The 144,179-nt window shown below is 45.8% G+C and overlaps 3 protein-coding genes across 3 annotated transcripts; all 3 read left to right on the forward strand.

The window, feature by feature from the left end:
- Window positions 1–27,632: 27,632 nt before the first annotated feature.
- Window positions 27,633–85,398, forward strand: LOC138371636 (uncharacterized). The gene is made up of 3 exons (XM_069336635.1): window positions 27,633–27,751; window positions 37,435–38,288; window positions 85,136–85,398. Exons 1-3 carry the CDS (start codon window positions 27,633–27,635, stop codon window positions 85,396–85,398), a joined length of 1,236 nt encoding a protein of 411 aa, XP_069192736.1.
- A 9,083-nt stretch (window positions 85,399–94,481) lies between these two features.
- On the forward strand, window positions 94,482–95,060 carry LOC138371644 (proline-rich protein HaeIII subfamily 1-like). Its single transcript, XM_069336645.1, has one exon. It carries the CDS (start codon window positions 94,482–94,484, stop codon window positions 95,058–95,060), a length of 579 nt encoding a protein of 192 aa, XP_069192746.1.
- A 1,329-nt stretch (window positions 95,061–96,389) lies between these two features.
- LOC138371651 (proline-rich protein HaeIII subfamily 1-like) lies at window positions 96,390–96,968 on the forward strand. The gene has a single exon (XM_069336653.1). It carries the CDS (start codon window positions 96,390–96,392, stop codon window positions 96,966–96,968), a length of 579 nt encoding a protein of 192 aa, XP_069192754.1.
- Window positions 96,969–144,179: the final 47,211 nt, after the last annotated feature.

The raw sequence follows: 144,179 nt of genomic DNA on the forward strand, positions 1-144,179 counted from the left end.
GGTGATCCCAGGATACCCCATGGGGGCTATGGTGCTCCCAGGCTCCCCTGTGGGAGCTACGGTGATCATAGGCTACCAGTTGGGAGCTACGGTGATCCCAGGCTACCCCATGGGAGCTACGGTGATCTCAGGCTACCCTATGGGAGCTACGGTGATCTAAGGCTACCGAATGGGAGCTACGGTGGTCTCAGCCTACCCAATGGGGCTACGGTGATCCCAGGCTACCCCATGGGAGCTACGGTGATCTCAGGCTACCATATGGGAGCTACGGTGATCTAAGGCTACCCAATGGGAGCTACGGTGGTCTCAGTCTACCCAATGGGGCTACGGTGATCTCAGGCTACCCCATGGGAGCTACGGTGGTCTCAAACTACCCCATAGGAGCTACAGTGGTCTCAGGCTACCCATGGGAGTTACGGTGATCTCAGGCTACCCCATGTGACCTACGGTGATCTCAGGCTACACCATGGGAGCTACGGTGATCTCAGGCTACCCCATGGGAGCTACGGTGATCCTAACCTACCTCATGGGTGCTACGGTGATCTTAGGCTTCCCCATGGGAGCTACCGTGATCTTAAGTTTCCCTATGGGAGCTACGGTGATCTCAGGCTAACCTATGGGAGCTACGGTTATCTCAGGCTACCCCATGGGAGCTACGGTGGTCTCAGCCTACCCAATGGGGCTACGGTGATCCCAGGCTACCCCATAGGAGCTACGATGATCTCAGGCTACCCTATGGGAGCTACGGTGATCTAAGGCTACCCAATGGGAGCTACGGTGGTCTCAGTCTACCCAATGGGGCTACGGTGATCTCAGGCTACCCCATGGGAGCTACGGTGGTCTCAAACTACCCCATGGGAGCTACAGTGGTCTCAGGCTACCCCATGGGAGTTACGGTGATCTCAGGCTACCCCATGTGACCTACGGTGATATCAGGCTACCCCATGAGCGCTACGATGATCTCAGGCTACCCCATGGGAGCTACGGTGATCTCAGGCTACCCCATTGGAGCTACGGTGATCCTAACCTACCTCATGGGTGATACGGTGATCTTAAGCTTCCCCATGGGAGCTACCGTGATCTTAAGTTTCCCTATGGGAGCTACGGTGATCTCAAGCTAACCTATGGGAGCTACGGTTGTCTCAGGCTACCCCATAGGAGCTACGGTGATCTCAGGCTACACCATGAGGACTACGGTGATCTCAGGCTACCCCATGGGGCTACGGTGATCTCAGGCTACCCCATGGGAGCTACGGTGAACTCAGGCTACCCCCATGAGGGCTACGGTGATCTCAGGCTACCCCATGGGAGCTACGGTGATCTCAGGCTTCCCAATGGGAGCTACGGTGATCCCAGGCTTCCCCATTGGAGCTATGGTGATCTCAGGCAACCCCAATGGGGGCTACGGTTATCTCAGGCTATCCCATGCGAGCTACGGTGATCTCAGTCTACCCCATTAGGGCTACGGTGATCTCAGCCTTCCCAATGGGAGCTACGGTGATCTCAGGCTACCCGATTGGGGCAACGGTGGTCTCAGGGTAACCCATGGGAGCTACGAAGATATCAGGCTACCCCATGGGGGCTACGGTGATCTCAGGCTACTCCATGGAGGCTACGGTTATCTCAGGCTTCCCAATTGGAGCTACGGTGATCCCAGGCTACCCCATTGGAGCTACGATGTTCCCAGGCTACCCCACGGGTGCTATTTTGATCTAGGGCTTTCCCATGGGAGCTACGGTGATCCCAGGCAACCCCACGGGGATTTGGTGATCTCAGGCTACTCCATGGGGGCTACGGTGATCTCAGGCTACCCCATGGAGGCTACGGTGAACCCATGCTACCTCTTTGGGGGCTACCGTGATCCCAAGCTACCCCATAGGAGCTACAGTGATGTCAGGCTACCGCATGAGAGCTTCGGTGATCCCAGGCTACCCCATCGGGGACTACTGTGATCCCAGGCTACCCGATGGGGGCTACAGTAGTCTCAGGCTACCCTATGGGAGCTACGGTGATCCCAGGCTACCTCATGGGGGCTACAGTGATCTCAGGCTACCCTAATGGGTGCTACTGTGATCCCAGGCTACCCAATGAGGGCTACGGTGATCCAAGGCTACCGCATGAGAGCAATGGTGATCTCTGGCTCCCAAATGGGAGCTACAGTGAACCCCGGCTACCCCATGGAAGCTACGGTGATCCCAGGCTACCCCACGGGAGCTACGGTGATCTCAGGCTTCCCCATGGGATCTCTGGTGATCCCAGGCTACTCCATGGGAGCTACGGTGATCTCAGGCTACCCCATGGGGGTTACGGTTATCTCAGGCTACCCCATGGGGGGCTACGGTGATCCCAAGCTACCCCATAGGAGCTACGGGGATCTGAGGCTACCTAATGAGGGCTACGGTGGTCTGAGGCTACCTCATAGGAGCGGTGAGCTCAGACTACATAATAGGGGCTACGGTGATCTCAGGCTACCCCATGAGAGCTACGGTGATCCCAGGCTACCCCATATGGGGCTACGGTGATCCCAGGCTACCCCATGGGAGATACGGTGATCTCAGGCTAGTCGAGAGGGGCTACGTTGGTCTCAGCCTACCCCATGGAAGCTCCAGTGATCTCAGGCTAGCACATGAGGGCTACGGTGATCTCAGGCTACCCTATGGGAGCTACAGTGATCCCAGGCTACCTCATGGGGGCTACGGTGATCTCAGGCTACGCAATGGGAGCTACGGTAGTCTCAGGCTACCCCATGAGGGCTACGGTGATCCCAGGATACCCCATGGGAGCTACGGTTATCTCAAGCTACCCCGTGAGAGCTACGGTGTTCCTAGGCTACCCCTTGGGGGCGACGGTGATCCCAGGCTACCCTATGGGAGCTACGGTGATCTAAGGCTACCTAATGGGAGCTACGGTGGTCTCAGCCTACCCAATGGGGGCTACAGTGGTATCAGGCTACCCCATGGGAGCTACGGTGATCTCAGGCTACCCCATGTGAGCTACGGTGATTTCAGGCTACCCCATGAGGGCTACGGTTATCTCAGGCTACCCCATGGGAGCTACGGAGATCTCAGGCTTCCCAGTGGGGCAACGGTGATCTCAGGCTACCCCATGGGAGCTACGGTGTTCTCAGGCTTCCCCATGGGGGCTACGGGGATCTTAGGCTACCCCATGGGAGCTACTGTGATCGCAGGCTATGCAATGGGAGCTACGGTGGTGTCAGGCTACCCCATGGGGCTACGGTGATCCCAGGATACCCCGTAAGAGCTACGGTGATCCCAGACTACCCGTTGGGGGCTACGGTGATCCCAGGCTACCCCATGGGAGCTACGGTGATCTCAGGCTACCCTATGGAGCTACGGTGATCTAAGGCTACCCAATGAGCACGGTGGTCTCAGCTACCCAATGGGTACGGTGATCTCAGGTAACCCCATGGGAGCGACGGTGATCTCAGGCTACCCTATGGGAGCTACGGTTATCTATGGCTACCCAATGGGAGCTACGGTGGTCTCAGTCTACCCAATGGGTACGGTGATCTCAGGCTACCCCATGGGAGCTACGGTGTTCAGGCTACCCCATGGGAGCTACGTGGTCTCAGGCACCCATGGGAGTACGGTGATCTCAGGCTACCCCATGGACTACGGTGATCTCAGGCTACCCCATGAGCGCTACGTGATCTCAAACTACCCCATGGGAGCTACGGTGATCTCAGGCTACCCCATGGAGCTACGGTGATCCAACCTACCCATGGGTGCTACGGTGATCCAACTTCCCCATGGGAGCTACGGTGATCTTAAGCTACCCTATGGGAGCTACGGTGATCTCAGGCTAACCTATGGGCTACGGTGATCCAACTACCCCATGGGAGCTACGGTGAACTCAGGCTACCCCATGAGGACTACGGTGATCTCAGGCTACCCCATAGGGGCTACGGTGATCTCAGGCTACCCCATGGGAGCTACGGTGATCGCAGGCTACCCCTTGAGGGCTACGGTGATCTCAGGCTACCCCATGGGAGCTACGGTGATCTCAGGCTACCCCATGGGAGCTACGGTGATCTCAGGCTACCCCATGGGAGCTACGGTGATCTCAGGCTACCCCATGGGAGCTACGGTGATCTCAGGCTATCCCATGGGAGCTACGGTGATCTCAGGCTATCCCATGGGAGCTACGGTGATCTCAGGCTATCCCATGGGAGCTACGGTGATCTCAGGCTACCCGATGGGGGCTACGGTGGTCTCAGGGTAACCCATGGGAGCTACGGAGATATCAGGCTACCCCATGGGGGCTACGGTGATCTCAGGCTACCCCATGGGGGCTACAGTGGTCGCAGGCTACCCTATGAGAGCTACGGTGATCCCAGGCTACCCCATAGGGAGCTACGGTGAGCCCAGGCTTCCCCATGGGAGCTACGGTGATCTCAGGCTGCTCGATGGGGGCTACGGTGGTCTCAGGCTACCCCTAGGGGGCTACGGAAATCTCAGGCTACCCCATGGCGAGCTACGGTGATCTTAGGCTATCCCAAGGGAACTACGGTGATCCTAAGCTACCTCATGGGAGCTACGGTGATCCTAAGATTCCCCATGGGAGCTACGGTGATCCTTAGTTTCCATATGGGAGCTACGGTGATCCTAAGCTACTTCATGGGAGCTACGGTGATCCTATGCTTCCATATGGGAGCTACGGTGGTCTCAGTCTACCCAATGGGGCTACGGTGATCTCAGGCTACCCCATGAGAGCTACGGTGATCCCAGGCTACCCCATATGGGGCTACGGTGATCCCAGGCTACCGCATGAGAGCTACGGTGATCCCAGGCTACCCCATATGGGGCTACGGTGATCCCAGGCTACCCCGTGGGAGATACGGTGATCTCAAGCTACCCGAGGGGCGCTACGTTGGTCTCAACCTACCCCATGGAAGCTCCAGTGATCTCAGGCTACCCCATGAGGGCTACGGTGATCTCAGGCTACCCTATGGGAGCTACAGTGATCCCAGGCTACCTCATGGGGGCTACGGTGATCTCAGGCTACCCCATGGGAGCTACGGTGATCGCAGGCTTTCCCATGGGGGCTACGGTGATCTCAGGCTACGCATTGGGAGCTACGGTAGTCTCAGCCTACCCCATGAGGGCTACGGTTATCCCAGGATACCCCATGGGGGCTACGGTGATCTCAAGCTACCCCGTGGAAGCTACGGTGATCCTAGGCTACCCCTTGGGGGCGACGGTGATCCCAGGCTACCCTATGGGAGTTACGGTGATCTAAGGTTACCTAATGGGAGCTACGGTGGTCTCAGCCTACCCAATGGGGGCTACGGTGGTATCAGGCTACCCCATGGGAGCTACGGTGATCTCAGGCTACCCCATGTGAGCTACGGTGATCTCAGGCTACCCCATGAGGGCTACGGTTAACTCAGGCTACCCAATGGAGCTACGGTGATCTCAGGCTACCCAATGGGGGCAACGGTGATCTCAGGCTACCCCATGGGAGCTACGGTGTTCTCAGGCTTCCCCCATGGGGGCTACGGTGATCTCAGGCTATCCCATGCGAGCTTCGGTAATCTCAGGCTACCCCATGGGGGCTACGGGGATCTCAGGCTACCCCTTGGGAGCTACTGTGGTCTCAGGCTATGCAATGGGAGATACGGTGGTGTCAGGCTACCCCATGGGGGCTACGGTGATCCCAGGATACCCCATGGGGGCTATGATGCTCCCAGGTTACCCCGTGGGAGCTACGGTGATCTCAGGCTACCCGTTGGGGGCTACGGTGATCCCAGGCTACCCCATGGGAGCTACGGTGATCTCAGGCTACCCTATGGGAGCTACGGTGATTTAAGGCTACCCAATGGGAGCTACGGTGGTCTCAGCCTACCCAATGGGTTTACGGTGATCCCAGGCTACCCCATGGGAGCTACGGTGATCTCAGGCTACCCTATGGGAGCTACGGTTATCTAAGGCTACCCAATGGGAGCTACGGTTGTCTCAGTCTACCCAATGGGGCTACGGTGATCTCAGGCTACCCCATGGGAGCTACGGTGGTCTCAGGCTACCCCATGGGAGCTACAGTGGTGTCAGGCTACCCCATGGGAGTTACGGTGATCTCAGGCTACCCCATGTGACCTACAATGATCTCAGGATACCCCATGAGCGCTACGGTGATCTCAGGCTACCCCATGGGAGCTACGGTGATCTCAGGCTACCCCATGGGAGCTACGGTGATCCTAACCCACCTCATGGGTGCTACGGTGATCTTAACCTTCCCCATGGGAGCTACGGTGATCTTAAGCTTCCCTATGGGAGCTACGGTGATCTCAGGCTAACCTATGGGAGCTACGGTGGTCTCAGGCTACCCCATGGGAGCTACGGTGAACTCAGGCTACCCCATGAGGACTACGGTGATCTGAGGCTACCCCATGGGGGCTACGGTGTTCTCAGGCTTCCCCATTGGAGCTATGGTGATCTCAGGCTACCCCCATGGGAGCTACGGTTATCTCAGGCTATCCCATGCGAGCTACGGTGATCTCAGTCTACCTCATTAGGGCTACGGTGATCTCAGGCTACCCGATGGGGGCTACGGTGGTCTCAGGGTAACCCATGGGAGCTACGGAGATATCAGGCTACCCTATGGGGGCTACGGTGATCTCAGGCTACCCCATTTGGGCTACGGTGATCCCAGGCTACCCCATAGGGAGCTACGGTGAGCCCAGGCTTCCATTGGGAGCTACGGTGATCTCAGGCTGCTCGATGGGGGCTACGGTGGTCTCAGGCTACCCCTAGGGGGCTACGGTAATCTCAGGCTACCCCATGGCGAGCTACGGTGATCTTAGGCTATCCCATGGGAACTACGGTGATCCTAACCTACCTCATGGGAGCTACGGTGATCCTAAGATTCCCCATGGGAGCTGCGGTGATCCTTATTTTCCATATGGGAGCTACGGTGATCCTAAGCTACTTCATGGGAGCTACGGTGATCCTAAGCTTCCATATGGGAGCTACGGTGATCGTAAGCTACCTCATGGGAGCTATGGTGATCCTAAGCTACCTAATGGGAGCTACGGTGATCCTAAGCTACCCGATGGGAACTACGGTGATCCTAAGCTTCCCCATGGGTGCAACGGTGATCCTAAGTTTCCATATGCGAGCTACGGTGATCCTAAGCTACTTCATGGGAGCTTTGGTGATCCTAAGGTACCCCATGGGAGCTACAGTGTTTCTATGCTTCCCCATGGGAGCTACGGTGATCCTAAGGTACCCCATGGGAGCTACGGTGATCCTAAGCTACCCCATGGGAGCTACAATGATCCTAAACTACCCCATGGGAGCTATGGTTATCCTAAGCTTCCCCATGGGAGCTACGGTGATCCTAAGGTACCCCATGGGAGCTACGGTGATCCTAAGGTACCCCATGGGAGCTACGGTGATCCTAAGCTACCCTATGGGAGCTACAGTGATCCTAAACTACCCCATGGGAGCTATGGTTATCCTAAGCTTCCCCATGGGAGCTACGGTGGTCTTAAGTTTCCATATGGGAGCTACGGTGATCCTAAGCTTCCCTATGGGAGCTACGGTGATCCTAAGCTACCTCATCGGAGCTACGATGATCCTATTCTTCCCTATGGGTGGGGGAGGGTTATTGTTATAGATTTAGCTACTCGGAACAATTTCCAAGTAGCACGGGCTAGGGTGAGCCCGTAACTTACATGGCACAGGAGCAGGGCAAGTAACACGGGCTATGGTGAGCCCTTATAAAAACTAAAGTCAAGTTATAAATTTAAAACAGTTATAAGTTTATAAAACTAAGAATAAATTATAGTAATTCAGTTTGGTGTTACTCTGTATTATTGATGTTTTATGTATAATCTCTCTCTTATTATTATTACTATTTTTATGCATATCTTCTAATTTGTATTATTATTATTAGGCACTACTTTATTGAGTGATGAAGAATTTTTGGAACCTTTCCGTGCCAAATAAAAATATTTAGAGTCAAGATATTAGATTTCTCTGATATTCGTGCATTAATTTTAAATCTTACAATTAAATGATAAAGTTGGCCACTTAACACAATTATGAAGATAGTTGGATCCTCTGCGGAGTAATATTTTGTCTGGTTATGACTCGTGGAACGTCGACTTGTGACGCAGACGGTATGTCAGTGAAGATGGGCGGGGAACGTCGACTTGTGACGCAGACGGTATGTCAGTGAAAATGGGCGGGGAACGTCGACTTGTGACGCAGACGGTATGTCAGTGAAGACGGGCGCGGAACGTCGACTTGTGACGCTGACGGTATGTCAGTGAAGATGGGCGGGGAACGTCGACTTGTGACGCAGACGGTATGTCAGTGAAGATGGGCGGGGAACGTCGACTTGTGACGCAGACGGTATTCCAGTGAAGACGGGCGGGAAACGTCGACTTGTGACGCAGACGGTATGTCAGTGAAGACGGGCGGGGAACGTCGACTTGTGACGCAGACGGTATGTCAGTGAAGATGGGCGGGGAACGTCGACTTGTGACGCAGACGGTATTCCAGTGAAGACGGGCGGGGAACGTCGACTTGTGACGTAGACGGTATGCCAGTGAAGACAGGCGGGGAACGTCGACTTGTGACGTAGACGTTATGCCAGTGAAGACGGTCGGGGAACGTCGACTTGTAACACACATTATACAGTCTATATGGACGACGAGTTGGTATATTCCCTTTACACACCATGCCGACCAAAACAATGTGACCATTTGAACTCTGTGCAGATATAAATATGTAGTGTTGAATAATATAGCCTCAATTATAAGTTGTCTTTTAAGTAAATAGCATCCATTGAGAGGAGAATGATCATAGTGAAACAGCTTGCCTATTGGAGTAACATGTCGGGCCAAATGATTAAGTAATTCATAGGAAATTATATATTATAGAATACAATGCTCATTAATCTGAATATTGATTTGTGTGAGACTATTGAATTCTATCTGACCTTGCGTCTGATAATGTTTCATTGTGTCATGTAACTCGTATTCAGGAGTAAGGTAAAAGTTGTGTAGTAAGATGGTAAGGTAATTATGTAGGAAAGAACGGGAGTAGTCAGGGACATTAATGAGTACTAATTGTACTCGCCTAACTGTACTGGCGGGGATGAGCTTCGGGTCTTTGGTTCAACCTCTCAACTGTCAATCAACTGGTGTTCAGGTTTGTGAGCCTATTAGGCTCTATCATAATTACAGTTTAAACTGTGTATGGAGTCCTGGAGATTTATCTGTTGGTGTTTGAGCTTATCTAATGCTCATCTTATCATCTAATGGTAATATGACTCATGTAATGATATTAGGGTTTATCTAACGATATTAGGTTTATCTAATTATATTATGGTTTATCTAATGATATTAGAGTTCATCTAATGATATTAGGTTCATCTAATGATATTAGGGTTCATCTAATGATATTAGGGTTCATCTAATGATATTAGGGTTCATCTTTGGTTTCAGGGCTCATCTAGTGATATTAGGTCTCATCTAATAATAGATTTGGGCTCATCTAATAACATTTGGGCTCATCTAATAATATAAACAGGAAAATACCCAGTCCATAATTAAGATCCTCCCAGGTAGCCAAGACCCTCAACGCCTGACACTATTTGTCCTTACTCTGACATATATATTTTTGTATTATTCCATGGGAGCTACAGTGATCTCAGGCTATCCCCATGGGAGCATCGGTGATTCCAGGCTACCCCATGGGAGCTACGGTGATCTCAGGCTACCCCACGGGAGCTACGGTGATCTCAGACACTCTCATGGACGTATCCTATATTTTTTCTTTATTTCACGTATTGTTTATCTCCCTATGTTATGTTTATTTACTTCATTTACTATTTTACGTTTATTTCATTATTTCAAGTGCCAGATTTATCGAACATGTATACTGGTGTTCCAAGAGGAATGTCTTTGAATTCTACAATATTTACTTTTTTGGTGATATTTTCTTAATTCACACTGACCTACAGCGGGTTTTCCTCTTGCCACTTGCTTCACTGCGTCACCTCCTCCCTTCCTGCCACTTGCATCACTGCGTCACCTCCTCCCTTCCTGCCACTTGCTTCACTGCGTCACCTCTTCCCCTCCTGCCACTTGCTTCACTGCGTCACCTCCTCCCCTCCTGCTACTTGCTTCACTGCGTCACCTCCTCCCCTCCTGCCACTTGCTTCACTGCGTCACCTCTTTCACGCCAACATTTGTCTACTGCTCTTTTCCATTATGCGTTCCCCCTCACTCTCTTCCCGTCCCCCTCACACTCTTCCCGTTCCCCTTACTCTCTTCCCGTCCCCCTCACTCTCTTCCCGTCCCCCTCACTCTCTTCCCCTCCCCCTCACTCTCTTCCCGTCCCCCTCACACTCTTTCCGTCCCCCTCACTCTTCCCGTCCCCCTCACTCTCTTCCCGTCCCCCTCACTCTTCCCGTCCCCCTCACACTCTTTCCGTCCCCCACACTCTTCCCGTCCCCCTCACACTCTTCCCGTCCCCCCCACTCTTTCCGTCCCCCCACACTCTTCCCGTCCCCCCCACACTCTTCCCGCCCCCCCCTCACCCCGCCCAGCTGGGCCGGCGTACCACTCAGGAGATTGACGGAGCGCAGCCCCATATTGGGCCAAGTCTTGGGCGTAGAAAAATGAGTATTCGCATTTTCCGGGTCATTTAGACGATGCCCTGACTTGCTTGACGTTCCTTCCTGACTGGCTAGCACTCTCTCTCTCTCTCTTATATAAATATATATATATATATATATATATATATATATATATATATATATATATATATATATATATATATATATATATATTATATATATATATATATATATATATATATATATGTCGTACCTAGTAGCCAGAACGCATTTCTCAGCCTACTATGCAAGTAGTAGGTTGCCTAATATTGCCGAGTAGGTTGCCGATTTGCCTAATAAGCCAAGTTTTCATGAATTAATTGTTTTTCGACTACCTAACCTACCTAACCTAACCTAACCTAACTTTTTCGGCTACCTAACCTAACCTAACTTATAAAAATAGGTTAGGTTAGGTTAGGTAGGGTTGGTTAGGTTCGGTCATATATCTACGTTAATTTTAACTCCAATAACAAAAAATTTACCTCATACATAATGAAATGGGTAGCTTTATCATTTCATAAGAAAAAAATTGGAGAAAATATATTAATTCATGAGAACTTGGCTTATTAGGCAAATCGGACCTTGCATAGTAGGCCGAGAAGTGCGTTCTGGCTACTAGGTACGACATATATATATATATATATATATATATATATATATATATATATATATATATATGCGAACAAGCCTGAATGGTCCCCAGGACTATATGCAACTGAAAACTCACGACCCCAGAAGTGACTCGAACCCATACTGCCATTAGCACTCTGCTGGCGTACAGGATCCCTTAACCGCTCAACCAACACGACCGGACAAATGAGGATGGTAGCCTAGGCTATTTCCATCCCCCCGCCGGGCACTCGGTTGGCAATCTTGGGCATGGTATATTATCAAATCACCTCATTCTTGGGGGCACACGTGAGGAACAGAAATCAGACCATTATGCGACCATAGTCCTGGGGAAACATTCACGCTTGTTCGCATTTGTGTTCCTCACGTGTGCCCCAAAGAATGAGGTGATTTGATAAAATACTATGCCCAAGATTACCAACCGAGTGCCGGCGGGGGATGGAAATAGCCTCGGCTACCATTAGCATTCAGTGTTGTAATATTCGATCCCAAAGTTGTTCATACTGATCTAAAGTAATAGGACTTTTCTTACCCACTATCATCTTTCTAATTTAATATTCTCTTTCGCATGAAATATTTACTTCCAACCTGATATTTGCTTACCTAACGAATTTCCGTCGCAATGGTGATATTTCCCACACACGGCTGGAGATTCTAAGCTTGACAGTCCCATCCAGAACGTGTTGTAGCTCTAGAAGAACCGTCGCCTTCATCTCGACCAGTGATCGTTCATCACACTCGTAGTTGGGTCCTCCAGCGCCGGAAACAGTCACTCAGGGCCTCAGTCGGGCGAGCAGGTCCTCTCCCAACACCCTCACTCCGGGATAGGGAACTGCTCTGGCCAATAATCGCCCTGTCGCCCGCGGCCTCGCTAATTCACACACGTCTCAGCTTAGATCATCCTTGACGCCTCCGCTATGAGATTACCTCCGGCTGGGACGATTCTGGAGTGCAGATCTGCATAATCTCTTTCCGGAGAGTCTCCCCTTGAATACTGTCGAATGCACTGTCGGCTTTGGGTGAGAGAGCATTTTTAGTGCAAGGTTGTGTGGATGTACAGATTGGAAGCAAACAGCTGTGTAGGTCTAGAGGAACCATATTTATCTTAACATCAATGATTAATTTGATTAGCTTGGGAGTCGTGTCAGTGTCGCCGGTGAGTGATCAATCATTGAGAGTGGATTCAGTGCGCCAATTAAATTTAGTGTCCCTGCGGTGCGCGTGTGTGTGTGTGCGCGCGTGTGTGTGTTTGTAATGAGGTGGTGCTCTGGGCATACCTCGACCCCGCTGATTACTGCTGCTGTCAGCGCTCTTTCGAGGTGGTCACAACTTCCTAATTACACTTCCAACCTTGAGGATAAGTCGTGTCACTAATACCTTACAACTATTGTCACACATAAGCCAAGATATTTCACAAATGTTCTACAAACTGTTATAGTTGTTCCAAACGGTATGGAAAGTCTATTGACAATGCAGTGAGAGAGGCGCTGCCTACTCCTCAGACTCCTCACCTAACTGTACAAGGCGGGGCTTTGTATTCCCTCTGCCAGACTGAGTGACGCTAGCCTTAAGCATCTGGTCTCCAACTTTGGGACAGACAGACATTCGCTCTTATAGGAATTGATATATGTTACAAAATGGTGGACTGTGGTTGGAGGTCAGGTTGAGAGGCAACACTGAAGGTAATGGCAGCACTGGGGGTTGATGGCAGTGAAGGCAGCACTGGGGGTTGATGGCAGTGAAGGCAGCACTGGGGTTGATGGCAGTGAAGGCAGCACTGGGGGTTGATGGCAGTGAAGGCAGCACTGGGGGTTGATGGCAGTGTAGGCAGCACTGGGGGTTGATGGCAGTGAAGGCAGCACTGGGGGTTGATGGCAGTGTAGGCAGCACTGGGGGTTAGTAGGCAGTGAAGGCAGCACTGGGGGTTGATGGCAGTGAAGGCAGCACTGGGGTTGATGGCAATGAAGGCAGCACTGGGGGTTGATGGCAGTGAAGGCAGCACTGGGGGTTGATGGCAGTGAAGGCATCACTGGGGGTTGATGGCAGTGAAGGCAGCACTGGGGGTTGATGGCAGTGAAGGCAGCACTGGGGGTTGATGGCAATGAAGGCAGCACTGGGGGTTGATGGCAGTGAAGGCAGCACTGGGGGGTTGATGGCAGTGAAGGCATCACTGGGGGTTGATGGCAGTGTAGGCAGCACTGGGGGTTGATAGCAGTGAAGGCAGCACTGGGGGTTGATGGCAGTGAAGGCAGCACTGGGGGTTGATGGCAGTGAAGGCAGCACTGGGGGTTGATGGCAGTGAAGGCAGCACTGGGGTTGATGGCAGTGAAGGCAGCACTGGGGGTTGATGGCAGTGAAGGCAGCACTGGGGTTGATGGCAGTGAAGGCAGCACTGGGGGTTGATGGCAGTGAAGGCAGCACTGGGGGTTGATGGCAGTGAAGGCAGCACTGGGGGTTGATGGCAGTGAAGGCAGCACTGGGGGTTGATGGCAGTGAAGGCAGCACTGGGGGTTGATGGCAGTGAAGGCAGCACTGGGGGTTGATGGCAGTGTAGGCAGCACTGGGGGTTGATGGCAGTGAAGGGCAGCACTGGGGGTTGATGGCAGTGAAGGCAGCACTGGGGGTTGATGGCAGTGTAGGCAGCACTGGGGGTTGATAGCAGTGAAGGCAGCACTGGGGGTTGATGGCAGTGAAGGCAGCACTGGGGGTTGATGGCAGTGAAGGCAGCACTGGGAGTTGATGGCAGTGAAGGCAGCACTGGGGGTTGATGGCAGTGAAGGCAGCACTGGGGGGTTGATGGTAGTGTAGGCAGCACTGGGGGGTTGATGGCAGTGAAGGCAGCACTGGGGGTTAATGGCAGTGAAGGCAGCACTGGGAGTTGATAGCAGTGAAGGCAGCACTGGGGGTTGATGGCAGTGTAGGCAGCACTGGGGGTTGATGGCAGTGAAGGCAGCACTGGGGGTTGATGGAAGTGAAGGCAGCACTGGGGGATGATAGCAGTGAAGGACAGCACTGGGGGTTGATAGCAGTGAAGGCAGCACTGGGGGTTGATAGCAGTGAAGGCAGCACTGGGGGTTGATGGCAGTGAAGGCAGCACTGGGGTTGATAGCAGTGAAGGCAGCACTGGGAGTTGATGGCAGTGAAGGCAGCACTGGGGGTTGATGGCAGTGAAGGCAGCACTGGGGGTTGATAGCAGTGAAGGCAGCACTGGGGGTTGATAGCAGTGAAGGCAGCACTGGGGGTTGATAGCAGTGAAGGCAGCACTGGGGGTTGATGGCAGTGCAGGCAGCACTGGGGGTTGATGGCAGTGAAGGCAGCACTGGGGGTTGATGGCAGTGTAGGCAGCACTGGGGGTTGATAGCAGTGAAGGCAGCACTGGGGGTTGATGGCAGTGAAGGCAGCACTGGGGGTTGATGGCAGTGGAAGGCAGCACTGGGGGTTGATGGAAGTGAAGGCAGCACTGGGGGATGATAGCAGTGGAAGACAGCACTGGGGGTTGATAGCAGTGAAGGCAGCACTGGGGGTTGATAGCAGTGAAGGCAGCACTGGGGGTTGATGGCAGTGAAGGCAGCACTGGGGGTTGATAGCAGTGAAGGCAGCACTGGGAGTTGATGGCAGTGAAGGCAGCACTGGGGGTTGATGGCAGTGAAGGCAGCACTGGGGGTTGATAGCAGTGAAGGCAGCACTGGGGGTTGATAGCAGTGAAGGCAGCACTGGGGGTTGATGGCAGTGAAGGCAGCACTGGGGGCTGATAGCAGTAAAGGCAGGCACTGGGGGTTGATGGCAGTGAAGGCAGCACTGGGGGTTGATGGCAGTGAAGGCAGCACTGGGGGTTGATGGCAGTGTAGGCAGCACTGGGGTTGATAGCAGTGAAGGCAGCACTGGGGGTTGATGGCAGTGAAGGCAGCACTGGGGGTTGATGGCAGTCAAGGCAGCACTGGGGATTGATAGCAGTGAAGGCAGCACTAGGGGTTGATGGCAGTGAAGGCAGCACTGGGGGTTGATGGCAGTGAAGGCAGCACTGGGGGTTGATGGCAGTGTAGGCAGCACTGGGGGTTGATAGCAGTGAAGGCAGCACTGGGGGTTGATGGCAGTGAAGGCAGCACTGGGGGTTGATGGCAGTGAAGGCAGCACTGGGGGTTGAAGGCAGTGAAGGCAGCACTGGGGGTTGATGGCAGTGTAGGCAGCACTGGGGGTTGATAGCAGTGAAGGCAGCAAAGGGGGTTGATGGCAGTGAAGGCAGCACTGGGGGTTGATGGCAGTGAAGGCAGCACTGGGAGTTGATGGCAGTGAAAGTAGCACTGGGGGTTGATGGCAGTGAAGGCAGCACTGGAGTTGATGGCAGTGAAGGCAGCACTGGGGGTTGATGGCAGTGAAGGCAGCACTGGGAGTTGATAGCAGTGAAGGCAGCACTGGGGGTTGATGGCATTGTAGGCAGCACTGGGGGTTGATGGCAGTGAAGGCAGCACTGGGGGTTGATGGCAGTGTAGGCAGCACTGGGGGTTGATAGCAGTGAAGGCAGCACTGGGGTTGATGGCAGTGAAGGCAGCACTGGGGGTTGATGGCAGTGAAGCCAGCACTGGGGGTTGATGGCAGTGAAGGCAGCACTGGGGGTTGATGGCAGTGAAGGCAGCACTGGGGGGATGATAGCAGTGAAGGCAGCACTGGGGGTTGATGGCAGTGAAGGCAGCACTGGGGGTTGATAGCAGTGAAGGCAGCACTGGAGTTTGATGGCAGTGAAGGCAGCACTGGGGGTTGATGGCAGTGAAGGCAGCACTGGGGGTTGATGGCAGTGAAGGCAGCACTGGGGTTGATAGCAGTGAAGGCAGCACTGGGGGTTGATGGCAGTGAAGGCAGCACTGGGGGTTGATGGCAGTGAAGGCAGCACTGGGGGTTGATGGCAGTGAAGGCAGCACTGGGGGGTTGATGCAGTGAAGGCAGCACTGGGGGTTGATGGCAGTGAAGGCAGCACTGGGAGTTGATAGCAGTGAAGGCAGCACTGGGGGTTGATGGCAGTGTAGGCAGCACTGGGGGTTGATGGCAGTGAAGGCAGCACTGGGGGTTGATGGCAGTGAAGGCAGCACTGGGAGTTGATAGCAGTGAAGGCAGCACTGAGGGTTGATGGCAGTGAAGGCAGCACTGGGGGTGGATAGCAGTGAAGGCAGCACTGGGGGAGGATAGCAGTGAAGGCAGCACTGGGGGTGGATAGCAGTGAAGGCAGCACTATGGGTGGATAGCAGTGAAGGAAGCACTGGGGGTGGATAGCAGTGAAGGCAGCACTGGGGAATGATAGCAGTGAAGGCAGCACTGGGGGTGGATAGCAGTGAAGGCAGCACTATGGGTGGATAGCAGTGAAGGAAGCACTGGGGGTGGATAGCAGTGAAGGCAGCACTGGGGGTGGATAGCAGTGAAGGCAGCACTGGGGGTGGATAGCAGTGAAGGAAGCACTGGGGGTGGATAGCAGTGAAGGCAGCACTGGGGGCTGATGGCAGTGAAGGCAGCACTGGGGGTTGATAGCAATGAAGGCAGCCGCCAAAAGAACCAGATTCAATTGCGAATGACAGATCTGAGGTCAAGAAACACATCCCATCATTATCCCCCTCTCATTTACGGGCTCACCATAGCCAGTGCTACATGGACACTTCGTTCCGAGTTGCAAAATCTGAAACAACAACAACCCTCTCGCAGTGTCTTGCATTTTGGCTCCATGTCTTTCTTGCAATATCTCTCTCTCTCTCTCTCTCTCTCTCTCTCTCTCTCTCTCCTCTCTCTCTCTCTCTCTCTCTCTCTCTCTCTCTCTCTCTCGTCTCTCTCTCTCTCTCTCTCTCTCTCTCTCTCTCTCTCTCTCTCTCTCTCTCTTTCTCTCTCTCGCAATATATCTTGCAATATCTCTCTCCCATTATATTTATCAATATATCTCGTTATATATACCTTGCAATATCTCTCGGTATACATCTTGTAATATCTCTCGGAGTCTCACTCGCAATGTATCTTGCAATTTCTCCAACAATCTCTCATCACCAGTTCGATTTCGATTTCGATTTCTATTCAGTGACACTCTCGTCGAATGCAAACGATCGAATCACTTGTTATGGACGACTAATTGACTCGCTGTTGGCCTGTGATTGGTCCGCTCACCATGCTGTAATAACCATCAGTACAGTTACCCACCACTGGGGATCAGTTTAGCCAATCAGAAGCCCGAGAGAAGTGGTTCCATTTGTGCAGATAATCCACTCATTATAATCATGCAGGAAGGCAATTGTGCTACAACTCAGGACAGAGAGAGAGAGAGAGAGAGAGAGAGAGAGAGAGAGAGAGAGAGAGAGAGAGAGAGAGAGAGAGAGAGAGAGAGAGAGAGAGAGAGAGAGCGAGAGAGAGAGAGAGAGAGAGAGAGAGAGAGAGAGAGAGAGAGAGAGAGAGAGAGAGAGAGAGAGAGAGAGAGAGAGAGAGAGAGAGAGAGAGAGAGAGAGAGAGAGAGAGAGAGAGAGAGAGAGAGAGAGAGAGACAGAGACAGAGAGAGAGAGAGACAGACAGACAGACAGACAGACAGACAGACAGACAGACAGACAGACAGACAGACAGACAGACAGACAGACAGACAGGCAGACAGACAGACAGACAGACAGACAGACAGACAGACAGACAGACAACAAAGTCATGTTGTCTGTCTGTGTTCTTCATATTGTTCACGCAGGTAAAGGGGGTGGCTGTCATGTTGGGTCTGCACACTCAAGTATTCATACTCAAGCGAATGCAGCTCCTGAAAGACGCTGCATTCTCTTGACCTTTATAGTGCCTCTAGACCTCTTGAGAGCCTCTAGAGTACCTCGAGACCTCCCCTGTAGTCTCCCGCAGTCATCTTCGTTTCTGATTCCTCTCATCAATCTTGCATCACCTGTCAACACAGATATAGATGATTGTTTACTCGTGTTGTTGACATATCAGAAAAATAATGGATCTCCCGTTTCGATCCCTGAGGTCCTCCACTTGTAATTTCTAGCTTCATCAACTTTTCTTCTCTCCGTTTCCCTCTGTTTCCCACCAGCGAGGTAGCCTCTCGATCATACCTGAAATTTTCCTGTCATGCTAAACTGGTTTTCAAGTTTGTAATACAAGCTTTCATGCAGAACTTTGTATATAGGCTTTGACAATCAAAACATACACAATCAACCCATTCTTCTCTCTCCTGTTTTGTTATTGTCTTTTCTTCATGAAACTCTTAAGTGATTGCTTGATCTATGTTTATTGAATCCATGCTGAAGGGGTTTTGAAACAACACCTTCACTTCTAAGTGAACTACCAGGTGTTTCTTTACGATCCTCTATATTGCACCGTGCATGAAATGCTCGTTAATTACACTGGTCTGCAGTTCAGCGACTGGTGTCTCCTTTTATTGTATATAGGGAATCCTGTGACTGTCTTCCATGACCCAGATTCACGAAGCAGTTAGGCAAATTCTTACAAACGTGTACATCATTCCTCAATCGTGGACGGCTTTGATTACATTTATTAAACAATTTACAAGCATAAAAACTTGTCAATCAACTGTTGTTATTGTTGTAAACAGCATCCTGGTGCTTCGGAGCTCATTAACTGTTTAATAATTGTAAACAAAGCCGCCAAAGATTGAGGAAAAATGGACAGGTTCGTAAGTACTTGCGTAACTGCTTCATGAATCTGGCCCCATGCCTCTGGGAGTTCGTTCATTCGTAGCGTTGCGAAGGAGAGGCTCGGTATCCTACCTGATTCTTTCAGTATATAGATTCCAGCTGTATCAGATTAGCCTGCGTGCTATCCATCTCCTCGGGTGGTCTGTTCATCTCATTTGTCATTAACTCTTACTTCACTCACAATCTTTCCTCGGGAAAGATCCGTTCCTATTGTTCTGGAGGGAGATTGGGCTCTCTTACAAATACTTTCTTGAACCTTACATTTCACATTTCACACCCACACATTGAAATTTGACTCCTGAGCGTCATTTTTGAGCCGAAATCTGTTTCTCTGCACTTAGTTTTAGTTTCAAATTTCGAATTTTATACAGAAAATATGCCAATTACTTAAAACGGCGTTGGGTTATATTTTGCCCAAACCATCCTGCAGTTTTTAAAATATCTGAAATTTCGAAAATTGGACTCCTGAGCGTTATTTTTGAGCCGAATTCTGACTCTCTGCACCTATTTTCAGTTTCAAATTACGACTCTTTATACATTAAAAATGCCAATTATTGAAAACAGCGATGGGACTTATTTTGCTCAACCCCCCCCCCTCCTGCAGTTTTTAAAATATTTGAAATGTCGGAAATTTGTCTCCTAAGCGTAATTTTTTAGCCGAATTCTGACTCTCTGCACCTATTTTTAGTTTAAAATGTTGATTTTTTATACCGAAAATATGCCAATTATTAAAAACGGCAATGGGTCATATTTTGCCCAAACCACCCCATTCCCCCCTGCAGTTTTCAAAATATCTGAAATGTTAGAAATTTGACTCTTGTTCGTCATTTTTGAGCCAAATTCTGATACTCTGCACCTATTTTCAGTTTCAAATTTCGACTTTTTATTCCAAAAATATGCCAATTACTGAAAACGGCGATGGGACTTATTTTGCCCAACCCCTCTCCCCCCTGCAGTTTTTAAAATATCTGAAATGTCGGAAATTTTACTCCTGAGCGTCATTTTTGAGCCGAATTCTGACTCTCTGCACCTATTTTCAGATTCAAATTACGACTTTTTTTTACCGAAAATATGTTAATTACTGAACACGGAGATGGGTCATATTATGCACAAACCCCCTTGCAGTTTTCAAAAATATCTAAAATGTCAGAAATTTGAATCCGGAGCGTCATATTTGAGCCGAATTCTGACTCTCTGCACCTATTTACAGTTTCGAATGACGGCTCTTTATACTTTAAATATGCCAATTATTGAAAACAGCGATGGGTCATATTTTGCCCCCCCCCCCCCTGCAGTTTTTAAAATATATGAAATGTCGGAAATTTGTCTCCTATGCGTCATTTTTTAGCCGAATTCTGACTCTCTGCACCTATTTTTAGTTTCAAATTACGACTTTTCATACCGAAAATATGTCAATTATTGAAAACGGCGATGGGTCATATTTACCCAAACCCCCCCCCTGCCCCCCTGCAGCTTTCCAAAATATTTGAAATGTCGGAAATTTGACTCTTAAGCGTCATTTTTGAGCCGAATTCTGACTCTCTGTACATCGCCGTTTTCAGTAATTGGCATAGTTTCGTATAAAAAGTCGTAATTTCAAACTCCAAATATGTCCAATGAAACAGAATTCGGTTCGAAAATAACACTCATGAGTCAGATTTGCGATATTTCCGATATTCTGAAAACTGTTGGGGGTTTTGGGCAAATTGCGACTCATCGTCGTTTTCAGTAATTGGCATATTTTCGGGATAAAAGTCGTCATTTCAAACTCCAATTATGTTCATTGATTCAGAATTCGGCTTAAAAATAACGCTCTTAAATTAACTAATGCGTTAATTGCACAATGAAATAGATGCATCACGCATCAAGGTATGCCATTACGATATCAAGAAAATCAGTAATAATAATATAACAAAAAATAGATGGTTAGTAAATGTGATCTTATATTGAAGATCAAGAATTAACTAAATGTTAGTAAATGCTGCTAAGGAATTGACAACGGCTTAGCTATGTGGTAGAAATAGGTGGACGCGTAAGGACAGTCACGTCCACATGCTTGTCGTAACATGCTGTCCTGGAACATGCGGGGAGGGGAAGGTTATCTCCTCGAGTATAGGTCTAACTTTTTGTTATTGGTGTCCTCACGTCCTAACGACGAGGTACCTAACGCATTTGTCGCCTGTAATCACTATTGAACAAATATCTCTAAGACTTAGCTAAATTACGCTCGCCAGGACGAGTGTTTGATGGTTGACGGAGTCACTCCGGAACCCTGGCCTCCGCTGCTGCAAGGATGACGCAAATACGGGCCGTTGAAAACGTAAACTCCTAGACACTGCTTTTTGTCAGCAATATGGCTGCTGTCGATCTCCTTCCTCCCCAGTCTCGCCCGCGCATGCACAATAGCACGGAGAGTTGATACGGAAAATTCTTCTCCTAATTATTTATTCAATCACGCGAGATATTAAGACTAGGGTTCATTATGAAGGAACTAACGTTAATTGCATTCTCGTTGTATAGTAATTAATATGAGACGAAGTTCATATAGACGCAAAGCGAAAGAAGAATTTCATTCCTCCATGAAGTTCTGTCATAACCGTGAGTACTGTTATATAGTGATCTTCAGCTAATAACACTATATTATTTGATCACTGGTTGGCACAGTATCAGTTAATAAATCTTAGGAAAGAATACTGATATAAAGGAGAATAGAATAGAATTCTCTGAAATGTAGAGTTATCGTTCCCTCTGCTGAGTTGTCTGACGCAACACCGCCATGAAGTAGGAGAGATTTGGCGTACTGATTACGCAGTAGAGAAAGCATTAATATTGTTAGTCAACAAATTAGTAATATTGGTAAATTACTGTTGTTAGTACAAGGATGATTTATTGAAGTACTAAAAATGATGAATAAGTGTTGGATATTTCCAACACATGTGTACTATATTAGGCCGCATATATCGTGTACTAAGCGTAGGGAGGTTGGGTTAGAGTTGTTTAGTTTGTCAAGGCAACACAGGTAAAAAATAGTTGTCAGGTTTGTCCAACTCAATAGTTCAGAGTTCTACTTTTCAATTTCGTTGTACAGCGTACGGGGTTCGTAGTCGAAGAGGCTCGGGTTATATTCCCGGCCGAGGCGGAAACAAATTAAGTTATCCACATTAGAGAAGCTTGATAACTGTGAACTGTGAGATAGTGATGTGGAGTCGCACAAGAATGACATTAAAATGAGGCACAGTAAATAACAGGATTATTGTGAATTTGTTGACAACAGTAAATGAATAGTGAATGATGTATTGGTAAACCTAGCGAGCGACTTGAGTGGTGTGAGTGGTCACAGAGGATTCTGACGTGCAGTCATTACAGCAATTAATGTTGTTGTATTTATTCGATATCAGGAAATAGTGATACAGGTCACAGTAACCTACAGAGTGTAGTCAACTCACTAGCACGGGGAATCGAGGAGATTAGCATCGTATACGAATCGTGAACATTGACGAATTTGTTACAGTGCCAAACAAGTGACATAAGTGGAATAAGGTCATAGAGGATAGTGTTATGACAATGACTGACAACGGTATATAAAAATCCGCGTCCAATAATTATTTTCGAGCCAAATTACCAGGGGAAATACTAATTCACTGTATGGACACAGTATTTACGGGATTAACATGTCCGAGCGCATGATTTTTTTTATCATCATATATAGGTAGACATGAATTTATGCAGCTAACCTAGACTATAGGAAGGATTGCATAGTGTGTCACTACCTACGTGATGCCTTAAAAATTCCCAGGGCTCCTCACAATAAGAATTAACTCTACGGACGAGCCAAACCAGATTTATATTACTGCTCCGGAGACGTTGTGTGTTGGAGGGATCCTTAAGCACGCTATAAGGAAGAGTTTCCAACAAAAGAAGAGGTCTTGGGGGGATTTCCTGGCTCGGTAAGTGGTTTTTGTGGTTGTGTTTAAAGAAAATGGGTTGTCTCGTGACGTTGCAAAATTGAATTTTGTTGACATTTACCACTCAGATTCAGACTGAGAATCTTCATTACTAACAACTTCTTCAAGCAGGTTTACAAGAGTCTAAATTAAGCTTACATTTTTGGCACAACGTGAGCAGCATTTAGCTTATTACATTGAAAGATGAAATATATTGGAAAAACAAGGTGTAGTTACGCAATTTACCATAAGTTTTGTTATGTTAGTTTATTTTTGTTATGTTAGTTTACCATTAAAGCGGTAAGACAATTAAAGCGGTAATTAGGATGATGGGATGATAATTTAAAGATCTAATATTCACTAATCTTACGATGATATTACATAAATCTTCTCCCATTCTAAGTTTTCTATTCGTGACGAACCTCTGATACATTCAATATCTTTCTCCTGCTGAGGGCCACAGCTAGATTTCCGAGGCCCTCGGTGGATGAAAATAGTTTAATTACCGTTGACAAATTAGTTCACTGTGGTAATTACAGTCGTCGAGTGGTGTCTAGATCAATGATTTTCGTGGACACATGTATACGTTACAAAGTTTTAATGTGTATGGGCTATGTATTATTTTATGGGTTTAATGTGTATGGGCTATGTATTATTGTTTGGGTTTAATGTGTATGGGCTATGCTGTCTTTGTGACTTTCTATTATTTAATACATTCATTCTGTATAAACTCAACTGTAAATGTACGACTTCTGTTGAATAAAGTTTTCTTACTTCATTTGATTTGATTTGAGTGAAACAGAGCTCTGCCAGAGGATGAATCAGAAGTCTTTTTGTGAAAAATAATATTTTATAATGTTCTAGTAAACACAGATTGGGAAGTTCTCATAAACTTTAATTTTAAATTAAATTAAAACTCCGTAGATATACATGTATATATGTAAGGCACCTTTAATATCAGCCTTTATCTTTCTGAAGGTTTAGAGATAAGATTTTTAAACTTTATTTAAGAAATTGTCTATATTTCGTTTGCTTTAATAAAATATATACTGTATCCATATTGCATCATCAGTTTATAACTAATACTAGAAAGAAATCTAAGGTGTATAATTCACCCTAATGATGTCCTGTTGTCTAAGTGAAAGTTTGAAATAAGTGTCTGATGAGGAACAAAGTCAATCGAGAAATTTTACTCCCAAATTATGGGTTAAGGTAAGTAAAAGAGAGGCAATGGAATAAAAGCCACCATTAAATGTTTTTTAAAAGAAATAGTCAGAAGCAGTGAGGACGAAGAGGAACGATAGCGACAACGTCATCAGAGATAGCAGAGCCATACCGGTGAGTAGCGTATGTGAAAGTCAATGTATGCCAGGTGTATGGCATACTGAAGAAGGTCTCAGAGCGGTAAGGCTCAGCAATTGAGCAGAATAGAGCTGTAAGTGACCTTTTCCTGGGGAGGAGTTATTTTGGTGAGTGTGTCCGCGGGAACGTCCCTGTAAATGTTGTTATGAGCAGTGAAGCTGCCTTTTGTGTAAGTCTGAAGTGAGAGGGCCGGGAAGCTTTCATGGAGGACTGAACGAGAACGCAAAGAAGGGTCATTGTGTGGATAGCACAAACAACCCAGGTACAACCCTCACACAGTATGATCCCTGTTACAACCCACCCACATTACCCTATCATGCCCACCCATATACAAAACCCCATCATGCCAACCCATCCACAACAGCCTCACCATGTCTACTCCACCCTGAGTACAGTTCCCCTATCACTATCAAAGACTATTCCACGATTCGTGCTCAAAATGACTCAACCATCCAAAATTTTAAACCTCTCAATCCCTCGACACAAACAGCATGATAACACGTAAGGAACCATTTAAATAGAAGCTCAGACCTGTAACGAGACACCTCACCCTACATACCAGCTTCGTTACAATTCTTCTGTATATAAACACAAATTGGCTTTATCCAGACGATCGCAAAAAATAATTTCCTCTCCGGCGGTTGAAAGGTACCATGGCGTGCAGACTAAGGAGGATTCACAATGGCAGAACCTCAGTGACTGTCACCGTGAAACCCCTTGGAGATTTCACGGTGACAGCGCCCTCGGGGGTTGACGCTGGTTTCCCAGATCCCACCGGCCCCAACACTATTGACAATATCCTCTCAGTCTTCACAAATAAACAGTACGCCGGTTGGTCGCCTGGGGTGTTCTCCATCGTTGCTCTGATATTTGGATTCATTAGGTGAATTAACTTCATATTCGTCAATACTACATTAGAATCTTCTTAAGTCAATACTTTCGTCAGACTCTTGGATTGTTTTCTTAATCTCACGAAACTACCAGACTCTAAAGGGAAGAGCATTACTGTCTTAAGTTAAAAACAATGGCATATCAAGGAATCCTGTCATTAATTATAATTAATCTGCAAAATATATATAGATGTTCTTCCTATTTTTAATTTTTGACTTGTTTTGATTCATTTATAATAGCTTCTCTATAGAGACGGATTGTGTTTACAGTAATATTGAATGTTTAAATGTACAGAGATAACACTGGCGGAATTAGTGTCTGTCTGGGTCATCTATGTCTCTGGGGCCAAGGTTCATCAAGGGTTTACGCGTCTATTTACGAAACCTGTTCATCTTTCGTTTATCATAGCAGAAGTTTTCATTACTTTTTGTTTGGAAAGGTGTTTGCATTTCCATTGGAGACTTTCGGCGCCGTGGAGAGGAGGAGACCTGCTGCATGGGTAACAGCTTCTCCCCCGTGTCAACCTACCCAGGTTTTGCGCCCTGGAGAGCTAGGCCACTCCAGACCGACAACCAGAGCGCAGCTCCATAGTCTGAGACGGATGGATGCCTACTACTAGTTTTTATTTATTAAACAGTTTACTAGCATGGAACGTTACAGTCAAAAGTTATTATTTTTTATATAAGACCTGGAAGATCTTTGTAAACCACTCAAATACTCACTTGTAATACTAAAGAGCCGCGCGCAACAAACATTAGTCTCTCTCTAACGTGTGACAGCCTTAAAGGGCCCTCTGTCTTCGAGAGTGCCTAATGTAGAGTATATTATGACCTCTACTGTAATAGTGAGTGGATGTGTGAGTGAGTCAAGCCAGAGAGTGAGTGTGTTAGTAAGTGACTGAGTTAGTATATCAATCAGTGTATCAGTTAACTTAACTAGCAAGCCCGCCAGTCAGTCAGCCAGCAAGCCAGCCAGCCAGCCAGCCAGCCAGGCAGCCAGCCAGCCAGCCAGCCAGCCAGCCAGCCAGCCAGCCAGCTACCCAACCACCCAGCCACCCAGCCACCCAGCCACCCAACCAGACAGCCAGTCAGTCAGTCAATCAAATAAGAGTGAACTTGAATGTAGGATGCGTCTCTCTCTCTCTTACTCCCTATGACCCTCCTCTCCCTGTCCTCCCGTGACCTCAGACACTACACACTGCCAGCCTTGACATGTTTGATCAGAGTTCCGTGTTTTGCATCACCATCACCCGGAGGAGAGGAGGGAGTTATCAGGAAAGAGCACCAAGCCATGACGACTACATAGCACTTGGAAGAGGTCAGGATAAGAGGGGAAGGAATGATGCCCAACCACTTGGACCATCGGATATCGAACGCCAACCTACAAGTAACAAGGCCGTCGCTGTACAAATCAGTCCAAGTGACTGGACGAGGATAAAAATAAATAAAAATATGTTGTGATATAAACAAAAAAGGATTTTTCACAATACTCTGATAAAAGATTAAATGTTCGTTTGTCGAACTTACTGAAACTCACCGATATTGACCGAGACCGGTCATAAGGTCAGATGACTGGGGTCAAGGCTTGGTCATAACGTTGGGATCAAGGTGGTAAAGAAGGTTTACCCCCCCCCCCCCCGCTGGCTCGCCACAGGCTCCACCACCACCTGGGAACACAGCTAATGATTTCAAGTTTATTTTCTTCCGTGTCGTTTCCTTGGGACACAGTCCAATTGTTATTTTTTCTGTGTACTTTGGTAAGGTCAGAGTGACTAAGAAGGGAGCTATGTTGTTGTAAATATTGGGTTGGTTCCAGGTGGCCCTTGTGAGGCGTGAGGGGTTGTCGGTGGTGCTGGCGAGATGTTGAGAGGTGTGAGGAGATGATGGTGACGCCGGTGTGATGTTGTGAGGTGAGAGGGGGTTGTGAGGGATGCCAGTGTAGTGCTGTAGGACGTCACTGTACTGCCAGCTCGGGAATGTGGTGCCAGGAAGTGTCTGGGAGTCCTGCCCAGCGCTACACACCGGAATGATCCTTCTCCTTTAAGCTGGATGCATTAAACAAGTTCGAAGTGCTTGTGCATTTGGTGTGTTGCGGCCACACGGCGCTGCTCATCACCTCCACGTGTGCTTTAGCAGGTGTGTGGTGAGCTACATACACATGTGGCTGCCAGATACCTGAGCTGTTGAAATGAGACTGAAAAGATAAGCGTCGCGTAGACACGTGAGCTGGATTGTGTGATGACTTCGAGTCCCCATAGACCGTGACGTACGTGGTGTTGAGAGTTGACTTCGAGTCCCTATAGACCGTGACGTACGTGGTGTTGAGAGGTGACTTCGAGTCCCTATAGACCGTGACGTACGTGGTGCTGAGAGGTGACTTCGAGTCCCCATAGACCGTGACGTACGTGGTGTTGAGAGGTGACTTCGAGTCCCCATAGACCATGACGTACGTGGTGTTGAGAAGTGACTTCGAGTCCCCATAGACCATGACGTACGTGGTGCTGAGAGGTGACTTCGAGTCCCCACTGGGCGGGGCGTGCTTGGTGCTGCGGGCAGCTGAAGACATTGGGGGCAGGAGGTCGAGGGCGCGGGCGCGGGACCACAGGTAACAAATGAAGCACTAGCTTCGGCTAGCAGCCATAAAGGCGCGCGGGATGTTTTTTGCGCAGGCTGGAAATTGGAGTAATGTCTTCGTTGTCCTGATACGTGTTGTGTCACGCCAGGTTATGGCCGTCAACCCGACTAGTGTCAAGGTCTTTGTGTGCCTGTGGCTCTACTAACCTATATATGCTTGCAGGGATTGCTGCCGCAGCTCCGGGGCCCCGCCTCTCAATCTCTGCTTCCAATCCTTTTTGCTTCGTCTTATAGCTGCTTTTCATGCATGGAGTTAGATTAAACTATCTTACCTTCCTGCTTATTCCTCATATGAACTACACCTGCACTGAATAAGTGCTTTAGACATACGTTTAAATCATCTGAGTTTCTTGTGGCCGCTCATGCCTACACATTCTGCTCAGGTCTTCACGTTCGGTACATATTCATGTCAAATATTTAGGTTCACCAATACAATACCTCCAAGAATCTTAGGTATCGCAATTATGTCCCCTCTTTCCCTTCTCTCTTTCCCGTAGACCAGTTCAAGCATCAACCTTGCAGATGACCTTATGATGTTATGTAGTTTGATTATGTGGATATTAAGTACGACACAAAAAAGATGTGTTAAATTGCTCACCGAGGACCCACGATATACAAAAGAAATCAGGTCAAAATTGCGAGTCGCTTTGATTTTGTTGTGTCAAAAACTCACCTTACGTGACCCAACCACTTTGACTGGACGGTAGAGCGCCGGTCTCACTTCATGCAGGTCGTCGTTCAATCCCCGATCATCCATAAGTGGTTGGGCACCATTCCCTCCACCCCCCCCCCCCCGTCAAATCCTAAATCCTTATCCTGACCCCTTTCAAGTGCTATAAAGTCTAATGGCTTGACGCTTTCCCCTGATAATAAAAAAATTACCTTAGGGGATTCTTCCGTCAAAATGTGACGTAGTGTTCAAGAGGCCGGGCTGGTTCAGAAGCACACCACCACACGGGGATACACATCCCAGTACTGGTCTAACGTACGTGTTACATTTCCTGAACCACGATTTATCCAGCATTTACGCAACCACTAACGAAAACTTTACATCCTCCCTCGATTATGTCGCGTTAGTTTGTATTTATTAAACAGTTTACGAGCTTGGGAAAGCTGCGAGGTCGTTATCGATCCGAGGTTACTGTTGTTACAGTCACCCCTCGTACTGTTTTCGAGCCAATAAGATAATAGGTCACCAGCATTGCATACGGCGCTGATGTTAGCCTGGTAACATCTGCCTCTTAAACTTGAGGTTATATCTTCTCCCAGATCGTTCTCTTTGGATCAAGCAGGTGCCTTCTCGTCACGTTATGCTCCCTCTCTCTCTAGTCTCCTCATTACGCTGCCAAATCTTGTCACCTTGCATTTAATTTGATTAGCGTCGACCAGCAATTTCTCTGAATATATAACTAGTTTGTTTAGGTTCAGCTGAGTATTACGTAATTCTCAACTGTCTCCTCAGCCAACTTCACCGTAAGTAAACTGTTGAGGTAACAGTAACTAAAATACTTCAGGTCACAGTAACTAAACACTTCAGGTCACAGTAACTAAACACTTCAGGTCACAGTAACTAAACACCTCAGGTCACAGTAACTAAACACTTCAGGTCACAGTAACTAAACACTTCAGGTCACAGTAACTAAACACTTCAGGTCACAGTAACTAAACACTTCAGGTCACAGTAACTAAACACTTCAGGTCACAGTAACTAAACACTTCAGGTCACAGTAACTAAACACTTCAGGTCGCAGTAACTAAACACTTCAGGTCGCAGTAACTAAACACTTCAGGTCACAGTTGTCGGAAAATCCGACACCATATAATAATATCATACAGATAATAGCTGTATTACCAACAAGTTACCCATAGAAAACGTAACTTGTAGTGGAATTACCGTCTAAGAAAACGGGATATCATCACCACATACTATTATAATTGACCAGCTATTCTGCTGGGAATTATTCTTAAATACATTAGTCTTTGGACTTTACCATCATAAAAACATCTTATATAAATTAACTTAATTATCAATATTAAAGTAGAGTAAATGTGACCCTTCTATCACTTTCTGACATCTGGACAAGTAGGCCAGGCGTCAGTGAGTGAGGAAGGAGGGCAGCCATTGTTGTTTATTGAGACCAGAGGCTCACACGGGAGCAAATTCGGCTCCTGTTAAATTTACTTGGACGTAGTGTTATGGAACCCAAAGGTGTACCATTGTCAACACGCTGTCTACAAATTCAAGTTAAGTGTCTATCCGAAACCCGTTTATCATTCATTTATGGCCATTAATGTCAGGATATAGGGTTAGCCGGTTAGAACGCGAAATCGCCTCATACTAAAGGTAATTAAGCCAGGTCTTCAATGTTCCATGTACAGTTTCTCTGATATAGCTTGTCATATATAGGATTCTGGCTTCACAGCTAGCACACTTTTGACAGGTCAAGACGAGGAAGGAAGATTTGTGCACCAGTTACTGGGTGATATGGAAGCTGCCTCAAAGAGGATAATTTGGTGTCTACACCCTAGTTATACCTGGTGGACTAACCTGCTGTACTATAAGATAAGGAACCTCATCAATGTATGTAGCTATTACTGTAGTTTGATTGGCTGCATATATATTAATTTAATAAACCCCCCTAATGTGTAGAGGATCGATTTGTGAGATTATGAGATTATTGCAGAAATACAGTCCACTTATCATTATACAAATTGCTATCGAAGTATATAAATTAACGTAAATATAAATTCATATAAATTAAATAAATATAAATCTCACAGGTCGGTTCCCACAACAGTAACTAAACCCTTCAGGTCACAGTAACTAAACACTTCAGGTCACAGTAACTAAACACTTCAGGTCACAGTAACTAAACACTTCAGGTCACAGTAACTAAACACTTCAGGTAACATTAACCAAACAGCATCTGCAAGAGATGAAATAAAATGCACCATAAACCTGCTAAATGTTCCAGGCACAAACAAAAGTCAGTGTACTTATGATGCACTTATTAGTATGCTTAACTCGATTCATACAGCTCTTGATAAAAATGATTTCCCTGTTGGGTTATTTATGGACCTGCGTAAAGCTTTTGAAACTGTCAACCACCAAAACCTTCTTCTTAAACTACATCATTATGGAGTCAGAGGACACTCCCTGCAATACCTCAAATCCTACCTTACTGACAGGCTGCAGTATGTTTCTGTGAATAATTCAATTTCTCCCATCCTACCCATCAACATTGGTGTTCCTCAGGGCAGCATACTTGGCCCTCTCCTCTTTCTCATCTACATTAATGACCTTCCAAATGCCTCCCAACACCTCAAACCAATTCTATTTGCTGACGACACAACCTTCATTTACTCCAGTCCTGACCCCCTTGCTCTAAATGCCACAGTAAATACTGAGCTAGATAAAGTCCATCTTTGGCTAACTGCCAACAAACTCACCCTTAACATTGACAAAACTTTCTATATTCTGTTTGGAAATAAATCCTCTAATCAAATAAATCTCAAAATAAACAATACCCAAATTTGCAACAAATTAGATGGCAAATTCCTTGGCATTCTCATTGACCACAAACTGAATTTCCAGGGCCACATTCTAAATATATCAAAAAAAGTTTCAAAAACTGTTGACATTCTTTCTAAGATCAGATATTATGTACCCCGCCCTGCCCTGGTGACTCTCTATTACTGCCTTGTCTATCCATATCTCAACTATGGTATTTGTGCTTGGGGTTCTACTACCCAAAATCATTTACGTCCTCTAATTACTCAACACAAAGCTGCTATTAGGACAATATCCAACTCTGGCCCCAGACATCACTCGGTACCCCTACTCAAATCTCTGAATATGTTAGACATTAAGTCACTGCACATTCTCTCATGTGTATTATACATATATAAAACGCTAAACTGTAATGCCAATCCTGACCTCAAAAGCTTCATAGAAGGTTGTAACAGAACCCATGAGCACCACACCAGAAATAAATACAGTTTTGATATTCCTAGAGTACGACTTAATCAAACTAGAAATGCTCTACAAATCAGGGGACCCAGATTGTGGAATGACCTTCCTAACCATGTTAAAGACTGTACCTTTCTCAACCAGTTTAAGATAAAAACGAAGCTATACCTAATAAATTCCCTGTAACCTACCTTACCCCTCTAATGTCATCCAATGTCTGTTTTTTTTTTTTTTTTAAAGAGCGCTGTTTGTCGACAGAATAGTATTTGTGCTGCTTTTTCAGCTATGTTTTCATTCCATGTTTTCATTTTACTCTTTATGCTCAATTAGTATTAAGCTTTAGTCATTTAAGTTTTTTATGCCCGAAACGCTTTGCGTAATAGTGGCTTTAGGCATTGTATGTACTAGCCCTAACTATAAATCCATCACTCTTTGTAAAATCTCTTGTATGTATGTACCTTACCTAAATATACATTTTGATTTTTTTTTTGAGTGTTTGTTTGTATTTTGGCTGTAAAGCTTCCACCATGAAAGGCGAGGACAGGAGAGTTAGGACCTGTACGGTAAGACTTATCCCGCGGTGGAGAACCTGGCCGGTAAGACTTATCCCGCGGTGGAGATCCTCGCCGGATATTGGCTCAGGAAAGTCGGTAGGATGTACTCACCTAGTTGTACTCACCTAGTTGTGTTTGCGGAGGTTGAGCTCTGGCTCTTTGGTCCCGCCTCTCAACCGTCAATCAACAGGTGTACAGATTCCTGAGCCTATTGGGCTCTATCATATCTACACTTGAAACTGTGTATGGAGTCAGCCTCCACCACATCACTTTCTAATGCATTCCATTTGTCAACAACTCTGACACTAAAAAAGTTCTTTCTAATATCTCTGTGGCTCATTTGGGCACTCAGTTTCCACCTGTGTCCCCTTGTGCGTGTGCCCCTCGTGTTAAATAGCCTGTCTTTATCTACCCTATCAATTCCCTTCAGAATCTTGAATGTGGTGATCATGTCCCCCCTAACTCTTCTGTCTTCCAACGAAGTGAGGTTCAATTCCCGTAGTATGTATACTCGTGCGTGCGACCCAGCAACAAACTGAGCTTGAAAAAATGGTGACAGATAGCTAACCAAAGTTGTACTGAGGATAAACCAAACAAAGTGACTCTCACTTCCAAAAGTCGGGGTTCCCATACTACCCGAGAGAAAGCACGGAGCAGGAGAGGGAGTAGGAAGATAGCACATCATCGGGACTCAACACCCAGAGCACAGTATAGGTATTAACACAAGGACCCACACACACTCTTCCACTTCACTAATTGAACTGACGAGGTAGGATTCCCCTGTAAACTGTTCACAAGCTTGTGTGAACCTATCAACATTTTGTAAAGACAATCAGAACTGAGAAGGACTGTAGAATACTTCCTTAGGGCCTGTACTGACCAGGGTAATAGTCTGAAAAATGTCTGCCTGACTCTAGTCCAGGCCTGGTGATGAGGTTAGGAAAGGGAATGACGTAGACACAGTTGCAATAGAATATGAAGACAAATAATCGAATCAGAAAATGAAAATGATGATGACCAGACCACACACTAGAAATTGAAGGGACGACGACGCTTCGGTCCGTCCTGGACCATTCTCAAGTCGATTCTCAAGTCACAATCGACTTGAGAATGGTCCAGGACGGACCGAAACGTCGTCGTCCCTTCAATTTCTAGTGTGTGGTCTGGTCAACATACTTCAGCCACGTTATTGTGACTCATCGCCTGGAAAATGATGATGTGCGTAGACATGCTTTATGCCCGTCACCGGTAGTACACAATGAAAAATTAAAATCAGCAGCGTATGCAAAGCCAGAAAAAAAACCTTGCAATCTTGAGCAACCTTGCTAACGAGGCCATCAGGGAGTTGCACATCTGCATTAGACCATCACCGAATTTATGTAGACCCGGCGTGGCGACTCCATCTTCAAAAACACAAAGAAAATCCCAAGAATGTCAAAAGAATGATACTAAGATGTATCCTTAAACATTTAAATAACCTATATATACCCCACTATGCTGGGAAACAAGGAGGACAAAGACAACATTATCACTGCTTCTTAGATAAGGTTCTTAGATAAGATTCTTAGATAAGTTAACCATGTGGATGCAAATTAGATGTCGAGCTTGAGCAGCAGGAAGAGAAGGAGACGTCACAGGGGGAACTGGACACTCAGATGACTTACAGAGACGCACGATAACACCTCTTCATTGTATGTGGTGGGTTATGGGGAAAAGCGGGATGAATTAGAAGGGGAGGAAGTTGAGATGGTAACTCCGTTTATAGATTTACGAGTTGATATAAGAAGTAAGGGATATGTGAGCCATTGCAGTAGGTGACTGGAGAGACTCAGAAGCGGGGCCAAGGAGATGAAGGTCGCACTGCTAGCACATATAAATGAGTTCAAATAACACACCCACAACTAGGTGAGTACACACACACACACACATACACACACACACACACACATCCACCCCCCCCCCCCACACACACACACCCCTCCACCCACCCATCCACACACACACAAACATACATCCACACACACACACACACACATCCACCAACCCACACACACACACACATCTACCAACCCACACACACACACACACACACACACACACACACACACACACACACACACACACACACACACACAAAGCCATTACCCCAACACATAACTTGCATCAAATCCCCAACTTCAAGAGTGGAACACGAGGCAAAGGGCTGAGCTGTGGCTGGAACCGAGTGAAGAAGGCTGGCAGAGTGGCTTTCACCATCTTCCACCATCCCGTGGTCAAAGCTTACTCCAACACCCCACTCATCCGAGGTCAAAGCCTTTAATCACAAACCCACTTACGCGAAGACTGTTGTCGAGATACTCAAATTCATGGGTTCAGACATTTACCAACTCACATTTTCTAGTGGCCAAAGCCATCAGTAACACTACAATCCTGACCTTGACCTAGATTCATACGAGGTCAAGGCTTTGAATGAGACACACCAACCTATAGCCATGGCATACGATAGCACCTCCTCTGAAGAGAGAGACTCAAAAATATCTCAAGAGACTCAAAAATATCTCAAGAAACTAAAAAATATATCTCCTCACGAGATATATTTTCATGCACAATAGGGATTTGAGACACTTTTTTAAGTCAAGTGATGCACTTTTTTACGAGTGCCTCCAGGTTGAGGCAACAAATTCTTCCTTGTGAAGCAACCCTCTGTTTAATTCCAATCAAAGTCAGAACAATGAGTAATAGATTCATATCAAGAAACATTTAGAGTAAGTCAAACGAGAAAGGTAAACACAGGCCTTGAAACAGGGCATCAGAGTTGTGAAACAAGTTCCCATATACACAGTAACCATCCCACTGGACATTATCACCACTTGAAGACGTCTGTAAGTGGCTGGTTATAGAGAGCAAGGATGGACATCCAAGGCACATCATAGACATCATCTCCAATCACAATTATGCTCCCCAAGGGTCACTAATTGGTAGGTTCCATTGTTCACATACCTACAAGCTCAGGCATTGACATAAGACTTAGATATTGGTAAGTTTAAAAGCCTGCTTAACGGAACACTTGATAATATCCAAATTCCACCTGAAGCGACTGAGTGCACTAATCTTCAGTATAATTTACATCAGAATACTCCCATGATTTTTGTTTACATCTGTCATGTCAGTGATTGTTAGGGTGGCTAGTTAGGGCGGCTAGTTAGGGCGGCTAGTTAGGGCGGCTAGTTAGGGCAGGGAAAGAGAGACAAATAGACACAGAGGCAGGCCTAACTCCAGGGCTTAATATCAACAAGCCATAAAGATAATAAAGAAATATAATATTGCGAAATCATTGGCCATTGGTAACATTTCATTGGAAAAAAGTGTTATCATTTTGGGGTGGAATTAGAAAAAAATAAAAGTTCCTGTAAAAGGATAACGAACGCCACCGATGATATCTTTGGGCCCCGTAATATGTGTCATGTTTTTAAAGGGAAATATTCAACATTGCACAACAGTGCGAGATATTGCGCAGATGATATCTGATACTGATCTAACAACAGCTGTATATGACACCTGCGTACACCCTGGTACCCTAATGTTAAAACACCTATGCACTCTTAACACCTATAATGGTTGAGAAAGCCTTAAGAAAGCTATAAAAAATGGCATAATAAAAGGTCCTTAAATATGGAAAGCTGAAACTGTATGTCTTAAAGGACTCTCTCTCTCTCAGGGTACCAGACACCTCTGTACCTGTACCCATACCCAAGGCCAGTACCAGCTTCTATGCCCTACTCTGATAACTCTAGAGCTATGAGACCATAAACACACTATTAAAGAAAGTATTGGATTAAATACTGATTTACTTTCTAACTGGCCAACTACACACTTCTGAATTTCAATTTGCAAATAATAACTCGTTTTTCAACAACGCTCTGAAGCTTCGTGGTGGCGGAAATTATGTATGTATGTGTGTATATATATATATATATATATATATATATATATATATATATATATATATATATATATATATATATATATATATATATATATATGTATATATATATATATATATATATATATATATATATATATATATATATATATATATATATATATATATATATATATATATATATATGTCGTACCTAGTAGCCAGAACGCACTTCTCAGCCTACTATGCAAGGCCTGATTTGCCTAATAAGCCAAGTTTTCATGAATTAATTGTTTTTCGACTACCTAACCTACCTAACCTAACCTAACCCAACTTTTTCGGCTACCTAACCTAACCTAACCTATAAAGATAGGTTAGGTTAGGTTAGGTAGGGTTGGTTAGGTTCGGTCATATATCTACGTTAATTTTAACTCCAATAAAAAAAAATGACCTCATACATAATGAAATGGGTAGCTTTATCATTTCATAAGAAAAAAATTAGAGAAAATATATTAATTCAGGAAAACTTGGCTTATTAGGCAAATCGGGCCTTGCATAGTAGGCTGAGAAGTGCGTTCTGGCTACTAGGTACGACATATATATATGCAATTGACGATCACAAAACACTGATCATTTTATGCGGAAAATCCACAGAGAAATATGAAATGAGGTGAACGTTTCAGCTTGTTAAAGACTTTGTCAACACCAGACTGACTCAAAGTCAGTCTGGTGTTGACAAAGGCTTTAACAAGCCGAAACGTTCACCTCATTTCATATTTCTCTGTGGATTTTCCGCATATATATATATATATATATATATATATATATATATATATATATATATATATATATATATATATATATATATATATATATATATATATATATATATATATATATATATATATAAAAATATATATATATATATATATATATATATATATATATATATATATATATATATATATATATATATATATATATAAATAAATAACGCGAGAGCATGTATTTGCATATGTATTTTCGATCTTAATTGGCCAATCAGATTACCATGAAGGCGTTCATAAATATATTTAAAGGGGAAGCTATCATTTTCCGTAGTCAGGAAGGGAGTAAGTTAATTACTGAGCGTCACCCAATTCTCATTAACATGCAAATACACAACCACTTCCTCTGCAGCAGGCGGACATCTTATAATTGGTGGTAAGTGAAGTGCCTAGCGATCAAGAGGAAGTAGGCTCCAATCAAGAGGGTTGGAAGGGTAGAGTCATCAAGTGGAAACGAGAGGAGGTTCCAATCATCAAGAGGGAACGAGACGAGGTTCCAATCATCAAGAGGGAACGAGAGGAGGTTCCAATCATCAAGAGGGAACGAGAGGAGGTTCCAATCATCAAGAGGGAACGAGAGGAGGTTCCAATCATCAAGAGGGAACGAGAGGAGGTTCCAATCATCAAGAGGGAACGAGAGGAGGTTCCAATCATCAAGAGGGAACGAGAGGAGGTTCCAATCATCAAGAGGGAACGAGAGGAGGTTCCAATCATCAAGAGGGAACGAGAGGAGGTTCCAATCATCAAGAGGGAACGAGAGGAGGTTCTAGTCATCAAGAGGGAACGAGAGGAGGTTCCAATCATCAAGAGGGAACGAGAGGAGGTTCCAATCATCAAGAGGGAACGAGAGGAGGTTCCAATCATCAAGAGGGAACGAGAGGAGGTTCCAATCATCAAGAGGGAACGAGAGGAGGTTCCAGTCATGAAGAGGGAACGAGAAAAGGTTCCAATCATCAAGAGGGAACGAGAGGAGGTTCCAATCATCAAGAGGGAACGAGAGGAGGTTCCAATCATCAAGAGGGAACGAGAGGAGGTTCCAATCATCAAGAGGGAACGAGAGGAGGTTCCAGTCATGAAGAGGGAACGAGAGGAGGTTCCAATCATCAAGAGGGAACGAGAGGAGGTTCCAATCATCAAGAGGGAACGAGAGGAGGTTCCAATCATCAAGAGGGAACGAGAGGAGGTTCCAGTCATGAAGAGGGAACGAGAGGAGGTTGCAGTCATCAAGAGGGAGGGTCGGGGGGGGGGGGCAGCCTGAAGGGGGAAGGCTTGATATTAGAGCCACTAAATAAAATATATAAACGTGAACAAAAGGAAGTAAAGAAAACAACTCTCCGGGGAGGAGATTGTTGGGGTGAAGGGTGGCCTGGGGGGTGGACCTGGGGAGCCTGGGGTGAAGGGTGGCCTGGGGGTGGACCTGGGGAGCCTGGGGTGAAGGGTGGCCTGGGGGGTGGACCTGGGGAGCCTGGGGTGAAGGGTGGCCTGGGGGGTGGGCCTGGGGAGCCTGGGTTGAAGGGTGGCCTGGGGTGGGCCTGGGGAGCCTGGGGTGAAGGGTGGCCTGGGGGTGGACCTGGGGAGCCTGGGGTGAAGGGTGGCCTGGGGGGTGGGCCTGGGGAGCCTGGGGTGAAGGGTGGCCTGGGGGTGGGCCTGGGGAGCCTGGGGTGAAGGGTGGCCTGGGGGTGGGCCTGGGGAGCCTGGGGTGAAGGGTGGCCTGGGGGGTGGACCTGGGGAGCCTGGGGTGAAGGGTGGCCTGGGGGTGGACCTGGGGAGCCTGGGGTGAAGGGTGGCCTGGGGGTGGGCCTGGGGAGCCTGGGGTGAAGGGTGGCCTGGGGGGTGGACCTGGGGAGCCTGGGGTGAAGGGTGGCCTGGGGGGTGGGCCTGGGGAGCCTGGGGTGAAGGGTGGCCTGGGGGTAGGCCTGGGGAGCCTGGGGTGAAGGGTGGCCTGGGGGGTGGACCTGGGGAGCCTGGGGTGAAGGGTGGCCTGGGGGTGGACCTGGGGAGCCTGGGGTGAAGGGTGGCCTGGGGGTGGGCCTGGGGAGCCTGGGGTGAAGGGTAGCCTGGGGGGTGGACCTGGGGATCCTGGGGTGAAGGGTGGCCTGGGGGTGGACCTGGGGAGCCTGGGGTGAAGGGTGGCCTGGGGGTGGGCCTGGGGAGCCTGGGGTGAAGGGTGGCCTGGGGGGTGGACCTGGGGAGCCTGGGGTGAAGGGTGGCCTGGGGGTGGACCTGGGGAGCCTGGGGTGAAGGGTGGCCTGGGGGTGGACCTGGGGAGCCTGGGGTGAAGGGTGGCCTGGGGGTGGGCCTGGGGAGCCTGGGGTGAAGGGTGGCCTGGGGGTGGGCCTGGGGAGCCTGGGGTGAAGGGTGGCCTGGGGGGTGGACCTGGGGAGCCTGGGGTGAAGGGTGGCCTGGGGGTGGGCCTGGGGAGCCTGGGGTGAAGGGTGGCCTGGGGGGTGGACCTGGGGAGCCTGGGGTGAAGGGTGGCCTGGGGGTGGACCTGGGGAGCCTGGGGTGAAGGGTGGCCTGGGGGTGGGCCTGGGGAGCCTGGGGTGAAGGGTGGCCTGGGGGGGTGGACCTGGGGAGCCTGGGGTGACCCTAAAGACCGGGGATCAATCCCCGGCGGAAACAAATGGGCAGAGCTACTTTCACCCTGCTGCCCCTGTTACCTAGCAATAAATAGGTACCTGGGAGTTAGACAGCTGCTACGGGCTGTTTCCTGGTGGTAAGAGTGGAGAAAAAAAATAATTAGTTGTTTGTAACAGTTGATAGATTGATAGTTGAGCGGCGAGCCGAAAGAGCAGAGTTCAACCCCCGGAAGCACAACTAGGTGAATACATACATACATACATACACACACACGCACACACACACACACACACACACACACACACACACACACACACACACACACACACACACACACACACACACACACACACACACACACACACACACACACTCACACACACACACACACACACACACACACACACACACACACACAAACACACACACACACACACACACACACACACACACACACACACACACACACACACACACACACACACACACACACACACACACACACATTCTACCTCTCAAGGGGAAGGAACTCTGTATCCTACATCATAGAGAACTACATCACAGGGCTCTAAGTCATAGAGAACTACGTCTCAGTGCTCTACGTCACAGGGCTCTACATCATAGGGTACTACGTCATAGGGCTCTAAGTCATTGAGAACTAAGTCACAGGGCTCTACATCATAGAGTACTACGTCATATGGCTCTACACCATAGGGTATTACGTCACAGGACTCTACATCATAGAGAACTACGTCACAGAGCTCTTCGTTGTTAAATATGTTTAATACCTGTTCAAACACCAGGTAGTCACACCTGCCGAGATCACCAATCAACGTCCAAAACGCTCCCTACACTTTAACCATAAATTAACCCCCTCAAAATGTCATTACAAACGTTCCATAATCACCCTTAAATCAGATATAGGACTAACTACCGTCAGCCGGGCAGGTAACGAAGTGGTTAACTCGCCTGGAATAGTTTTAGGGGAAAATATATTTGATGTTTGGGATGTGTTGTTGTGGGAGTTTGGGATCATATTGTGAAAAAAAACAGGAAAATATAAACAAAAACACGTAAAAAGTCTAAAAGAAAGTCCAACACTCATATAAAAGTCGTAAAGAAAGTCCCACACTCATGTAGATGTCTAAAAGAAAGTCCCACACTCATATGAAAGTCTAAAAGAAAGACGCACACTCATATAGATGTCTAAAAGAAAGTCTCACACTTAAATAAAATTACAAAAGAAAGTTCCACACTCATATATAAGTCTGAACACTCACACGGTCATTTCGTGATACCGAGTATGGCGTTAATAATACTAAATTATTATTATATTTCTTCTATGTAGGGTATATCGCAACAAAATACTGAAGGAGTATGCATGATGGGATCGAACCTGTGTATTCGGATTCCTCAGGCATACTTACAACCGACTGGACTATTATATGGTATTCTTTGATTCAGATGCTTTGTTGATTTATGCAGGTGGGTTTAGAAGCAGACTTCCTATAGCTCGTGATAAGCCTTACTCTTCCACTTTTCCCCTAGATCATAACCCGCTAATCGGTTAAGAACCAGGTACTGAGTTACTGCTGGGTGAAAAGAGGCAAACAGTTAAGGATTGGCGGCTAGCCAATTCTTCCCGACCAGGATACGAAACCTAGACCACATCGCTCGTGAAGCGTGGGACGAATGTGTCTCCACTTCGCCATCAGTGATTGGTGGTAGTGCGTGTGCCAGAGAAATTCATGGATGCGGGTTCGAACCCTAGGGAATATTACTCCAAGATCACATCATTAATTAGAAGCAAAGTAGCAATTCTCGCAAGGAAACCACTTCCCCCTTGACTGGCGCGCAGAGCTGGATATAAATAGTAGCGCAACGGACCTCTGGGCACAGTTACAGCCCTGCTCCTGTGCCTGGTAAGTCCACTACGGGCTCACCATAGCCGGTGCTACTTGGAACCTTTTGTTCCGAGTTGCTGAATCTTAAACAACAACAACGGAGCTCTGAGTCAGGGGGAGACAAAGCCTGGAGAATGGTTCCTTGGGGCAGGCAGGCTGTACTTTAGCACGCTGGGCGGTCGTCTCCCGTGTCCCTGAAGACGCTCTCCAGTCTTCCCTTACTGGGTAAACGCACGCCACCCCACCATCTCCTCCCCTCTTGCCCTGCTCCCACTCTTATCACCTGTGTACCTCTTCTTTCATACGTCACTTCTTTCGTCTACACCCGGTGTTTACACTCGGTGTCTACACCTCTTTTTTGGTGATATATATATATATATATATATATATATATATATATATATATATATATATATATATATATATATATATATATATATGCAAACAAGCCTGAATGGTCCCCAGGACTATATACAACTGAAAACTCACACCCCAGAAGTGACTCGAACCCATACTCCCAAAACTGGTATGTACAGGGACGCCTTAATCCGCTTGACCATCACGACCGGACATAAGGAAGTGATAGCCGAGGCTATATGAACCACTTCCCCGCCGGCACTCGGATGGTAATCTTGGGCATAGCATTTTATCAAATCACCTCATTCTTTGGGGCACACGTGAGGAACACAAATGCAAACAAGCCTGAATGGTCCCCAGGACTATATACAACTGAAAACTCACACCCCAGAAGTGACTCGAACCCATACTCCCACAACTGGTATGTACAGGGACGCCTTAATCCGCTTGACCATCACGACCGGACATAAGGAAGTGATAGCCGAGGCTATATGAACCACTTCCCCGCCGGCACTCGGATGGTAATCTTGGGCATAGCATTTTATCAAATCACCTCATTCTTTGGGGCACACGTGAGGAACACAAATGCAAACAAGCCTGAATGGTCCCCAGGACTATATACAACTGAAAATTCACACCCCAGAAGTGACTCGAACCCATACTCCCACAACTGGTATGTACAGGGACGCCTTAATCCGCTTGACCATCACGACCGGACATAAGGAAGTGATAGCCGAGGCTATATGAACCACTTCCCCGCCGGCACTCGGATGGTAATCTTGGGCATAGCATTTTATCAAATCACCTCATTCTTTGGGGCACACGTGAGGAACACAAATGCAAACAAGCCTGAATGGTCCCCAGGACTATATACAACTGAAAACTCACACCCCAGAAGTGACTCGAACCCATACTCCCACAACTGGTATGTACAGGGACGCCTTAATCCGCTTGACCATCACGACCGGACATAAGGAAGTGATAGCCGAGGCTATATGAACCACTTCCCCGCCGGCACTCGGATGGTAATCTTGGGCATAGCATTTTATCAAATCACCTCATTCTTTGGGGCACACGTGAGGAACACAAATGCAAACAAGCCTGAATGGTCCCCAGGACTATATACAACTGAAAACTCACACCCCAGAAGTGACTCGAACCCATACTCCCACAACTGGTATGTACAGGGACGCCTTAATCCGCTTGACCATCACGACCGGACATAAGGAAGTGATAGCCGAGGCTATATGAACCACTTCCCCGCCGGCACTCGGATGGTAATCTTGGGCATAGGTAGGGGTGGTTAGGTTCGGTCATATATCTACGTTAATTTTAACTCCAATAAAAAAAATTTCACCACATACATAATGAAATGGGTAGCTTTATCATTTCATGAGAAAAAAATTAGAGAAAAAATATATTAAATCAGGAAAACTTGGCTAATTAGGCAAATCGGGCCTTGCATAGTAGGCTGTAAAGTGCATTCTGGCTACTAGGTACGACACATATATATATATATGTCGTACCTAGTAGCCAGAACGCACTTTTCAGCTTACTATGCAAGGCCCGATTTGCCTAATAAGCCAAGTTTTCATGAAATAATTGTTTTTCGACTACCTAACCTACCTAACCTAACCTAACCTAACTTTTTCAGCCACCTAACCTAACCTAACCTATTAAGATAGGTTAGGTTAGGTTAGGTAGGGTTGGTTAGGTTCGGTCATATATCTACGTTAATTTTAACTCCAATGAAAAAAATTTACCGCATACATATTGAAATTGGTAGCTTTATCATTTCATTAGAAAAAAAATTGAGAAAATATATTAATTCAGGAAAATTTGGCTTATTAGGCAAATCGGGTCTTGCATAGTAGACCAAGTACGACGTTCTCGCTACTAGGTACGACATATATATATATATATATATATATATATATATATATATATATATATACAAACATATGTATATATATATATATACAAACAGTCCAAATGGGATAGCCCCATAGTGGAGAACATCGCCACATCATTGCTGGAGGCAGCTTCCAGGAAGGACAAAGCGCGTCTTCTAGCTGTGCAAGCTCCCCATGCCGGGGACTTCCTGTTGGCAGTCCCTAATTCCGCCTTGGGCACCCGCCTGGACCATCGGACCCTAAGTATTGGTGTTGCTCTGCGCCTTGCCGCCTCTATCTCCACCGAGCACCGGTGTATTTGCGGCCATGCACGGGCAGACCAATACGGCAGCCATGGTCTCATCTGTCGTAAGACACAGGGAAAGATTGCCAGACATGAAGCAGTCAATGACATCATCAAGAGATGTTTGGCTTCAGCTGGGTGCCCAGCACAAAGGAAACCTCAGTTGTGCAGGCCTGACAACAGCCAAAAACGCCCAGATGGAGTCACTCTGCAGCCGTGGAGGGAAGGTAAACAGGTCGTGTGGGACTACACGTGTGCATCCACATTGGCTGATACCTATCTACCGTACAGCGCAGCTGAGGGAGGCGGGGCGGCCACCTTCAGGGAGACCCAGAAAACTAACAAGTACAGGGACCTAGAACGTTGTTACAGGTTCGTGCCAATAGGCTCTGAGACTCTGGGCGCCTGGGGTAAATGTGCACTTAAGTTCCTGAAAAAGCTGGGCGAGGAACTCATTGGGAAGACTAGAGACCCAAGAGCGGCCAGTTTTATGTTCCAGCGCCTCAGTGTCGCTGTTCAGAGGGGAAATGCGTGCTGTATCTTGGGTACGCACCCGACCCCCGAGGAACTGGACGAGGTCTTCGAACACTGATTGTTATATTGTTATATAAGTGTGTGTTTTCTGTAAACTGTAACATTGCAATAAAATAAAAAAAAAAAAAATAATAGGGGTGGTAGGAGAGGAAAAGATTAAAGTATTCAGTGAGAATCCACAAGGTCTTCTCTGAACACTATTTATTTTCTTCTTCGAGGATGTGGGTCCCTTTAATTAAACCAGTGGTGGTTCCTCTATATATATATATACATATATATATATATATATATATATATATATATATATATATACATATATATATATATATATATATATATATATATATATTATATAATATATATATATTATTAAATATGACCGAAAAAGTAAGATTAATAATTCAAACACGAATTTTCTCAATCTTTCGTACATTTCTTTTCACTGTTGGAGGTAATTCAAAAATCAATTCTCCAAAATTCATTTTTATTTCTAGTCTGACGCGACACTTGAGCGCGTTTCGTAAAACTTATTACATTTTCAAAGACTTTACACATACACAACTGAATAGAACTTACATATCTCCGATTTGTTTATATCTACATTTGAGTGAGGTGGATGGGGTGAGGTAGTATTTTATAGGGTATTAATTTCATCAACACAAGACAGAACACGAAACAATGGGTATTGAAATGGAAGTGATTGTAGAAAACCTTTTGGTCCATATTTCTTGATGCTTCTATATTGGAGCGGAGTCTTGAGGTGGGTAGAATATAGTTGTGCATTAATTGGCTGTTGATTGCTGGTGTTGACTTCTTAATGTGCAGTGCCTCGCAAACGTCAAGCCGTCTGCTATCGCTGTATCTATCGATGATTTCTGTGTTGTTTACTAGGATTTCTTTGGCGATGGTTTGGTTGTGGGAAGAGATTATATGTTCCTTAATGGAGCCCTGTTGCTTATGCATCGTTAAACGCCTAGAAAGAGATGTTGTTGTCTTGCCTATATACTGGGTTTTTTGGAGATTACAGTCCCCAAGTGGGCATTTGAAGGCATAGACTACGTTGGTCTCTTTTAAAGCGTTCTGCTTTGTGTCTGGAGAGTTTCTCATGAGTAGGCTGGCCGTTTTTCTGGTTTTATAGTAAATCGTCAGTTGTATCCTCTGATTTTTGTCTGTAGGGATAACGTTTCTATTGACAATATCTTTCAGGACCCTTTCCTCCGTATTATGAGCTGTGGAAAAGAAGTTCCTGTAAAATAGTCTAATAGGGGGTATAGGTGTTGTGTTAGTTGTCTTTTCAGAGGTTGCATGGCGTTTCACTTTCCTTCTTATGATGTCTTCGACGAAACCATTGGAGAAGCCGTTGTTGACTAGGACCTGCCTGACCCTACAGAGTTCTTCGTCGACTTGCTTCCATTCTGAGCTGTGGCTGAGAGCACGGTCGACATATGCGTTAACAACACTCCTCTTGTACCTGTCTGGGCAGTCGCTGTTGGCATTTAGGTACATTCCTATGTTCGTTTCCTTAGTGTAGACTGCAGTGTGGAAACCTTCGCTCTTTTCCATGACTGTTACATCTAGAAAGGGCAGCTTCCCATCCTTTTCCATCTCGTAAGTGAAACGCAGCACGGAACTCTGCTCAAATGCCTCCTTCAGCTCCTGCAGATGTCTGACATCAGGTACCTGTGTAAAAATGTCGTCAACATACCTGCAGTATATGGCCGGTTTCAAGTTCATGTCGACTAAGACTTTTTGCTCGATGGTACCCATGTAGAAGTTTGCAAACAGGACACCTAGGGGAGAACCCATGGCGACCCCATCTACTTGCTTATACATGTGCCCATCCGGGCTCAAGAAGGGTGCTTCTTTAGTACAAGCTTGAAGTAGTTTCCTCAGAATATTTTCTTGTATGTCAAGAGGAGTACAGGCTGGATCACGATACACTCTGTCGGCTATCATCCTGATTGTCTCGTCCACAGGTACGTTGGTAAACAGCGATTCTACGTCCAACGAGGCTCTTATCCCTGTGGCCCGTGTGCCGCGCAGTAAGTCAACAAATTCCTTTGGAGACTTCAGGCTGAAGGCGCAAGGAACATAAGGAGTCAGCAGGCCGTTGAGTCGCTTCGCCAGTCTGTACGTGGGTGTGTGTGTCTGGCTAATGATTGGCCGAAGTGGGTTTCCAGGCTTGTGTGTCTTGACATTTCCATACGCATATCCAGGTTTATATTCCCCAATGATCTTTGGCAGGTGGATTCCGGATTTCTTGGCGTTCACAGTTTCAATCAGTTTGTTGACCTTTGCTTTCAATTCGGCTGTAGCCGAATTACTACAGTGTGCTACAGCCGAATTGAAAGCAAAGGTCAACAAACTGATCGAAACTGTGAACGCCAAGAAATCCGGACTTCACCTGCCAAAGATCATTGGGGAATATAAACCTGGATATGCGTATGGAAATGTCAAGACACACAAGCCTGGAAACCCACTTCGGCCAATCATTAGCCAGATACCCACACCCACGTACAGACTGGCGAAGCGACTCAACGGCCTGCTGACTCCTTATGTTCCTTGCGCCTTCAGCCTGAAGTCTCCAAAGGAATTTGTTGACTATATATTTGTTTATATATATATATATATATATATATATATATATATATATATATATATATATATATATATATATATATATATATATGTCGTACCTAGTAGCCAGAACTCACTTCTCAGCCTACTATGCAAGGCCAGATTTGCCTAATAAGCCTAGTTTTCATGAATTAAAGTTTTTTCGACTACCTAACCTACCTAACCTAACCTAACCTAACGTTTTCGGCTACCTAACCTAACCTAACCTATAAAGATAGGTTAGGTTAGGTTAAGTAGGGTTGGTTAGGTTCGGTCATATATCTACGTTAATTTTAACTCCAATAAAAAAAAATTGACCTCATACATAATGAAATGGGTAGCTTTATCATTTCATAAGAAAAAAATTAGAGAAAATATATTAATTCAGTAAAACTTGGCTTATTAGGCAAATCTGGCCTTGCATAGTAGGCTGAGAAGTGAGTTCTGGCTACTAGGTACGACATATATATATATATATATATATATATATATATATATATATACATATATATATATATATATATATATATATATATATATATATATATATATATATATATATATATATATATATATATGAGGTGGATGAGGTTTTCACCTCATCCACCTCACCCAAATGTAGATATAAAATCGAAGATGTATAAGCTCTATTCAGTTTCAGTTGTGTGTTTGTAAACTAAAGTCTTTGAAAATGTAATAAGTTTTACGAAACGCGCTCAAGTGTCGCGTCAGATTAGAAATAAAAATTAATTTTGGAGAATTGATTTTTGAATTACCTCCAACAGTGAAAAGAAATGTACGAAATATTGAGAAAATTCGTGTTAGAATTATTAATCTTACTTTTTCGGTCATATTTAATAATATATGTCTACAGGAAAGACAAAAATATACTAATATATATATATATATATATATATATATATATATATATATATATATATATATATATATATATATATATATATATATATATATATATATATATATATACGAGAGTAGTATATATATATATATATATATACTACTCTCGTGTTTAGGAGAGTTGTGCCTTAAGCATAGACACAGTGTTCTCCCATATTAACAGGGACTTGAAGAAAAAACGTAAAAATGACCCCTCACTTGCTCTAGTGCTCTTGGGAGGTGGTGGTCTTTGGAGTATATAAATACTCCGAAATTACCATCTCTTTTAGTTGTCTGAGCAGGTGGTGGAGTGGGTTAAGGCGTACCTGTTATGCCAGTTGCTGGAAGGCTTCTGTGCTGGCTAGGGTTCGAGTCTCCTGGTGGGAAAGTGTTCTAAAGTTGTATACTTCACTCTCGTGTTTAGGAGAGTTGTGCCTTAAGCATAGACACAGTGTTCTCCCATATTAACAGGGACTTGATGAAAAAATGTAAAAATGACCCCTCACTTGCTCTAGTGCTCTTGGGAGGTGGTGGTCTTTGGAGTATATAAATGCTCCGAAATTACCATCTCTTTTAGGGGTCTGAGCAGTTGGTGGAGTGGGTTAAGGTGTACCTGTTATGCCAGTTGCTGGAAGGCTTCTGTGCTGGCTAGGGTTCGAGTCTCCTGGTGGGAAAGTGTTCTAAAGTTGTATACTTCACTCTCGTGTTTAGGAGAGTTGTGCCTTAAGCATAGACACAGTGTTCTCCCATATTAACAGGGACTTGATGACAAAACGTAAAAATGACCCCTCACTTGCTCTAGTGCTCTTGGGAGGTGGTGGTCTTTGGAGTATATAAATACTCCGAAATTACCATCTCTTTTAGTTGTCTGAGCAGGTGGTGGAGTGGGTTAAGGCGTACCTGTTATGCCAGTTGTTGGAAGGCTTCTGTGCTGGCTAGGGTTCGAGTCTCCTGGTGGGAAAGTGTTCTAAAGTTGTATACTTCACTCTCGTGTTTAGGAGAGTTGTGCCTTAAGCATAGACACAGTGTTCTCCCATACTAACAGGGACTTGATGAAAAAACGTAAAAATGACCCCTCACTTGCTCTAGTGCTCTTGGGAGGTGGTGGTCTTTGGAGTATATAAATACTCCGAAATTACCATCTCTTTTAGGGGTCTGAGCAGGTGGTGGAGTGGGTTAAGGCGTACCTGTTATGCCAGTTGCTGGAAGGCTTCTGTGCTGGCTAGGGTTCGAGTCTCCTGGTGGGAAAGTGTTCTGAAGTTGTATACTTCACTCTCGTGTTTAGGAGAGTTGTGCCTTAAGCATAGACACAGTGTTCTCCCATATTAACAGGGACTTGATGAAAAAACGTAAAAATGACCCCTCACTTGCTCTAGTGCTCTTGGGAGGTGGTGGTCTTTGGAGTATATAAATACTTCTAAATTACCATCTCTTTTAGGGGTCTGAGCAGGTGGTGGAGTGGGTTAAGGCGTATCTGTTATGCCAGTTGCTGGAAGGCTTCTGTGCTGGCTAGGGTTCGAGTCTCCTGGTGGGAAAGTGTTCTAAAGTTGTATACTTCATTCTCGTGTTTTGGAGAGTTGTGCCTTAAGCATAGACACAGTGTTCTCCCATATTAACAGGGACTTGATGAAAAAACGTAAAAATGACCCCTCACTTGCTCTAGTGCTCTTGGGACGTGGTGGTCTTTGGAGTATATAAATACTCCGAAATTACCATCTTTCTTAGGGGTCTGAGCAGGTGGTGGAGTGGGTTAAGGCCTACCTGTTATGCCAGTTGCTGGAAGGCTTCTGTGCTGGCTAGGGTTCGAGTCTCCTGGTGGGAAAGTGTTCTAAAGTTGTATACTTCACTCTCGTGTTTAGGAGAGTTGTGCCTTAAGCATAGACACAGTGTTCTCCCATATTAACAGGGACTTGATGAAAAAACGTAAAAATGACCTCTCACTTGCTCTAGTGCTCTTGGGAGGTGCTGGTCTTTGGAGTATATAAATACTCCGAAATTACCATCTCTTTTAGGGGTCTGAGCAGGTGGTGGAGTGGGTTAAGGCCTACCTGTTATGCCAGTTGCTGGAAGGCTTCTGTGCTGGCTAGGGTTCGAGTCTCCTGGTGGGAAAGTGTTCTAAAGTTGTATACTTCACTCTCGTATTTAGGAGAGTTGTGCCTCAAGCATAGACACAGTGTTCTCCCATGTTAACAGGGACTTGATGAAAAAACGTAAAAATGACCCCTCACTTGCTCTAGTGCTCTTGGGAGGTGGTGGTCTTTGGAGTATATAAATACTCCGAAATTACCATATATATATATATATATATATATATATATATATATATATATATATATATATATATATATATATATATATATATATATATATATATATATATATATATATATATATATATGTATATATGCTTTCTACCCTATACGTTTGTTTTGTATTAATTCTTACTCCTATGCCCTCACCTTTGTTTTTGCTTGTTAACCTCAACTTGTTTGTTACTTGCTGGTTGAGCTCACCTGACTTACATGTTCCTGCATGTTGGCCTTACCTTGTATGCTCGTTGCTTGTTGTTCAAAAGTTCACCAGGAAAGATCGCTGTTACACTTTCACTGCCGATCGATCCGTTCTCACCTATAAGTACCACATAAATCTGTCAGTTGATTGTTGCACCTCTATATCACTTTTTTCTCTAGTTCGTTGCAATCACAACATAAAAAATTGTAACAACAACAAAAATTGCACTCACTGAAACAGTTCTGTGTCAAGAATGTCATCTATAATGTTATCTTCCTCATATGTCACCCATAATGTTATCTTCCCCATATGTCAACCATAATGTTATCTTCCCCATATGTCAACCATAATGTTATCTTCCCCATATGTCACCCCATAATGTTATCTTCCCCATATGTCACCCCATAATGTTGTCTTCCCCATATGTCACCCATAATGTTATCTTCCCCATATGTCAACCATAATGTTATCTTCCCCATATGTCAACCATAATGTTATCTTCCCCATATGTCACCCCATAATGTTATCTTCCCCATATGTCACCCCATAATGTTATCTTACCCATATGTCACCCATAATGTTATCTTCACCATATGTCACCCATAATGTTATCTTTCCCATATGTCACCCATAATGTTATCTTCTTCATATGTCACCCATAATGTTATCTTCCCCATGTCACCCATAATGTTATCTTCCCCATATGTCACGCATAATGTTATCTTCTCCATATGTCACCCATAATGTTATCTTCCTCATATGTCACCCCATAATGTTATCTAGCTCATATGTCACCCATAATGTTATCTTCCCCATATGTCACGCATAATGTTATCTTCTCCATAGGTCACCCATAATGTTATCTTCCTCATATGTCACCCATAATGTTATCTTCCTCATATGTCACCCATAATGTTATCTTCCCCATATGTCACCCATAATGTTATCTTCCCCATATGTCACCCCATAATGTTATCTTCCCTATATGTCACCCATAATGTTATCTTCCCCATATGTCACCCATAATGTTATCTTCCCTATATGTCACCCATAATGTTATCTTCCTCATATGTCACCCATAATGTTATCTTCCTCATATGTCACCCATAACGTTATCATCTCCATATGTCACCCATAATGTTATTTTCTTCATATGTCACCCATAATGTTATCTTTCCCAAATGTCACCCATATTGTTATCATCCTCATTTGTCACCCATAATGTTATCTTCCCCATATGTCACCCATAATGTTAATTTCCTTTATAACGGGCTCAAAAACAATGTTATCTTAACCACCATTACATCCTCCAGTATCACGTGAACCACTGATAACAAATTCATGCTAATTTTTAACACTTTGACTCACCTGCTGTGTTCGAGAGTCCCAGTGCCGCGAGGTCACATCCCACTTCAGCTGGAACGTGAACTGTTGACCAGTTCCCAAAGATGTTTTTCTCTTCTGAATACTTTCGTTATTCGTGTGAGAGTAACTAGTCAATAGTCCGAAGGAAACACAGCTGACTGCGGCTGAATCTTTTTTTTTACTAACTTCTAGTTAATTCTAAGAATTACTAAGTCAGTTACAATACTCAACAACGGGGTGTTGTTTATGAATTCATTCGTCAAAGTATTGTGGTATTGTGTCCTAGACGAAAAAAAAACAATTGGGTGTTTTTCTAACATCACACACATATGTTCTTTGATTTGTATATGTACAAGTTATCTCCTTTCACGGTAGCATTATTCTAGAGATTGTGTGATAGCAAGTAAATATGTTAGCTGTTATAATGTAATTTATTGGAGAAAATCTGTTATAATGGTTATCGTACATCTGGCAACACGACCCTTATTCTCGTATAGTGTAAACATCGGCCACGTGGTCTGGGTTACGTATTGTAAACATCGGCCACGTGGTCTGGGTTACGTATTGTAAACATCGGCCACGTGGTCTGGGTTACGTATTTTAAACATCGGCCACGTGGTCTGGGTTACGTATTGTAAACATCGGCCACGTGGTCTGGGTTACGTATTGTAAACATCGGCCACGTGGTCTGGGTTACGTATTGTAAACATCGGCCACGTGGTGTGGGTTACGTGTTGTAAACATCGGCCACGTGGTCTGGGTTACGTATTGTAAACATCGGCCACGTGGTCTGGGTTACGTATTGTAAACATCGGCCACGTGGTCTGGGTTACGTATTGTAAACATCGGCCACGTGGTCTGGGTTACGTATTGTAAACATCGGCCACGTGGTCTGGGTTACGTATTGTAAACATCGGCCACGTGGTGAGGGTTAAGCTCCGGTTTAAACTTGTAATAATAACAGTGAATATTTTCCACACTTGCTGTTCTCACTCACATTTCCTGTGTGTTCTTGCTTGCTGCCTTCACCCTGTGTGTTCTTGCTTGCTGCCTTCACCTTATGTGTTCTTGCTTGCTGCCTTCACCCTGTGTGTTCTTGCTTGCTGCCTTCACCCTGTGTGTTCTTACTTGCTGCCTTCACCTTGTGTGTTCTTGCTTGCTGCCTTCACCTTGTGTGTTCTTGCTTGCTGCCTTCACCTTGTGTGTTCTTGCTTGCTGCCTTCACCCTGTATGTTCTTGCTTGCTGCCTTCACCTTGTGTGTTCTTGCTTGCTGCCTTCACCTTGTGTGTTCTTGCTTGCTATCTTCACCCTGTATGTTCTTGCTTGCTGCCTTCACCTTGTGTGTTCTTGCTTGCGGCCTTCACCTTGTGTGTTCTTGCTTGCTACCTTCACCTTGTGTGTTCTTGGTTGCTGCCTTCACCCTGTGTGTTCCCTCAGGGTGAATGTAATGGAGCAGGGATGGCAGGAAACGAGGTGGATATCAGCCGCCGGGTTGCACCTTACAATTGTACCAAGAATAGACCTGTTCTGGTGCAATTCTCCAATTAGGAGGATGTGGAGTACATAATGAGGAACAAGCATTTACGCAGAGGAAGTGAAACCCATTACAATGTGTTTATAGAGAGATTTATGACGAAAGGTGAGCAAATAACCCACAAGAATAGATGGCAAGCTCGATACCGTACCCCTAGCCTCTCAGGTAGCCTCACCTCCCAGGTCACATCCTCCCCAACTCTGCCCTCCTATACCTCCCCCCTGTCTCAGACCCCCAAAACCCCCTTGCCTCATCCCCCAAAATCCCCCCTGCTCCTTCCACATTTGCACTTCCCCAACAACTCCCCTGCCCCTGCTACATCACACCTGCCAACGACCCCAGTGGGTCAAGCCATGCCCTCCCCAAACCCACCTTCCTATCCCCCCCCTACTACCCCCCTCCTACTCCCCTGCCCCTTCTACCCCATTGCCTTCAATTCCATCTACTCCATCCCAGCTTCCACTGCACCCCTCTTCCACTCACCCCCAAACCCCACCCAACCTTCACCCTTCCTAGGCACCTCCAGCCCACATTTAACCCCCTCACCTTGTGACCCCCTAACACCTTCCCCCATCTCCCCCTTCCCCTCTTCTACCCCAAAACCCCCACCTACCCCCGATTCCCCCTTAACTAATACACTCTCTCTTCCACTCCCAGCACCCATGCTCCATTCTCCTCTCAGCCCTCAGCCCTCAATATCCCTCTCCCCCCCCCCCAACCTCTCAACCTCTATCTGACTCTCAGTCTCACTCTACTTCTCAACCCCCCTATGCCATTCAGACCCCTCCCTAACTTTCAGGCCCATTGTGGCCTTCCTGCCCCCTAGATGCCCAGACCCCATTCTCCTACCAGGCACTTCCAGGCACCTCCCCAGCACCCCCCAGACACCCCCAGTGTCCCCATTCGCCCCCCAGACACCCCCCAGTCCCCCCGGACCCCCGGTAAAAGGGGCGAACTTTGGCACCAGAGTTTCCAAGAAGAGTCTCAAGGTTTGGTACACCAATGCTGATGGGGTATCCAAAAAAGCAGGAGATAAAAGAAAGAGTTAGTGAGGCAGATCCAGACATAGTGGCAATAGTGGAAATTAAATGGCATGATCTCGGATGCAATCTTTCCAGAGATGTACCAGATGATAAGAAAAGAAAGGACACAGAGACAGGGAGGAGGAGTGGCACTCCTAATAAAGCGGAATTGGAAGTTTGATGAGCTGGAAAATCCGGGTACCAAAGAAAGCACGAACTCCATACATGGAACTCTGACAGTGGATGGGAAGAAGATTGTAATTTTGATACTCTACAATCCCCCACCAAACAGTAGAAGACCCAGGCAGGAGTATGAGGACAGCAACAAGGCATGTATAGATGAACTGCAGAGGGCAGCAACTATAGCGCATAGAATGAGAGCGAACCTGCTGGTCATGGGGGACCTAAATCATGGAGAGATAGATTGGGAAACAAAGAATCCCCATGGCGGGGAGGAGACCTGGGGAGCGAAGCTGGTAGACGTTATTGACAGGAATTTCCTAACACAGCATGTGAAGGAAGACACATGCTGAAGGAAGAAGGAAGAAGAGGGAAAGAGGAGGGGATATGCCCAGCCTATTAGACCTCATTTTCACCCAGAATGTAGAAAACATCGAGCATTTAGAACATGAAATACCACTAGGAGCCAGTGACCATTGTGTCCTAGTCTTTGACTACATGATGGAGCTTAAGATTGTGACCAAAGGACAAGAGGTCCGGAAAAGGAGACTTGATTACAGAAGAGGGGACTACAGAAGGATAAGGGACTACCTGGGAGGAGTGCAGTGGGAGGAAGAAATAAGAGGAAAAACAGTGCAAGGTATGATGAACCAAGTCATATGCAAATGCAAGGAGGCTGAAGAGAGATTTATTCCAACAGTAAAGGAAAAAAGCAGGAGGGAATATAATAACCCATGGTTTAATAGACAGTGTCAGGAAGGAAAAGTGAGAACAGGAGGGAGTGGAGGAAGTACAGAAGACAAAGGACAGAGGACAACAGGATTAGATGTAACAGAGCTAGGAATGATTACATTAACATAAGACGAGTGTCGGAAAGAAATTATGAGAGTAATATTGCAATCAAAGCGAAAAAGCAAACTAAATTACTACATAGCCATATAAGAAGAAGATGTTGATAAATGACCAAGTGACAAGACTGAGGAAAATAGAGGAGGCATATACAGAAAGTGACAAGGAAATCTGCGAGGTACTGAATGCAAGTTTCCATGGAGAGTTCACTACCGAGCCTGAGCAGCTCCCATTGTTAGAGGAGATTACCTTAGATGAAAGACTATCAGATATAGAAGTGACAGCAGAGGAGGTAATGAGACAGTTGACAACTGTAGATGCAACTAAAGCAGTTGAACCAGACAAAATATCACCGTGGATATTAAAAGAGGCAGCGCAGGCCCTCAGCGTGCCTCTGGCAATGATCTTTAATGAGTCACTTATTTCAGGAAAATTGCCCAGTTGCTGGAAGGAGGCAAATGTACCGATTTTCAAGAAAGGCGATAGGGAGGAGGCACTTAACTACAGACCCGTATCAGTGACAAGCATCCCCTGCAAAATATTTGAAAGAATAATTAGGCAATGACTTGTTGAGCACCTGGAGAGCATTGGGTTTGTAAACAGGCACCAACATGGGTTCTGGACAGGGAAATCATGCCTAACAAACCTTTTGTTAGGCATGATTTCTATAATAAAGTGACAAGGATAAGCAGGACAGAGAAGGCTGGGCAGACAGCATATTTCTGGACTGCCAAAACGCCTTTGATACAGTACCGCACATGAGACTGCTATACAAACTTGAGAGGCAGGCAGGACTAAGCGGAAAGGCTCTTGCATGGGTAAGGAACTACCTAACAGGAAGGAGCCAGAGGGTAATGGTAAGGGGCGAGAAGTCGGACTGGCGAACAGTAACGAGCGGAGTACCTCAAGAATCGGTACTGGGACCAATCCTCTTTCTAATTTACGTAAATGATATGTTTACAGGAGTGGAATCCTACATGTCAACGTTTGCGGATGACGCAAAATTAATGAGAAGAATTGTGACAGAGGAGGATTGTAGGATACTCCGAGAGGACTTAAGCAGGTTGCAGAGATGGTCAGAAAGATGGATACTGGAGTTTAACACGAGTAAATGTAAAGTTATGGAAATGGGATCAGGTGATAGGCGACCAAAGGGACAGTACACAATGAAGGGGAACTGCCTACCTGTAACGATTCGAGAAAAAGACTTGAGAGTGGACGTAACACCTAATCTAACTCCTGAGGCACATATAAATAGGATAACGCCAGCAGCGTACTCTACACTGGCGAAAATTAGAACTTCATTCAGAAATCAAAGTGAAGAGGCTTTTAGGGCGCTTTACACTGCCTACGTGAGGCCACTCTTAGAGTATGCTGCGCCATCATGGAGCCCCCACCTGAAGAAACACATTAGGAAACTGGAGAAGGTTCAGAAGTTTGCAACGAGGCTTGTCCCAGAGTTACGAGGGATATGAAGAGCGTCTGAAGGAACTGAACCTTACGACACTAAGGAAAAGAAGGGAGAGAGGAGAAGGGAGAGAAAAATGATAGGGACATATAAAATACTCAGGAGAATTGACAAAGTGGAAATAGATGATCCTGCATGCACAAATAGGTGAGTAAACTCACACACACACACACACACACACACACACACACACACACACACACACAAACACACACACACACGATGGGGGGGGCCTCGTAGCCTGGTGGATAGCACGCAGGACTCGTAATTCTGTGGCGCGGGTTCGATTCCCGCACGAGGCAGAAACAAATGGGCAAAGTTTCTTTCACCCTAAGTGCCCCTGTTACCTAGCAGTAAATAGGTACCAGGGAGTTAGTCAGCTGTCACGGGCTGCTTCCTGGGGTGTGTGTGTAGTGTGGGAAAAAAAAAAAAAAAAAAAAAGGAGTTAGTAAACAGTTGATTGACAGTTGAGAGGCGGGCCGAAAGAGCAAAGCTCAACCCCCGCAAAAACACAACTAGTAAACACAACTAGTAAACACACACACAAAGGCTGCGGGAAATGCACCTTACGACACTGGAAGACAGAAGAGTAAGGGGGGACATGATCACAACCTACAAAATCCTCAGGGGAATCGACCGGGTAAACAAGGATGAACTATTCAACACTGGTGGGACGCGAACAAGGGGACACAAGTGTAAGCTAAGTACCCAAATGAGCCACAGAGACGCTAGAAAGAACTTTTTCAGTGTCAGAGTAGTTAGTAAATGGAATGCACTTGGAAGTGATGTGGTGGAGGCTGACTCCATACACAGTTTCAAATGTAGATATGATAGAGCCCAGTAGGCTCAGGAATCTGTACACCAGTTGATTGACGGTTGAGAGGCGGGACCAAAGAGCCAGAGCTCAACCCCCGCAAGCACAATTAGGTTAGTACAATTAGGTGAGTACGCACGCAGATTAACAGAACAAACATATGGCCATTCACTAACTCAAACACCACACTTGAATGCACTCACGACAAACACACAAACACCGTGTGCATACTTGCACGCACTCATAACACACACATAAACGGCACACACACACACACACACACACACACACACACACACACACACACACACACACACACACACACACACACACACACACACACACACACACACACACACACACACACACACACACACACACACAAACACACACACACACACACACACACACACACACACACACACACACACACACACACACACACAACAAAAAGAACTGGGAACCAAAGGGCTGGCGTACCGAAAGGGAAACTATGAGGAAATGAATAAATTCCCATGGGATATACATTGGGGACACAGAACTCGGAACCAAGTCCGAACAAGACATGATGGACTATGTCACCCAAAAAAGTCAGGAGGCTGTAAGCAGGTTTGTCCCAGCCCGACAGGAAAAAACAGAGAAGCAAAGGAAGAATCCGTGGTTTAATAGGGAATATATGAAAGCAAAGGAGCTGAACAAAAGGGCATGGAGGAACTTCCGTAATAACAGAACACCAGAAAGTAGAGAGAGATACCAGAGAAACAGGAACGAGTATGTCAGCGTGAGAAGAGCAGCTGAGAAAAGGTATGAAAATGATATAGCTAATTAAGCCAAGACCGAACCCAAGCTACTACACAGTCACATCAGGAGGAAGACAACAGTGAAGGAACAGGTGATGAAACTTAGGGTGGGCGAGGACAGGTACACAGAGAATGACAAAGAGGTGTGTGAAGAACTCAACAAAAGGTTCCAGGAGGTCTTTACAATAGAACAGGGGGATGTCGCGGCGCTAGAAGAGGTGGCAGCAAACCATGTGACCTTGGATCGGTTCGAAATTACAAGAGATGAGGTCAAGAAGCACCTATTGGAGCTGGATGTGAGAAAAGCTGTTGGGCCGGAGGTAATCTCGCCATGGGTATTGAAAGAGTGTGCAGGAGCACTTTGCCTACCACTCTCCATAGTGTACAGTAGGTCACTGGAAACGGGGGACCTACCAGAAATATGGAAGACTGCTAATGTAGTACCAATATACAAAAAGGGTGACAGACAAGAGGCACTGAACTACAGGCCAGTGTCCTTAACTTGTATACCATGCAAGGTGATGGAAAAGATTGTGAGAAAAAACCTAGTAACACATCTGGAGAGAAGAGACTTCGTGACAACTCATCAACATGGGTTCAGGGAGGGTAAATCTTGCCTTACAGGATTGATAGAATTCTACGATCAGGTGACAAAGAATAAACAAGAAAGAGAAGGGTGGGCGGACTGCATTTTTTTGGACTGTCGGAAAGCCTTTGACACAGTACCCCATAAAAGGTTCATGCATAAGCTGGAGAAACAGGCAAGAGTAACTGGTAGGGCGCTCCAGTGGATAAGGGAGTATCTAAACAATAGGAAGCAGAGAGTTACAGTGAGGGGTGAGACCTCAGACTGGCGTGAAGTCACCAGTGGAGTCCCACAGGGCTCTGTACTTGGACCTATCCTGTTTCTGATACACGTAAATGATCTCCCAGAAGGTATAGACTCATTCCTCTCAATGTTTGCTGACGACGCCAAAATTATGAGAAGGATTAAGACAGAGGAGGACAGCTTGAGGCTTCAAGAAGACCTGGACAAGCTGCAGGAATGGTCGAACAAATGACTGTTGGAGTTTAATCCAAGCAAATATAATGTAATGAAGATAGGGGTAGGAAGCAGGAGGCCAGATACAAGGTATCACTTGGGAGATGAAATACTTCAAGAGTCCGAGAGAGAAAGACCTGGGGGTTGATATCACGCCAGACCTGTCTCCTGATGCTCATATCAAGAGGATAACAGCAGCAGCATATGCCAGGTTGGCTAACATAAGAACGTCCTTTAGAAACTTGTGTAAGGAATCTTTCAGAACATTATATACCACATATGTCAGACCAATCCTGGAGTATGCGGCACCAGCATGGAGTCCATATCTAGTCAAGCATAAGACTAAAATGGAAAAGGTTCAAAGGTTTGCCACCAGACTAGTACCCGAGCTGAGAGGTATGAGCTACGAGGAGAGACTACGGGAATTAAACCTCACTTCGTTGGAAGACAGAAGAGTTAGGGGGGACATGATCACCACATTCAAGATCCTCAAGGGAATTGACAGGGTTGATAAAGACAGGCTGTTTAACACAAAGGGCACACGCACTAGGGGACACAGGTGGAAACTGAGTGCCCAAATAAGACACAGAGATATTAGAAAGAACTTTTTTATTGTCAGAGTGGTTGACAAATGGAATGCATTAGGAAGTGATGTGGTGGAGGCTGACTCCATACACAGTTTCAAGTATAGATATGATAGAGCCCAATAGGCTCAGGAACCTGTACACCTGTTGATTGACAGTTGAGAGGCGGGACCAAAGAGCCAGAGCTCAACCCCCGCAAGCACAACTAGGTGAGTACAACTAGGTGAGTACACACACACACACACACACACACTCACACACACACACACACACACACACACACACACACACACACACACACACACACACACACACACACACACACACACACACACAAGCTGTTAAAAAAGTTGGAGCAACAGGCAGGAGTAAAAGGGAAGGTGCTCCAGTGGATAAGGGAGTACTTAAGCAACAGGAAACAGCGAGTAACGGTGAGGGGGAAGACATCAGAGTGGCGAGATGTCACCAGCGGAGTCCCACAGGGCTCAGTACTTGGACCCATCCTGTTTCTAATATATGTGAACGATCTTCCAGAGGGTATAGACTCATTCCTCTCAATGTTTGCTGATGATGCAAAAATTATGAGAAGAATCAAGACGGATGAAGATAGACAGAGACTACAGGATGACCTGGATAAACTGGAGGAATGGTCTAGAAAATGGCTGCTGAAGTTCAACTCTGGAAAGTGTAAGGTGATGAAATTAGGCGAAGGGAGCAGGAGGCTGAACACAAGGTATCATCTGGGAGGGGAAATCCTGCAAGAATCAAATAGAGAGAAGGATCTGGGGGTTGATATCACACCGAACCTGTCCCCAGAGGCCCACATCAAAAGAATATCATCAGCGGCATATGCTAGACTGGCCAACATAAGAACTGCCTTCAGAAACTTGTGTAAGGAATCTTTCAGAACCCTGTATACCACTTATGTAAGACCAATCCTGGAGTATGCAGCTCCAGCCTGGAGTCCATACCTAGTTAAACACAAGACAAAGTTAGAGAAGATTCAGCGGTATGCCACCAGGCTCGTCCCGGAACTGAGAGGATTGAGCTACGAGGAAAGGCTAAAGGAGCTGAACCTCACATCCCTGGAAAACAGAAGAGTAAGGGGAGACATGATAACCACCTACAAAATTCTCAGGGGAATTGACAGGGTGGACAAAGACAAACTCTTCAGCACGGGTGGGACACGAACAAGGGGACACAGGTGGAAACTTAGTACCCAGATGAGCCACAGAGACGTTAGAAAGAATTTTTTCAGTGTCAGAGTAGTTAATAAATGGAATGCACTAGGAAGTGATGTGGTGGAGGCTGACTCCATACACAGTTTCAAATGTAGGTATGATAGAGCCCAGTAGGCTCAGGAATCTGTACACCAGTTGATTGACAGTTGAGAGGCGGGACCAAAGAGCCAAAGCTCAACCCCCGCAAGCACAATTAGGTGAGTACACACACACACACACACACACACACACAGGCGAAGCTGGAAAAAGTTCTGAAATATGCCACTATTACTAGTCCCAGAACTAAGAGGCATGAGTCACGAAGAAAGGCTGCGAGAAATGCACCTCACGACACTAGAAGACAAAAGAGTATGGGGAGACATGATCACTACCTATAAAATTCTCAGAGGAATTGACAGGGTTATCTTCTTGAGATCTTGAGATGATTTCGGGGCTTTAGTGTCCCCGCGGCCCGGTCCTCGACCAGGCCTCCACCCCCCAGGAAGCAGCCCGTGACAGCTGACTAACTCCCAGGTACCTATTTACTGCTAGGTAACAGGGGCATTCAGGGTGAAAGAAACTTTGCCTATTTGTTTCTGCCTCGTGCGGGAACCGAACCCGCGCCACAGAAATACGAGTCCTGCACGCTATCCACCAGGCTACGAGGCCCCTTGTAGATAAAGAACTTTTAACTAAAGAACTAAACTAGAACTAAAGGGTAGATAAAGATAAACTATTTAACACGGGTGGTACACAAACTTTTGGACAAAGGTGGAAACTGAGTATCCAAATGAGCCACAGGGACGTTAGAAAGAACTTTTTTAGTGTCAGAGCAGTTAACAGATTGAATGCATTAGGCAGTGATGTTGTGGAGGCTGACTCCATACACAGTTTCAAATGTAGATATGATAGAGCGCAATAGGCTCAGGAATCTGTACATCAGTTGATTGACAGTTGAGAGGTGGGATCAAAGAGCCAGAGCTCAATCCCTGCAAGTACAATTAGGTGAGTACACACACACACACATTCACACACACACACACACACACACACACACACACACACACACACACACACACACACACACACACACTCACACACACACACACACACATCACACACACACACACACATCACACAAAAAAGTATTCCTGCAGAGGGATATGACAAGGGAAGAGAGAATACAGACAGCAGACGCGAGGAAGGAGCTCAGGGAGAGAGAAAGGAATCAGAGTACCACAACCCGGAACTCTACAATCCCAGAGGGAAGTGGAGAACCCTCCTCAAACAGTGCAACAGCCACAGGGATTGGGACACCACCCCCACATTTTACCCAACAGGCACCCAACCTGCCCCATCCCCTGTCAGCCCCCCACTAAGTACCCACCTAGGGCACGCTCCCCCCCACCCACCCCCCTCCTCCCACTCACCCCCCTCCTCCCAAACACCCCTCTCCCCAGGACCTCCCTTCTCCCTCATCCCCTAAGCCCTCCTTTCTCCCACATGCCTTCCGGTCTCTTCCACCCCAAGCCCTCCCTTCTCCCACGCCCCCTAAGCCCCCACTCTCCCCCACCCCACATAAGTCTTCCCCTCTCCACCACTCCCCTAAACCCTCCCCTCTTCCTCACCCACCTCAGCCCTCCTTTTTCCCTCACGCCCCCCAAGCCCTCCCCCCTTTTCTCCCCACCAAACCCCCCCCCCTCTCTCCCCTATTCCCCAAAGCTTCTCCTCCCCCCATGCTCCCTCATACCCCCTCTCTCACCTCCACTAACCCTCCTCCTATCACTCTGCCTCCAACCCTCCCCCTCTCACTCTCCCCCCCTACCCTCCCCCTCTTACCCGCACCCCTTACCCTCCCCCTCTCCCCACCACCCCCCTCTCCCCCACTTCCCAAGCCCTCCCTCCTCCACCAGTCTCCCTGTGCCAGGTCCCCCCAGCTCCCACTCACCCCAGATCCCAAAGGTCCCCCCCCCCCCAGAGGAGAAGCAGAAGAGAGTCAGTTTCAGGGTGATGTACTCGAACATAGATGGGATCACAAGCAAGAAAAGTGAACTAAGGGATAGAGCACAAGAAGTGAACCCAGATGTAATCGGACTCACTGAAACCAAACTCTCTGGAATCATAACGAATGCCGTGTTTCCCCAGGAGTACACAGTAATAAGGAAAGAGAGGGAAGGTAGGGGAGGAGGTGGAGTGGCCCTACTCATGAGAAAGGAATGGAGTTTTAAGGAGATGGCCATCCCGGGCTGTGAGGGGGTTCAGAGACTACATAGCAGGCACCATGACAATGGGGGGACCAAGAATAGAAGCAGTAATATATAACCCTCCACCAAATGACAGAAGACCCAGTCAAGAGTATGAAAACAACAACATGGCAGTTAACACTATAATTGAGAGGGCAGCCTCTGCTGCCTGTAGCAATAGATCCCACCTGCTCTTCATGGGCGACTTCAATCACAGAAGGATTGACTGGGAGAACAAGGAACCGCATGGAGGCGAGGATACGTGGAGAGCCAAACTATTGGAGGTGGTGACAAGAAACTTTTTATCCCAGCATGTCAAAGAACCCACAAGGATGAGAGGCAATGACGAACCAGCGAGACTTGATCTAGTCTTCACTCTGAACGACTCCGACATAAGAGAAATCGGTTTTGAAGACCCAGTAGGAATGAGCGACCACAGTGTACTGGTGTTTGAGTACCTGATTGAAGAAGGGATATTGAACTCGAAGAGGGATACCGAAACCAAAATGTTAGCATACCGAAAGGGAAACTATGAGGGGATAAGAAAATTCCTAACAGATATAGCATGGGAAACAGAGCTCAGGGGAAAGACGGCCCCAGATATGATGAATTTCATCACGCAGAAGTGCAAGGACACAGCAAACAAGTTTGTCCCAGTCCAAAAGGAAAACAGAGAAATTAAGATGAGAAATCCATGGTTTAATCAGAGATGTAGGCTAGCTAAACAGCAAAGTAAAAGGGCATGGAGAAACTATAGGAATAACAGGACCCTGGAGAGCAGAGAAAGATACCAGAATGCCAGGAATGAATATGTCAGGATGAGAAGAGAGGCCGAAAGACAATATGAAAATGACATCGCAAGCAAGGCAAAGACTCAGCCTAAATTGTTGCATAGCAACATCAGGAGAAAAACAACAGTAAAGGAACAGGTTATGAAATTAAGGATAGGGGCGGAAGGATTCACTACAAATGACAAGGAAGTGTGTGAGGAACTGAATAAGAATTTTCAGGAGGTCTTCCTGAAATTTCAGGGAACCACTGGAAGAGTTTGAGATTACCAGCGGGGAACTAAGGAAGTGTTTACTAGAGTTGGATGTGACAAAGGCTATAGGCCCAGATGGAATCTCCCTTTGGAAAACAAAGGAAGGAGCAAAAGAACTGTGCCTACCACTCTCCATAGTGTATAATTAATCACTGGCAACAGGGGAACTGGCAGATATTTGGAAAGCAGCTAACGTAGTCCCGATATACAAGAAAGGGGATAGACAGGAGACACTGAACTACAGGCCAGTGTCCCTTACCTGCATACCATGCAAGCTGATGGAGAAGATTGTGCGAAAAAAACTAGTGGAGCATCTGGAGCGAAGGAACTTTGTAACACAGCATCAACATTGGTTCAGGGATGGCAGGTCCTGCCTCACAGGGTTACTTGAATTCTACGACCAGGTGATAGTGTGGCACTACGGTGGCACTACGATACAGTGCCACACAAGAGGCTAGTGCGAAGGTTGAAGATGCAGGCTGGAGTGAAAGGGAAGGTACTCCAGTGGATAGAGGAGTACCTAAGCAACAGGAGACAACGAGTCTGTGTGAGGGGTGAGGTCTCAGATTGGCGAGACGTTACAAGTGGAGTCCCGCAGGGGTCAGTCCTTGGACCTATACTGTTTCTGGTATATGTAAATGATCTCCCAGAGGGTATAGATTCGTTCCTCTCAATGTTTGTAGACGATGCAAAAATTATGAGGAGGATTGAAACCGAGGATGATAGTAGGAGGCTACAAGATGACCTAGATAGACTGAGTGAATGGTCCAACAAATGGCTGTTGAAGTTCAGCCCAAGTAAATGCAAAGTAATGAAACTAGGCAGTGGAAACAGGAGGCCAGGCACAGGATACAGAATTGGAGATGAAGTACTTAATGAAACGGAAAGAGAGAAAGATCTAGTTGATATCACACCAAACCTGCCTCCTGAAGCCCACATAAAAAAAATAACGTCTTCGGCATATGCGAGCCTGGCTAACATCAGAACAGTGTTCAGGAACCTGTGTAAGGAATCATTCAGAATCTTGTACACCACATATGTAAGACCAATCCTGGAGTATGCGGCCCCAGCATGGAGCCCGTACCTTGTCAAACATAAGACGAAGCTGGAAAAAGTCCAAAGGTATGCCACTAGACTAGTCTCAAACTAAGAGGCATGAGTTACGAGGAAAGCCTGCGTGAAATGCACCTTTCGTCCCTGGAGGACAGAAGAGTAAGGGGAGACATTATCACAACCTACAAAATCCTCAGGGGAATCGGTCCGGGTAAACAAGGATGAACTATTCAACATTGGTGGTACGCGAACAAGGGGACAAAGGTGGAAACTGAGTACCCACATGAGCCACAGGAACATTAGAAGGAACTTTTTCAATGTCAGAGTAGTTAACGGATGGAATGCACTAGGAAGTGATGTGGTGGAGACTGACTCCATACACAGTTTCAAATGTGGATATGATAGAGCCCAGTAGGCTCAGGAACCTGTACACCAGTTGATTGACAGTTGAGAGGCCGGACCAAAGAGCCAAAGCCTAGCCCTCGCAAGCACAAATAGGTGAGTACAAATAGATGAGTACTCAGGGCTGAGTGGACAGCGCTCGAGACTTGTAATTGTGGAAACCGGGGTTCGATTCCCGGTGATGGTGGAAACAAATGGGCAGTTTCATTCACCCTGATACACCTGTTCATCTAGCAGTAATTAGGTTCCTGGGAGTTAGACAGCTGCTACGGGCTGCTTCCTGTGTGTGTGTGTGTGGGTATGTTTGAAAAAAAGCACAAAAAACACTGTTGATTGATTGACAGTTGAGAGGCGAGCCGAAAGAGCCAAAGCTCAACCCTCGGAAGCACAACTAGGTGAGTGCATCAATATTAATATGTATTTCTGAGACATAATTCCATATAAATGTCTTTCTTAGTCCAAGACTTCATGTTAGGAGGATCGTGTCGACGATCTCATTACCATAAATTTTTTAATATTGTGGAAGGAAAACTCACAAGAGATTCGCCTCATTACCTCATTCTTTTTCTCATGTTTCTTGTCACCACTTCGGGTGACTTTATTTTTCTAATTAAATCCGTTCATCCCCTATTCTTCCTTTTCCTTCTTGCCGGTTTGTTGTGTCAAGTTCACGCCCTTCCACACCAACCCACTCCTCACCCCTCACCTTCTCACACCCACCCACACTCTCCCATATCCACCCACGCTCTCCCATATCCACCCACGCTCTCCCATACCCACCCACGCTCTCCCATACCCACCCACACTCTCCCATACCCACCTACACTCTCCCACACCGTCCTTCACCCATTTCAGCTCCGTTCTCCAACTTTGTTTCAATCTAGTCACCTCTTTTTTCTCTTTGCACCTTTCTCCATTCACTGTCAGCTCTCCTTTTCCTGTTGCCTCTCACCACCCTTCCCTCTACCCCCTCACACGTGCACGGTCCGTTCCCCCTCCCTCCCCCTCGAGTCTATTCCACGTTCACCCGTCCTGCTCTATTCCTCCTACAATCCCCCTCCCTCCCACCACTCCCCTCACTTGATGCAGGTGCCATTGCAACAGCCAGAACACAAGGAGGCTTTTGTTTCAGGCTCATTTTTAAAGTTTCAACTGGAGAGAGGAACTCATCTTGCAGGAGAGAGGTTGGGCAGATTGATGTGCAACTTGGCCCAACTCTCTCTCTCTCTCTCTCTCTCTCTCTCTCTCTCTCTCTCTCTCTCTCTCTCTCTCTCTCTCTCTCTCTCTCTCTCTCTCTCTCTCTCTCTCTCTCTCTCTCTCTCTCTCTCTCTCTCTCTCTCTCTCTCTCTCTCTCTCTCTCTCTCTCTCTCTCTCTCTCTCTCTCTCTCTCTCTCTCTCTCTCTCTCTCTCTCTTTCTCTGTCTCTTTCTCTGTCTCTCTCTCTCTCTCTCTCTCTCTCTCTCTCTCTCTCTCTCTCTCTCTCTCTCTCTCTCTCTCTCTCTCTCTCTCTCTCTCTCTCTCTCTCTCTCTCTCTCTATCTCTATCTCTCTCTCGCATATATATTTATATATTTGTATTATTATTTTGAAAAAGGGGAAATGCAGTGATTATAGAACTATGGATTTCAAGGCCTTATTTTAGTCAGTGCATTTATTTTAGCTTCAGGTTATGACGCCAGGCCCCTGGGAGGGTTTTAGGATTTTTACATTTTTAGGTATATTTAGGTTTATTTTTGATGCGGTGCCAATATTGCCTGAGAACAACACCACATACTATATATATATATATATATATATATATATATATATATATATATATATATATATATATATATATATATATATATATATATATATATATATATATATATATATATATATGTCGTACCTAGTAGCCAAAACGCCCTTCTCAGCCTACTATGCAAGGCCCGATTGGCCTAATAAGCCAAGTTTTCACGAATTAATTTTTTTTCGACTACCTAACCTACCTAACCTAACCTAACCTAACTTTTTCGGTTACCTAACCGAACCTAACCTATAAAGATAGGTTAGGTTAGGTTAGGTAGGGTTGGTTAGGTTCGGTCATATAGCTACGTTAATTTTAACTCCAATAAAAAAATTGATCTCATATATAATGAAATGGGTAGCAATATCATTTCATAAGAAAAAAATTACAGAAAATATATTAATTCAGGAAAACTTGGTTTATTAGGCAAATCGAGCCTTGCGTAGTAAGCTAAGAAGTGCGTTCTGGCTACTAGGTACGACATATATATATATATATATATATATATATATATATATATATATATATATATATCATATGTGAAATGAAAGGTATTTCGAACACAGAGACAATATAGGACAATCATAGATACCCAGAGAGGCGCCACTGCCTTAGAAAGGCACCGTGAGAACGCAAGCAGCCAGAAGCAATAGGCTGAGTGAACACGCGAGCTGAGTCAAGCAGGAAGCTGCAAGAACAAAAAAGGGAACAAAATTTGAACACTTACAGAAGCAGTTACAAGACGGAAACAGAAGATTAAAGAAAAAATCGAACAGTAGTACAGACGATATAACTTACCAAATTGAACTTCATGAACAAATTGTTAAATTGAAATAGAAAGAAACTACATAGGTATCGGTTATAATAGAACACAGATGTAGATATTAAAGACAGAAAACGGATCAGAGTTCTGGGTAGACTAAGGCATCGGTCGTGGGATAAAGCAAGAATATCGTAATAAATTACAGCGTTGTGAGGACATATGCAACACAGCAAGACGACACCCAACAACTAATGTAGGGAAGACAATGAAACTCAGCTAATGCACTCAACGGAATTTCAACATATAAGAAAATATACTTGCATGAAAGAACTCTATCTTGAAAAGTCTTTGGTTAATAGTAAGTCTATTACAGCAATGCCTAATGAAGACGGATTCAATTAAGTTTTTTTCAAAAAACTATTGTTGTAAGTAGTACATCTGGATGAGTCCTAGTTGATAGCTAAGTTAGTAAATTTGACATGTAGGAATAATGCAATCGATTCCTCCCGAATTCTGATATAAAAGTTATGTTGTACAAGTCATTTTGGATCGATGTAAATGAATTCACAATCCTTCCATTGGACTAAATACACGTCCTGTAAAGTAAGTTGGAGAATTCTTAATAAAAAAGTGTTTTTATAATTAAATATTTCATGTAAATCACATAGTTTGAGGGTCTGGACAATTTTTTTAAATTCAGAAAAAATGGTAAACACTATTCATTTTTTTAGGGTGAATTTTCTCATAATTGATGTTACAATATGTATATTGTGTTTTGCTACGACAAGCCTTCAAAAAACGTATTAGATAGCAAAGTTTGAACCCGACAGAATCAATATTTTCATCCAAGAAATCGAAATTAGGAATTCGAAGACCTCTGAGATTCATAGATGAAAAGTAGGTTGTTTTATCACAACATCTGTGTCAGATAAATAATGGACATATAATATATTGTTTGTACGCATTTTGTAAACATTATACATAAGGGTTTATTTATATGTGCCTTTCTATATAAATAATTATATTGTTGTAGGTACTCGTCAACTTAGTCCGTCCTTGTCAACACAGCCTGTGTTGATAAGGACGGCCTGCTGTATCCAATGGTTCCCTTGGGTCGAGAATCACAGCGGAGCCGCTGTCATGGGGGAGCGTGTTCCAAAATTGGGGGTAAGAGAGGTGATTTGGTCATTATGGGAATCAACCTGTCCTCTTAAAAAGAACGTCGCTTTTGGCCGTTTGCCCGTATGGCCGAATTTGGACGTAATTTGAAAATGAAAAAAAAATGAAAATAAATTTGGAATTTCTTGTTTCAACAACAGTAAGTTAAGGGTCCTCTGATAGGTTAGGTGGGCAGGAAATTCTTATAAAGTTTCAAAACGTTATGAAAAACGTTAATTTAAAGTGTCCTCTTATAATCTCTGCGCGTACGCCGGACGACTCGAATAGAAAATGGAACAGAACGTCACTTTTGTGAGTCGATTTCATTTCAAATTACGTCCAAATTTGGCCATATCGCGCATACGAGCCAAAAGTGACGTTATTTTTAAGAGGACGGGTTGCTCTCTCACGGACCGGTCGACGTACACACCGGAGCGTGGCTGACGGTGTCACTTCTTGCCACGCATCACTGGCTAGGTGGGTGCTGGTGTCTACTCACCTAGTTGTGTACTTGCAGGGTCGAGCATTTGCTCTTTAGCCCCGCCTTTCGGCTGTCAGAAGGTCAATGCAGTAACCGGTTTTGTTGTTTTCATCCGGTTTTCTTAAAATATTTACATAAATAAATAAATAAATAAATAAATAAATATATATATATATATATATATATATATATATATATATATATATATATATATATATATATATATATATATATATATATATATATATATATATATATATATATATATATATATATATATATATATATATATATATATATATATATATATATATATATTGGTAGCAGTCTTTCCAGTAGACATATATTATTAAATATGAAAAAGTAAGATTAATAATTCTAACACGAATTTTCTCAATCTTTCGTACATTTCTTTTCACTGTTGGAGGTAATTCAAAAATCAATTCTCCAAAATTCATTTTTATTTCTAGTCTGACGCGACACTTGAGCACGTTTCGTAAAACTTATTACATTTTCAAAGACTTTAGTTAACATATACACAACTGAATAGAACTTACTGAATAGAATAGAACATCTCCGATTTTGTTTATATCTACATTTGAGTGAGGTGGATGGGGTGAGGTGGTATTTAATAAGGTATTAATTTCATCAACACAAGCCAGAACATGAAACAATGGGTATTGAATAGAAGTGATTGTAGAAAGCCTATTGGTCCATATTTCTTGATGCTTCTATATTGGAGCGGAGTCTTGAGGTGGGTAGAATATAGTTGTGCATTAATTGGCTGTTGATTGCTGGTGTTGACTTCTTGATGTGTAATGCCTCGCAAACGTCAAGCCGCCTGCTATCGCTGTATCTATCGATGATTTCTGTGTTGTTTACTAAGATTTCTCTGGCGATGGTTTGGTTGTGGGAAGAGATTATATGTTCCTTAATGGAGCCCTGTTGCTTATGCATCGTTAAACGCCTAGAAAGAGATGTTGTTGTCTTGCCAATATACTGGGTTTTTTGGAGCTTACAGTCCCCAAGAGGGCATTTGAAGGCATAGACGACGTTAGTCTCTTTTAAAGCGTTCTGTTTTGTGTCTGGAGAGTTTCTCATGAGTAGGCTGGCCGTTTTTCTGGTTTTATAGTAAATTGTCAGTTGTATCCTCTGATTTTTGTCTGTAGGGATAATGTTTCTATTAACAATATCTTTCAGGACCCTTTCCTCCGTTTTATGAGCTGTGGAAAAGAAGTTCCTGTAAAATAGTCTAATAGGGTGTATAGGTGTTGTGTTGGTTGTCTCTTCAGAGGTTGCATGGTGTTTCACTTTCCTTCTTATGATGTCTTCGACGAAACCATTTGAGAAGCCGTTGTTGACTAGGACCTGCCTTATCCTACAGAGTTCTTCGTCGACTTGCTTCCATTCTGAGCTGTGGCTGAGAGCACGGTCGACATATGCGTTAACAACACTCCTCTTGTACCTATCTGGGCAGTCGTTGTTGGCATTTAGGCACATTCCTATGTTCGTTTCCTTAGTGTAGACTGCAGTGTGGAAACCTCCGCTCTTTTCCATGACTGTTACATCTAGAAAGGGCAGCTTCCCATCCTTTTCCATCTCGTAAGTGAAACGCAGCACGGAACTCCGCTCAAATGCCTCCTTCAACTCCTGCAGATGTCGGACATCAGGTACCTGTGTAAAAATGTCGTCAACATACCTGCAGTATATGGCCGGTTTCATGTTCATGTCGACTAAGACTGTTTGCTCGATGGTACCCATGTAGAAGTTTGCAAACAGGACACCTAGGGGAGAACCCATGGCGACCCCATCTACTTGCTTATACATGTGCCCATCTGGGCTCAAGAAGGGTGCCTCTTTAGTACAAGCTTGGAGTAGTTTCCTTAGGATATTTTCTGGTATGTCAAGAGGAGTACAGGCTGGATCACGATACACTCTGTCGGCTGTCATCCCGATTGTCTCGTCCACTGGTACGTTAGTGAACAGCGATTCTACGTCCAACGAGGCTCTTATTCCTGTGGCCCGTGTGCCCCGCAGTAAGTCAACAAATTTCTTTGGCGACTTCAGGCTGAAGGCGCAAGGGACATAAAGAGTCAGCAGGCCGTTGAGTCGCTTCGCTAGTCTGTATGTGGGTGTAGGTATCTGGCTAATGATTGACCGAAGTGGGTTTCCAGGCTTGTGTGTCTTGACATTTCCATACGCATATCCAGTTTTATATTCCCCAATAATCTTTGGCAGGTGGAGTCCTGATTTCTTGGCGTTCACAGTTTCGATTAGTCTGTTGACCTTTGCTTTCAATTCGGCTGTAGTGTCCTTCGTTACCCTTTGGAAATTAGTTTGGTCAGAGAGTATGAATTACCTCCAACAGTGAAAAGAAATGTACGAAAGATTGAGAAAATTCGTGTTAGAATTATTAATCTTACTTATATATATATATATATATATATATATATATATATATATATATATATATATATATATATATATATATTTTATTAAATATGACCGAAAAAGTAAGATTAATAATTCTAACACGAATTTTCTCAATCTTTCGTACATTATGCTTCACTGTTGGAGGTAAATCAAAAATCACTTCTCCAAAATTCATTTTTATTTCTAGTCTGACGCGACACGGGCGCGTTTCGTAAAACTTATTACATTTTCAAAGACTTCACAAATACACAACTGATTAGAACTTGCGTTTCCCTGATTTTATATCTACATTTGAGTGAGGTGGGAAGGGTGATGTGGCATTACATTTGAGTAAGGTGGGAAGGATGATGTGGCATCAGAGGATATTAATAGGGTATTAAAAGTATCAACACAAGACAGAACACGAAACAATGGATATTGAATAGAAGTGTTTGTAGAAAGCCTATTGGTCCATATTTCTTGATGCTTCTATATTGGAGCGGAGTCTTGAGGTGGGTAGAATATAGTTGTGCAATAATTGGCTGTTGATTGCTGGTGTTGACTTCTTGATGTGTAGTGCCTCGCAAACGTCTAGCCGCCTGCTATCGCTGTATCTATCGATGATTTCTGTGTTGTTTACTAGGATTTCTCTGGCGATGGTTTGGTTATGGGAAGAGATTATATGTTCCTTAATGGAGCCCTGTTGTTTATGCATCGTTAAACGCCTAGAAAGAGATGTTGTTGTCTTGCCTATATACTGGGTTTTTTGGAGCTTACAGTCCCCAAGTGGGCATTTGAAGGCATAGACGACGTTAGTCTCTTTTAAAGCGTTCTGTTTCGTGTCTGGAGAGTTTCTCATGAGTAGGCTGGCCGTTTTTCTGGTTTTATAGTAAATCGTCAGTTGTATCCTCTGATTTTTGTCTGTAGGGATAACGTTTCTATTAACAATATCTTTCAGGACCCTTTCCTCTGTTTTATGAGCTGTGGAAAAGAAGTTCCTGTAAAATAGTCTAATAGGGGGTATAGGTGTTGTGTTAGTTGTCTCTTCGGAGGTTGCATGGCTTTTCACTTTCCTTCTTATGATGTCTTCGATGAAACCATTGGAGAAGCCGTTATTGACTAGAACCTGCCTTACCCTACAGAGTTCTTCGTCGACTTGCTTCCATTCTGAGCTGTGGCTGAGAGCACGGTCGACGTATGCGTTAACAACACTCCTCTTGTACCTGTCAGGGCAGTCGCTGTTGGCATTTAGGCACATTCCTATGTTTGTTTCCTTTGTGTAGACTGCAGTGTGGAAACCTCCGCCCTTTTCCATGACTGTTACATCTAGAAAAGGCAGCTTCCCATCCTTTTCCGTCTCGTAAGTGAAACGCAGCACGGAACTCTGCTCAAATGCCTCCTTCAGCTCCTGCAGATGTCTGACATCAGGTACCTGTGTAAAAATGTCGTCAACATACCTGCAGTATATGGCCGGTTTCAAGTTCATGTCGACTAAGACTTTTTGCTCGATGGTACCCATGTAGAAGTTTGCAAACAGGACACCTAGGGGAGAACCCATAGCGACCCCATCTACTTGCTTATACATGTGCCCATCCGGGCTCAAGAAGGGTGCCTCTTTAGTACAAGCTTGGAGTAGTTTCCTCAGAATACTTTCTGGCATGTCAAGAGGAGTACAGGCTGGATCACGATACACTCTGTCGGCTATCATTCCGATTGTCTCGTCCACAGGTACGTTGGTAAACAGCGATTCTACGTCCAACGAGGCTCTTATCCCTGTGGCCCGTGCGCCCCGCAGTAAGTCCACAAATTCCTTTGGAGACTTCAGGCTGAAGGCGCAAGGAACATAAGGAGTCAGCAGGCCGTTGAGTCGCTTCGCCAATCTGTACGTGGGTGTGGGTATCTGGCTAATGATTGGCCGAAGTGGGTTTCCAGGCTTGTGCGTCTTGACATTTCCATACGCATATCCAGGTTTATATTCCCCAATGATCTTTGGCAGGTGGAGTCCGGATTTCTTGGCGTTCACAGTTTCGATCAGTTTGTTGACCTTTGCTTTTAATTCGGCTGTAGTGTCCTTCGTTACCCTTTGGAACTTAGTTTGGTCAGAGAGTATGATGTTCATTTTCGCCAGATATTCGTCTTTTTTAAGAATGACATATATTGGCGACTTGTCACCTCTCCTGACAACTATCTCCTTGTTCTCACGAAGGCTTTTAGCTGCCGCTCTAAGCTCGGGGGACAGTATGGTGCTTCTGTAGTTGCCTCGATTCTTTCCTCCTTCTGCAATAAGTTCTGCTTGTAAGGTATCTTTGGTAGTGACCTTCTTTTGTGTCTCGAGGTCGAATATGTCGTCCAACAGAATTTCCAACTCCACTTTCCGGGCCATTTCACTCGGTCTGGACATAACATGACAGTTTATGCCCAGATTTAGGAGAGTGACTTGGTCCTCAGTGAGGTTAAGTCAGGACCAAGTCACTCTCCTAAATCTGGGCATAAACTGTCATGTTATGTCCAGACCGAGTGAAATGGCCCGGAAAGTGGAGTTGGAAATTCTGTTGGACGACATATTCGACCTCGAGACACAAAAGAAGGTCACTACCAAAGATACCTTACAAGCAGAACTTATTGCAGAAGGAGGAAAGAATCGAGGCAACTACAGAAGCACCATACTGTCCCCCGAGCTTAGAGCGGCAGCTAAAAGCCTTCGTGAGAACAAGGAGATAGTTGTCAGGAGAGGTGACAAGTCGCCAATATATGTCATTCTTAAAAAAGACGAATATCTGGCGAAAATGAACATCATACTCTCTGACCAAACTAAGTTCCAAAGGGTAACGAAGGACACTACAGCCGAATTAAAAGCAAAGGTCAACAAACTGATCGAAACTGTGAACGCCAAGAAATCCGGACTCCACCTGCCAAAGATCATTGGGGAATATAAACCTGGATATGCGTATGGAAATGTCAAGACGCACAAGCCTGGAAACCCACTTCGGCCAATCATTAGCCAGATACCCACACCCACGTACAGATTGGCGAAGCGACTCAACGGCCTGCTGACTCCTTATGTTCCTTGCGCCTTCAGCCTGAAGTCTCCAAAGGAATTTGTGGACTTACTGCGGGGCGCACGGGCCACAGGGATAAGAGCCTCGTTGGACGTAGAATCGCTGTTTACCAACGTACCTGTGGACGAGACAATCGGAATGATAGCCGACAGAGTGTATCGTGATCCAGCCTGTACTCCTCTTGACATGCCAGAAAGTATTCTGAGGAAACTACTCCAAGCTTGTACTAAAGAGGCACCCTTCTTGAGCCCGGATGGGCACATGTATAAGCAAGTAGATGGGGTCGCTATGGGTTCTCCCCTAGGTGTCCTGTTTGCAAACTTCTACATGGGTACCATCGAGCAAAAAGTCTTAGTCGACATGAACTTGAAACCGGCCATATACTGCAGGTATGTTGACGACATTTTTACACAGGTACCTGATGTCAGACATCTGCAGGAGCTGAAGGAGGCATTTGAGCAGAGTTCCGTGCTGCGTTTCACTTACGAGACGGAAAAGGATGGGAAGCTGCCTTTTCTAGATGTAACAGTCATGGAAAAGGGCGGAGGTTTCCACACTGCAGTCTACACAAAGGAAACAAACATAGGAATGTGCCTAAATGCCAACAGCGACTGCCCTGACAGGTACAAGAGGAGTGTTGTTAACGCATACGTCGACCGTGCTCTCAGCCACAGCTCAGAATGGAAGCAAGTCGACGAAGAACTCTGTAGGGTAAGGCAGGTTCTAGTCAATAACGGCTTCTCCAATGGTTTCATCGAAGACATCATAAGAAGGAAAGTGAAAAGCCATGCAACCTCCGAAGAGACAACTAACACAACACCTATACCCCCTATTAGACTATTTTACAGGAACTTCTTTTCCACAGCTCATAAAACAGAGGAAAGGGTCCTGAAAGATATTGTTAATAGAAACGTTATCCCTACAGACAAAAATCAGAGGATACAACTGACGATTTACTATAAAACCAGAAAAACGGCCAGCCTACTCATGAGAAACTCTCCAGACACGAAACAGAACGCTTTAAAAGAGACTAACGTCGTCTATGCCTTCAAATGCCCACTTGGGGACTGTAAGCTCCAAAAAACCCAGTATATAGGCAAGACAACAACATCTCTTTCTAGGCGTTTAACGATGCATAAACAACAGGGCTCCATTAAGGAACATATAATCTCTTCCCATAACCAAACCATCGCCAGAGAAATCCTAGTAAACAACACAGAAATCATCGATAGATACAGCGATAGCAGGCGGCTAGACGTTTGCGAGGCACTACACATCAAGAAGTCAACACCAGCAATCAACAGCCAATTATTGCACAACTATATTCTACCCACCTCAAGACTCCGCTCCAATATAGAAGCATCAAGAAATATGGACCAATAGGCTTTCTACAAACACTTCTATTCAATATCCATTGTTTCGTGTTCTGTCTTGTGTTGATACTTTTAATACCCTATTAATATCCTCTGATGCCACATCATCCTTCCCACCTTACTCAAATGTAATGCCACATCACCCTTCCCACCTCACTCAAATGTAGATATAAAATCAGGGAAACGCAAGTTCTAATCAGTTGTGTATTTGTGAAGTCTTTGAAAATGTAATAAGTTTTACGAAACGCGCCCGTGTCGCGTCAGACTAGAAATAAAAATGAATTTTGGAGAAGTGATTTTTGATTTACCTCCAACAGTGAAGCATAATGTACGAAAGATTGAGAAAATTCGTGTTAGAATTATTAATCTTACTTTTTCGGTCATATTTAATAAAATATGTCTACAGGAAAGACTGCTACCAAAATATACTAATATATATATATATATATATATATATATATATATATATATATACATATATATATATATATATATATATATATATATATATATATATATATATATATATATATATATATATATATATATATATTTATTTATTTATTTATTTATTTGTATATATAAATCATATATATATAACTCACGAAACTTACTTTATTGCAGATAAAGCTGATTTGGCAACGATGAAACTCAAAATAGAGCTGGCCAAGATCGAACGCGAACAACAAAGGGAAGCAGCTGCCATACGAAAGGAAGAAAAGGAACGAGAAGTTGCCTTGAGGAAAGAAGAACAAGAACGTGAAATCGCCCTCAAGGAACGTGAGATTGCAATACTCCGTGAGCGGGAACGAATACAGCTTGAAACAAAACAACACGAATTAGAGATGCAACGCGACCATGACAAACAACAAGAAGCTCTGGCTATGGAATGTCGTCAACGAGAATTCGCGCTGGAAACTACACACCTCGCTCAACGCCAGCAAGCTACTGCCAATCTTCCCGTCAGTTTCAATATATCACATGCAAGTAAGTTAATGCCACCATTCGTAGAAACAGAAGTTGACGTGTTTTTCACCACCTTTGAAACCCTTGCTAATCAACTTAGTTGGCCTGCCGACCAATGGGCAACCCTTCTCAGAGTACATCTCACAGGTAGAGCTGCAGTTACACTCAGTACTTTGGCGACTGAGAATGACTACCAGACTCTGAAACAAGCAGTTTTGGACGCCTACCTTCTCTCCACCGAAAGTTATCGAAGGAAATTCCGTGACCACCTGAAGGCAAGTACCACTACCTTTCTCGAATTTGCTAATACTAAAAGGAGATATTTTATGAAATAGCTGGAAGCAGCACATGTCTCTACCTTTGCAGAACTCGTCAACCTCATGCTAGTTGAAGAATTCTTGAGGCGTGTGCCGCCTCCTGTCCGTCTATATTTAGCAGATAAAGAAGAAACCGACTACCTAAAGTGTGCTAAGTCGGCTGACACTTACAGCCTCATCCACCGGCTGACACCAGAACCATCCTCCAGTAAGAAGTCTTGGTACAGTTACGAGAAAGTGAGTACCGATCAAGCTGGCTCGCAATTGTACTGTAAGTATTGTAGACTCTATGGACATACCATAGATATATGTGGTAAGTCTCAATACAAAGGAAATACTGATTCTACTAAACCCAAACAGACTCCTCCTAAGTCCGGTAAGCCTGTTATGAATGTTGGTGTTCATGTTAATGATCTTTCTCTTTTCAGTAAACACCTGTATACTGGAACTGTCTCTACCAACGGTTCAAATCCGGAGGGACGTTTCAAACTGAAGATCTTGAGGGACACAGCGGCTCTTCAATCAATTATTTTGAAATCAGCTGTGCCCAATATCGCCTACACCGGGGAAACCGTCTTCATCACTGACCTCACTGCTACCACTCCTTATCCTCTCGCCAGAATCCACCTGGATTGTCCCTTCGTGACCGGAGAAGTCCAAGTCGCCATCAGGGAGAAGCCTTTTCCCATGCCTGGAGTGCAACTTCTCCTGGGCAACGACTTGGCAGAAGACCTGCAACCGACCAACCTGATCGTCATGGACAAACCCCAGGTGTGTACCTCTGTAATGGATAATCCCTTCTTTGAGTATGTTCCAGCAAAGGTTCAAGAGAGTGATGAAGTTTCTCCTCCGGTTTTAGTGACCACCCGTGCACAAGCTGCACGACCACAGCCAGCTGACTCTACTGCTACCGCTGTCCCTCAAGACCCTCAGAAACTACCCCCGAATCTGACCAAGTTGGAGTTCCGTAAGTTACAGAGGAAAGATCTTACCTTGACACCATTATTTTTCCAGGCTGAGACTCAACCTGACAGTATTTCTGGGTTCTTCCTAGAGAACGAGTTGCTCTACCGCAGATATAGACCCAGTAAACTGAAGGAGGAGGACGATTGGGCCAACGTCGAACAACTAGTGATTCCTGCCAGCCTGCGGCCCACTATTCTACACCTGGCCCACGGAGCACTCTCGCACTACGGATTTAACAAGACCTACCATGGAATCCGTCAAGACTACTACTGGCCAGGTATGGTAAATAGCGTCAAACAGTACGTCAAACAGTGTCATACATGTCAGATGGCAGGTAAACCGAACATCTCTATCCCCAGAGCACCACTGACTCCCATACAGGTGCCTGCGGAACCTTTCCCACAGACTTATTATAGACTGTGTTGGTCCTTTACCTCGGACCAGTTCAGGTAACGCCTATATCTTAACCATCCTGTGTCCTACCACCAGATTCCCCATAGCAGTTCCAGTAAAGAACATTACGGCTGCTGCAGTTGTGAAACACTTATTGAAGATCTTCACCCAGTATGGATTTCCCAGGGAGGTTCAGAGCGACTGTGGCACCAACTTCACCAGTGAACTCTTCAAGAGGACACTGGAAGAGTTCAACATCAAACAGGTATTGTCCAGCCCCTATCATCCTGCTTCACAGGGTTCTCTTGAGCGTAGTCATCAGACTATTAAAGCTCTCCTGAAGAAGTTTTGTAATGAAACCTCTAAGGATTGGGATAAGCAAATTGACCTGATAATGTGTATCTTTAGAAGTCTTCCCAATGAGTCTCTAGGAGTATCTCCTTATGAGATGCTCTACGGACGTAAGTGCCGTACTCCCCTCAAAGCTTTCAAAGACTCTCTACGTGATGCCACCTTCAGTGAGCATCAGAATGTGCCCCAGTTTCTTCAAAACCTACAACACATTCTAGAGAGGGTCCGCAGCTTTGCCCAAGATAATCTATTGAAAGCACAGGAGAGGATGAAGACTCATTACGACCAGACCAGCAAAGTAAGGAAATTTAAACCGGGTGACTTCGTGCTTGCTTATTTCCCTATCCCAGGTTCTCCTTTGCAAAACAGGTTTTCAGGACCCTACCGCATCAAGGAGTGCAGAAACAACCACAACTACGTTCTAGAGACTCCAGATAGGCGGTGGAAGACCCAGTTGTGCCACGTCAACCTCCTGAAGCTATATAACGGTACTCCTCCCACTGTAATGATAACATATTCTTCCTTTAAAGGTCCATACATCCACAGTGAGACCTTCCCTGCTTCTCCTCCCGAAAGCACTGACAAGGAGTCAGCGCTTTCCAATTCGGAATTCCTAACTGATCTTCACAATTATTTTCAGGACAATCATAGTGGACCTCTCATCAAGATCTTCAAAGAACATCAAGAGTTGTTCCGAGATGATCCACAAGAGTGTAATGTTACCCAGCACGGCATCCAACTGCTCCCTGACACCCGGCCGATTCGTCAACCCTTCTACCGAATCAGCCCTAGCAAGAAGGAAGTCATGCGTGCTGAGGTGCAGTACCTCTAGGATCATGGACTGGCTACACCTTGTGAGTCCCCCTGGGCCTCACCCTGTATCTTGGTGCCAAAACCCCAAGGTAAGGTGAGACTTTGTACGGATTACCGTAAATTAAATAATGTGACTGTCAAGGATGCATACCCCTTACCTAGGATAGATGACATTCTTGACGCGATTGGTAATGCCCAGTACTTGTCCCAAGTGGACTTGCTTAAGGGATATTACCAAGTGTGTCTAACAGAGCGATCCAAAGAAATGTCTGCCTTTATCACTCCCTTTGGACTTTTCAGATATGAACGCCTTCCTTTCGGACTATGTAATGCCCCGGCCACCTTTCAGAGAGCTGTCAACCGCGTCATCCAGGGCTTGGATAACACCTACGCCTATTTGGATGATATCTTTGTAGCATCCAACACCTGGAGCGAACATCTGCTCCAGCTGCAACGACTGTTCGCCAAGCTCCTGACAGCCGGTCTCACCATCAACCTGGGCAAGTCCACCTTTGCCAAAGGTAAAGTGCGTTATCTGGGTCATGTAATTGGGAGTGGCAGCCTAGCTCCGTTAGACACACACACTCAAGCCATCCAACATTATCCACAGCCTACCACCAGGAAGCAGCTCCTGCGCTTCCTTGGTCTTGCCTCCTACTACCGTAGGTTTGTGAGAAATTTTAGTACGGTAGCCACACCATTAATTACTTTAACCAGTCCCAAGCAACGGTATAATTGTACCATGCAGCAAACCGTTGCTTTCGAACAACTCAAATTCCTCCTCTGTTCTAATCCTATTCTCGCCTCGCCGGATATCACCAAGCCTTTCATCCTTCATGTCGACGCCAGTGGTACCGGCATCGGTGGTGTCCTGATGCAGCAACGAGGCGAGGAGGTTCTACCTGTCAGCTACTACAGCTACAAGTTGAAACCCCACCAGAGGAACTACAGCACTATCGAGAAGGAGCTACTCTCCATCGTCCTGAATCTCCAGCACTTTGCTCCATACCTACAAGGTGCCAGGTCTACCACTATCTTCTCAGACCACAATCCCCTCCGCTTCTTACGTCAAGCCCAATTCAATAACCAACGTCTTCTACGATGGGCTTTATATCTGCAAGATTTCAACCTGGAGATCCGCTATATCAAGGGTTCTGACAACATCATAGCCGACGCCCTCTCCAGAGTCTATGAAGTAGAAGCAACTCCAACTATCACTCCACAACATGAAGACGTAACATCTTCCAGAACCGCAGGCTTCGGGGGAGAGTTGTGACGATAATCTCTTTCAAGAGAGATTGAGCCTGCTCTTCCCTACATCTTTACGTCGTTCAAGTACAAGATACTATATAGAAGATACGTCCACCAGTATCGCCAAACGTTTTGCCCAGGAAGCAAATCGTACTATGCACACCCCGACACACCGGCTACAGCCCGCCGTAACCAGCAAACTGCTCATTCTCCGCCTGCCTGTTGCTGATTGGCTGGTGTCTCGCCGCACCTGCACTCACGCCACCACCAAGAGTCGACGTCTGGGCAGCAGCACGCCGTACTCCTCAGAATATCTCTGTGCTCCATGGAGTTGACATCTCTCGCTAGTAGACTAAGCCTTGGCTTTCGTGTACTAAGGGAGGTGGCAGCTTGAAGCCAGTATTCCAGCACCTCACTTATTTGATTTATATAACTTGCATTCTTGTCTTAGAGTAACTTTTCATTGCCAGTAATTATTCATGTTGTTTTGTTTGTTGACCTGTGTTGAATTTTATGAGATTGCCTTTATTCATGTCTTGTTTTCTAGAGTAATTAAAATTTCATTGTTTATATACTTTGTGTTTTGTGTGTTTTCCCATTACCTTACCACAGACGAAAGGACAAACTTCTCTTTTTTTTTGTTATGTGACAAGGCCCTGCTCCCAGCTTTTGAAACAGCCGAACACCAACCCTTTACCGTCACAAAAAAAAAAAATATATATATATATATGTCGTACCTAATAGCCAGAGCGCACTTCTCAGCCTACTATGCAAGGCCCGATTTGCCGAATAAGCCAAGTTTTCATGAATTAGTTGTTTTTCGACTACCTAACCTACCTAACCTAACCTAACCTAACTTTTTTGGTTACCTAACCTAACCTAACCTATAAAGATAGGGTAGGTTAGGTTAGGTAGGGTTGGTTAGGTTCGGTCATATATCTACGTTAATTTTAACTCCAATAAAAAAAAATTAACCTCATACATAATGAAATGAGTAGCTTTATCATTTCATAAGAAGAAAATTAGAGAAAATATATTAATTCATGAAAACTTGGCTTATTAGGCAAATCGGGCCTTGCATAGTAGGCTGAGAAGTGCGTTCTGGCTACTAGGTACGACATATATATATATATATATATATATATATATATTTATATATATATATATATATATATATTTATATATATATATATATATATATATATATATACACACACATATATATATATATATATATATATATATATATATATATATATATATATATATATATATATATATATATATATATATATATATATATATATGATTTATATATATGATTTATATATAAGCCAATTCGGTGCAAAAGACTTGCACCGAATTGGCTTCGACAACTTTGTCATTTAATTAAACCGATCCCCTGTGTGTGTGTGTGTGTGTGTTTGTCTATATGCGTATTTAGTCGTTAAAATAAAAGTTTTTTAAGACAATTGAAATGTAAAGCTAAAAACATGAAATATGAACGAAAACTAAAATGTCCAATAATTTAATAGTTTTTATTTCATTCGGAATACCTGATATAAATTTTATTTGCATATATGGATGAGATTTATAGGATTAAATGTGGTGCGAATATTGTTTGTAACTATTTGTGTGTGTAGTGCAAGAATCGTTTTTGGAGTGATGTCTACTTAAAGGTGACGTCTACTACTGATGTCCACTACTGGTATCTATTACATCACTGATGGTCAAAGCCGCGTTTTCTGCTTGAAAACGACGATCATCGTTTGAACAACACACACTGATCCATATTGGGTTGATTAGTTTGCGGCTGAAAGGCATGACGTATGATATTATTTGGATTAGTTTGCGGGTAAACGACACACCGTACAATAATGGGCGAATTAGACTGCGGGTGCCAAATCTGTCTTGAAGGAGTAATCTAGTAGGAAACCAAGAAAGTCAAATGAAAGAATGAAAGCAGTCAGTGAGTGACGGCCCAGCAGCTCCAAAGCGACAATCATGAGACCAACACTTGAGTTAAACAATCGCAACTAAAGAACACCACAATAAAGTATATTGGCCCATACGAGGCAGCTCCTATTGATATCCATCCAAACTCATTCATATATATGTATGTGGTATAACCTACACTTCAAACAATCCCGCGATCCCACCTCTTGCAATATTATCACGAGAAATTGTTCTATAATCATTTTCGGAAACTAGTTTGATAACAACCCTGTTTTCAAATCAGCATTTACCCCAATAAAAAAAATCCCGTTCACGATATCTATCATAAACTAATAGGGGGTCACTTGTTATACAATTTCTAGTTATCAACTTTTAAAAGAGGATTATGAAACAGGAGGACAATTTTTTTTTTTTTACAAATTTACAAAAACAAATTTGTTTTGACGAAGGTCCATGTCAGGGAAATTTAAGGCTTCATCTAGAGTATATATATTGTGTGTCTCGCCCTCCCTTATCTGTCAACCTTATTTATATAATCAGCATACAGCCAACAAGGGATTGAACAAACCCTCAGACTTGCTCATCCAAGCTGCGGCCGACCTCAAATAAGCATTCATAAAGTTTAACGCACTTTGTAATCGTAAAGATACTTAAACAAAATAAACACTGTTTTACATTCTAATTTCGTGAAAAGTTACCCCCTGGCCTTCCTTCATGACCCAGCAGAATGAAGAATAATAATGATTAATTAATTATATTATTATAATAATAATTATTGTTGTAATTTATAATTATTACTCTTCCTTCTGCTTGGTCTTGAAGGAGGCCGGTCTCGGGTAAAGGAGGACTGTGACAATCTCTGTCTGGAACCCGTAGGTGCGGGGCTGGGACGTCCACCTCCCGAGGCTCGTGCGGCCCAGACTCTGCTTCAGGAGGCTGGGGTCGTTCTTGCCCTTGATGGGGTGGTCCTTCTCCGGCCCCGACCACGGCGGTCTCCGGGTTTGGAGTCCCTGTGTCTTCCTTCACCAACTTCGAGGAAACCTCCGGAGCTGGAGCCCCTTCAACTTCGTTCTGACAGTTCTTGAACGGTGTTGGAATCTATCGTATTGGCGCTTGCCTTTCCATTGGAGGCTTTCGGTCCCGCGGAGAAGGGGGACCTGCTGCATGGGTGACAGCTTCTCCTCTATATCAACCTACCTTGGCTTTGCGCCCTGTAGAGGCCACTCCAGACCGACAACCAGAGCGCAACTCCATAGTCTCCTGAGACTGAGGGATGCCTACTAGCCCATTACTTAGCAAATATTTATATTTGCAGTACACGGGGTAAACATTTACACAGGTGGACTCAAACAGAGGAAGAACACGAAACGATCTCGGAAAAACGATAGAAGGTAATCAGCTGTGAGGCGTGTGTAGTGTTCGTCATTCATAAACACGAGCGGCTGTTGGCTTAACGAGCATTTGGCCATTGTTTATGGTGCTGGGCTGGGAATTTACTACCTCAACGTACTACCAGAGTTTTCTATCTTTCTTTCGCTAAAGAAAGAACATCTTGAACTCCATAGCGAAGCCACTCGCTTGGCTCTAATTGCTAAAAGTGTTTTTTTAAATCAAGTTTTGTCAGGTCTTTGGATAAGGTCGAGGAGGACCTGTGGCTAGAGGTGAAGCAGCCGATTCTTGTCAATAGATTGACGTCCCCAAATGTTTTGTATTAGTTTTCCCGCTGTTAAACCGTGGGACGTCGTCGTCCCGCGGGACGTCGAAGTCTTCACGGGAAGTCAATAAACGGTATTGTTGATCTTTAGTTACTCAACGATTTATGTGAGGCAAACATCGCTACAGCTGTCATCCTCTGCTACAGCTGTCAACCACTGACACAGATGCGTCAACCTACAACTGTGTCATCCATCGCTCCCAGTTGTCATCCACGGCTACAACTGAGTCATCCAACTCTTCAGCCATTCCCTCTCGGGTAAATTCACCCGTTTGCTGCTCAAAAATACATCAAAATCTTTTCTCTAGCAGATATATATTCAATACAAATGTATCAGAAGAACAAGACCAAATAAATACACGAGAAGAACAGGCGAAAATAGGTAAACGAAGGGAAGAAATAGGACAAAATAAGAGGGAGAGGGATGTGTGAGAAGGGCAGCCGAGCGCCGTGTCCCACACCTGATCGATGGATGGTGGTCAGGTTTCCTTTCCTTGCCAGAGGTCTCCCTATTTACCTGTTCATCCCACACCCTTTTCTCTGTCTGTCTGACTGTCTGTCTGTCTGTCTGTCTGTCTGTCTGTCTGTCTGTCTGTCTGTCTGTCTGTCTGTCTGTCTGTCTCTCTCTCTGTCTCTCTGTCTCTCTCTCTCTCTCTCTCTCTCTCTCTCTCTCTCTCTCTCTCTCTCTCTCTCTCTCTCTCTCTCTCTCTCTCTCTCTCTCTCTCTCTCTCTCTCTCTCTCTCTCTCTCTCTCTCTCTCTCTCTCTCTCTCTCTCTCTCTCTCTCTCTCTCTCTCTCTCTCTCTCTCTCTTTCTTATTGCTCACAATTCTATGGAGGCAGTGGAGCATCTTACCCAGCAAGGATATGATGGAATTGTTATGGAAATACCGGAGAGGAACGAGAAGCTGACAAAGGTAATTATCTATAAATACCCTCAAATTCTGGACCCCGAATTCATCCTCGACGACCAACGATTTGTGTGGGCGAAGCGTCACCTTATTAAAGGTGAAGCTAGGAGTCAGGTGGTGGCTCTAGTGAGAGGTGAAGTTCCCGAGAAAGTGTTCATCACCGGGGCTGGCTACAGGCATGTAGCAAAGTATGTGGAAGAGCCCATAATATGCCTGAAATGCTGCAGATGGGGGCATAAATCCTGGAGCTGTCAAAATGATCCACGATGTCGTTTCTGCGGAAAGTCTCACCTCTCTAATGTGTGTAGAAACAGACTTAATCTGAGTGAGAAAATAGTTCCCAGATGCTGCAACTGTGGAGGTGTTCACAATGCTAGCTCGGTTGTGTGTAGCAAGAGGCCGAGTATGAATGTTCCCCGGCCGGTGAATGTTACAGAGCAAGCAAGAGCTCTTACCCAGACACCGGGAGCACAGCAAAACAGTCTGCCCCAAACAGCACCAGTGAACCGGACGAATGCGTGGGTAAAGGAGTCTCCTTTACTTCGTCAGGCTCAAGCAACAAGCAGCCACACCACCACTCAGGACTCCGGCAGTGACAGTGTAACGGCGAGTGAAGTGGTTACTGTGGCTCAGAAAGAGGGTCATAATAATATGGTCAAGGAGGTGTGGGCTGAACTAAGAAAAGTTGGTGAGTTCCTCCGAAATCTTGGGCAGAGAATCGAATCCATCGAGGCGAAATTAAACGTTCAGGTGAAGGTTAAGGAAAGTCACAAAACTGTCAAGGAAAATCAGGATATAGTGGTTGAGGGCAATAATGAAATATTGAGTGATGAAATGAAGGAAAGTGAAGTGTGTGTGAATGATGATAGTCGTAGTGAAAGGAAGAACCCCTATAATTACACATAAAATGAAGGAATCATTTGGGCCAATAATGGACGTCACATGACTGAAAAAATCTCTTGAGAAACGCAATGTCGCTTTTACTGGTGAACTTGGGAGGAGGTGGGAGATGTTATACAAGGTATGGCTATCATTTAGTGAACTTATTGGGGATGACTTAGGCAGTGAATTGATTAATAATAGATCACCCTAGACTGAAAGTGTTGTCATGGAATGTTAATGGTTTAAGAAACAGGGTTACAGATGTTCATTGTTATGTGATGGGAAATGATATTGATGTTGTAGCTCTCCAGGAGACAGGGGATAGGAATGAAGGCTTATTGAAATTAAATGGTTATAAAGGGTTTCACCTCTTCGCCGCAAATAACATCAGAGGCACGTCGATTTATGTAAAGAACTCCATACCAGCAGAGTTAGTAGAACCGTCATCAAAAACGCAAGGTATAGAGAGTGTCTGTGTTAAATTGTCATTAAGGGAAGGGGAATTTATTGTAGTTAATTTGTATGTATCCAGGAACTGCTTCGACGCTAACTATCTACCTGACTGCATTTATACTAATCCTTCACTGGTCATTGGGGACCTTAATGCTCGGCACACAAGCCTTGGGACAGTGGGTAGTATTAATGCTAATGGGGTCAAGTTGTCACAGTTTCTACAAGATCATCCAGATACCTGTTTATTGGGAAACAATGAACCAACTCACATCAGGGGAGGAAGGCTTGACTATGCCTGTATTTTAAACTCTCAGGGGATTATGGGGGAGGCTCGGGTTGTTCGGGAACTACTTAGTGACCACTTTGCCTTGAACGTTGAATTACCACTGGGGAAAAAACAAGTCCACTTTCAAAGGAAAAGGCTAAATATTAATAAAGATATGAAAAATTATTCTATTCAAAATATGGGAGATTGGTATCAACAATACACGCCGCTCTGCGTTGATAGTTTTTACGAGGATATGGTCGAGAACATAGAGAAATTAGTACAGAGGAAAAATAACGGGGGCAGGGGAAGCAAGACGCATGGACCTAAGAAATTTAAATATTCCAATGATCAGCAAGTCAAGGGGTGGGAGAGAATGCTACGGAGTGCACATAAAGAATTGTTAAAAAATGGAATGAGGGATGAAGAGAAAAATACAATGTTGGAAGTGGCTTGGGAATGCAGTCAGGTGAGGAAGGAGGCGCGGGACAGATACTGGCAAGACTTTGCTCAGTCCATTGGTAATACTAAGAACCTTAAAGACATATGGAGAGCAGTAAATAAAGTCAGGGGTTGTAAGACCAAATTCATTGCTCACTCAGATCCAGGGAAGGTTGCTAATGAGTTAGTAGATAAATGGGCTAGTGCTGCTGGTATGGAGTCCTTACCTGCAGACACGAGAGTCACCATTGAGTCATGGGAAAATATTAGAAATGGAGTAACTTTATGTGCCTTAAATACAAGATCTATAGCGTGCACTGAGATAACACACGATGAGCTACTGAATGCTATAAAAAGTGGCAGCTCTACTGCTCCCGGGAAAGATGGAGTAACGTATGACATTCTTAATTATTTAGCCGGTATGAAACCTAGTCCCTTACTTGATTTGTTTAATATGAGTTATAGAGAGGGAAAGTTACCAAGAAAATGGAAAGAGGCTGTCATCATTCCTATCCCTAAGTCAAACGGAGGCTACAGACCTGTCTCCTTAATATCCTGCTTTTGTAAAATGATGGAAAGGATTTTGTTAAATAGGCTACTCTACCTTGTAGGTGATAACATGTCCAGTAATCTCTTTGGTTTTATCAAAGGCAAAAGTACTGCGGATTGTCTCTTAAAGTGTTTGTCTAATGTGGATGACAATTGTAGTTTTTGTTGATCTGCAAGGAGCATTTGATAAAGTCAATGAGGAAGTAATTTTATACGAATTAGCCAAACTGTGAATAACAAGGAGAATGCTACATTGGATAAGGGATTATCTACAAGGCAGAAAAGGTCAGGTGTATTACCAGGGATACATGTCTGAGGAACGGATGTTTCAGTTAGGTACCCCCCAAGGGGGGAGTTTTAAGTCCCACCTTATTCAATGTATTAACGAACAGATTAGCATCAGAGATGTATCCTACAGGGGTCACGACGATCATATATGCTGATGACATTCTTATACAAGGTACTTCTGGGAACAAAATACAAACTGCTCTTAACATACTTGGTACAACCTGCCACAAGTTAGGCTTAGTTATAAATGCAAACAAAATGAAATATGAGTATAGGAAACGAAGAAATATAACACTTAATCTAAATGGTATGGAACTGAGCCGTGTTCAGAAGTACAAGTATCTGGGCATGTATGTTGGATACACATGTGAGAGTAAAAATGCTGAAATAAATCATATCAGCACCTTATGTAAAGCCCGTTTGCATCCTCTAAAAGCACTGGCTTTTTCTGGTAAAGGTGTTGGGGTACCTATCTTACGGATGTTATACATAAGCACTGTTCGGTCCCTGATAGACTACGCAGCACCCGTTTTGTCTTACACAGGCCAAGGCAGAATTCAAAAAATAGAGCTGATACAGAACGAGGCTATGAGGATTATTCTTGGATGTCAAAGAAATGCAAGGATTGAAATAATGAGAATGGAATTAAATTTACAGAGTGTGTGTGATAGAGTCCGTGACATTAACACTAGAGTAGCTATTCGTTTCATGCGGAGAAAAGGAGGGGATAAGCTGTTTGAGAGCGTTCAGACCTGCTTGAGTGACGTACACACTTCCAGGAAACTGAGGGAGACACGCTACACGAGGGGATTAGCTCATGACCTCAGGGAATACGATGATCTTGACTGTTGTAAACCCTCTCGACAGTGTAATATGTCTGCTCCCTGGAAAGTACAGAAAATAGACATCGAAATTGTACCCCTCAAGGTGAAAAAGATTCATCATGAACCGGGACAATTACGGTGTTTGTATGGAAGCATGATATCACGGTTACCAAGAGGCAACAGTTTACATGTATATTGCGACGGGTCGGTGGCGGAGGATGGCAGGGCAGGGTGTGGTGTCCTAATAAGGGAATATACGGTGTTTGGGACTGTGGACAGGATAAGGGAATATACGGAGTTTGGGACTGTGGACAGGATAATTGAACTCCGGCTTAGTAATTATATATCATCCACACAAGCTGAACTGCAGGCCATTCTGGCGTTTTTGGAGGAAGTACGTCATGACGACAAAAATGTTTTTGTATTTGTCGATAGCCGAGGAGCACTGGAGTCCTTAAACAGTCGAAACCCAGTCTTCATGTCTATAGTTGAGGATTGTAAGAGAAGAATAACTGAGATACAGCTGAAAGGTCATAGTGTGAAATTCATGTGGATTCCATCTCGTGTTGGAATAGTGCTCAACGAGGTGGCGGATGACTTGGCCAAACGTGCCACATCAAAACCACAAATTGACATTGAATGTGAATTCACAATGAGACAAATAAGAAGCAAAATCAGAAATATTCAGGCACAGGCAGGAGTGGAGAGGAGAGGGATAATGTATGAGAGAAGTCTGACCATGCAACACTACATGTATGTGAGTCAAAACACCCATTTCACTTATGGTAAAAGGAGAAATGCTTGGAGTGACTCTGTGTACATGCGGCTCAGGCTTGGGTACAAATATTACTGGGAAATTGGGATAGGTGTTCATGATAATGATACGAAGTGTAAACTATGTGGTATGTTAAGGTCTCACACCCTTGCCCATTATGTTCTTGATTGTCCGTTGATTAATATATATAGAAACACTGAGATAAGGACTGTTCCTGAGCAAATAGCCTGGATGTGTCACAAAGGAAAGGTTGATGATATTCTTGAGAGATATAAGAATTTTGCACCAAGACTGTAATATTTTGTTGAATTATCCGTATAACTAGGTCATAAAAGTATTTGTGTGTACGTCTGATACCATACTACTTGTGAAGGAGGAAATGTACATGTTTATCTCTCAGAATGTTTGGTAACAGGTTTATTGTTTGTGATGTGTGTCTATGTATGTACTAACACGTTGTACTGAACGGGGTGAGAATAGCTTGAGCTACCTCATCCCTTTGTGTGTATTTTACCTCAATAAACTTATTTCAATTTCAATTTCAATTTCAATCTCTGTCTCTTACTGTCTCAGACTCGGGTTCTCTCAGTCCCTGTCCTTTAATCTCTCCTTTTCTCAGTCTGTCCTCCAAGCCTCTCAGATTCGCTTTCTTCTCTCTCTCATCAATTCGTCCACATCTACTACACTGTCTCTGAGCACCTCAATTTCCTATCTTTCGTTGTCCTCTTTTGTTTATCCGCACGTGCTTTTGTTTCTCATCTTTTCTCTCCTTTAATGTCTTTCTTCCCCATTGTTCAATCCCGCAACAGCTTTACTCAAGCAGCCAGATTATGCACCAACGACCCAGGGAAGACACCAACGACCCTAAGAGGACACCAACGACCCAAGAAGGACACCAACGACCCAAGGAGGACACCAACGACCCAGGGAGAACACCAACAACCCAGGGAGGACACCAACGACCCAAGGAGAACACCAATGACCCAGGGAGGACACTAACGACCCAGGGAGGACACCAACGACCCAGGGAGGACACCAACGACCCAGGGAGGACACCAACGACCCAGGGAGGACACCAACGACCCAGGCAGGACACCAATGACCCAAGGAGAACACCAATGACCCACGGAGGACACCAACGACACTGGGAGGCAGGGAGGACACCAGCGACCCAGAGACGACACCAATGACCCAGAGAGGACACCAACGACCTAGGGAGGACACCAACGAACCAGCGAGTCCACCAACGACCCAGGGAGGACACCAACTACCCAGGGAGGACACCAACTATCCAGGGAGGACACCAACGACCCAGGGAGGACACCAACGACCCAGGGAGGACACCAACTACCCAGGGAGGACACCAATGACCCAGGGAGGCCACCAACGACCCAGAGAGGACACCAACGACCCAGGGAGGCCACCAACGACCCAGGAAGGACACCAAGGACCCAGGGAGGACACCAACAACCCAGGGAGGACACCAAGGACCCAGGGAGGACACCAACGACCCAGGAAGGACACCAACGACCCAGGGAGGACACCGACGACCCCTGAGAGGACACCAACGACCCAGGGAGGACACCAACGATCCAGGGAGGACACCAACGACCCAAGGAGGACACCAACGACCCCAGGGAGGACACCAACGACCCCAAGGAGGACACCAACGACCCAAGGAGGACACGAACGACCCAGGGAGGACACAAAGGACCAAGGGAGGACACCAACGACCCAAGGAGGACACCAACGACCCCAGGGACGACACCGACGACCCATGGAGGACACGAACGACCCAGGGAGGACACCAACGACCCAGGGAGGACACCAACGATCCAGGGAGGACACCAACGACCCAAGGAGGACACCAACGACCCCAGGGAGGACACCAACGACCCCAAGGAGGACACCAACGACCCAAGGAGGACACCAACGACCCCAGGGAGGACACCAACGACCCCAAGGAGGACACCAACGACCCAAGGAGGACACGAACGACCCAGGGAGGACACCAAGGACCCAGGAAGGACACCAACGACCCAGGGAGGAAACCAACGACCCCAGGGACGACACCAACGACCCATAGAGGACACCAACGACCCAGGGAGGACACCAACGATCCAGGGAGGACACCAACGACCCAAGAAGGACACCAACGACCCAAGGAGGACACCAATGACACAGGGAGGACACCAACGATCCAGGGAGGACACCAACGATCCCGGGAGGACACCAACGACCCAAGGAGGACACCAACGACCCCAGGGAGGACACCAACGACCCCAAGGAGGACACCAACGACCCAAGGAGGACACGAACGACCCAGGGAGGACACCAAGGACCCAGGAAGGACACCAACGACCCAAGGAGGAAACCAACGACCCCAGGGACGACACCAACGACCCATAGAGGACACCAACGACCCAGGGAGGACACCAACGATCCAGGGAGGACACCAACGACCCAAGAAGGACACCAACGACCCAAGGAGGACACCTATGACACAGGGAGGACACCAACGACACAGGGAGGACACCAACGACCCAGAAAGGGCACCAACGACCCAAGGAGGACACCAACGACCCCAGGGAGGACACCAACGACCCCAAGGAGGACACCAACGACCCGGGGAGGACACCAACGACCCGGGGAGGACACCAACGACCCCAGAGAGGACACCAACGACCCAGGGAGGACACCAACGACCCCAGGGAGGACACCAACGACCCCAGGGAGGACACCAACGACCCAGGGCAAACACCAACGACCCCAGGGAGGACACCAACGACCCAGAAACGACACCAACGACCCCAGGGAGGACACCAACGACCCCAGGGAGGACACCAACGACCCAGGGAGGATACCAACAACCCTAGGGAGGACACCATCAACCCAGGGAGGACACCAACGACCCTTGGAGGACACCAACGACACAGGGAGGATACCAACGACCCTAGGGAGGACACCAACAACCCAGGGAGGACACCAACGACCCAGGGAGGATACCAACGACTCTTGGAGGACACCAACGACCCCAGAGAGGACACCAACGACCCAGGGAGGACACCAATGACCCGGGGAGGACACCAACGACCCAGTGAGGACACCAACGACCCCAGGGAGGACACCAACGACCCAAGGAGGACACCAACGACCCAGGGTGGACACCAACGACTTCAGGGCGAACACCAACGACCCCAGGGAGGACACCAACGACCCAGGGACGACACCAACGACCCAAGGAGGATACCAAAGACGCCAGGGAGGACACCAACGACCCAGGGAGGACACCAACGACCCAGGGAGGACACCAACGACCCAGGGAGGACACCAACGACCCAGGGCGAACACCAACGACCTCAGGGAGGACACCAACGACCCAGGGAGGACACCAACGACCCAGGGAGGACACCAACGACCCAGGGCGAACACCAACGACCCCAGGGAGGACACCAACGACCCCAGGGAGGACACCAACGACCCAGGGACGACACCAACGACACAGGGAGGATCCCAACGACCCTAGGGAGGACACCAACAACCCAGGGTGGACACCAACGACCCTTGGAGGACACCAACGACCCCAGGGAGGACACCAACGACCCAGGGACGACACCAACGACCCAGGGAGGATCCCAACGACCCTAGGGAGGACACCAACAACCCAGGGTGGACACCAACGACCCAGGGAGTACACCAACGACCCAGGGAGGACACCAACGACCCAGGGCGAACACCAACGACCCCAGGGAGGACACCAACGACCCCAGGGAGGACACCAACGACCCAGGGAGGACACCAACGACCCAGGGAGGACACCAACGACCCAGGGAGGACACCAACGACCCAGGGCGAACACCAACGACCCCAGGGAGGACACCAACGACCCCAGGGAGGACACCAACGACCCAGGGAGGACACCAACGACCCAGGGAGGACACCAACGACCCAGGGAGGACACCAACGACCCAGGGCGAACACCAACGACCCCAGGGAGGACACCAACGACCCCAGGGAGGCACCAACGACCCAGGGAGGACACCAACGACCCAGGGAGGACACCAACGACCCCAGGGAGGACACCAACGACCCAGGGCGAACACCAACGACCCCAGGGGGGACACCAACGACCCAGGGACGACACCAACGACTCAGAGACGACACCAATGACCCAGGGACGACACCAACGACCCAGAGACGACACCAACGACCCAGAGACGACACCAACGACCCAGAGACGACACCAACGACCCAGATAGAACACCAACGACCCAGAGACGAAACCAACGACCCACGGACGACACCAACGACCCAGAGACGACACCAACGACCCAGAGACGACACCAACGACCCAGGGACGACACCAACGACCCAAGAAGGACACCAACGACCCAAGGAGGACACCAATGACACAGGGAGGACACCAACGACACAGGGAGGACACCAACGACCCAGAAAGGGCACCAACGACCCAAGGAGGACACCAACGACCCCAGGGAGGACACCAACGACCCCAAGGAGGACACCAACGACCCGGGGAGGACACCAACGACCCAGGGAGGACACCAACGACCCCAGAGAGGACACCAACGACCCAGGGAGGACACCAACGACCCCAGGGAGGACACCAACGACCCCAGGGAGGACACCAACGACCCAGGGCGAACACCAACGACCCCAGGGAGGACACCAACGACCCTGAAACGACACCAACGACCCCAGGGAGGACACCAACGACCCCAGGGAGGACACCAACGACCCAGGGAGGATACCAACAACCCTAGGGAGGACACCATCAACCCAGGGAGGACACCAACGACCCTTGGAGGACACCAACGACACAGGGAGGATACCAACGACCCTAGGGAGGACACCAACAACCCAGGGAGGACACCAACGACCCAGGGAGGATACCAACGACTCTTGGAGGACACCAACGACCCCAGAGAGGACACCAACGACCCAGGGAGGACACCAATGACCCGGGGAGGACACCAACGACCCAGTGAGGACACCAACGACCCCAGGGAGGACACCAACGACCCAAGGAGGACACCAACGACCCAGGGTGGACACCAACGACTTCAGGGCAAACACCAACGACCCCAGGGAGGACACCAACGACCCAGGAACGACACCAACGACCCAAGGAGGATACCAAAGACGCCAGGGAGGACACCAACGACCCAGGGAGGACACCAACGACCCAGGGAGGACACCAACGACCCAGGGAGGACACCAACGACCCAGGGCGAACACCAACGACCTCAGGGAGGACACCAACGACCCAGGGAGGACACCAACGACCCAGGGAGGACACCAACGACCCAGGGCGAACACCAACGACCCCAGGGAGGACACCAACGACCCCAGGGAGGACACCAACGACCCAGGGACGACACCAACGACACAGGGAGGATCCCAACGACCCTAGGGAGGACACCAACAACCCAGGGTGGACACCAACGACCCTTGGAGGACACCAACGACCCCAGGGAGGACACCAACGACCCAGGGACGACACCAACGACCCAGGGAGGATCCCAACGACCCTAGGGAGGACACCAACAACCCAGGGTGGACACCAACGACCCTTGGAGGACACCAACGACCCCAGGGAGGACACCAACGACCCAGGGAGGACACCAATGACCCGGGGAGGACACCAACGACCAAGGGAGGACACCAACGACCCAGGGAGGACACCAACGACCCAGGGAGGACACCAACGACCCAGGGAGGACACCAACGACCCAGGGCGAACACCAACGACCCCAGGGAGGACACCAACGACCCCAGGGAGGACACCAACGACCCAGGGAGGACACCAACGACCCAGGGAGGACACCAACGACCCAGGGAGGACACCAACGACCCAGGGCGAACACCAACGACCCCAGGGAGGACACCAACGACCCCAGGGAGGACACCAACGACCCAGGGAGGACACCAACGACCCAGGGAGGACACCAACGACCCAGGGAGGACACCAATGACCCAGGGCGAACACCAACGACCCCAGGGAGGACACCAACGACCCCAGGGAGGCACCAACGACCCAGGGAGGACACCAACGACCCAGGGAGGACACCAACGACCCAGGGCGAACACCAACGACCCCAGGGGGGACACCAACGACCCAGGGACGACACCAACGACTCAGAGACGACACCAATGACCCAGGGACGACACCAACGACCCAGAGACGACACCAACGACCCAGAGACGACACCAACGACCCAGAGACGACACCAACGACCCAGATAGAACACCAACGACCCAGAGACGAAACCAACGACCCACGGACGACACCAACGACCCAGAGACGACACCAACGACCCAGAGACGACACCAACGACCCAGGGACGACACCAACGACCCAGAGACGACACCAACAACCCAGGGACGACACCAACGACCCAGAGACGACACCAACGACCCAGAGACGACACCAACGACCCAGGGACGACACCAACGACCCAGAGACGACACCAACGACCCAGAGACGACACCAACGACCCAGGGACGACACCAACGACCCAGAGACGACACCAACGACCCAGAGAGGACACCAACGACCCAGAGACGACACCAACGACCCAGGGACGACACCAACGACCCAGAGACGACACCAACGACCCAGAGACGACACCAACGACCCAGGGACGACACCAACGACCCAGAGACGAAACCAACGACCCACGGACGACACCAACGACCCAGAGACGACACCAACGACCCAGAGACGACACCAACGACCCAGGGACGACACCAACGACCCAGGGACGACACCAACGACCCAGAGACGACACCAACGACCCAGAGACGACACCAACGACCCAGGGACGACACCAACGACCCAGAGACGACACCAACGACCCAGAGACGACACCAACGACCCAGAGACGACACCAACGACCAATTACATAAACACAGACCTGCTCGCCTGCCCTGCACGTATCCCTCTAGGAGCCAGGACAGGTAGTGCACGAGGCGTGTGGCCGTGGCCACAACGGTTCGACAGCAAACACGCACCTTCTTCCTTGCGTGGCCGGGCCTACTTCAGCTCCTGGTCCTCGCCTTCCAATCTCTGATCACTTACTGCAATGGCTCTCACGTGTAGGTAGAACATAAGAAGAACAATAAGAATATTTTTCAGTGTGGGAAGGTCTAGTTCCTTCCGCTCTGCTTCGTAGCTCAGGCCTCAAGGTTGAGCGATCGGATGGAACATAGGCCTCTAGATTGAGCCGTAGGATGGGATTGAACCTCCGTCCGTGGACGTCTCAGGCCATGACACAACACAGACTCATGCTTCGTTAATATGTACCAACGGTAAGGGGCTTCTTGTTACTCATGCTCCCAGATCAATTTCCTTTCTGGACTTGAGCAGTTGCCTCTCTGATATCTTGTCCTGCGCGTTCACCCTCTTTTCTCACCTCCTCAATCTCATTATCTTGCACTTACTTGTATTAAAATCAAGTAGCCATATTCGGACCAGTCCTCTTAATTTGTCTAAGTCCTTTTGGTTGCTTTAGGAATCAATGCCAGCTAATATTGACCAGTAGGATTCCAGTAGTAATCATGTGGTATAATGCTTCTTTCCTCCATGGTTCCTCCTGTGGTCCCGGGTTCGATCCCGGGCGCCGGCGAGAAACAATGGGCAGAGTTTCTTTCACCATATGCCCCTGTTACCTAGCAGTAAAAATAGGTACCTGGGTGTTAGTCAGCTATCACAGGCTGCTTCCTGGGGGTGGAGGCCTGGTCGAGGACCGGGCCGCGGGGACACTAAAGCTCCGAAATCATCTCAAGATAACCTCAAAAAGATAACCTCCATCATATTTAATTCTTCCCTTCTCTCAGTATACCTCGTGTTCAAAAGATCTTTTTATACTGTTACTCTCACCTGTTCCCCAAAAATGTATAGAAATCACCTGTGCAGAAGAGTGTCGAAGACTTTGGTATTTCAAGAAGTGTTTTCTGTTCATTCCATTTCTTAAATATGCATTCAGCAGTGGCTGTCTTCAGCTGTCTGGTATTTCTCCCTTTTATAATAAAGCTCTGTAGATTATTATTAGTTTCTTCAGAGACTCGGCAGCCTTTCCTCGTATTCATGAGAGTCTTTGAGGGGGTCGAAGCCTGTTAAGTGTTCAAGCGGAGACTGTCAGGGCCTTAATTATGTATAGGTCCTTAATTGCCTACTTTACCTCTTCTACTGTATTTCCTTTGCTGCTCTGAGTCTCATTGAAACGTGTCATATCCACGTCCATCAGGAAGTCCGTCGAAGGACGGAAATGTCTACTGTAGTTTAGTACCTGTCAATATCTCCTTTTAATTCTCAGTCTGGCCTCGCCTATTCTGATTAATATGACTTGATCGTAAGGAAATTTCCTACTGACAAGACTATTAGGTTTTTTGTCACTTTTAGAAGCCTTGAATACTGTGTCATTCTAATGCTACTGATTTGCATCTCCTCTGATCTACTCTTTCACCTCTCCTTCCTGTCCTGCTCTCTCTCTCTCTCTCTCTCTCTCTCTCTCTCTCTCTCTCTCTCTCTCTCTCTCTCTCTCTCTCTCTCTCTCTCTCTCTCTCTCTCTCTCTCTCTCTCTCTCTCTCTCTCTCTCTCTCTCTCTCCCTCTCTCTCTCTCTCTCTCTCTCTCTCTCTCTCTCTCTCTCTCTCTCTCTCTCTCTCTCTCTCTCTCTCTCTCTCTCTCTCTCTCTCTCTCTCTCTCTCTCTCTCTCTCTCTCTCGCTCTCTCTTTCTCTCTCTCTTTTACATATTCCATGCATTCCTGATTTCCTTCCTTGCTTCAAGACATTGCTGAACCGTGGACTGCTGCTCTGATTATCCTCCTTGCTCCAAAATGGTTGCAATCAGCCCTCGCGCTTCTAAACATTTCTGAACAATGTTTCATCATGAAACGTGCAGTGAAGCTTCAGACTTCTGTCTCTTATGCCATTCCTCTTAGTCACTCTTTTATTATGATCATCTCTCTTCTTTCGGTATGCATCGCTGTTGTCTGGATTTCATGGACTATTGTCTTATTGTCTGCTTCGTCACGTGTGAAGATCAGATGTAGTGTGGGAGACTGGCTTCTTTCCTCACTTGTAATGGCTGCCTTGTTCCCTCACTTATAATAATTGATTATGTCTCTCTTATCTCGCTTATCTGGCCCCTTTCCTTATCTCAGCTGATTGGTTCCCTCTCTAATCTCGCATTTGTTTGTTGATGCATTGTTTTAAAACTCAACCTTTGCGTGTTGCAGCACCCGGATTCCCGTGTCCCGGGAAGACTGTCTCCTGTTTATGTACGTCACTGAAGCTTTCTGTGTGATCTTGTCTAGCTCTTATGGTGCTCCACGACGGCTTCTGTGCGCGTTATGTCTTCTCAAGTTGCTGTGCTGCTATGATTTTTGTGTGTGAGAAAGAGAGAGAGAGAGAGAGAGAGAGAGAGAGAGAGAGAGAGAGAGAGAGAGAGAGAGAGAGAGAGAGAGAGAGAGAGAGAGAGAGAGAGAGAGAGAGAGAGAGAGAGAGAGAGAGAGAGAGAGAGAGAGAGAGAGAGAGTGAGAGAGAGAGAGAGAGAGAGAGAGAGAGAGAGAGAGAGAGAGAGAGAGAGAGAGAGAGAGAGAGAGAGAGAGAGAGAGAGAGAGAGAGAGAGAGAGAGAGAGAGAGAGAGAGAGAGAGAGAGAGAGAGAGAGAGAGAGAGAGAGAGAGAGAGAGAGAGAGAGAGAGACAGAGACAGATGAGGAGGGTGCTGGGTTTGAAAACCACAAAATATACCCTCACAAGTGAATCTCACATTCAATAAGACACCAACTGCGTCCCCCAGAGAGCCGTGTGTATCCACGGCCTCCGCCATAACCACCAAACGCGCGTCCACTCCCAACAACTCGCACAACACAGAAGTAAATAAAGCAATATATATATATATATATATATATATATATATATATATATATATATATATATATATATATATATATATATATATATATATATATATTTATATATATATATATATATATATATATATATATATATATATATATATATATATATATATATATATATATATATACAATAAGTTCTGCTTGTAAGGTATCTTTGGTAGTGACCTTCTTTTGTGTCTCGAGGTCGAATATGTCGTCCAACAGAATTTCCAACTCTACTTTCCGGGCCATCTCACTTGGTCTGGACATAACATGGACATAACATAACAATTAGCAGAACTTATTGCAGAAAGAGGAAAGAATCGAGGCAACTACAGAAGCACCATACTGTCCCCCGAGCTTACAGCGGCAGCTAAAAGCCTTCGTGAGAACAAGGAGATAGTTGTCAGGAGAGGTGACAAGTCGCCAATATATGTCATTCTTAAAAAAGACGAATATCTGGCGAAAATGAACATCATACTCTCTGACCAAACTAAGTTCCAAAGGGTAACGAAGGACACTACAGCCGAATTAAAAGCAGAGGTCAACAAACTGATCGAAACTGTGAACGCCAAAAAATCCGGACTCCACCTGCCAAAGATCATTGGGGAATATAAATCTGGATATGCGTATGGAAATGTCAAGACGCACAAGCCTGGAAACCCACTTCGGCCAATCATTAGCCAGATACCCACACCCACGTACAGACTGGCGAAGCGACTCAACGGCCTGCTGACTCCTTATGTTCCTTGCGCCTTCAGCCTGAAATCTCCAAAGGAATTTGTTGACTTACTGCGGGGCACACGGGCCACAGGGATAAGAGCCTCGTTGGACGTAGAATCGCTGTTTACCAACGTACCTGTGGACGAGACAATCGGAATGATAGCCGACAGAGTGTATCGTGATCCAGCCTGTACTCCTCTTGACATACCAGAAAATATTCTGAGGAAACTACTCCAAGCTTGTACTAAAGAGGCACCCTTCTTGAGCCCGGATGGGCACATGTATAAGCAAGTAGATGGGGTCGCCATGGGTTCTCCCCTAGGTGTCCTGTTTGCAAACTTCTACATGGGTACCATCGAGCAAAAAGTCTTAGTCGACATGAACTTGAAACCGGCCATATACTGCAGGTATGTTGACGACATTTTTACACATGTACCTGATGTCAGACATCTGCAGGAGCTGAAGGAGGCATTTGAGCAGAGTTCCGTGCTGCGTTTCACTTACGAGATGGAAAAAGATGGGAAGCTGCCCTTTCTAGATGTAACAGTCATGGAAAAGGGCGGAGGTTTCCACACTGCAGTCTACACTAAGGAAACAAACATAGGAATGTGCCTAAATGCCAACAGCGACTGCCCAGACAGGTACAAGAGGAGTGTTGTTAACGCATATGTCGACCGTGCTCACAGCCACAGCTCAGAATGGAAGCAAGTCGACGAAGAACTCTGTAGGGTAAGGCAGGTCCTAGTCAATAATGGCTTCTCCAATGGTTTCGTCGAAGACATCATAAGAAGGAAAGTGAAAAGCCATGCAACCTCTGAAGAGACAACTAACACAACACCTATACCCCCTATTAGACTATTTTACAGGAACTTCTTTTCCACAGCTCATAAAACGGAGGAAAGGGTCCTGAAAGATATTGTTAATAGAAACGTTATCCCTACAGACAAAAATCAGAGGATACAACTGACGATTTACTATAAAACCAGAAAAACGGCCAGCCTACTCATGAGAAACTCTCCAGACACAAAACAGAATGCTTTAAAAGAGACTAACGTCGTCTATGCCTTCAAATGCCCTCTTGGGGACTGAAAGCTCCAAAAAAACCAGTATATAGGCAAGACAACAACATCTCTTTCTAGGCGTTTAACGATGCATAAGCAACAGGGCTCCATTAAGGAACATATAATCTCTTCCCACAACCAAACCATCGCCAGAGAAATCCTAGTAAACAACACAGAAATCATCGATAGATACAGCGATAGCAGGCAGCTTGACGTTTGCGAGGCACTACACATCAAGAAGTCAACACCAGCAATCAACAGCCAATTATTACACAACTATATTCTACCCACCTCAAGACTCCGCTCCAATATAGAAGCATCAAGAAATATGGACCAATAGGCTTTCTACAAACACTTCTATTCAATATCCATTGTTTCGTGTTCTGTCTTGTGTTGATGAAATTAATACCCTATTAATACCACATCTTGTTCTGTCTTGTGTTAATGCCACATCACCCCTTCCACCTCACTCAAATGTAGATATAAAATCGGAGATGCGTAAGTTCTATTCAGTTGTGTATTTGTGAACTAAAGTCTTTGAAAATGTAATAAGTTTTACGAAACGCGCTCGTGTCGCGCCAGACTAGAAATAAAAATGAATTTTGGAGAATTGATTTTTGATTTACCTCCAACAGTGAAACGAAATGTACGAAAGATTGAGAAAATTCGTGTTAGAATTATTAATCTTACTTTTTCGGTCATATTTAATAATATATGTCTACAGGAAAGACTGCTACCAAAATATACTAATATATATATATATATATATATATATATATATATATATATATATATATATATATATATATATATATATATATATATATATATATATATATATATATATATATATATATATATATATATATATATATATATATATATTTTGCATTGCGGAATTGCGGAAGCACAAAGGGCTGGCATGCAAGACACAGCGAGGTCAATGACATCATCAAGAGAAGCCTCGTCTCAGCTGGGTGCCCAGCGGAGAGAGAACCTCGCATCCTAGGGGTCCAAAACCCGGATTTCCCCACACTTCGCCCTGATGGCATCACCATATACTCATGGAAGGAGGGTAGACAGGTGGTGTGGGACTACACATGTGTATCCACCCTGGCTGACACCTATGTACACTTCGGAGCTGATCAAGCAGGTGGGGCGGCCAACCACAGTGAAACAGCTAAATCACTCAAGTACAGGCGACTGGAAGGTCAATACCTCTTTGTTCCCATAGCGTCTGAGACGCATGGCCCCTGGGGCAAGAGTGCATTGGGATTTCTCAAGGAATTGGGTTCCAAGCTCATTGACGTCACCAGAGACCCAAGGGCTTCCAGTTTTTGTTTCAGCGTCTCAGTGTGGCGATCCAGAGGGGAAATGCTTGCTGCGTCCTCGGTTCCTGTCCAGAAGCGGAGGAGCTTCAAGAGATCCATAACCTTTAGGCATTTGTCTTGTATGTTTTGTAACCTTTAAATGCACAATAAAGAAAAAAAAAAAAAGGTAAGGGGGTGGTAGGAGAAAAGCACACAGAAACTGTATTGGAGGGGACCCACATTCCCTCCAATGCGTTATGTGTGGTTTCCTCCGAGGCTATGGGTCCCCATTCTTCCAGCCAGAGGTGGTACTCCTTTCCCTTTTATATATATATATATATATATATATATATATATATATATATATATATATATATATATATATATATATATATATATATATATAAATATATATATATATATATATATATATATATATATATATATATATATATATATATATATATATATATATATATATATATATATATAAACAAATCCACAAGGACCGTGACGAGGGTTCGAACCTTCGTCGGAGAGGATCCCAGATGCTGCCTTAATCGACTGAGCTACGACATGGTTAAAAGAATTGCAACCGGGAAATCATCCTGGTTTACCAACGGATCCTGCAGTCTCTCCGAGACACAAACCAGGGTTTTACGCAACTCCCCCATGCACCCGAGCTATGTAAATAGGCTGTTCTACCTCTTCGCCCTTACTGCATTACACACAGAAATCACAATAGCGTTGATGCATCAAATGAACAATTCGTGACGAGGGTTGAATAGCCCTTAATCGTTGGGAACGACGAATTAGGGAACACTTATTTAAGTGCCCCACGGGAGCGTGAGGTCTATAGCTCTTTACAACCCCGCCTACTGACCTAGGTTGTACCCGTTGCGTTATAATATACAACTTTTCTGACGTGTGTCGAATCTAACCTCAAGAACTTCCATAACCTTTTCTTTTCAAAGCATTCTACTTGTTGACCACCCGCACAGGGTACGAGTTTTCATTACATTTCCTCCAGTTGTGTTTCCGGCTTACCACATGCGTTCTCTTGTCCTACTTCCTCTCACTTTAAAAATTGCTGTCAATGTCCAATTTGGCAATTCCCCTCCGTATATAGCATTAAAACTTTGTGAAGCGTGTGACCGTTGTGCAACAGGACGAGTGTCTTACCTTGATGTGAAACAGCTGCATGCTCCACGACAAACAGCTGAATGCCCACGACAAACAGCTGAATGTTCCACGACAAACACCTGAATGTTCCACGACAAACACCTGAATGCTCCACGACAAACAGCTGAATGCTCCACGACAAACAGCTGAATGCTCCACGACAAACACCTGAATGTTCCACGACAAACACCTGAATGCTCCACGACAAACAGCTGAATGCTCCACGACAAACACCTGAATGTTCCACGACAAACACCTGAATGCTCCACGACAAACAGCTGAATGCTCCACGACAAACAGCTGAATGCTCCACGACAAACACCTGAATGCTCCACGACAAACAGCTGAATGCTCCACGACAAACACCTGAATGTTCCACGACAAACACCTGAATGCTCCACGACAAACAGCTGAATGCTCCACGACAAACACCTGAATGCTCCACGACAAACAGCTGAATGCTCCACGACAAACACCTGAATGTTCCACGACAAACACCTGAATGTTCCACGACAAACACCTGAATGCTCCACGACAAACAGCTGAATGCTCCACGACAAACAGCTGAATGCTCCACGACAAAAACCTGAATGCTCCAAGACAAATAGCTGAATGCTCCACGACGAACTCCTGAATGTTCCACGACAAACAGCTAAATGCTCCACGACAAACACCTGAATGTTCCACGACAAACAGCTGAATGCTCCACGACAAACACCTGAATGTTCTACGACAAACAGCTGAATGCTCCACGACAAACACCTGAATGCTCCACGACAAACACCTGAATGCTCCACGACGAACACCTGAATGTTCCACGACAAACAGCGGAATTCTCCACGACAAACACCTGAATGTTCCACGACAAACACCTGAATGTTCCACGACAAACAGCTGAATGCTCCACGACAAACACCTGAATGCTCCACGACAAACAGCTGAGTGCTAAACGACAAACAGCTGAATGTTCCACGACAAACACCTGAATGTTCCACGACAAACAGCTGAATGCTCCACGACAAACACCTGAATGCTCCACGACAAACAGCTGAGTGCTAAACGACAAACAGCTGAATGGTCCACGACAAACAGCTGAATGCTCCACGACAAACACCTGAATGTTCCACGACAAACACCTGAAAGCTCCACGACAAACACCTGAATGCTCCACGACAAACAGCTGAATGCTCCACGACAAACAGCCGAATGCTCCACGACAAACACCTGAATGCTCCACGACAAACACCTGAATGCTCCACGACAAACACCTGAATGCTTCACGACAAATAGCTGAATGCTCCACGACAAAGAGCTGAATGCTCCACGACAAACACCTGAATGCTCCACGACAAACAGCTGAATGCTCCACGACAAACACCTGAATGCTCCACGACAAACACCTGAATGCTCCACGATAAACAGCAGAATGCTCCACGACAAACACCGGAATGCTTCACGACAAACACCTGAATGCTCCACGACAAACACCTGAATGCTGCACGATAAATAGCTGAATGCTCCACGACAAACACCTGAATGCTCCACGACAAACACCTGAATGCTCCACAACAAGCAGGTGAATGCTCCACGACAAACAGCCGAATGCTCCACGACGAACTCCTGAATGTTCCACGACAAACAGCTGAATGCTCCACGACAAACACCTGAATGTTCCACGACAAACAGCTGAATGCTCCACGACAAACACCTGAATGCTGCACGACAAACAGCTGAATGCTCCACGACAAACAGCTGAATGCTCCACGACAAACACCTGAATGCTGCACGACAAATAGCTGAATGCTCCACGACAAACACCTGAATGCTCCACGACAAACACCTGAATGCTCCACGACAAACAGCTGAATGCTCCACGACAAACAGCTGAATGCTCCACGACAAACACCTGAATGTTCCACGACAAACACCTGAATGCTCCACGACAAACAGCTGAATGCTCCACGACAAACAGCTGAATGCTCCACGACAAACACCTGAATGCTCCACGACAAACAGCTGAATGCTCCACGACAAACACCTGAATGTTCCACGACAAACACCTGAATGCTCTACGACAAACAGCTGAAAGCTCCACGACAAACACCTGAATGCTCCACGACAAACAGCTGAATGCTCCACGACAAACACCTGAATGTTCCACGACAAACACCTGAATGTTCCACGACAAACACCTGAATGCTCCACGACAAACAGCTGAATGCTCCACGACAAACAGCTGAATGCTCCACGACAAACACCTGAATGCTCCACGACAAATAGCTGAATGCTCCACGACGAACTCCTGAATGTTCCACGACAAACAGCTAAATGCTCCACGACAAACACCTGAATGTTCCACGACAAACAGCTGAATGCTCCACGACAAACACCTGAATGTTCCACGACAAACAGCTGAATGCTCCACGACAAACACCTGAATGCTCCACGACAAACACCTGAATGCTCCACGACGAACACCTGAATGTTCCACGACAAACAGCGGAATTCTCCACGACAAACACCTGAATGTTCCACGACAAACACCTGAATGTTCCACGACAAACTGCTGAATGCTCCACGACAAACACCTGAATGCTCCACGACAAACAGCTGAGTGCTAAACGACAAACAGCTGAATGTTCCACGACAAACACCTGAATGTTCCACGACAAACAGCTGAATGCTCCACGACAAACACCTGAATGCTCCACGACAAACAGCTGAGTGCTAAACGACAAACAGGTGAATGGTCCACGACAAACAGCTGAATGCTCCACGACAAACACCTGAATGTTCCGCGACAAACACCTGAAAGCTCCACGACAAACACCTGAATGCTCCACGACAAACAGCTGAATGCTCCACGACAAACAGCCGAATGCTCCACGACAAACACCTGAATGCTCCACGACAAACACCTGAATGCTCCACGACAAACACCTGAATGCTTCACGACAAATAGCTGAATGCTCCACGACAAAGAGCTGAATGCTCCACGACAAACACCTGAATGCTCCACGACAAACAGCTGAATGCTCCACGACAAACACCTGAATGCTCCACGACAAACAGCTGAATGCTCCACGACAAACACCTGAATGCTCCACGACAAACACCTGAATGCTCCACGACAAACACCTGAATGCTGCACGATAAATAGCTGAATGCTCCACGACAATCACCTGAATGCTCCACGACAAACACCTGAATGCTCCACAACAAGCAGGTGAATGCTCCACGACAAACAGCCGAATGCTCCACGACGAACTCCTGAATGTTCCACGACAAACAGCTGAATGCTCCACGACAAACACCTGAATGTTCCACGACAAACAGCTGAATGCTCCACGACAAACACCTGAATGCTGCACGACAAATAGCTGAATGCTCCACGACAAACACCTGAATGCTCCACGACAAACACCTGAATGCTGCACGACAAATAGCTGAATGCTCCACGACAAACACCTGAATGCTCCACGACAAACACCTGAATGTTCCACAACAAGCAGGTGAATGCTCCATGACAAACACGTGAATGTTCCAAGACAAACAGCCGAATGCTCCACGACGAACTCCTGAATGTTCCACGACAAACAGCTGAATGCTCCACGACAAACACCTGAATGTTCCACGACAAACAGCTGAATGCTCCACGACAAACACCTGAATGCTCCACGACAAATACCTGAATGCTCCACGACGAACACCTGAATGTTCCACGACAAACAGCGGAATTCTCCACGACAAACACCTGAATGTTCCACGACAAACATCTGAATGCTCCACGACAAACACCTGAATGCTCCACGACAAACAGCTGAGTGCTAAACGACAAACAGCTGAATGTTCCACGACAAACACCTGAATGTTCCACGACAAACAGCTGAATGCTCCACGACAAACAGCTGAATGGTCCACGACAAACAGCTGAATGCTCCACGACAAACACCTGAATGTTCCACGACAAACACCTGAAAGCTCCACGACAAACACCTGAATGCTCCACGACAAACAGCTGAATGCTCCACGACAAACAGCTGAATGCTCAACGACAAAAACCTGAATGCTCCACGACAAACACCTGAATGCTCCACGACAAACACCTGAATGCTCCACGACAAATAGCTGAATGCTCCACGACAAACACCTGAATGCTCCACGACAAACACCTGAATGCTCCACGACAAACACCTGAATGCTCCACGACAAACACCTGAATGCTCCACGACAAACACCTGAATGCTCCACGACAAACACCTGAATGCTCCACGACAAATAGCTGAATGCTCCACGACAAACACCTGAATGCTCCACGACAAACACCTGAATGCTCCACGACAAACACCTGAATGCTCCTCGACAAACACCTGAATGCTCCACGACAAACACCTGAATGCTCCACAACAAGCAGGTGAATGATCCACGACAAACACGTGAATGTTCCACGACAAACACCTGAATGCTCCACGACAAACAGCTGAGTGCTAAACGACAAACACCTGAATGTTCCACGACAAACAGCTGAATGCTCCACGACAAACACCTGAATGTTCCACGACAAACAGCTGAATGCTCCACGACAAACACCTGAATGCTCCACGACAAACACCTGAATGCTCCACGACGAACACCTGAATGTTCCACGACAAACAGCGGAATTCTCCACGACAAACACCTGAATGTTCCCCGACAAACACCTGAATGTTCCACGACAAACAGCTGAATGCTCCACGACAAACACCTGAATGCTCCACGACAAACAGCTGAGTGCTAAACGACAAACAGCTGAATGTTCCACGACAAACACCTGAATGTTCCACGACAAACAGCTGAATGCTCCACGACAAACACCTGAATGCTCCACGACAAACAGCTGAGTGCTAAACGACAAACAGCTGAATAGTCCACGACAAACAGCTGAATGCTCCACGACAAAAACCTGAATGTTCCACGACAAACACCTGAAAGCTCCACGACAAACAGCTGAATGCTCCACGACAAACACCTGAATGCTCCACGACAAACACCTGAATGCTCCACGACAAACACCTGAATGCTCCACGACAAACACCTGAATGCTCCACGACAAACAGCTGAATGCTTCACGACAAATAACTGAATGCTCCACGACAAACAGCTGAATGCTACACGACAAACACCTGAATGCTCCACGACAAACAGCTGAATGCTCCACGACAAACACCTGAATGCTCCACGACAAACACCTGAATGCTCCACGACAAACAGCAGAATGCTCCACGACAAACACCTGAATGCTTCACGAAAAACACCTGAATGCTCCACGACAAACACCTGAATGCTGCACGATAAATAGCTGAATGCTCCACGACAAACACCTGAATGCTCCACGACAAACACCTGAATGCTCCACAACAAGCAGGTGAATGCTCCACGACAAACAGCCGAATGCTCCACGACGAAGTCCTGAATGTTCCACGACAAACAGCTGAATGCTCCACGACAAACACCTGAATGTTCCACGACAAACAGCTGAATGCTCCACGACAAACACCTGAATGCTGCACGACAAATAGCTGAATGCTCCACGACAAACACCTGAATGCTCCACGACAAACACCTGAATGCTGCACGACAAATAGCTGAATGCTCCACGACAAACACCTGAATGCTCCACGACAAACACCTGAATGCTCCACAACAAGCAGGTGAATGCTCCACGACAAACACGTGAATGTTCCACGACAAACAGCCGAATGCTTCACGACAAACACCTGAATGCTCCACGACAAACACCTGAATGCTGCACGATAAATAGCTGAATGCTCCACGACAAACACCTGAATGCTCCACGACAAACACCTGAATGCTCCACAACAAGCAGGTGAATGTTCCACGACAAACAGCTGAATGCTCCACGACAAACACCTGAATGTTCCACGACAAACAGCTGAATGCTCCACGACAAACACCTGAATGCTCCACGACAAATACCTGAATGCTCCACGACGAACACCTGAATGTTCCACGACAAACAGCGGAATTCTCCACGACAAACACCTGAATGTTCCACGACAAACATCTGAATGCTCCACGACAAACACCTGAATGCTCCACGACAAACAGCTGAGTGCTAAACGACAAACAGCTGAATGTTCCACGACAAACACCTGAATGTTCCACGACAAACAGCTGAATGCTCCACGACAAACAGCTGAATGGTCCACGACAAACAGCTGAATGCTCCACGACAAACACCTGAATGTTCCACGACAAACACCTTAAAGCTCCACGACAAACACCTGAATGCTCCACGACAAACAGCTGAATGCTCCACGACAAACAGCTGAATGCTCAACGACAAAAACCTGAATGCTCCACGACAAACACCTGAATGCTCCACGACAAACACCTGAATGCTCCACGACAAATAGCTGAATGCTCCACGACAAACACCTGAATGCTCCACGACAAACACCTGAATGCTCCACGACAAACACCTGAATGCTCCACGACAAACACCTGAATGCTCCACGACAAACACCTGAATGCTCCACGACAAACAGCTGAATGCTCCACGACAAATAGCTGAATGCTCCACGACAAACACCTGAATGCTCCACGACAAACACCTGAATGCTCCACGACAAACACCTGAATGCTCCTCGACAAACACCTGAATGCTCCACGACAAACACCTGAATGCTCCACAACAAGCAGGTGAATGCTCCACGACAAACACGTGAATGTTCCACGACAAACACCTGAATGCTCCACGACAAACAGCTGAGTGCTAAACGACAAACAGCTGAATGTTCCACGACAAACACCTGAATGATCCACGACAAACAGCTGAGTGTTCCACGACAAACACCTGAATGCTCCACGACAAACAGCTGAGTGTTCCACGACAAACACCTGAATGCTCCACGACAAACAGTTGAGTGCTAAATGACAAACAGCTGAATATTCCTCGACAAACAGCTGAGTGTTCCACGACAAACAGCTGAATGCTCCACGACAAGCACCTGAATGCTCCACGACAAACACCTGAATGCTCCACGACAAACACCTGAATGCTCCACTACAAACGGCTGAATGCTCCACGACAAGCACCTGAATGCTCCACGACAAACACCTGAATGCTCCACGACAAACACCTGAATGCTCCACTACAAACAGCTGAATGCTCCATGACAAACACCTGAATGCTCAACGACAAACACCTGAATGCTCCACGACAAACACCTGAATGCTCCACGACAAACACCTGAATGCTCCACTACAAACAGCTGAATGCTCCACGACAAACACCTGAATGCTCCACTACAAACAGCTGAATGCTCCACGACAAACACCTGAATGCTCCACGACAAGGAACCTCATAGACTCTGACGCCCTCAGTTTTATCTTTCTTCTCACAGACGTTTACTAATTCATTTTCAATTTTATTTGGGTAAATGAAAATGAATTTTCTTTTACCTATTTTGCTTGCAGGGAACTATATGGAATGATCAAGTCTGGTCATTCCTAATAGTTTCTTGTGGTGATGGTAGCAAAGTTTATCATCACCAAACACCCGCATCACCAAACACCCGCATCACCAAACACCCGCATCACCAAACACCCGCATCACTAAACACCCGCCTTACCAAACACCCGCATCACCAAACACCCGCATCACCAAACACCCGCATCACCAAACACCCGCATCACCAAACACCCGCATAACCAAACACCCGCATCACCAAACATCCGCTTCACAAAACACAGGAGGTCTGTTAAATAAGGTCAAGAGTTATAATATGGTTATCTTTATATAAACATGAAAGTAAGACCCATCACAAAGTTACATGGGATAATTCTTTGTGCAATTTATCCCCAACAATGTGGCTTGAAAACAGAAAAATAATAGAATTTAATTTTATAAACAATAATCAACATTTTAATATTTCCTCAGGACCGAGGTTATCAGATTTGGTGAGTGATTACGTCACATGATGGTTATTATACCTAATGCTTCCCCATAGCATTGTCTGCTTGCTTTATCTATCATTATATATACCAAAAAAGATAATGTATCCATCCACTCATTCTCTCCCCCTTATCTCATTATTTAAGCTGTTACTTTCTCGTGCCCTTGACACACCCTCTCATTACCACCCTCCCTCACACCCCTCTCATTACTGTCCTCCCTCACACCCCTCTCATTACCACCCTCCCTCACACCCCTCTCATTACCACCCTCCCTCACACCCCTCTCATTACTGTCCTCCCTCACACCCCTCTCATTACTGTCCTCCCTCACACCCCTCTCATTACTGTCCTCCCTCACACCCCCTCTCATTACTGTCCTCCCTCACACCCCCCTCATTACCACCCTCCCTCACACCCTTCTCATTACCACCCTCCCTCACACCCCTCTCATTACTGTCCTCCCTCACACCCCTCTCATTACTGTCCTCCCTCACACCCCCTCTCATTACTGTCCTCCCTCACTCCTCCCTCACGCCCCTCTCATTACCACCCTCCCTCACACCCTTCTCATTACTGTCGTCCCTCACACCCCTCTCATTACTGTCCTCCCTCACACCCCTCTCATTACTGTCCTCCCTCACACCCCTCTCATTACCGTCCTCCCTCACACCCCTCTCATTACTGTCCTCCCTCACACCCCTCTCATTACCACCCTCCCTCACACCCCTCTCATTACTTTCCACCCTCACACCCTTCTCATTACTGTCCTCCCTCACACCCCTCTCATTACTGTCCTCCCTCACACCCCTCTCATTACCACCCTCCCTCACACCCCTCTCATTACTGTCCTCCCTCACACCTCCTCTCATTACTGTCCTCCCTCACACCCCTCTCATTCCCACCCTCCCTCACACCCCTCTCATTACTGTCCTCCCTCACACCCCCTCTCATTACTGTCCTCCCTCACACCCCTCTCATTACCACCCTCCCTCACACCCCTCTAATTACTGTCCTCCCTCACACCCCCTCTCATTACTGTCCTCCCTCACACCCCTCTCATTACTGTCCTCCCTCACACCCCCTCTCATTACTGTCCTCCCTCACTCCTCCCTCACGCCCCTCTCATTACCACCCTCCCTCACACCCTTCTCATTACTGTCGTCCCTCACACCCCTCTCATTAATGTCCTCCCTCACACCCCTCTCATTACTGTCCTCCCTCACACCCCTCTCATTACTGTCCTCCCTCACACCCCTCTCATTACCACCCTCCCTCACACCCTTCTCATTACTGTCCTCCCTCACACCCCTCTCATTACTGTCCTCCCTCACACCCCCTCTCATTACTGTCCTCCCTCACACCCCCCTCATTACCACCCTCCCTCACACCCTTCTCATTACCACCCTCCCTCACACCCCTCTCATTACTGTCCTCCCTCACACCCCTCTCATTTCTGTCCTCCCTCACACCCTTCTCATTACTGTCGTTCCTCACACCCCTCTCATTACTGTCCTCCCTCACACCCCTCTCATTACTGTCCTCCCTCACACCCCTCTCATTACTGTCCTCCCTCACACCCCGCTCATTACTGTCCTCCCTCACACCCCTCTCATTACTGTCCTCCCTCACACCCCTCTCATTACTGTCCTCCCTCACACCCCTCTCATTACTGTCCTCCCTCACACCCCTCTCATTACCACCCTTCCTCACACCCCCTCTCATTACTGTCCTCCCTCACACCCCTCTCATTACTGTCCTCCCTCACACCCCCTCTCATTACTGTCCTCCCTCACACCCCCCTCATTACCACCCTCCCTCACACCCTTCTCATTACCACCCTCCCTCACACCCCTCTCATTACTGTCCTCCCTCACACCCCTCTCATTTCTGTCCTCCCTCACACCCCTCTCATTACTGTCCTGCCTCACACCCCTCTCATTACTGTCCTCCCTCACACCCCTCTCATTACCACCCTCCCTCACGCCCCTCTCATTACTGTCCTCCCTCACACCCCTCTCATTACCACTCTCCCTCACACCCCTCTCATTACTGTCCTCCCTCACACCCCGCTCATTACTGTCCTCCCTCACACCCCTCTCATTACTGTCCTCCCTCACACCCCTCTCATTACTGTCCTCCCTCACACCCCTCTCATTACTGTCCTCCCTCACACCCCTCTCATTACCACCCTCCCTCACACCCCTCTCATTACTGTCCTCCCTCACACCCCTCTCATTACCACCCTCCCTCACACCCCTCTCATTACTGTCCTCCCTCACACCCCTCTCATTACCACCCTCCCTCACACCCCTCTCATTACTGTCCTCCCTCACACCCCTCTCATTACTGTCCTCCCTCACACCCCTCTCATTACCACCCTCCCTCACACCCCTCTCATTACCACCCTCCCTCACACCCCTCTCATTACCACCCTCCCTCACACCCCTCTCTTTACCACCCTCCCTCACACCCCTCTCATTACCATCCTCCCTCACACCCCTCTCATTACTGTCCTCCCTCACACCCCTCTCATTACTGTCCTCCCTCACACCCCTCTCATTACCACCCTCCCTCACGCCCCTCTCATTACCACCCTCCCTCACACCCCTCTCATTACTGTCCTCCCTCACACCCCTCTCATTACCACCCTCCCTCACACCCCCTCTCATTACTGTCTTCCCTCACACCCCTCTCATTACTGTCCTCCCTCACACCCCTCTCATTACCACCCTCCCTCACACCCATCTCATTACCACCCTCCCTCACACCCCTCTCATTACCATCCTCCCTCACACCCCTCTCATTACTGTCCTGCCTCACACCCCTCTCATTACCACCCTCCCTCACACCCCTCTCATTACCACCCTCCCTCACACCCCTCTCATTACCACCCTCCCTCACACCACTCTCATTACCACCCTCCCTCACACCCCTCACAGCATACTCTCCAGCGCCACTTAGGGCGCTAATGTTCAACATATATACTGTAATGTATTGTCCCTTGTTCCCTACTCTCTTTCTTGCATTATCTCTCACTTCCCTGCAGTCTCTCTCACTTTCCTGCAGTCGCTCTCACTTGCCTGCAGTGTCTCTCACTTCCCTGCAGTCTCTCTCACTTTCAGTGTCTCTCACATTCCTGCAGTGTCTCTCAATTCCCTGCAGTGCCTCTCACTTCCATGCAGTGTCTCTCACTTCCTTGCAGTGTCTCTCACTTCCCTGCAGTGCCTCTCACTTTCCTGCAGTGTCTCTCACTTCCCTGCAGTATCTCTCACTTCCATGCAGTGCCTCTCACTTCCCTCCAGTGCCTCTCACTTCCCTGCAGTGTCTCTCACACTCCTGCAGTGCCTCTCACTTCCCTGCAGTGCCTCTCACTTCCCTGCAGTATCTCTCACTTCCCTCCAGTGCCTCTCACTTCCCTGCAGTGCCTCTCACTTCCCTGCAGTGCCTCTCACTGCCCTTCACGTTTCTGTGACGTACACTGTTGTGTGCACAAACCTCGATAGATTGTCTATTTGTACGAAGGAAAATCTGTCTTTTTCAGTAAGAAATTTTTCGTTGCGTATATTTAAAATATGTCTTAATAGTTCTCTCTTGGAATCAGTTTGTTTCTAACTAAACATTTTATTTTACTTTACCTCAATTTTTTGGCCCCATGTTAGACTCTCATCTCGATGTCTCTTTCATTCCTAGTTGTTGTAGACGTCTCAGTTCTGCTTCTGAAGGATTTATATGTCTTGTTTCTTCCGTGTAATGATGTTTGTTTTGTGTGGGTCTTCCACTGGGCGAGTAGAGGCCCTCTGATGTATGTTCCTCTTATATAAACGAGGCTAGAGGCCGCGGGGCCACTGTGTGGGGACACTTTGGGATAGGTGTGTGTGTGTGTGTGTGTGTGTGTGTGTGTGTGTGTGTGTGTGTGTGTGTGTGTGTGTGTGTGTGTGTGTGTGTGTGTGTGTGTGTGTGTGTGTGTGTGTGTGTGTGTGTACTCACCTAGTTGTACTCACCTAGTTGTGTTTGCGAAGCTTGAGCTCTGGCTCTTTGGTCCCGCCTCTCAACCGTCAATCAACAGGTGTACAGATTCCTGAGCCTATCGGGCTCTATCATATCTACACTTGAAACTGTGTATGGAGTCAGCCTCCACCACATCACTGCCTAATGCATTCCATTTGTCAACCACTTTGACACTAAAAAAGTTCTTTCTAATATCTCTGTGGCTCATTTGGGCACTCAGTTTCCACCTGTGTCCCCTTGTGCGTGTTCCCCTTGTGTTAAATAGACTGTCTTTATCTACCCTATCAATTCCCTTCAGAATCTTGAATGTGGTGATCATGTCCCCCCTAACTCTTCTGTCTTCCAGCGAAGTGAGGTTTAATTCCCGTAGTCTCTCCTCGTAGCTCATACCTCTCAGCTCGGGTACTAGTCTGGTGGCAAACCTTTGAACCTTTTCCAGTTTAGTCTTATGCTTGACTAGATATGGACTCCATGCTGGGGCTGCATACTCCAGGATTGGCCTGACATATGTGGTATACAAAGTTCTGAATGATTCTTTACACAAGTTTCTGAATGCCGTTCGTATGTTGGCCAGCCTGGCATATGCCGCTGATGTTATCCGCTTGATATGTGCTGCAGGAGACAGGTCTGGCGTGATATCAACCCCCAAGTCTTTTTCCTTCTCTGACTCCTGAAGAATTTCCTCTCCCAGATGATACCTTGTATCTGGCCTCCTGCTCCCTACACCTATCTTCATTACATTACATTTGGTTGGGTTAAACTCTAACAACCATTTGTTCGACCATTCCTTCAGCTTGTCTAGGTCTTCTTGAAGCCTCAAACAGTCCTCTTCTGTTTTAATCCTTCTCATAATTTTAGCATCGTCCGCAAACATTGAGAGAAATGAATCGATAGCCTCAGTGAGATCATTTACATATATCAGAAACAAGGTAGGACCGAGTACAGAGCCCTGTGGGACTCCACTGGTGACTTCACGCCAATCGGAGGTCTCACCCCACACCGTAACTCTCTGCTTCTTATTGCTTAGATACTCCCTTATCCACTGGAGCACCTTACCAGCTACACCTGCCTGTCTCTCCAGCTTATGTACCAGCCTCTTATGCGGTACTGTGTCAAAGGCTTTCCGACAATCCAAGAAAATGCAGTACGCCCAGCCCTCTCTTTCTTGCTTAATCTTTGTCACCTGATCGTAGAATTCTATCAAGCCTGTAAGGCAAGATTTACCCTCCCTGAACCCTTGTTGGCGATTTGTCACGAAGTCCCTTCTCTCCAGATGTGTTACCAGGTTTTTTCTCACGATCTTCTCCATCACCTTGCATGGTATACAAGTCAAGGACACTGGCCTGTAGTTAAGTTCCTCTTGCCTGTCGCCCTTTTTGTATATTGGGACCACATTCGCAGTCTTCCATATTTCTGGTAGGTCTCCCGTCTCCAGTGACTTACTATACAATATGGAGAGTGGCAAGCAAAGTGCCTCTGCACACTCTTTCAGTATCCATGGTGAGATCCCATCTGGACCAACAGCCTTTCTAACATCCAGATCCAGCAGGTGTCTCTTGACCTCCTCTGTGTGTGTGTGTGTGTGTGTGTGTGTGTGTGTGTGTGTGTGTGTGTGTGTGTGTGTGTGTGTGTGTGTGTGTGTGTGTGTGTGTGTGTGTGTGTACACCTCCACACAACATTATGGAAGGTGTGTACACCTCCACACAACACTAGGGAGGGTGTGTACACCTCCACACAACACTAGGGAGGGTGTGTACACCTCCACACAACACTAGGGAGGGTGTGTACACCTCCACACAACACTAGGGAGGGTGTGTACACCTCCACACAACACTAGGGAGGGTGTGTACACCTCCACACAACACTAGGGTGGGTGTGTACACCTCCACACAACACTAGGGAGGGTGTGTACACCTCCACACAACACTAGGGAGGGTGTGTACACCTCCACACAACACTAGGGAGGGTGTGTACACCTCCACACAACACTAGGGAAGGTGTGTACACCTCCACACAACACTAGGGAGGGTGTGTACACCTCCACACAACACTAGGGAGGGTGTGTACACCTCCACACAACACTAGGGAGGGTGTGTACACCTCCACACAACACTAGGGAAGGTGTGTACACCTCCACACAACACTAGGGAGGGTGTGTACACCTCCACACAACACTAGGGAAGGTGTGTACACCTCCACACAACACTAGGGAGGGTGTGTACACCTCCACACAACACTAGGGAGGGTGTGTACACCTCCATACAACACTAGGGAGGGTGTGTACACCTCCACACAACACTAGGGAGGGTGTGTACACCTCCACACAACACTAGGGAGGGTGTGTACACCTCCACACAACACTAGGGAGGGTGTGTACACCTCCATACAACACTAGGGGGGGTGTGTACACCCATCTCCTCCAACAGAATTGTATCATTATTCTCCTCCTTATCTAACTTCTCTCTTATTATTATTATTATCCCGGTATACTCTTTACCTTTTCATTCTGGCATCTTCCCTCCTTCCGTTTCTCCTCCTCCATCCCAAATAATCCCTCTCGTTCTCTACGCCTCCCCCACTCCACATATCTCCCACCACCGTCCACTAGCAACAAACGACTCAGCGCAGCAGTTTGTCCTGTTCGCTGCACAAAAGAATATTTCTAACTGGGAATTTCTGGTCACGTTGCGTTTTATTTCATGTTTATTTTTTTCCCCTGTCTGAGAATTACTCTCGTATCTTGGGAGGAAGTTGGGCAATTCTGACCACATGTTATGATGTGGGAGAACACCAGAGTGGACCGTACTTTTCTGAAATGGCGCATTGGGGCTGTTTTCCTGGCAAATACTGCTATACTTCAGGGTGGATAGATGGGGAGAGGTGTATATAAGGCACTGCCTTAACTGGGTAGTTGGCAGGTGGCCGGGAGCTGTTTATATACATACTACCTGTGAGAGAGAGAGACGTCGAGGGGACAGGAGTCTGCACGTAGTGTCTGTTTCATGGAGTTCTCTCGGAGCCTTGCAAAAGCACCCAAGCACGGAACAATATGTAAGGAACAATTTAATTTACTGCCACTATTTTGGGAGGGAGGCACGTCCAGCACTGTGAAGATTTCGGATCGTAGCGGTGCCCTCACTTATGTTAATGTTCATGGGACACCCTTGGAGTTTCCTGAGGACCTGCTGCAGTGTTACTTCGGGCAGTTTGGAGCTGTTGTCAGTATGCGGCTGCACTCGCTTTCCTCGGGAAAGTTCAAGGGAATGCGGACAAACATTCGAACCCTGGTGATGCGCCTAAGATCGGACATTCCGTCCTCCGTAAGGCTCCTGGTAAACTACGTTCGGGAGTACTATGCCCGACAGACACAAACATGCTTCCAGTGTGGCCTGTTGGGGCATCAGGCTGCTGGGTGCTCTGAGGCTGCCGTCGCTCCCATGAACTTCTTCCGTGAGGAGGATTTCCCGCCTCTCCCTGTGGAGCAGGATTCGGTGGGTGAGGATGTGGCCGTTCCGTTAGCTGCTGGGCCCCTCCTCTGTGTCGCCCGGTGTGCCCCCCTGCTGCAGCCGCCCCTCCTCCAAAAGTTGTGTTGCCTTCGGATGGCCATCTTGCTCCGGTTGTTGTACCTGTTGCTCCCGTGGATCTTCTGGGTGATCTCTGCATGTCGTCGACGTCTTCGTCTTCTCCAGCTGCTGCGCCTGTCCCTGCGCCCTTGTCTTGTGTCCCGGCTGTGCTGCGTGATGGGGCGGATGCGGAACCTCCTGCTGTGTTCGACCTGATTTCCCCCTGTGGTTAAGACTGCTGCCGTTCTGTGACGAGCGTCGGTTCGCCCGGCTTCTGATGCCCGTGTTTCTGGATCCGCCTCCGGCTCTGATGATGTGCGGCCGGATCCCAAGCGTTCCCGGCGTTCTTCTTCTTCCTGGGCTGATGTGGGGAATTTTGATGCCTGTGGGTCTTCAGGCGACGACGAGGTGGTAACAGGAGCGTCGCGCACAACGACGACGGTAGTGGCTGAGGTCCCTGTGCCGCAGCGGCCGATGATTGTGCATTAGTCTCATCTCATGTTCTTTTTTCTGCAGGAGGGTCTCACTGGTAGGGGGGTGGTCGCCCCTCCTGATGTGGAAGGTGACGGTGCTGGTGCGGGCCGTGGCCCGGTGCTGAAGAAAGATGCTCGCCGTGGTGGGTCCCAGCCGGTGCCAGAGCGTGTAGATGTTTTTGTAGGGGCCCCTGTTGTCTTGCCCCCCCACCCCCTGCTCTGGTGTCTCCCGGACCCTCCACCCAACCCCCCTCCCCAGCGACCTCCTGTGTGTAATCTTCGGCTGAGTTGCAGCTTTCAGTGATGCCGTCGAAAAAGTGGTGTGTGGTTACTCGGGTGCAGCCGGTTGAGAATCTCACGGCCTATTTTACTCGTACCCGGCCCCCCCCCCTCATGTGGGAGCATGTGGCGTGGGTTCCTGTGGCTTGGGGTGCCATTTGGTGAGCTTGCGTGCCTTCGTGTCGGAGGTTCCGGGCCATATAACTTCTTCTTATGAGGAGGCTGAGCCTGCTGTGTGGGTACGCTGGGAGGCATACGCTTTCCGGTTTCCGAAGGACCGGTTTCCGAAGGACCGGTTTCCGAAGGACCGGTTTCCGAAGGACCGGTTTCCGGGCAAATACGTGAAATAATGTATTGTTTATGCGCTTGTTTGTATTTTATTGAGTGCCCTTCGGGCTGCTTAGTTGTCCCTGCCTGTTACTGTTCTTGTTTTTTTGTTTGTTTACTGTGTTTATTTGATGTATTTCCTTTCATGTTGCAATTTGCCCTTATGTACTGTTGCTGTGTTTTGTTTATTGTGTTTGTCCACCGGTGTGTTTGTTATACAAGTTTATGTTTTGTAAAGGCCCTTCAGGCCGGTGATTTTGTGCGTTGCATGTTTTGTTTGATTATTTTGCCTCTGTTTTATTGTACTTATCATACCTTGTATGTAAATATAAATAAAAAAAAACCTGTCATAAGTGCTAATTAACGACCTATAATTGGCGGAGCAACACGGCGGGTAATAGAGCCACGAAGGATAAGCAATTCGTGTTAGATTTTAATAAAAATTCTATTCTAATCTAATCTATTAAAGATTCTTGTCTAAATATATCTACAACTTTTCCGTCTAGATCATCATAACAACCTCCCCCCCCCCTTCAAACAACCTACTCCTTACTCATACAACCCCCTCATCTTCCTCAGCCTCCTTACACCCTACAACCTTTTATCCTACGATCCGCCCTATCTAATCTCCTACATCCACCTCACCTCCTTGTTCCATCTACCACATCTTTTCCCAACAACCTTCTTAGCCGCTAACAACCACGTCACAACCACCTCCATTACTACCAACAACACTGCCTCGCGCCTGGTACAACTCACACCCTCCTTCAGGACGAGGGGGAAAAAAGTTTAAAAGTGGAAGTAGAGGAATGCAAGATACACGAAACCAGATGCTAGACACACGAGGCTGAGAGAACAATCAAAACAACCATGTTAGAGGCTGAGAGGACGAAGCATTAGAGCAGGGTACCATGATAGACAGAACAAGATTAATTGTTATAAACAAGTTACCAGAACCAATGATTAGGACACGTAAAGAAAGGTATATAAAGAAAGGTATAAAGAAAGGTACGTAAAGAAAGGTACAGAAAGAAGGGTACAGACAGAAAGGTACAGAAAGAAGGGTACAGACAGAAAGGTACATAAAGAAGGGTACAGACAGAAAGGTACATAAAGAAGGGTACAGACAAAGGTACGTAAAGAAGGGTACAGACAGAAAGGTACAGAAAGAATGCAAGGTACGTTCATGAACGGTACAGAAAGAATGCAAGGTACGTTCATGAACGGTACAATCTATAATCTAGAGGTACAACAGGTTACACTTGAAATGAAAGGTTAAGGAACATGAGAGGATGAACATAGATGCCTGACAGCTGAGTGGACAGCGCTTCGGATTCGAAGTCCTGATGTTCCGGGTTCGATCCCCGGTGGAGCCGGAAACAAATGGGCAGAGTTTCTATCACTCTGTTGCCCCCTGTGCACCTAGCAGTAAATAGGTACCAGGGAGTTAGACAGCTTCTACGGGCTGCTTCCTGGGGGTGTGTAACGAAAAGGAGGCCTGGTCGAGGACAGGGCCGCGGGGACGCTAAGCCTCGAAATCATCTCAAGATAACCTCAAGAGGGAAGAACTGCATGAGAAGGGACTACATGAGGAGAGATTACAGAGCAGGGTATGTGGGTAGACTACAGGAAGGGAGGGCATAGGAAGGGCGGCCATGAGGAAAGGCTACAGAAGGAAAGGCTACAGTAGGGGAGACTACAGGAGGCTATGAAAGTACAGGAGGAAAGACTACACGAGGGTAGACTATACAAGACTGCAAAGTCGGTAAAGCGCAAGTCTCACTTCTGGCTTGCCAGCCGTTCGATCCTCGATGGCTCACGTAATTGAGTAACATTCCTTAACTCCATTTCCCCATTCCAGCTTCTATCCCAGCGTCTATCCCAGCTTCTATCCTGCCCTCTATCTCAGGTCCTGTCCTATCCCAAGACATCGCCTCACAACTCGCCTATAGGTATCCATCACCACCCCTCATGAAGTTATACCCTTCACAACCAGTGGAATCAGAGCCAATGGCATCACCAACTCCATCCCCCCACACCCATGCGACATCACCCCCCCCCCCATAATCCAACAACTTCCTCAACGATCGTGTCTGGCAAACAACCATCCCCCCACACCCATGCGACATCACCCCCCCCCCCCCCTTATCCAACAACTTCCTCAACGATCGTGTCTGGCAAACAACCATCCAACACATTTGCATGAAAATAACAAACAATTTCCAAGCCCCAGAACAAAAACAGGATTGACGAGGCTTGGTCACTACACCATGAAAGGCATCAGATGCTGGATGAATATGTCTCTCCATTTGACGAGATTAAAAAGCACAATGCAAGCATAAAAACACACACACAAACACTTGTAAAAGCACTGGTTGTTTTGTTGGTAAGACTGAGGGGAAACCGGTTTCTCACCTCCTCTCCAAGGTGAATGAACTCCGGGAGGCAGGGCGGGGAATGTCTCCATGGTCCGCAAGGAATAGTTTCGGGCCAATGCGTTCCCAAGCCGCAGTCAGTCTCCAAAATAACTCCTTTCTTCCCCCACAATCCCCCGTATGAATGACGGTTCAAGACTCAGATCAGTCGACGAAGCTTCAGCGTTCAAGCAAGCTTGCAGATCTTCCCTATTTACAGTTCAAAAATAGCATTGTGGTTCCCAATTAATAGTGAATGAAAGAAGGGCCAAAAGATGTGAAGGAACGGGATCCAATCGTCGTTCACTAACCTAAACTAACTTTTACTTATTTGCCGCACCAGGGCGCTAACAACAGGTGACCCACGATTGATCACAATCCAGCAACTTTGCTAATCAGAAGCTAGCAGGTAATTATCAGGTCCTTAATCCTCAATCATGGCCACATGGGCCTACAGCGAACCCCAAGGTCTCACTCTTAGAATACAATGCCAACCTAACCCAACCCAACCCAACCCAACCTAACCTAACCTAATAATTCACGTGAGGAAAGTATCGCCCAGAACGCGCAGCCCCCCCCCCCCCAATGATGCAAGTTCTGCTTTAAATATCCAAAGTTTGCCCATTGTAGGTTCAAGACTCAGGTGGGTAGAGTGTCCTCCGTCGTCCACGTAATGTATGGTGAACCAAACTAAAAATATACCAAACCAGTTAACCCCAGACGAATACTTTTTCTAGATCACGAAACGTCCAGTACGTGAACCGGTAACGTTTTCGCCTCTTACCAAACGACATGATTGATTGACTGATGAAGATCAAGTCACCCCTAGAGGTGGCACGGGCATGAATAGCCCGTATGTGGGAGATTTTTTGGGGGAGTGAATGTGACGTTTGGAAACATCGACCATACGAGCTATTCATACCCATGCCACCTCTAGGGTGGTTTAATCTTCATCAGTCAATCAATCATGTTGTTTGGTAAGAGGCGAAAAGTTACAGGTTCACGTACTGGATGTTCCGTGATCTAGAAGAAGTATTCGTCTGGGGTTAACTGGTTTCGTATAATTTTAGTTTGGTTCCCCATACATTATCAGTAGAGTCCATACATACATCAGTCGAGTGGTCACACGAGTACACAAAGTGTTTGGATCCATCATTGAGCAGGTCTCAACAACAGGGGTAATAAAAGAGGTAACACCAATGGTTGAGGGGAATTGACAAAATAGATATAGAAGCAATGGTCAAATTAAGGCACAGCAGAACGAGAGGAGATGCCTGGAGACACAGACGAGTCACGAGGGTGATACACAGAGTCGTAAATAGATGCAACGGAATAGATAAAGAAGTCGTCGACGCCAATTCGGTACACAGCTTTAAATGTAAATATGAAAAGAGAAACGAGCGAAAACAGTCACTGTATTGTACTAATAATGGTCGAATGGAGGGTGTTTAAGAGCAAATGCTCGACCCTGCAGGCCCAATCACCCCGTATCCTCCATGTCCTCCAAATCTCCTTACCCCATACCCTACCAGTCATCCCCCCTTCCCTTGAACCCCCACCCCCACCTCAAAATCCACTGATACCCTGCAAACCACCTCACAGAGTTTCACACCCATGGAACAGCTTCCCACACCAGCAGAACGCTCACCAAGAAGGGGACAAGAAAATGAACAGAAGAATGTGAGCTTCAAAGCAATGTACACTAACATAGATGGGATTACAAATAAAACAAGTGAACTCGGAGAATGGGCACTAGAAGAAAACCCAGACATAATAGCACTCACATAAACCAAGCTAACGAAAACCATAACAAATGCAGTGTTTCCACAGGACTACTATGTAGTGAGGAAAGAGAGAGAAGGGAGAGGAGATGGTGTAGCTTTGCTGATAAGAAAAAGATGCAGTTTTGAAGAGATAGTTAATCAGGGCTGTGAAGGTTTCAGTGACTACATATCAGGCACCATAACAACTGGAGGACAGAAAATTATAGTAGTAGTCATATATAACCCCCCACCAATCGACAGAAGATCCAGACAGGAACATGATAGAAACAACATGGCCACCATCAATATAATAGAGAGAGCAGCTTCTGTGGCTAGCAGGAATGGATCCAGACTACTAATACTGGGAGACTTACACCACGGGAAGATAGATTGGGAGAACAGAGACCCACATGGAGGACCAGACACATGGAGAGCTAAGCTGCTGGACGTAGCAACAAAAAACTTTTTAAGTCAACACGTCAAGGGACCGACAGGAATGAGAGGAGAGGATGAACCAGCTTTGCTTGATCTGATATTTACCCTAAATGAGTGGGATATAAGGGAAGTCAAGATGGAAGCGCCCTTGGGAATGAGTGATCATAGTGTATTGAGCTTTGAGTACCTGGTTGAGCTAGGAATTATCTCCCCCCAAAAGAACTGGGAAACAAAGGGCTAGCGTACCGAAAGAGAAACTATGAGGAGATGAATAAATTCCTAAGGGATATGCCATGGAACACAGAACTCAGAACTAAGTCCGTACAAGACATGAAGGACTGTGTCACCTAAAAGTGTCAGGAGGCAGTAAACAGGTTTGTCCCGGCCCGACAGAAAAAAACGAGAAGCAAAAGAAGAATCCGTGGTTTAATAGGGAATGTATGGGAGCAAAGGAGCTGAACAAAAGAGCGTGGAGGAACTTCCGTAGTAACAGAACACCAGAAAGCAGAGAGAGATACCAGAGAAACAGGAACGAGTATGTTAATGTGAGAAGAGAAACTAAAAAAAGGTATGAAAATGATATAGCTAATAAAGCCAAGACCGAACCAAAGCTACTACACAGTCACATCAGGAGGAAAACAACAGTGAAGGAACAGGTGATGAAACTTAGGACGGGTGAGGACAGGTATACAGAGAATGTCAAAGAGGTGTGTAAAGAACTCAACAAGAGGTTCCAGGAGGTCTTTAGAAAAGAACAAGGAGAGGTCACGGCGCTAGGAGAGGTGGCAGCAAACCAGTCGACCTTGAAAGGGTTTGAAATTACAAGAGATGAGGTCAAGAGATATTGGAGCTGGATGTGTGAAAGGCTTTTGGGCCGGACGGAATCTCACTATGGTTATTGAAAGAGTGTGCAGGAGCACTTTGTTTGACATTCTCCATAGTGTATAGTAGGTCACTGGAAACGGGGGACCTACCAGAAATATGGAAGACTGCTAATGTACTCCCAATATACAAAAAGGGTGACAGACAAGAGGCACTGAACTACAGGCCAGTGCCCTTAACTTGTATACCATGCAAGGTGATGGAGAAGATTGTGAGAAAAAACGTAGTAACACATCTGGAGAGAAGAGACTTCGTGACAACCCATTAACAAAGGTTCAGGGAGGGTAAATTTTGCCTTACAGACAAAATAGAATTCTACGATCAGGTGACAAACATTAAGCAAGAAAGAGAAGGATGGGCGGACTGCATTTTTTTGGACTGTCGGAAAGCCTTTGACACAGTACCCCATAAAAGGCTGGTACATAAGCTGGAGAAACAGGCAGAAGTAACTGGTAGGGCGCTCTAGTGGATAAAGGAGTATCTAAGCAATAGGAAGCAGAGAGTTACAGAGAGGTGTGAGACCTCAGATTGGCGTGAAGTCACCAGTGAAGTCCCACAGGGTTCTGTACTTGGACCTATCCTGTTTCTGATATACGTAAATGATCTCCTAGAGGGTATAGACTCATTCCTCTCAATGTTTGCTGACGGCGCCAAAAATATGAGAAGGATTAAGACAGAGGAGGCCAGCTTGAGGCTTCAAGAAGACCTGGAAAAGCTGCGGGAATTGTCGAACAAATGGTTGTTAGAGTTTAATCCAAGCAAATGTAATGTAATGAAGATGGGTATGGAGCAGGAGACCAGATACAAGGCATCATTTGGTAGATGAAATACTTCAAGAGTCAGAGAGAGAGAAAGACTTGGGGGTTGATATCACGCCAGACTTGTCCCCTGAAGCTCATATCAAGAGGATAACATTAGCGGCATATGCCAGGTTGGCTAACATAAGAACGGCCTTTAGAAACTTGTGTAAGGAATCTTTCAGAACATTATATACCACATATGTCAGACCAATCCTGGAGTATGCGGCACCAGCATGGTGTCCATTTCTAGTCATGCATAAGACTAAACTGGAAAAGGTTCAAAGGTTTGCCACCAGACTAGTACCCGAACTGAGGGGTATGAGCTACGAGGAGAGACTACGGGAATTAAACCTCACGTCACTGGGAGACAGAAGAGTTAGAGGGGATATGATCACCACATACAAGATTCTCAAAAGAATTGATTGGGTAGATAAAGACAGGCTGTTTAACACAAGGGTCACACGCACCAGGAGACACAGATGGAAACTGAATGCCCAAATGAGCCATAGATACGTCAGAAATAATTTTTTCAGGCTGACTCCATACAGCTTTAAGTGTAGATATGATAGAGCCCAGTAGGCTCAGGAACCTGTACTTTAGTTGATTGACCTTTGAGAGGCGGGAAAAAAGAGCCAGAGCTCAACCCCCGCAAGCCCACTAGGTAAGTACAACTAGGTAAGTACACTCACACTGAGTCTCATATAAATATAATAACGTCAGCCGCATATTCTACGCTGGCAAAAGTCAGAACATCCTTCAGAAACGTGAATAAGGAGGCTTTTAGATCACTGTATACCGCCTATGCGAGGCCAGTCTTAAGAGTATGCCGCCCCATCATGGAACCCCTATCTTTAAAAAAAACACATCAGGAAGCTCTAAAAGGTGCAGAAGTTTGCAAGGAGACTCGTCCCAGAGCTGCGAGGGATGAGGGACGAAGACAGACTGAAGGTACTAAACATGACGACTTAAAAAAGAAGAGGGAGAAGGGGGACATGATACAGACGTATAAAATACTTTGAGGGATTGACAGTGTTGAAACAGAGGAATTGTTTACATTGACAAACAACAAAACAAAGGGGCACGGATGGAAGCTTGAGACTCAGAAGTGTCATAAGGATATTAGAAAGTTTTCCTTTAGTGTGAGGGTAGTGAGTAAATGGAAGGATCTAAAGGGGCATATTGTAGAGGCAAACTCTATTCATGACTTTAAGGCAGGTATGACAGGAAAATAAGTCAGGAGTCACTGCATTAAACAACCAACGGCAAGAAAACCTGGGTCCAAGAGCTAGGGCTCCATCCTGCAGGCACAAATAGGTAAGTACACTCACACACACACATCTTGGAGTGTTTGTGTACTCACCTAGTTGTGCTTGCGGGGATTGAGATTTGGCTCTTCGGTCCCGCCTCTCAACTGTCAATCAACTGATGTACAGCTTCCTGAGCCTACTGGGCTCTATCATATCAACACTTGAAACTGTATATAGAGTTTGCCTCCATCACATTACTTTCTAAAGCATTCCATTGGCCCACTACTCTGACACTAACAAAGTTCTTTCTAATGTCTCTATGGCTCATTTGGGCACTCAGTTTTCACCTGTGTCCCCTAGTACGTATGCCCCTTGAGTTAAATAATCTGTCTTTATCTTCCCTATCAATTCCATTGAGAATCTTGTATGTGGTGATCATGTCCCCCCCACTTGTGGAGAATATGACCTGTGAGATTTATATTTATTTAGTTTACATTAATTTAATACAGTAATTTATATTTTACGTTAATTCATATTTTTTGATAGCAAACTGTATGATGTTTAGAGTAGACTGACTGGTTTAAAATGTCCCACAAATCGCTTTCTTACACATTCTAGGGGTTTAAGGTTTATATAATGTATGTTTAATATAATGTATGATTATGTTTATGTATGTTTATGTATGTATGTGTATGTATGTATGTATGTATTTATGTATGTTTATTTATGTATGTTATGTATGTGTATGTATGTTTGTATGTTTATGTTTATGTATGTATGTTTATATAATGTATGTTTATAATGTATGTTTATATAATGTAATGTTTAATGTTTATATAATGTTTATATAATGTAATATTTATATAATGTATAATTTATATCTACTATATATGTAGTAGATATAAAAAGAAGAAAAAAAATAGATTGGTTAGAAAGGCGGGGTCCAAGACACAAATAGTAAATACACACACACACTTTGTCTTGGATTACCATTAGGCTCTAGTCATTGGGCCCCGGCTCGTCAGGGACCAAGACAGTCGCGGTGATTCTCCGTCCGCAAACTCACTACTTATGTAAATACAGTCATCAAAGAGCTCGAAGCACGGAAAGCTGTCGCGTCAAAATTAGCATACGTATTTCTACACCAGAAAACTGCTTACACGGATTAGATAGAAATTTCAATGGCAGGTGGTGAGGACGTTTGGGAGGGGGCAGGGCGAGGGGGGACTGGAGAGAGAGAGAGAGAGAGAGAGAGAGAGAGAGAGAGAGAGAGAGAGAGAGAGAGAGAGAGAGAGAGAGAGAGAGAGAGAAAGAGAGAGAGAGAGAGAGAGAGAGAGAGAGAGAGAGAGAGAGAGAGAGAGAGAGAGAGAGAGAGAGAGAGATGGTGCGTGTGTGTGAGTGAGAGAGGAAGAGAGGGAGGGAGGGAGGGGGGTGTAGGCATGTACAATATCGTGCTAGTTATGATAGAGTGGAAGGTTCAGCAGAGTCTAGCGGAGTGCCAGGCACGAGCCAACATGAGGAATCGGACACCATTACTGGCCGGTCGGTGATGAATCAAAGCCCTTTCTGGATCCCCTGGTCCGATTGGCTCAGTCTGTTCCTTGGCTTCGGTATCGGTGAAATAATTTGGCTGTCTCCGATACCCAATAATACACACCTCGCCTCCCTCCCTGTACAGGAATCGATTGATCGCCCAGCAACGTCAGCTGATGAGTGGAAGTTAACTCGAAGAGTAGGTAGGTAGGTAGGTAGGTAGGTGGGTAGGTAGGTAGGTGGGTAGGTAGGTAGGTAGGTAGGTAGGGACGTGGGTAGGTAGGTAGGGACGTGGGTAGGTAGGTAGGTAGGTAGGTAGGTAGGTAGGTAGGTAGGTAGGTAGGTAGGTAGGTAGGAAGGTAGGTTGGTAGGTAGGTAGGTAAGTAGGTAGGTAGGGACGTGGGTAGGTAGGTAGGGACGTGGGTAGGTAGGTAGGTAGGTAGGTAGGTAGGTAGGTAGGTAGGTAGGTAGGAAGGTAGGTTGGTAGGTAGGTAGGTGGGTAGACAAGGAGATATTTAGGGAAGTTAGACAAGGTACAGGGAAGGAAATAACAGATAAAAAATGTGAAGAACAGATAACGGCAGACCTGTCGGTTACGTGTGAAGATAATAAAAGTAAAATATATAGCAGGGCAACACCCAGCTCCATCTGGACGGGTGAGAAGAGAACAATAAAGGCTCTCTTCTTATCCTCCTCCTCCTCCCTGTTGCTCACAGCGCCTACTGGAGGACCCTTTGCCCATAGCACCGTCACGGTGACCAAAAACATCGTTTCGTAATGGCTTATTACATTTCAAAGAATTAATTTACTACACAAGGAGTCATCTCGAGTCACTACATCTACTGCTACGATTAGCAAAAATATTACCACAGTTGCTCCGGCTACTGCCAACGGTCACTCTACATCACCACAGAAGGGTCACTACAAGAGGACACTACGGCTAGCACACTACGACAAGGACTCTACGACGCATACACCACAATAGGGACACTATGACAACAACCCTACAATTAAGACAATATGACAAGGACTCTTCGACAAGGAAACTACGACAAGGGATCTACAACAAGGGATCTACGACAAGGGATCTATAACAAGGGATCTACGACAAGGGATCAACAACAAGGGATCTACGACAAGGGATCTACGACAAGGGATCTACGACAAGGGATCTACAACAAGGGATCTACGACAAGGGATCTACAACAAGATATCTACGACAAGGGACCTACAACAAGGGATCTACGACAAGGGATCTACGACAAGGGATCTACTACAAGGGATCTACGACAAGGGATCTACGGCAAGGGATCTACGACAAGGGATCTACGAAAAGGGATCTACGACAAGGAGTCTACGACAAGGGATCTATGACAAGGGATCTACGACAAGGGATCTACGACAAGGGATCTACGACAAGGGATCTACGAAAAGGGATCTACGACAAGGAGTCTACGACAAGGGATCTACGACAAGGGATCTACGACAAGGGATCTACGACAAGGGGATCTACGAAAAGGGATCTACGACAAGGAGTCTACGACAAGGGATCTACGACAAGGGATCTACGACAAGGGATCTACGACATAAACACCACAGCAGAGACACTACGACTGTTTTAAATGTTTCTCAATGTATCGTCAGTATCTATTCATACCTCATTATATCAGCATATATATATATATATATATATATATATATATATATATATATATATATATATATATATATATATATATATATATATATATATATATATATATATACATATATATATATATATATATATGTATGTATATATATATATATATATATATATATATATATATATATATATATATATACATATATATATATATATATATATATATATATATATATATATATATATATATATATTATTAAATATGACCGAAAAAGTAAGATTAATAATTCTAACACGAATTTTCTCAATGTTTCGTACATTACGCTTCACTGTTGGAGGTAAATCAAAAATCAATTCTCCAAAATTCATTTTTATTTCTAGTCTATATATATATATATATATACATATATATATATATATATATATATATATATATATATATATATATATATATATATATATATATATATATATAGACTAGAAATAAAAATGAATTTTGGAGAATTGATTTTTGATTTACCTCCAACAGTGAAGCGTAATGTACGAAAGATTGAGAAAATTCGTGTTAGAATTATTAATCTTACTTTTTCGGTCATATTTAATAATATATGTCTACAGGAAAGACTGCTACCAAAATATACTAATATATATATATATATATATATATATATATATATATATATATATATATATATATATATATATATATATATATATATATATATATATATGTCGTACCTAGTAGCCAGAACGCACTTCTCGGCCTACTATTCAAGGCCCGATTTGCCTAATAAGCCAAGTTTTCCTGAATTAATATATTTTCTCTAAATTTTTTCTTATGAAATGATAAAGCTTCCCATTTCATTATGTATGAGGTCAATTTTTTTTATTGGAGTTAAAATTAACGTAGATATATGACCGAACCTAACCAACCCTACCTAACCTAACCTAACCTATCTTTATAGGTTAGGTTGGGTTAGGTAGCCGAAAAAGTTAGGTTAGGTTAGGTTAGGTAGGTTAGATAGTCGAAAAACAATTAATTCATGAAAACTTAGCTTATTAGGCAAATCGGGCCTTGCATAGTAGGCTGAGAAGTGAGTTCTGGCTACTAGGTACGACATATATATATATATATATATATATATATATATATATATATATATATATATATATATATATATATATATATATATATATATATATATATATCCACAATCACCGCCCAATAGCGTAAGGCCTGAATCCTAGCCAGATTCCCAGCGGTCTACTAAAATCCTAATCACCACACAATCCTAATCTCCAGAAATCCACTTGACTCTCCCAAACAACTGGCACCAATGTTAATCCCTTCACAACGGGTGACAGATACTCTCAATATCAGGTGTCCAGTTCCACCTCACACCAGCCACACAGTGTGGATGGTGCCCATCCTTATCCTGTCTCCCCACACAGTGTGGATGGTGCCCATCCTTATCCTGTCACCCCACACAGTGTGGATGGTGCCCATCCTTATCCTGTCTCCCCACACAGTGTGGATGGTGCCCATACTTATCCTGTCTCCCCACACAGTGTGGATGTTGCCCATCCTTATCCTGTCTTCCCACACAGTGTGGATGGTGCCCATCCTTATCCTGTCTTCCCACACAGTGTGGATGGTGCCCATCCTTATCCTGTCTTCCCACACAGTGTGGATGGTGCCCATCCTTATCCTGTCTTCCCACACAGTGTGGATAGTTCCCATCCTTATCCTGTCTTCCCACACAGTGTGGATGGTGCCCATCCTTATCCTGTCTTCCCACACAGTGTGGATGGTGGCCATCCTTATCCTGCCCGCTACCATGGCCGGATGAGCTCCTCCAGCATAGTGAGATGTTACTCTTGACACGGCCAAACTGGCTCAGGTCCGGTGCTGGATGTGGCTCTCGGGAAAGAACTGGGGAAAGAAGGGAGGTAAGGGGGGATAAAGAAGAAGGGCCAGGAGAGGAGGGACAGGGATAGGAAGGGACACAGAGTGTGATGGGGGAGTTGGAAGAGACAGACAGACATGCAGACAGACAGACGGACAGACCTGGGCACCGATTCTGTATACCCCTTCTAATATATATGATTATTATATATTAGAAAAGGGTTTTTTAATGTCATAAAGTGGGAATATTCACAGCATTAACAGAAGCGACCAACCTCATTTAGCGACCAACGTCATCCAGCGACCAAACCTCTCTCCAGCGACCAACCCTCTCTCCAGCGACCAACCCTCTCTCCAGCGACCAACCCTCTCTCCAGCGACCAACCTCTCTCCAGCGACCAACCCTCTCTCCAGCGACCAACCCTCTCTCCAGCGACCAACCCTCTCTCCAGCGACCAACCTCTCTCCAGCGACCAACCCTCTCTCCAGCGACCAACCTCTCTCCAGCGACCAACCCTCTCTCCAGCGACCAACCTCTCTCCAGCGACCAACCTTCTCTCCAGCGACCAACCCTCTCTCCAGCGACCAACCTCTCTCCAGCGACCAACCCTCTCTCCAGCGACCAACCCTCTCTCCAGCGACCAACCTCTCTCCAGCGACCAACCTTCTCTCCAGCGACCAACCCTCTCTCCAGCGACCAACCTCTCTCCAGCGACCAACCCTCTCTCCAGCGACCAACCCTCTCTCCAGCGACCAACCTCTCCCCGACGACCAGCCTCCAACCCACTCAAAAGGAAATAAAACCCGCAGAAGTGGCTTCCAAAATATTATTTTCCTTTTCTTCAGTGGCTTTCCTCTTGTGGTTAGATTTGCAGTCGGACGAAGCAGCCACATCCGATAATGGTCAAAGTTGGACAGAACTGCTGGCCAGAAGCTTGGTCATAGGTTTAGACCGGAAACTGCGACGCTCGGCTCGCCGGCCTCCTGTCCACATCAAGCTGTACTTACCTTAACTTAAAAGTGTTAAGGGTAAAGTGTCCGTAAGTGTTATAAAGCTTACGCAGGTCGGCGTTCAATCCCCGACCGTCCAAGTGGTTGGGCACCATTCCTTCGCCCCGTTCCATCCCAATTCCTCACCTTGACCCCTTCCCAGTGCTATATAGTCGTAATGGTTTGGTGCTTTCCCCTCATAACTCACTTAGTCAACTTGACACGGGGGGAAACTGACCGAGTCAAACTAAGCTTTGAGGGGGCATGACAGCCCTCGGGTCCACACATCATTAGTGTTACAGACACGAGGGAACTACTGAACAACATGACACAAGGTAACTATACCAGGACAAGGCGTTGAGCGGTATGACATATATGATGGATTTAGAACACATGCAAGGAATGACGATGAGCTGGACCATCTATCCCAACTCATCTTGGACATCTGTCTCTCCATCTATCCATCTATTTCTTCATCTCTCCATCTACGTCTTTATATATCCATCCATCTATCCAGTTATTTGGTCATCTATATTTCTATCCACTTATCTATTTGTCTATCCACTTATCTATCCATCTATCTAAACACCTATCTATCAACTCATCTATCCAAATACCTATCTATCCATATAAAAATCCATCTGTACATCCACCCTATATCCTTTCATCTACCCGTCTATCAATCTTTCATCTATCCATACATCTATCCTTCTATCCAACCATCTGTCCATACATCTATCCTTCTATCCAACCATCTGTCCATCCATCTATTCATTCATCTAAGCATCTATCCATCCATCTATCCATCCATCTATCCCTCTATCTATCCATCTCTACATTCATCTACTCATCTATCAATATATCCATCCATCTATCTATCTATCCGTCTATTCATCCATATATCTATCCAACGCCATATCTATCCATCCCATATCTATTCATCCAATCATCTATTCATCCTACATTCGATATAACAAACACAGTCACTGAGAAGGGTGTCGACGAAATACATGCAGACTTTGTTATGCAAGCCCCTTGGGAATCTCCGCCAGCAGACTTTAGGATTAAGGTTATTGAAGGAAAAAAGAACCAGACAAATCCTCATCTGCTACGTAACATTGCACAGATGCATATAGAAGCAAACATGGCATCCGACAGCTTCACTTACTTCACAGATGGATCAGTAGACCAGCAAGGACAAGAAACCGGAGCTGCAGTTAAAGCAGGAAACTCTGTAAATAGTTGGAGGCTCTCAAATGGGTGTTCGACTTTACAGAGATGCTAGCTGTTCAAAAGGCTTTGGAACATGCTCTTGCTGAACACCGACAACATGTTATCATACATACAGATTCCAGAACCACCATTGAAACCTTGCAACAAAAACACATATGTGATAACATACATCTGATTACAAATGTTATATCATTAATGCAAACACTCAAACGACAAGGCCGACGGGTACTTATCAACTGGGTGCCAAGTCATGTGGGTATAATAGGAAATGACATTGCAGACGAAGCTGCAAAACATGCAACTAAGAGAAGAAATGTAGACATTTACATACCACAGAGTCTATCACAGATTAAGAAAGTAATTAGAAACAGAGCAATGCAAAAGATGTACAGTGACCACAACACAGCAGTTGCAACTTCAGGATCTGCGGGTTGGTACGAGAATTCCACCAACTACGAACCACTTAGTTTGATGAAAGGGAGCAATAGAGCAACAGAAGTACATTTGCATCGCATCAGGCTTGGATACCCATGTGCATGGGAAATAGGCTTCATAGAATGTCAGCACTGTGGAGAAATGCCCGACAGACCACTGGAACATTATCTAACACAGTGCACAGTTACAAACCCATTAAGATTTCAACTTAGATTCAACAGAGCAGAAGAAGTTGTTAAACACATATGGCAAAATCTTACTGAAGCGACCTTACGAGTCATAAATACTCATACTCCGCCCAAGTAAAACAGAAACAAGCAACACAGTGGGCCAGCCAGAGGCTTAGGGCCCACGCAGGAATATCCCTGCAAAAAAAATCTATTCATCCAACTATCCATCCATCTACTAATGTAGCAATCCACCCACCCATTTATCCATCTATATATCCATCCATACATCCATCCATTGATCAATCTATCCATCAACCTATCAATCCAATTGTTCAACCTTCTATCTATTTACTGTCTGCCACTGTCTCTCTGTGTTTGTCTATCTCCACTTTTAAAATATATATAATTATCTACCATTAGTGTGGTGGGTGACAGCCGGTGAGCTGTGCAATGTGAAATACCAAAAAAATCGAATAGTTACCCCATAACCTGAGACGGGCGCGTAACTTGAGAAACCATTAAAGCTTTGGGAAGACCTTCTGGTTTATGGGACTACGGGCAAGTTATGGATAGAAGAAATTTCTGTTAATTTTTCCGTGATCAGTGAATAAAGATGTATATTACTATTTTAGATTTTTTCATGATATTTTTGTTTGGGAAATGAATAGTGTGTTGCCGGCGACAAGTGCCAAAAAATCGTCTGTTGGGGTGTGAATGGAACCCTCTGGCATGCTGGTCCCTTTGGAATTGATCAGCCTATGTTAATCCCGTACCTCAGACCATTACCTCTGTCAATTTGGTTGAAACTAGCTCGAAGCATCTGGCCTCCAATATTGGACAAAGAGATATTCTCTGTAATATATATAGATTCACCCCCCCCCCACCCCAATACGAGTATCCCATCAACAATTCCACAGGCACCACCATTACATCGTCACCCATCAGAGCCACAACTACAATCACCAGTGCGATTGTAATGATTCTTATCAATATTATAATCACCTCGACCAGTGCATTCAATAATCTTACCAACATAAACACTATCTCGTCAAATAATTATTTGTATTAAAATAATGACAATCAGTGCAACAATCGTCACCATCGCAATAAACTATTACCAATACCACAATCACCTCACTAATACTATCACTGCCTCTACTTCCATCATCTGAACATCAAACAATACATTGTATCATCACTCCTCCTACAGTCTTAACATATTCAGCAACAATCACTCCCACCACCACAATCACTAACGTCAACACCAGCTTCCCTTTGCAGTTTCCACAACACTTATGCTCTTATATCAGCCCTTAACTTGATATAATTCATCCTGGTTGATATACCAGCTATATCAACCACTTCAAAATCCTGTCTGGTTAGATGCTTCTGAAATCGCGAGCGACACATTACTGGCAACCTGGTCCAGGTTCGAGGTTGTGTGCCCATGGGAGCTGAGAGGCAATCTTAAGGAGAGATTAACTGTCGCTGCACATAGACAGCCTCGCTATGGATGACTTCAGGCACTTTACTACAACTTCTACCTGGCACTGCCTCGTGAGGGAACCTGGCACTGTCGTATCTGGCACTCGAGGCAGTAAATCATGTAGAAGCATTTGAGCTGTGGTCAATACAAGGGGGATATACGAAGTAGTATTGACCAGAGGAAACAGTATAGCAGCGACATGGCACAACATGTCACGAACAATTGGCACTACATGTCAGAAGGTGGTATTAAATGTCATGACAGAATCACACTACATGTCACGAAAAAAATTACACAATGTGTCACGTCAAAGTGAAACCTAAACGAATGACGATACTGCAGTAACTTCATACTAAAACAAAAGTTTATAACCCAATTGAAATTACTTATATATTAAAAATATACTTTAGTTGCACATTTATTGACAATAAAAGCGGCATGATTTGAGAAGTCCGCCATCAATTCAAAAGTCACCTCCTGAAGAAACACCCACCAGGATGTGTCAAGTATGCCATCAGGATGTGTCAAGTATGCCATCAGGCAGTGTCAAGTATGCCATCAGGCAGTGTTACGTATGCCATCAGGCAGTGTCAAGTATGCCATCAGGCAGTGTCAAGTATGCCATCAGGCAGTGTTACGTATGCCATCAGGCAGTGTCAAGTATGCCATCAGGTAGTGTCAAGTATGTCATCAGGCATTGTCAAGTCTGACATCAGGCAGTGTCAAGTATGCCATCAGGCAGTGTCAAGTAAGCCAGCAGGCACTGTCAAGTATGCCATCAGGCAGTGTCAAGTATGCCAGCAGGCACTGTCTAGTATGTCATCAGGCAGTGTCAAGTATGCCATTAAGCAGTGTCAAGTATGCCATCAGGTAGGGTCAAGTATGCCATCAGGCAGTGTCAAGTATGCCATTAAGCAGTGTCAAGTATGCCATCAGGTAGGGTCAAGTATGCCATCATGTAGTGTCAAGTATGACATCAGGTAGTGTCAAGTATGCCATCAGGTAGTGTCAAGTATGCCATCAGGTAGTGTCAAGTATGCCATCAGGTAGTGTCAAGTATGTCCTTAGGTAGTGTCAAGTATGCCATAAGGTAGTGTCAAGTATGTCATCAAGTTATGTCAAGTATGCCAACAGGTAGTTGTCGGAAAATCCGACACCATTTAATATCATACAGACAGATAATAATAGCTGTGTTGTATAAACAAGTTAACCCATAGAAAACGTAACTTGTAGTGGAATTACCGTCTATAGAAAACGGGATATCATCACCACATACTATTATATTCACCACCTATTATTGTGGGAATTACTCTTAAATACATTAGTCTTTGGACTTTACCATCATAAAACATCTCAAATAAATTAACTTAATTTTTAATATTAAAGTAGAGTAAATGTGACCCTTCTATCACTTAGTGACATCTGGACAATGTAAGCCAGGCGTCAGGGAGGAAGGGGGGCAGCCATTGTTTGTACTAGACCAGAGGCTCACGGGAGCAAATTCGGCTCCTGTTAATTTTACTTGGACATAGTGTTATGGAAACCAAAGGTGTACCATTATCAACATGCTGTCAACAAATCAAGTTAAGTGTTCTTTCCGAAACCCGTTTATTTTCATTTATGGCCATTAATGTCATTATATAGGGTTGTCCGGTTAGAGCACGTGGTAGCCTCAAACTAAAGGTCAAGACGAGGAAGCATATGCTTTGTGCATCAGTTACCAGGGTGATGGAAGCTACCTCAAAGAGGGAAAATGTGGTGTCTACACCCTAGTTATACCTGGTGGACTAACCTGCTGTACTATAAAGATAAGGACCCTCTTCAATGTATGTAGTCTAATACTGTAGTTTGATTGGCTGCATATATATAAATTAATTAATATAAACCCCCCCTAATGTGTAGAGGATCGATTTGTGAGATTATGAGATTATTGCAGAAGTACAGTCCACTCATCATTATACAAATTGCTATCGAAGTATATAAATTAACGTAAATATAAATTCTATATATATTCATATAAATTAAATAAATATAAATCTCACAGGTCGGTTCCCACATTATTTGGACCTTCAGAACCGGATTATTCGGTCCTTTGAACCCACATTTGGTCATCTTAGTACCGGATGAACCAGTTAACCAGTGGATTCATTAAATAAACTAGTGCAGTGTGATTTAAACAAAGCCAGTCAAAGACGGCAGCGTTGCCTCGAGGGAGCTCAGGAGCCTCCCTCAGCCCAGATCAGCCTTAGTCAGCGGTTTCATGCACAAGCACAGATTTGGTGGTGTGTTATTCTGTGAAATGACAGCGCTAATATAGAAGCCAGCCAAATTAGTGACTGTGTCGCGAGATTGTTCACGGATTTCGTGGTGTTAAATTTCGCGAGAGATTATCTACGAATTTTGTGGAGTTTATTTCGCGAGGTCACTAATAATATTTAATACTTCTTGATAATATTAGAAGTTTATAGAGGCTATTATCAATAATTGTGTATATTATTTCTCCAAAATAGAGAATTATTTAATATAAATTGCACTAGTGATCACAGTATAATATTTACTAATTGCCAACCCACAACAGGGTAGGATATTTACCATTGACTAGTTGAACTATTATCGTTCATCCTAGTCCCATTATTACCATAGTCAGTTGTACTATATTCAACAACCTAACACCATTAATGAATGGTGCTGACCCTATTTTGGGTGTAATTTTTATCAACTCGAGTTGAGTTGTGTATATATAATAATTTACTTATGATCATTACACCTTTGAGTGATTAATTAGTGTCTCTACCATCCTAGGGTGATATAGAAGAGCTAACCTAAAGGTACTTCCAGTGACACTGGTTTATCACTCAAATCATTAGTGTGTATGATTGTATATATATAATGTGTATTAATTTTAAGTGCTAACCTCTAGTAGAGGTAGGATTACAGCCTAGCGAGTGCAGAATTTACCCTAGGCTACCATTAGTGCTTGTTCAGTATTATGAGCAGCCCAAGTACAAGCCCCACAAGGCTTCACCAACTAGCCAGTATGGATAATGCAAGGAGAATGAAAAGAACCCTTGCAGGTCTTAAAGGCCACTTAACAAGACAGATCAAGAAATGTGAAGATTTGTCACAACAATCTCAAGTTGATTATGCTGACCTGGAAAGCTATTATCAAGCAGCTGCAGGTAAATTTGAGCAAATCAAATGCCAAATAGCAACATATGTGGCTGAACTTGCCAACACCAATTTATCAGAAACAGAAATAGACGACATTATGGTTGATCTTGCGAATTATGAAGATCACACTCAGGCCACGTTACAGCCTTATGTCAAATTAATTGCTCAGAACAAGGCAACAGCAACAACAACAACAGTTGCATCTAATACGAGTCAAGCAGAAGCTCGACTCCCTCCAATTAATTTACCCACTTTCTCAGGAAAAGATGAAGAAGATTGGGACGAATTTTGGAACAAATTCGTTGACCATGTAGACTCAAAACAATCTTTACCAAAGAGTAGTAAATTCTCTTATTTGCAAGGCCAATTATCATGTGAGGCTAAAACAGTAGTATCCCATCTGAGATTAACTAATGACGGCTATGATCTGGCAGTAAAACTCCTCAAGGATAATTATGCTGATCCAGAAGTAAGAACATCACATTTAGTTCATGAGCTGTTGCATTTACCCGTACCGGAGGCTTCAGCTGATTCACTCCAAGTCTTCAAGCTGGAGGTAGAATCATTGATCAATGCCCTCAGCCTGACAGCAGATACAAACGGGGCTGAGTGGGTCTTGAAAATAATTGTCCAGGAGAAAATACCTAGGGACATATTGAGACAAATGAGTGCTCATTACAATAAAAGTATCTTATCCATGAATGAAATATCTGAAGGTTTAAAGTCAGTAGTTCATCAATTACGAACACATGACAAATTAAAACCACCAAGTAAACCCTCAGAAACCAATCATAGTAAACCACAGAGTACCAAAGGTACTCCAAATCCATCTAGACAATATAATTCAACACCAAAGTGGAACAGTGGCAGTGTGGGCGTATATGCAGTGGGACCCTCCAAGCCTATAGTTACTGTGTCACCCAAGAACGTGACACCAAAGGGTACTGGAAGCTATGGAACATGTTTGTTCTGCAATGAGAAACATTCAATGTACCACTGCCCTAATTTTCCTGATAGAGACGCCCGTGTTGAGCGACTCAAAGATTTGCAACATTGCACGAGGTGCCTCAGGAAACATAACATCAAGGACTGTGAGACCCAATTACACCCCTGTAATAGGTGTAACAAAGGTCAGCACCATGCAGCATTGTGCAGACACACCAAAACAACGTCTCCAAAACCCAAGGTGGAAGATAGCACTCCCACTACAGTACAGTACTGCAAGCTGCAACAAACAAAGAGTGTCCAATCGGCAAAGTCTAAAGGTAATACGACTTTGCCTACTGCCCAAATTACCATCCTGAATAAGAGGGCCAAGGTCCATACCCGTGGGTTGTTTGACCAAGGATCCCAGAGAACATATGTCACTAAAAAGTTGGCAGATGAACTACAATTAAGGCCTGTAGCCCAGATGTCATTCAATATCTCAGGGTTTGTAACAGATGCAGGACCTCAAGTCTACCAGGTGGTACAACCATCAGTACGTTTAGGCAGGTACGTCTGTCGAGTACAAGCCATTGTGGTGGACAAAATACCAGTAGACCTACAAGTTCAAGGTCTGAGAGCAACAGCCAAATTCCTGAGAAATAGAGGAATAAAATTGGCAGATAATATTAAGTCTGATCAGCTCACCGACTTCGGTCTCCTTGTAGGGACAGACTATTGCCATCGATGCATCGGTAGCCCTACTAAATATCAGGGCATAACCATGTTAAACTCTGCAGGAGGTAAATTACTCTCTGGCCCAGTATCAAGCCTGAGGAGACCTATGCCTGCAGATAAACAATACCAGTAGAAAACTAAATTTGTCAGCTGATTATATTTCTCCAGTAGCATTATACTAAGGA

Source organism: Procambarus clarkii, chromosome 4 (genome assembly GCF_040958095.1).
Source record: "Procambarus clarkii isolate CNS0578487 chromosome 4, FALCON_Pclarkii_2.0, whole genome shotgun sequence".
NCBI lineage: Eukaryota > Metazoa > Arthropoda > Malacostraca > Decapoda > Cambaridae > Procambarus > Procambarus clarkii.

Bases quoted from the DNA above. Each gene is read 5' to 3' on its own strand.
- LOC138371636 (XM_069336635.1), top strand. From the start codon at position 27,633: ATGACGTACGTGGTGCTGAGAGGTGACTTCGAGTCCCCACTGGGCGGG. The intron at 27,752-37,434 runs GTAACAAATGAA...ATTGGTGGTAAG, and splicing joins GCGCGGGCGCGGGACCACAG to TGAAGTGCCTAGCGATCAAG. The intron at 38,289-85,135 runs GTCGGGGGGGGG...TTGGTCTTGAAG, and splicing joins TGCAGTCATCAAGAGGGAGG to GAGGCCGGTCTCGGGTAAAG.
- LOC138371644 (XM_069336645.1), top strand. From the start codon at position 94,482: ATGACCCGGGGAGGACACCAACGACCCAGTGAGGACACCAACGACCCC.
- LOC138371651 (XM_069336653.1), top strand. From the start codon at position 96,390: ATGACCCGGGGAGGACACCAACGACCCAGTGAGGACACCAACGACCCC.